We start from the raw sequence: 129001 nt of genomic DNA, 5'->3' as shown, positions 1-129001 counted from the left end.
TGAAATCCAGGTAACTAATATCTCAGGAAGGCCAATAGATTTAAGCTTTAGAATTAATTTATCATGAGGGACTTTGTCAAAAGCCTTGCTAAAATCTAAAAATATTAGGTCAACTTGGCCATTATTGTCTAAGCTTAATGCAATGGAGTGAACAATTGTTACTAATTGGGTTACTGTTGAATATCCTTTACGAAAACCATGCTGAAATTTGGATAAAATGGAGTGCCGATTTAGGAATTCATTTATGCGATCAGCAATGACGTGTTCAATTAATTTACAACAAGATGAAATAAGGGAGATTGGGAGATTGGGATTGAGTCAGTGTACTCGGACGAGTTGGCAGCGGTTAGAAGGGGATCGAAAGCTTTCTGACAGCGCCTGCCCCCAGATGGACATCGTTTCGGCAGTTGACTTTTTGGCGCCCTGCCGCTGTCAGCCGGCCGGCCTTAACCGCCAGCCACAGTTCGCCGATGGGCAGGCCGCGACGCGAGTGGCTTGACAAAGCAGGCGTCCTGTGCCTGCGCACGCTCTGGACGACGCTTCGATCAAGCGAGACCCAGGCGGAAGGTGAAGGACGATGATTCAGCACTCCTGCAGCAGGCATTGTGCAGAAAACGCTGCGTCAGCGCGCTCGGTCGATCGTTAAGCTGTTTCTTTTGCCAGGAACTGGACGCTTATCGGGGAAGGAAAAACAGCGTTGTTCTGTTTCAGCCTTTTGGTGATAATGGCGATGATAGTAATTATCAGAATAGCGATAGCAAAAATGTCGTGGGTCCGAGTCCCCAGCAGCATATAAAGCTAAAAATAAAAAAAAGAAATGAAAAGGGTGGCAGAAGAGGAAATGGCAATTTTTTCGCATTTCCGCTCTTCAGAATATTTAAGTGAAATGCTGTAATTTTTGGAACCCTGTTCCGTGCTGCAAAGCGTTGGTGCCTTGACGACGCGTCGCGCCGCACGAGTGCACGCGGCGGCGAGACACTCATGGTGGGGATTCTCTCAGCTGCTTGCCGAGCACGCCGAAGTAGCAGGCGGCGCGCCGTGTGAGCGCTAGCACTACGGAGACCACGCCCTTCCTACTCAGCGCGCACGCGCGTGATCCTTCCGTCGGCGCCAGCGTCGGTGCACGGGGCGCAGGCCACGCGCTCGCGTGTTCCCTTTCATATTGAGTGCGACTGTACAAATAACGGAAAACAACGGCTATGCTCATATGCGTGAAAATACCTTTCAACTAGGAGAGAGGGGGGAAGCTCATGTTTGCCCCTTATGGAATGCTTCACCAGCGCCTCCTCTATTTTTACAATGCCAGCTAGTGCACTGCACGGGCTCGGGCCGGCCCGAAAGCCCGGGCCCGGCCCGGCCCGCGGGCCGGGCCGGGCCGGGACATGATCTGTTTTGCCGGGCCTGGGCCGGGCCCGGGCCTGAAGTTGCGGGCCCGGGCCGGGCTCGGGCTTAAAGCTGCGGACCCGAGTCGGGCTTGGGTCCGTACAGAAACGGCTGGTGTCCGACTATTCATTCACTATTGCAGAGTGAAGTACACAACTGCGGCATTGGAGCAGCGACATGAATGAGGTATGGGTTATAGTACGCGCTGAGAAAAAAAACTACGCTTTATTCAATGACTTATTTATTTCCTTATCTCCACGCCGCGGTGGCTTAGCGGCCAAGGCGCTTGATTACTGAGCCGGGGAACCCGGATTTGCTCCTAGCCTCGGCGGCCGCATTTCAATTTAGGCGGCAAGCAGGACAGCCATGTACTTTGCAGTATCATTGTTTGTTGAAGAAACCCAGGTGGTCGAAATGATACGGAGCCCTCTGATTCGGTGTCCCTCACAGCCTGACTCCCCTTGGGCCCTTAAGCCCCAAAAACATAGCTTTTATTTTATAGCTATATTTTCTCATGTGAGAAAATTCACAAACTAAAGCGCGTTTGGATTTCTTTTTGATCAGCTGACCGGAACGACTCGTAAATGAAATAGCACAAAAGCCCACGAGAGTTTTGTGAATCTCATCTCATAACCACATCTATCCCTCCTCGCTCTTCAGCCTGGTTGTCATGACAAGTGTTTTGCTCTGTAAGTTATCACGTGGTTCGAGCGATATATCTTCTGCTCCACCAGTAAGAGTAAAATTCAACCGGTCTTAATTGGCCATTGATCGTTCGTCATCCCAAAACATACCTATACACTATTAGAAATGCATCAGGGAAGAACATATTAGTTTAGGACGGTTATAGTCTTCAAAACACACACCGTGAAATACTCAAGCCTTTTAGCTTTTCGTTTCTGCTGAAAGCCGACCAGTTCGGCTATGAGTTCAACGTGTGAGATTGCGTTCATTAAAAAATGTCATCCCACTGCTTGCTAAGCAGCTTTAATATTTATACCTCCGGGTGACGAAATATAACTGATTAAAATCATGGGGGAATGCAAAGTAGTCTATTACGCGCGTATGCAGCCCTTTTATTTGGCTCTCGGAACTTCCGAGTTTATCATTGCGCACCTACACGAGATCACTGTCCAAAAGACGGGCCTGGCGAGCACTACTCTTATCACTTCCTTCTGGGTTAAAAAGAACCAACATTCTGCAAGCCAAACTGTGGTTTCACAACCTTTATCGGCCAGTTTCATATCGGTCTAGTAGCAGTCTACTTACTCAGATTGAGCAGTATATCTCAAGCGTTACTGTGAAACGGGCCGGGCCGGGCCCGGGTTGGGCTTCACTCCGGGATTCACGGGCCGGGCCGGGCTCGCTAGAGCGAAAATTAAACGGGCCCGTGCCGGGCCCGGGCTTGAAGTAGCGGGCCTGGGCCGGGCTCGGGCTTCAGGTCTCGGGCCCGGGCCGGGCTTGGGCCTCAGAAAGAGGCCCGTGCAGTGCTCTAATGCCAGCCGCATCGCCCGCTTCGCAATGGGAGCCGTCGGTACGGCTCACTTGAGTTAGTTTCCAGTCTGCGGCGCTAGCCAGATGGTAGCACTGCTTGCGTCATGCTTGCGCATGGGTGCGCGGTGGGGATAGCGCTGTCCTGCTCCTACTCCTGGCGTCTGTCAGATTCTTGCTTCCTGCACCTTGTTGTGTTCTCTCGCTTCAACCGCAGCGCGGCGCTTTTTCTAACGACAACCGGACGGAATCGACGGGAAGTTCATGCTAGACTTCTGTGAGCGGCACAACCTATAGTTATTGTCAATAGAGAAACTAAATGTGAGGCCAAATCACGTGGGAATCCCGTAACAGGCAGACAGCCATTGACTACTGTCTAATGTCACAGGGCAAGCTCTCGCAATAATAGCAAGCTCGCAATAATAGAAATAGACGAAGAGGCGAAGTACAGCCTAGGAAGTGTGGGAACCCTAGTAAAAAGAGCGCGAAGTCAAAAAGGCACGGCAAAATTAAACGATGAACTAATAGCGCTAATAGCAGCCGATATGGAAGAAGTAATCGAGAAACACCCCATGGCAAAGTGGGATTATAATCAGTTAGGACTACTCATCGCTACAAAAATGAAACAAGTGAAAGGTGTGAACCGCTGGAGATGAAGGAGGAAGCCACGAAGCTGGTGGAATATGGACATTAAGGAGGCCATCGAACAACGACGGGTGGCTTCAATGGAACACAGAGAAGCAAAGAGGGCGCAGTTATCTGTAGAGGAAATAGGAAAAAAATGGGAATCTTATCGACAAAAAAAAAACAGCAAGTTCAGGTCCTAGTCCAGGCTAAAATAAAGCAGTCCTCTGATAAAGGGCTGGCTGAAGTTCGCGAGGCAAATAAAGGGGGGACAAGAAAATTATGGAACCATATAAGCTGGCTGGGAAAAACAAATCAAAGAAAGCAGGAACAGATTATAGATGCTGAGGGAAAATGTACAGAGGGAGACGATGCTGTGAACTACATTACGTCATTTAGAGCTGAGTCTTTTAGCAACCACAATAGGGTAATCTCCCCAAGTGAGGCGGCAACACAGGACAGCACAATAGAGAACAGCTTAGAACTGACTAGTCTTAACTGCAAAAAGGTGGAAGAAAATATTCCTAAAACCACATCCGCAGGGATAGACGAAATTCCAATTAAGCTGATTAATCAACTTGGCCCAAGAAGCAAGCAAGCGCTGAGAAAAGCATTGGAGGCGGTCATAACAAATCAGCAAATTCCGCACAGCTGGAGACAGAGTAAAATGAATTTGATTTATAAAGGGAAAGGAGATAAGATGAACATAAAATCCTTCCGTCCGATTACGATAACATCTGTTATGTACAGGCTGGCAATGCAGGCGGTGAAATTAAAAATGCAGTCATGGGTAGAAGGGAATAGGATACTCGGAGAACTTCAGAATGGGTTCAGAAGGGGTAGGCGGTTAGATGATAGCCTGTTCGTGCTTACCCAATGCATAGAAATAGCTAAGGCGGAAAATAGACCTCTGTTTATAGCCTTTCAAGACATAAGCGGTGCATACAATAACGTGAAGAGGGAACTCCTGTGGAGCCTATTGAAAGATTTAGGTATCGGTCAGGAGGTAATTGATTTTGCACAGGAAATCTACCGAGGTAATCAAGTTGAAATTACATTGGAAGAGAAAAAAGTACCACAGCTGCTGGGGTGCACAAAGGATTAAAGCAAAGTTGCCCTTTATTACCGCTGCTGTTCATGCTTTATGTGATAAATATGGAAAGAAGGCTACAAGAAAGTAATCTAGGTTATAATCTGTCGTACTGATTAGGCGGAAATGTAGTTGAGCAGCGACTCCCGGGTTTAATGTATGCGGACGATATTGTACTGTTAGCAGATAGCCAGGAAGATTTACAAACTTTGGTTAATTGTTGTGGAGACGAAGGAGACGCTCTAGGATTCAGTTTTAGCGTAACTAAGTAAGGTGTGCATCACAAAATGAACAAGGGAGGGGAAAACCTCAGGTTGCTTGAGCCAACGTTTCGACAAGGGGACTTGTCTTCGTCTGGGCAAAGCGTTCATCATCGGCAGGGATTAAATAGGGCCTTCGCTCCGAGGAGGAAGGCCCCGGGGGTGGGGAAGGAAAGTGGTGTGAGAGGGGATGCGTGTCAGGAAGGGGGGGGGGAGGTGAATCTTGATTCGTTAAGCTGCAATAGTGGCAAAGCTTATATCCCGGGGGTGTGTAATGAACAAAGGCTTTGAAGGGGCTGCGACGGGGGGTTGGCGCTGGGTGGACCTGAAAAACTCAGATAAGAGGATTTGTCAGCGTGGTACAGGGAAATGAGGGAATGATTTTCAACGATACAACTGATCAGGTGCTTACAATACAAGACCACGAAATACCCAAAGTGGCTGAATACAAATACCTCGGGATATGGCTAAACAAAGGGCAGATATACACGGAAAAGCACGAACAGGCTCTAAGGGCAAAAGGACGAAGAGTCACGCCGGGATAATGAAACATAGGGCATTATGGGGGTACAACAAATATGAAGTACTAAGAGGTATTTGGAAAGGAATAATGGTACCGGGGCTTATTTTCGGCAATGCGGTTCTGTGCTTAAGGGCAGAAGTTCAGTCGAGATTAAACATAAATCAGAGAGCTGTTGAAGGATTATCACTAGGTGCCCACGGCAAAACCACAAACGAAGCAGTACAAGGGGATATGGGCTGGGCATCGTTCGAAGTTAAGAGTAAAATACTGTAAGAAAAACGCCTGAGGAAATTGGACGAGAACAGGTGGGCAGCTAAGGTATTTAAAGGTGCACTGAAGAGGAATCTGAACTTGTCTTTTTGCCGCGAGAACTCGATCTACACGCTCCGAGCTTTCTTAGAAACTTCGATTTATTGCCCTGTGTGGCCGATTTCCGTAATTAAATCGAATTAACGTCCGGCTCCCCCCTTGTTTTTTGAATTCTCCCGCGTACGGTGGGCGGAGTCGACCAACGCGTGGAGCGCCTTTCACCCAGTCCTGTGGCGGCTTGCCGCTCTGCCATAGGCGGCGTAATACGTAGTAGTCCGTAGTAGCAAATAGTCCGCGCGTATTTTTATTTCTGCGCACTTATTTTGCGGCTATATTATCTGCGAATGAAACTATTTATTCATGGAAACCTAAAAAACAAAATAAAGCGAAAGCAAAGCCTCCACGGAGCTGGCTGAAAGGCACTTCACGCGTTGGTCGACTCCGCCCACCATACGCGGAGAATTCAAAAAATAAAGGAGGGAGCCGGACGTTAATTCGATTTAATTAGGGAAATCAGCCACAGAGGGCAATAAGTCGCAGTTTCTAAGAATGCCCAAAACGTGTAGATCGAGTTCCCGCGGCAAAAAGACAAGTTCAGAATCATCTTCAGTGCATTAAATACTTATACAGAAAGAGCGTGACTCACTGTGGTAGAAAATAACTATGAAACTAATCAGTAAGTATGCCGATCATGAGGACGGAGGAAGACAGTGCATTAAACGACAGGTTGAATTCAATGGAAAAGAAGCATAGTGTAGAACCATATCGATACTAGAAAAGGCAGACCAGGAAAGAAATTTTCGATGATAACTCAAGAGGCAGTGCCCTATTTTCTGAAGCTAGGTCAGGGCGTCTTAGAACACGCAGCTACAAAAAGAAATTTAACGAAGACGATGACACATGTGCAGTGTTTGGTAGATCTGTGGAAACAGCTGAACACTTCATACTTAAATGTGATGGTATCCATCCGGATGTCGATACAGGCACAGTCACTCTTCCTGACGTTCTAGGGTTTAAAGGTAACAATAATCACGTCAATAAATCTGCAGTGGAAGTTAGCAAAAAGCGATTGGAGGATTGGTGGCTTAAAAGCAGAGATGTGACATAAGGTTAGAAGTGTAGGAAACCGTAGGCAAAGAAGATGGCGAATTTTAATGAGAATTGACAGCACAGTTAAGCAAAAATAAAGAAAGAAAAGCTGAGCATGGTGGCAATTGCCACCCCGTTTCAAAGGGGGCGCTCCCACCCATCCACCCATCCATCCATCCATCCATCCATCCGTCCGTCCGTCCGTCCGTCCGTCCGTCCGTCCGTCCGTCCGTCCGTCCGTCCGTCCGTCCGTCCATCCGTCCGTCCATCCGTCCGTCCATCCATCCATCCATCCGTCCATCCATCCATCCATCCATCCATCCATCCATCCATCCATCCATCCGTCCGTCCGTCCGTCCGTCCGTCCGTCCGTCCAAGTATCGGCTGGAGGGAGCGGCAGATTTGCTCGCCGTTTGCAGAGGTGGGCTGCGGCGTTCGCTCCGCTTATCACTTGAGGGTGGCAGCTGGCGTACGTGAGGCGCTGTTTGAGGTGTTTGCGCCACTTATTGCTCTTCCTTGGCAGACGAGTAAACTGTAATAAGTTTAACGTTCGTTCGTTTGATGGCACCACGGTTAACGAAAATTGTTTTGCGCGGGTAAATGGTGTTGTCCGCGACGCTGACGAGGTGTCCTCGCAGCAGCAGCAAAATGGCAATGACACTGGTTAATTATGTTCAGTACGGCTGCTGCTTTCAGTTTTTTGTGAAGTGTTGGAGATTTTATGTTTGTTGATGTGAAGCTGAGGAACTTCGCTGCTCAAACAGTACAAAAGTAGGGGACGTTTACGTGCATTTATTCACACATATTTTCAGCGATTTACAGCAATAGTATATACAATAATTTGCATCTATCTGCGGCTGTATACATTACAACTCTTTGTATTTATAGCCACTTACAGTTATAGAATTAGTGTATATTTTCTTGTATTTGCAGGTATTTACAGTCTTAAGAAGTTTGCATTGTAGCGCAACCACTTCTGCATGCGCGAGGAGGACAAAACTTCTACTGCGCGAGCGGAACTAAACAACAAATGAAACAAAACACACTTAACGCCCGGGTGGAGGCGCCAATTTGTACGCCTTCATGTGTATAATCGCCCTCTCCCACGGCGGCGAGCGACAACGCCGGTGGAAGAGACGCCGACGCGGCGCCGAAGAAACGCTGCCGTGTGATTCGGCCTTTACAGTGACTGCCCCTGAACCCGATCTGAAGCGGGCTTGATTTCCATTTTAACTGCCTCCATTTCTTCAAGCGCTTTTTTTTTAGTTTTGTATTGTTTTATTAGCGCCTGGTTGTAGTCAGGATCAGGCAGAACTTCCGACATGCTTTGGCAAGCCGCTGCTGCGCCGTGTATTTGCAAATGAAGTTCATTTTTCGCTACTCGAAACAATCGTAGCTGCAGGCTGCCAAGTTCAAAGAATAATCTTTATCTAGTTGTCATAATGATGACAGCTTATCCTGACAAGAGTACAGCTACGACTTAAAAGCTATTGCTATCTGGTAGTTTCGAAAAATTCAGGGGGCATTTTGTTGATCGAAAGTACGGCGAGACGGAATTAAGCGAGGTGTTGCTGCTTGTGTCACTGGTGTGTGGTTAAGATGTCCAACTTCGCCTATAAGAGCGGAACGCGACAGCGTCTTGCAACGCTGCCAGGGAGTCCACAGAACGCCATCGGCCGTTCGGCTCTACGCCTTGTTTCTCGGTAAATTGGCTTTGAGGAAAGGAAATTTATCTCTCATATCTCGGTTGACAGCTGAACCTCGCCGTAACGGGAAGGGAGGAAGATGGGAGTGAACGAAGACACCGTATTCACTAGACGCACCTTTGTTCATACCAAACCATCGAGCTGGCATGACGCAGTGGTTAGCGTGCTCGTCTCGCACTCCAGAGACCTTGGTTCGATTCCCCAACTCGACCAATTTCCTACTCGGTTTCATTAAGGCGAAAGCCTTTTATTCCTCATACTGTCGTGACCAAGGAATGTTTGATTTTGATTTATTTGTTTCATTTCTGATACAGAAAGAGGAGCAAGAGCAAAAGGCGAAATGCCTGACGATGGCTCTTGCCCGCATACAGTTTGGCACAAAAAGACATTTAACATAGATTTATGCGAAAAGTCCCACACCAAGATCTTGGGGGGGAAATAAAAAAATGTCACAGCACTAAGGAAAAAAAGGTAAATAAATTATGCAACAGAAAAAAAGGACCCGTTTGTAGCAAACAATAGACCGTACATGCCAACGCAAAATAAGAAGCAAATGCTCACAATTCTGAGCATGGTTGTTGCAAGTTTAGCAACATGATAGCAACATCATAATAGCAACACACAACAGCAAGATTCAAAACGATAATGCACTCCCAGAAAATACAAACTATGAACAGAAACATGGCAGATTAAGTGAATTCCAAGTTATTTTCGAGCAGCAGAGCTTTAAGAGTGTTCTTAGAGACATTAGCGCTGATATCTGTTAATCCTTGAATTTTGTTCAGAAGGTTAGCTGTTTGATATTCAATAAGTTGTCGTCCATAAATCGTCCTTACTTTCGGTGGCCGTAAAGTTTCTGTACAGAGTGTGTATGCAGGAGCTGCATTGTAGTTTTGTACTCTGTGAAGCTTCGCTTTCTTTGTGTACTGAAGTAATTTGAAATAATAAGTTTGATTGGCCTTTAACATTTGATATTTTAGGAAAAGCAGTCTTGTAGGCAGTAATTGCGGTGGGCCGTGATATTGCTCAGATATTCTTAACACTTTTTTTTGGAGGCTAATTAATCTTGTGTAGATGTGACTTGTAGTGGTACCACAAACTAAAGCACAGTAGGAAAGCTTGGAATAAAAGATTGAGTAATAAAGAACAGTCCTTAACCATGGAGAGATGAGTGGGCAAATCTTAAAGAGGCAGCCAATTGTTTTACTAAGGTCAGCTATGAGGCAGTTGACATGAGAATTCCATGATAAGCTTTCCTCAAACCACACACCTAAAAATTTTTGGGCTTTGACTTGAGCTATTCCTTTGCCATCAAACAAAATATCTATGGCAGAATTCCTAGGCTTGTTTAGTGGTGCAAACAATTTGTATTTGGTTTTCTCGATGTTCGAGCATAATTTATTTGTGTTTAACCAAGTTGACAGATGGAGCAAATAGTTATTGACAGCATGTCTTGGAGCAAATAGTTATTGACCGCATACATCTTAAAAATAGAGCCCGTTACCATTGAAAGAATTCATAGACTGGGCCGGCCTACGAATACGAAAAAGGCCATACCTGTTATCCTTAAACTGCTTGACTCACGGGACAAATCTAAAATACTAAACAACTGTACAAAGCTGAAGGGATCGGAGTACTCAGTCAGTGAGGATTACTCGGCCCGTGTACGTAGCATACGAAAGAAGTTATGAGAGACTGCGAAGGAGCACAAAGACAACGGAGACAAAGTTGCTCTTGTCTTTGATAAATTGCGTATTAACGGTGAGTTTTTCTACTGGGATGATGAGCAGAACCGTGTAATGCCAATGGAAACCAAAGTCAGTCCTACTAGTCCCAAAAAAAAACAGTCAAAGCGATGCCAAAACATTACGGCCACGCCGCCACCAGCAGAAAGAGAAATAACTTTTGCTAACATAAATGCTCGCAGCATTCTAAACAAACTTGATTCGTTGGAAAGCTTACTTATTGGCATAAAACCCGACTTTATGGCCGTGACTGAAACGTGGCTCACGTCCGATATCATGGACACCGAGGTTACGCCCCCAAATTACGCGATAATTAGCAAGGATAGAAAAACTCGTGGTGGCGGCGTAGCCATTTTTGTGAACAAAAAAATACAAGTCACTGTGCTTCCCGATATCGAAGGCGTAGAGGCAATCTTTTCCAAACTGACATTTGGTTCGTACTCGATAGTGGTGGGTTGCGTTTATCGCAGCCCATCGAGTGATTATGACTTCATGCTTGCATAACATCGCTATATGCAATGTCATCTTCTTGGTACCAGACTAATCTTGCTTGGCGACTTCAACCTCCCGGGTATTGACTGGCTCACAATGCAACATCATTCCGCTTCTTCAGACTATCTTTTAGATATTATGCTACAGTTTAATCTCATTCAGATTGTAAATGAACCAACACGTCTACAAGGTTCTTCGAGTAACACGCTTGATCTAGTATTTCTAAGTCACCACTTTCCACTCCATAAAACTAAAACTGAAATACTAGACGGAATCTCCGATCACAAACTAATCTTATGCAGTGTCCCTATCAGTAGCAGGCTTTCTTCGCCACGACCGCAAACTTTTGTTCATGATTTCACTAAAGCTGACGATAATAGTATTCTAGATCATCTTTTCTTCGAGTTCGACACATACAAAGAACTTGCAAGCGATGCTTCTTCTGACATTGAATCCTTATGGCACAGCTTTAAAACGACTGTCTGATATTGTATTCATGAGTTCGTCCCACATAGAAGGAAGCAAATAAAAAGACGTAACCCCTGGATCACCCGCGAAGTCATACACGCTAAGCGCAAAGTTAATCGCCGTAAAAAAGCCCTCAAGGTGAACCCTTGCACGAAAACAAGGACCAATCTTAACCTTGCAATACAAAGCATGAAACATCGAATAAAGGCTTCTAAATTACATTACTTTAATAACACCCTCAATAACTTTATAAGAACGTCCCCATCAAAATTTTGGAGCTACCTTAATCCTAAAAGACAACCTGAAAACCCACCCTCAAAAGAAGAAAGCCTTGAGATAGCCAACAAACTGAATGATTACTTCGCGTCAGTTTTTTCTAACGATAATGGTATAGTCCCTCATCAGACCTCACGAACAACGAAACACATTGAATCACTAACTGTAAATGAGACTGGGGTACTTAACCTGTTGTTAGATCTAGACACAAAAAAGGGACCAGGACCACAGAACATCCCAAATTCCTTTCTAAAAAGATACGCCGAATGGATGGCTAAGTATTTGTGCTTACTTTTCAATAAATCCCTCGCAACATGTACCCTTCCAAAGGAATGGAAAATAGCCAAAATTATTCCGATACACAAATCAGGAAACAGGACAGATGTTTCTAATTACAGACTCATCTCTATCACCTGTTCAGTGTCTAAAGTACTCGAACACATCATACTAAAACACATAACCGTCTTCCTTGAAAATGAAACCATACTCTCCCCATTTCAGCATGGCTTCCGCCAAAGCCTTTCGACAGTAACACAGTTATTAGAATTAGTCCACAACTTATCCCACAGCATAGACAGACAAAAGCAAACCGATCTAATACTACTAGATTTTTCAAAGGCATTTGATCGGGTTACACGCATTAAACTAATTAATAAACTAGAATCAACTCTAGGTCATGGCTCTATAGTCAATTGGATTTGCAACTACTTATCAGGCAGAACACAATTTGTAGAAATTAATCATCAAGCCTCCCACGTAGTAAATGTTGTCTGGTGTACCTCAGGGTTGTGTCTTGGCACCTGTTCTTTTCTTGATTTTTATAAATGATCTGACGACTAATCTCAACGTTAATATACGACTGTTCGCCGATGACTGTGTAATTTACCGCGAAATTAATACAACAGAGGATCATGAAGCTCTTAACAACGCATTACATTCTATAGCAAAATGGTGCACTGACTGGCAGATGACACTCAACGCTACTAAATCTGCTGTTATGACAGTTTCTAGAAAGAAACATAAATCCGACTTTCGGTATACTATAAATGGCACACCACTTACTGTAGTGACTAATCATAAGTATCTTGGCGTACTAATAACCCATGACTTCAGGTGCAACGCTCACGTGGACAAAATCACCTCAACAGCTTTGAAACGACCCTTTTTTCTTAGACGACGCTTCACACTAGCCCCTTTTCAAATTAAGCTTTTAGCCTACAATGTTTTGGTTAGATATGTTCTCGAATATGCTAACGTCGTTTGGTTTCCTTATACTAATCAAGATATAACCAAAATTGAAGCCGTTCAAAGAAAAGCAGTCAGATTTATATTTAACAAATACAAAACAACCGATTCGCCTACTGAATTAATGAAAACTGAAGGAATAAAATCATTGCAGACCCGTGCAAAAGTCGCACGACTAAAACTCATGTTTCAACTAATAAATCGACATCTAAAACTCGACACTACTAAATATATTTCCCTTTCCGAAGCAAGATCAACGCGTCATAAACATTCGCATACATTAAGTGAGTATCATTTCCATACTAACTGCTTTCAAAATTCCTTTTTTCCACTAGCAATTCGAGAATGGAACAGCCTTGATCCATCCATTACTAACTGTTCATCATTGACAAAATTTAATGCTGCAGTTGAGAGTGTGTCATGTTATTAGTTATTCATTCCTGGTTGCTTGCGTTCTGTTATTATTATACCCATGGTTATTTGTTTTTTTTATGTGTAAGTTTTTTTTTGTCAAACTATGCAGCGTTACATAAACTAAACACCTATACTATTAATGCCTTTGCAGTGTACGCTTATAATATTTACTGTTTACTTATTGTCTGCGTATTATAACAACTAGCAATATTTCAACATTTTGTTATTCTTTGTATAATACTTATTTTATGTGTTATTTGATTGTTTTCGTCACAGCTCGGTTGTATTTTCGTTTTACCGTTTGTTGTTTTTCTTAACATGCTGACCAGTTGAATGTTCCGATTATGCTTGACCGCGTTCTGTTAACCTTACTAAGCCCTCCTGCCACAATCCCAATTGGGATTAGCAGTATTTGTAAATAAATAAATAAATAAATAAATGTTCAATTTCCGGGAGTGAGTGGGCAGAGAAAAAGACTTTGGTATCATCTGCATACATGATTAGTTTTGGGGTATTAGAAATAGAGCATAAATCATTTATGTATGTTGTGAACAGCAAGGGCCCGAGAATAGATCCCTGTGGAACGCCTGTTTTAACTGGCAGAACTAGAGATGTATACTTATTAAAACTGACATATTGATAGCGGTTTGACGGATAGCTTTTTATTAATTCTAGTGCTATTCCGCATATCCCATATCTGTTCAGTTTAACTAGGAGGACATCGTGACACACAGAATCAAATTCTTTGCGTAGATCTAGAAATAGTCCAAGCGTATATAGTCTTTGTTCAAAATTCGTTATTATCTGATTCTTTATGTTAAGCAGGGCTGACTCTGTAGATTCGTTTTTTTGAAATCCGTACTGCATATGACTTATTACGTGATATTTATCGAAAATGTTTTGTATCCTGACGTTGATTGCATTTTAAAAAAGTTTTGACAGGATCGGCAGGACTGAATTGGTCGGTAGTTAGTCAAAGCATAGCTGTTCCCACCCTTAAAAATCGGATGTACGCGTGCTATGTTTAATCGATCTGGAAACAAACCGATCTCGAACATACAATTAACGATATGAGCCAGGGGAATAGATATTAAATCAGCTACATATTTTATCGGTCCACATGAAACGCCGTCATAGCCAGCAGCTGTATTGCTTTTTAGAGAATTAATTATTCCTTTCACTTCAGGCGGCGTCACGGGAGTTAGTATGATCGCATTTGCAAGGTCAGCGCAACAAGTAGCAGGGTTATTTTTGTTTTGTGCTAGCATCGGTACTTTCAGAGCAAGAAACAAAGTAGTTATTCATGGCGATTGCAGCTGGACAAGCAGACAAAATGCCACTAGGCGCTGTAATATGAAAGTCTACACATGGTTTCTGCTGATTGGTCAGATTTCTAACTTCATTCCATATTTTCCGGGGATTGCTTCTTATTTCAGAAAATAGCTGCTCATAATACTGAGTTTTTGCTTGTTTTACGAGCGAGTTAACTATATTTCTATATTTCTTGTAGTTAGTTGGTTGGTTGGTTTATGGGGTTTAACGTCCCAAAGCGACTAAGGCTATGAGAGACGCCGTAGTGGAGGGCTCCGGAAATTTCGACCACCTGGGGTTCTTTTACGTGCACTGACATCGCACAGTACACGGGCCTCTAGAATTTCTCCTCCAAAGAAATTCTAGCCGCCGCGGCCGGGATCACGACTCTGTCGGGTCACGACTTTTAACGAAGGCGTGGTACATCTTGTTCTTTCTATATATCATTTTCAATATAGCTTTCTGATCCATGGTTTTGTGATTTTTTTACTGTGCCGCTTCTGTGTCTTTACTAGAAAAGACTGATCGTAGCACCATATAAGTTTATCGAAAAACACGTCATACGCCTTGTTCGGGTCTTTTTCACTTAGAACAGGTTTCCAGTCGGTGGTACTGATAAGACAGTGAAAGATTTCCAGAGCGCTTTCATTTATAATACGTGACTCTTTAATTTCTCTTTCTTTATTTCTAAAGTGCGCAAGTGGAATGGAACAAAGCGTTGGTAGGTGGTCGCTTATATCTTTCTTCCTCTCTTTCCTTCTTCCTCTCTCTTTCCCCTCTCTCTTTCCCCTCTCCTTCCTCTTTTCTTCCCGTTTTTCTTTCTTTCCTTCTTTCCTTCTTCCTCACTCTTTCCCCTCTCTGTTTCCCCTCTCCTTCCCCTTTTCTTCCCATGTTTCTTTCTTTCTTCCTTTCTTTCTTTCTTTCTTTGTTTCTCTCTTCCTTCCTTTCTTCCTTTCTTTCTTTCTCTCTTTCTTTCTTTCTCTTTCTTTCTTTCTTTCTTTCTTTCTTCATTCAAGACATTCCGTTACAGAAATGCCTGGGGGACGCGACAAAGGCCCCGTTGGCTGCGGCGGAAACAATAAAACATAAGCACAATAACTACAAAGCAAAAGAAACATCAATACTGCATGATATGAAAGGGCATGAAAAACAAAAAATACAGGTACATAAAAACAATAAGTTGGATCAGTAGTGTGGTGTTATGAAAAACAGTGATCTATGTGCGCACGTCTTCAATCATCACAGTGAAGGTAAAGATCCGGTGTGAAGGCGAACGAAGTTATAAGCACAGCATGGTCTTTAGTTTTCATTTAAGAAAAAAGTCTCTAAGTGTTCTCAGTCGTTGCACCTTGGTGGCAGTAAACAGTACCTCAGCTAATTCAGGGTGCGCATTGAGGAAATCAGGAATCAAATAACTTAGTTTTTGATCGCCGTATGTTGTACGCGAACGGAGCCTTGGTATTAAGTTTTGTCGTAGATAATAAGGACCAGGTTGCGCATGATATTTCGTTTGAAATGTTATATCTGTTTGGTGAAGACGCGAAATTTCCAGGGCCAGTTTGTGTTTATGGAGTTTGTGAATGGGCATTATTTTATTACCTTTAAAATGAGGTGCAGTGTCCTCCAAAAGATCTAAGTTGCCTATTGCTCTCACTGCTCGCTTTTGCAGAGAGAAAAGCCAATCCAAATTTGTCTTTGTCGTTGTAGCCCATACTAGGAAACAGTAACAGAAACCTGAATGTAAAAGCGCATAGTAGATTTGCTTTTTTACAGCAGACGGAACATGGTATCTTATTTTGTTTAAAATTCCCGCGGCTCGCCCAAGTTCCCTACGCAGTGCGTCAACGTGAGGCGTCCATGAAAGGTTCTCCTGGAATATTACCCCCCCATAAATCTAACTGTACTCAATTGTTCGATAGTAATGTTATGAAATTTTAAGTACAAGTTCGTGGGCGGATGGGTTCCCCTTGGTCTAAACAGTATGTATTTAGTTTTACTTGTGTTTAATTGGAGTCTGTTCGAATGAAGCCATAGCTTCAATCCAGTTAACCATTCGTTGAAACGCGTGCACAACGTCCGCGTCCGAGAAAAACACATTCGTGTCATCTGCATATAAAATTGACTTAGTGTTATTTATTACGTTTACAATGTCGTTAATATATAGTAAAAATAATGTCGGTCCAAGTAATGACCCTTGAGTTACGCCCTGTTTTACAAGTCTGCTGTCCGATTTTGCGCCATTTATACATGTGGACTGGGCTCTAGATGTTAAGTAGCTTTTTTGTTAAAGACCCTGCGTTGCCACGAAATCCATACAATGGCAACTTCCTTAAAAGCACGTCGTGTTGGACACAGTCGAAAGCCTTTCTAAAATCCAGAAATATTCCGAGGGTATATATTTTCCTTTCAATGTTTTCGAGTATATGTTCTTTTAGTTACAGAAGGGCCATTTCGGATGACTTATTTTTTCTAAAGCCGAATTGTTCATTTGCTATGTAATGTGGAGACTCGCACAGTTAGCGTGGACGGCCACAGTCCTTGTCCCAGCGGTGCTGCTCAGCAGGCCAGCGTTCGCAAGCGCAACACCCGAACTTCGTCGGCTTCGCCTTTCTTCCTCGCCTTCGTCGGCGCTAGCCGCTGGGGCATCAAACTCCAACTCTCTTTCTTGCAATACCCCCGGGGTGAAGAGGCGCCATCCTGGCGGCCTAAGGGCACGAGACGATGGCTGGGTCGTAGTAGGGCTTCAGGCGGTCAAAGTGCACAATTTCACGACCGCGGCGGCGATGATCAGACGAAGGCGTGAGGGGCTCGATCAGGTAGTTAACTGGGGATGTCTGCTGAATAACGCGATAGGGGCCCTGATATTTGCTCAGCAGTTTTGTAGACTGTCCTGGGCTGGAGGAGGGCACCCACAGCCAAACCAAGGATTCAGGAAGATTTGACGGCGGCAGACCGGAAGAAGTGGCGCGGGCGCTTTTCTGACGGTGCTGGTCGTGAGAAGTAAAGGAACGGGCGAGTTGACGGCATTCTTCGGCATGCGCAGCGGCTTGAGAGACGATTGTAAATTCGGACGAATCGGGGCGGTAAGGGAGTATGGTGTCCATGATGGAGGAAGGCTCGCGTCCGTAGAGAAGAAAATACGGGGAAAAACCGGTAGTGGCTTGCGTTGCAGAGTTGTAAGCGTATGTAACGAAAGGTAGAACGTGGTCCCAGTCGGAGTGATCGGCAGAAACGTACTTGGCCATCACGTCGCCGAGGGTCCGGTTAAAGCGTTCGGTCATGCCGTTCGTCTGCGGATGATACGAAGACGTCGTGCGATGAACGATATGGCACTCCCGAAGAAGGGCTTCCACTACGCCGGACAAGAAGAAGCGACCCCGATCGCTGAGAAATTCCTGAGGCGCACCGTGACGAAGAATGATATTCTGTAGTATGAAACCGGCTACGTCAGAGGCCGTCGCAGCTGGCAACGGGGCAGTTTCCGCATAGCGCATGAGATGATCAACGGCGACGATGATCCAACGGTGCCCTGCGGCAGTGCCGGGAAGAGGGCCATAAAGGTCTATTCCAACACGGTCGAATGGCCGGGCCGGACACGGTAACGGTTCCAGAGGAGCAGATGAGTGCGGTGGTGGGTTCTTGCGCCGCTGACATTCCAGACAAGAGCGTATGTACTGGCGGACAAAACGGTACATACCCCGCCAATAATACCAAAGGCGCAGGCGGGTAAAAGTAAGATTTCTGAGTGTAAATAATACCATAGCTGTAAGAAAAAGAGTTGGAGTTTGATGCCCCAGCAGCTAGCGCCGACGAAGGCGAGGAAGAAGATAGGCGAAGCCGACGAAGTTCATGTTTTGCGCTTCCGAACGCCGGCCTGCTGAGCAGCACCGCTGGGACAAGGACTGTGGCCGTCCATGCTAACTGTGCGAGTCTCCACATTACACAGTCCTTGTCCCAGCGGTGCTGCTCAGCAGGCCGGCGTTCGGAAGCGCAAAACCCGAACTTCGTCGGCTTCGCCTATCTTCTTCCTCGCCTTCGTCGGCGCTAGCTGTTGGGGCATCAAACTCCAACTCTCTTTCTTACAGCTATTATATTATTTACATTCAGAAAGCTTACTAGTCTTTTATGTATAATATTTTCCGCTACCTTCGCAAAGATAGGGGATAACAAAGATTGGTCTGTAATTGTTCATATCGTTAGTGGAACCGCACTTGTGTATAACAGCCACACGAGCTAACTTCATTGCCTCTGGGAACACTGCGGTGGAAAGAATAAGGTTCAGAATATGTGTAAGGGGACTATTAACTATTTCTGCCACGGCTTTTAGTGGACCGGGTTTAATATCGTCAGCTCCAGAGGCGCAATGGTTCTTTAAACCCAAAATGACGTCCAGTATTTCACATTCATCAGTTGGGGACATAAATACAGTATTTTCACAGTGTGCTTTGACGAATTCCTCGCATGGTATCGCAGCGCAGTCATTTGCGGAAACACCCACGTTAATAAATTGTTCGTTGAACAGGTTTGCAACCTGTTCGTCACTCATAGATTCGCTGTGATAAGAAACCCGCTTTGGGGAGTTTGATTTACACGTGATGTCTCTGATCACTTGCCATACCAGACGAGGATTTCCTGCAATATTAGAAAACTTGTACACATAGTATGATCTCTTTGCTTTTTTAATATCAGCATTCAATTTATTTCTTGCTTTCTTAAATACGCGGAGATCGCTTTCACTTCGTGTGTCCAAAAAGTTTTGAAAAAGGATGTTGCGGTTTTTTATTCGGTTATACAGTTCGTGCGAGATCCAGGGCTTTCTTGCTCTCTTGTGTCTCTTAAGAGTTTTAAGAGCGAAGGATTCATTGTACGCAGAAATAAAAAAACATCAAGAATGCTTTATAAGCGTTATTAGAATCCTTTTCCTTTGTAACGCTATCCCAGTCCTGTTGCATAATGAGTTCTTTAAACTTTAACATGTTTCTTTCCGAGTAATCTGTAATCAATATTTCTTTCTCCAGAAAAGAGCGTTTTTGCTTCGAAGCTATCTGACAGTAAATGGGTAAATGATCAGTAAGATCGCATATAATTATACCTGATTTAACTTCATCGGGGCAGAAGCTTGTAATGCACAGGTCAAGTATTGTTTCAGAATTTGAAGTGACACGAGTAGGATCACTAATCACATTTGAAAAACCATACGACTCAAAGAGCTCTTGCAAATGCAAGAAAATAATATTATTTGGAGAAGCATTTGTATTGAAATCCCAACAAAGACATATTCGAGGTTGAGCTCGAGGCTACGTTCAAATATTTCTTCTGCAGACTGCATGAAATGCTTTAAACGCCCAGATGGCGGTCGGTACACAAGAGCAAGTAGTATGTTATAACAGTGAATAATGACGCACTCAAAATTTTCATTCACAATGTTATAGTTTGTTAGAATTTGATACGGTAGTTGGCAACGCACATACAGAGCAACACCTCCTCCGCGCTTTGATGAACGGCAGGCTGACACACAATCAAATCCCGGCAAAAGAAAACAGTCGTCAGATGTGAACCACGACTCACTAATGCAAATAAAGTCAAACTCGTAGTTTAAATCTGATAAAAACAAAGCAACCTAATCAAATTTATTTCGCAAATTAGGGCGTTTAAATGAAATAAAGAAAACTTCTGCTAATCCTTGAGCTGCTCACTGTGGTGAGCGAAATTGGACATGAACGGCATCGCGTTTGCTTGAAAATACAATTGCTTGCGCTATCACCTCAGATTGGCGAGGTCATCCTTATCGCGGATGACAACTGCTCGTGCACCGGCTTGTTTCCGTGCAAGCACCTTTCCATTCACGTGCCAAACAAACGCGTAGCCGGATTCCTTAGCCCATTCTTTGGCAAATGTCAGAAGAGTGCGAGTGTACCGAGTCATATTTTCACAGATGTACAGTCGCGGTCAAAAATACACGGCCCACGGCTCCGGCGCAAGGAGCGGCTGCGGGGCCGCACCGCGGCGCTGCTATCTCCGTCGGGCGTTCGCTGCGAGGGTGCACGGAGTGACGACAAAGCTTCGCCCACCCTCTCTCCTGGGCACGTCACACGACTGATAAATTTCAAGTGCGGCGTTCAGCTGTTTCACGGCTGAGCATGGCTGAGCTCAATACGAAAGAGGGCTCTGCAATTCACGCTGCGTGCGACTTTCGGGGCCGCGCCAGTGCCTGCTCGAATATCTCGTTTTCCCTATGTGCAGACCAGCTATGGCGCGTGCTGTTGCGAAGTGTCCGAGTTCAGTTCGCGTTCGACATTTACGCGTGTCTCGCGTCCGTGTACGCCGCGCTCCAGTGCCCGGCGCTTGGGCGGTTGCCACACGCGTGCGTTGAGGCTCTCAAGTGAGTGAGTGAATAAGGCTTTATTGACAAAGTGTGATAAGTCGTGAGAAACTTGAGAGCAGTCCTCCGTCAAGGACCCCTTCGGCCTTCACTTGCTGCTACAATTAGACAGCGCGTTACAGCATACAATATTTCTCTCAAGGCGGCAAAATGTTTGTTGGGCGGATGAGTTTAGGAGGTTTATAGCTACAAAGCGGTTGGAGCTGGCACAAGACTGGGTAACTGGAGAATTACGGAAGGGACATTTGTTTTACAGTGGGCATAGTCACGCTGACTATGAAGATGGTTTCTGGCACGAATCAGCGTCATTAGTTGCGGGGGATTGCTGGGAAAGCAGGAAAACCATTTAATGTTAATTTACCAACAGTGTATCGCACTCGGTTTTCTGCACGTGATCCCGTATAAAATACACATCCAATGCGCAGCAGTGTGTGGCTAGCCCTTAATAACAGCCGGAAGTTACGAGCTCATTCTTTTAAGATTGTGTATTCAAAGTTACAAAAATCAAAGCACGCTCCGGCTGCAATAGAATGCACTAATACAGGACCACGACCAAAACAAGGCTTCACCGAGTTCAGAGAGGGGGTCTTGACGCGACAGTAACTACTTCTGCCCTATTTCTTGAGCGCCCTAATGCCCATGCACCGTGCAACAAGGCTCATCGTTCGTGGGCGCGCAGTACATACGAGAGTGAAGCAGTATCGAGGCGGCAACAGTGAACTGTGCGCACTCCCCTTCAGTACAGCCGCGCGGCAAATTAGGCAAAGTGGATGCGCGCTCCTTAGTACTAACCGTCAGCCGCGAAACAGCTGAATGGCGCACTTGAAGTTCACCACTCGTGTGACGCGCCCAAAAGAGAGTGAAGGCCAAGTTTTATCGTCACCCGATGCACCCTCGCAGCAAGAGCCGGACGGAGATAGCAGCGCCGCGATGCGGCCCGACAGCCGCTCCTTGCGCCGGAGCCGTGGGCCGCGTATTTTTGACCGCGACTGTACTTTCCGGTGTTGTCATCTCGTAGCACCTGCCTTTTTGCTAGCCAGGCATCACGAACCTCCTGCTTTGCGAAGCGAACAACTACGCCCCGTGTTTTGCCCGGCTTCGCGGGAAGCCTGTGTAGGGCTGTTATGTCACTTGAGCACACCTCATCAAGTTCCAGTTTTGCGCCTATTTCATTCACTTTCTTTATTAAGTCCTCGTTTTCCGTCTCTGGTAGACCATGGATTTCGATGTTCAGTCGACGACTGCGCCATTCTAGACTGTCAACGTCCTTATTGAGCTGTGCAATTTCACAGGCCAATTAAGCTTTCTCAAGCCGCTCTACACGCTTCGTGACATCCTTTGTCGACTTTTCTTGGGCTAGAAGACGTGATTGAAACTCATCAAATTTATCTGAGAGCAGGCTGACGGATGACTCAAGCGACTCAAGCTTGCTGGACATGGCCAGAAGGGAGTCAATTTTACTTTCCATTGAAAACAGCCTAGTGATTAGTTCTCTATCGGACTGCTGCCCGTGCAGTGTATCCTCAGCTTTACGGCTGCCCTTACATGTTTCGCACCTCCAGGCCTTCCGAGCCTTTGCTCGTTTCGAAATGAACGTTTCTTCCGAAACGCCTGAACATGATCCGACATGGTACGTAAATTCACACTCTGAGCAGCACAGTGATTGACAGCTGTCGTCAACAGGTTGTCGACATGCGCAACAGCGTAACGTGATAATTGCGCGACACTCAACGGCAGCCTTGGCAGCAGCGGCAGGAACAAGAAGAACTATCGAAAAAACGACCAACCTGCAAATACGTGGAACAGTAATTCAGGAGACGTGGGCGCTGGTTGCTGCCGCTGCTGCCAACGCCAAGGAAACGCCCCTTGCTGAAAATTCGCCGGACGGTGTCGGTGATACCGCTGACGATTGTTCGTGCTTTTCACCGTGAGGCCCGGTGTTATGCAGGATTCTCGAACGCTGTCCGAGATCGATCTTGTTCGTCGTGCACCTCTGGCTCGGCAGCTTGCCTCGTACAGATGTCGGGCACCTTGCTCAGTGGACGGGCTCAGCACCTTGTCGCGTACAGATGACAGGCGTCGGGTAGCCTGCAAATACGTGGAGTAGTAATTCAGGAGACGTGTGCGCTGGTTGCTGCCGCTACTGATAAAAACCCAGAAAGACTGCCGGGGGGATGCATATTACTAATACAGATATCTAGTAGCGTGGCCGAGTCTGCCGTGAGTCGGGTCGCTTTTGTAATAAGGTTCACACAAGCAGAATAATGTATCAGTTCGTTAAATTGCCTTGATGGTGGGTTGTCAGAAAGCATGTCAATATTCACATCACCCATTATTGCAAAGGGAAGCCCTGCACTACTGAAGTAATGAAGAACAGCTTCAATGTGCTCAAAAAAGTGTAATTTGCTCCCTGCTGGTGGCCTATAGACTACTACAATCACAGCTCCATCTAACCGCACCGTGAGGCATTCAACATCATTTGTGACGATTGAAAACTGCGATATGACCTCATGTTTTTGTGACTGCAGCACGTACACGGCCACACCACCTCCCTTATAGCTCGTATTGACTGGAGATTTCACTTTGCCTGGAATAGATTGGAATAATTTAGTTCCAAGTCATAAAGACTCTATTAACTGTGAGCTTCTATTAAATACTATGTTTAGCTTTTCACTCTCTGAAATTGTCACAAAGCCAACTCGAATTCAAGGAGAAGTATCATCAATACTTGACCGTGTCATCCTTTCTGAAAATCTAACAGCTGATGTTAACTTGGAAGAAGGTATTTCAGACCACAAAATCCTAGTCTTGGCTTTAGATCTTAAGCATTCAGGTCCTAAAGCTACGAGCAGTAATCCACGTCTGGCTGTGAAGAATTACAATCAAGCAGACGATTTTAGTATTATAGATCACCTGGAGACAGTTTACGATGATTTGTTTGTTTGCTCTTCTGTAGGCGTTAATGATCAATGGTCAAAGTTCAAAGAAACTGTCAAAAACTGCGAAGACAACTTTGTCCCAATACAATTAATCAAAACGAAGCGTGAATCCCCGTGGATAACTCGTAGCATTATTCACCTTAAAAGGAGATTACAAAGAATGCGCCGGCGCAGAACTAAGATAGCTAGCATTAGTCAGCTGTCTCAGAAACTTATATCAGAGATTATATCTGCAAGAAACACGTTTTCTTCCACCACGCTAACACATTTTATGACGCATCAGCCGCAGAAATTTGGGAGTTACCTTTCAAAGCCTGAAAGCACTGTCTCTAAAATTAAGATGGATGACTGCATCATTGACGACTAACACGCTATAGCAAATTCCTTCAATTCATACTTTCAGTCCGTTTTTCCACGCCCAAGTGCTTTGTGTGAGCCGGCTCTGGAGCCGGCTTCAACAATGCCCGACGTCGTGATCACGGAACGTGGGATCCTGAACTTGCTACTTAACGTTGACATAAAAAAATCAGTAGGTCCCGACAATATTTCTGACACATTCCTTAGACGCTATGCAAAACAAATAGCCCCATTCCTATACAAAATTTATACCCGTTCACTTGAAACTGCCACCCTACCTGCCGACTGGCTGAGTGCAAAGGTGATTCCCATCCATAAAGCTGCAGATAGACTGCTTGTAAATAACTATAGGCCAATATCGCTCACGAGTTGTTGCAAATTATTGGAACATATAATCAATAAGGCAATTAACAGCTATCTGGAGGATAATCACTTATTGCACTCAAATCAACATGGATTTCGCAAGAACCTCTCGACCTTGACTCAACTTCTTGCAATAACTTATGATTTCGCCACAGTAATTAATCTTCAACTGGAAGCCGACGCTATTTTCGTTGATTTTTCGAAAGCTTTCGATCGGGTGCCACATTGCAAACTAATTAATAAGTTAAAAGTTCTTGGTATTAATCCTACCATTGTATCCTGGATAACGGCGTACTTGACTAACCGTAACCAATACGTTAGCATAAACAAAGTCAATTCTAACCATTTGGAAGTCTTTTAAGGGGTACCACAGGGGTCTATTCTGGGTCCTACACTTTTTCTAGCATACGTCAATGACAATTACAACTGTGTTGCCCCCGGAGTAAGCATAAGAATGTTCGCCGATGATGTCATATATACTACCGTACGTTCTCATGACGATCAATTAAGACTTGATACATCACTAGATAACATCGCACACTGGTGCGACGAATGGGGAATGGACATAAATATCGCGAAGGCAACATGTATGAGTATAACTCGGAAAAGGGAGCCGCTTTGTTTTCCATACAATATCAGGGGAATTAACATCAGCAAGGCAGACACAGTCAAATATCTGGGCGTAACATTTACGAGTAAGTTAAAATGGGATGTACATATCACTAACACATGCACTAAGGCCAATAGACAATTAGGGTTTTTGCGAAGAAAACTTTCAGCTGCACCGTATAACGTCAAGCTTACAGCGTACAGATCCCTTGTAAGACCGATCCTGGAATATGCAAGTCCCGTTTGGAATCCCCACCAGGCATATACCTCACCGATAAATTAGAAAAAATACAGCGCATGGCCCTTCGTTTCATCTACTCGAAATACTCACGGCATGACAGCGTGAGTGACATGCGCATTCGAGCTGGCATCCCATCACTGTCTAATCGCCGTCGTGTTTTTGCTTTGAAATTTCTTTTTGCTTCTGTACCACAATGGCATTAACATAGATAAAACTACATACCTGAAGCCACCCTATCACCACTCGCGCAGAATTAATCATGAGAAATGCATCAGATGCTCCCATCCCGCTGTAACGTTCAAATATTCATTTTTTCCGTTGACCATCGAAAAATGAAACAGATTGCCACGTGATTGTGTCAGTGCGGCCACACTTGAATTATTCGTTCAGAAAACTGAAAGCCTGTTCAGCCAGTGAAGCCCTCTGAGACATGTACCAAGCCTTTTATTTATTTGTTGATTGTAACAAAGTATGCATTGTCATGTTTTTGTTTTTGTGACTGTGCATTTTACATTGTGCAACTAAGCACTGTCTGCTTGGACGGAACTGTAAAACCCACTCCTGTATGAGCCTGGAGATCAGGCTCATAGTATTGTCAAATAATAAATAATAAAGGTTGAAAAGGAATTCCATTGCAGCCGTTCTTTTTAATAATAATAATATTAATAATATTTTTATTTATTCATTCCAATACAAATGCGGGCCTGCCAAAGCCTTAGAAGGCTTGAGTGGCAGCGCCCGGCAGCAGACGGCACACAACTCATGCACCGAACACACAAAGTGCCAAAAAACAAAGAAAAAGTGGGGGATAAGAAAAGTAAAATAAATTCAAAGAGCGGAGTAAAAAATGCAACACACGGAAAAATAAAGAACACGTAAAATCATAGAATCATAACAGAATGCTGGAGCTAACAACGAAGTTTCTGAAGAAAAGCTTTCACTATTTTTTTGGAGTTAGCAGAAAACATTTCTTTAGGTAACCGGTTGAGCACAGAAGGAACATAATGTTTTCGCAGACGCTGGCCGTATCGAGTTCGGACTCTAGGGACGAGAAAACGATCACGAGTTCTCAGATCTTTGACCGGAATATATTGTGTACAAAAATCGCTTTTCCAGATATGCTTAAACACGACTGATTCGGAAAAAAGGTGAGAGAAGTCAGGCATGTGTAACAAATCAAAAACACTACTACCTTCATTTCGTGCCTTACCGTATAAAACTGATTTAAGGATAGATTTCAGTATGCTATTAACCTTCTTTCGCCAAAAGGCGGAGCAGAAATAAAAGCAGCAAATACCATAACGTAACACACTGTAGGCTAAGGCGTATACAATTTGCTTGCGTCCATACATAGGGCAAAGGGACTTTATAGAGTGCAGCAAACATGCAATTTTGCGAAACTGGGAACAAACGAACGACAGATGAGTATTCCACGACATGTCAGAATCAAAGAATACACCTAAATATTTCACCGTTGACACAGGTATGATTGAAGGGCATTTGCACGGGGCACAATTTGGTCTGTGCAAACGAAGAGACAAATCATTAGGAATTCTCTTTAAATAATTGTGAAAAAATACTAATTGAGTTTTTTCATTGTTAACATTAATTAAGTTATTGCTCAAACATTCCATAAGTAGCTCGCTGTCGTGTTGGATTAGAGATAATGCTGTCTTAAAGTCATTATGTAGAGCAACTAAGAGTGTATCATCAGCATATTGAAAAACACGGCACAGTTTGCAGACAGAGCTCAAGTCATTGACATATAAGTTAAACAAAATAGGTGCAAGTATAGATCCTTGAGGAACGCCGGATTTAATCTGCAGCAGGCCACTTCTAAATTTACCTAATGCAACGAGCTGTGAACGATTGGAAAGATAGTGAACAAGAAGTGACAGAAAAGGACCCCTAAACCCATAATTGTGGAGTTTGTCCGACAACACAACATGATTAACCGTGTCAAACGCCTTGGACACATCCAAAAATAAAGCACAGGCAAATTCATTTTCTTCAGTGCAGATGTTTAGTAGATCACATAGTTCATCAAGTGCGTTCAGCGTACCACGACCCTTAATAAACCCGAACTGATTGCCAGCGAACACGTCATGAGCTTCGAGAAAACTTACGATCACCGTCGAAATGTGTTTTTCTAAAAGAAGCGCAATGCATGGTAGGATCGAAATACCACGATAATTTTCAACTTTATTTTTTACCCCATTCTTATAGATAGGGATAACCACCACCCTCTTCAAGCCCTCAGGTACTATTTGGGTGGCGATTATACCATTGATAATCGCGAGCAGAACATGCTTTACTCGTTCAAAATTTCGGAACAGTGTATCGACTGAGATACCGTCCCACCCTGGAGACTTTCGCCTGCTGAACCCAGAAAGAATGCAACGTAGATCATCTTCAGTGCAAGGTGGCAGAAATGCTGATTCAAGCAGATTGCATGCTGCGAGATGGTAGACTGGGAACTTTTGAATGCGCAGCCAGACCAGCAGCCGAAAAAAAAGCATTGAATTCATCAGCAAGTGTCAGAGATAATGCCCCAAAGTTACGGGAAATGGAATCAGCTACATTCCTAGGAGCACAGCCACGTAAGCGATTAACAACATCCCAGGACTTATCTGGCTTCCCTTTCAACGCCACAAACCTTGCTTGGAAATACTGACGTCTTTTTGATCGGAGTAAAGCATTAGCCCTGTTGCGGGCAGCCCTGTACAGTGCCCTCAATTGAGTGTTCTTCAACGAGCGCCTACAACGGGCCCAAGCCATTTCCCTTTCTGCAATAGCCGATAAAACGTCGTTGTTAATCCACGGAAGACCAGACTTTCCTTGCTTTATGGATATAGTTTTTTTACACGACACCAACAACAGCGTGAAGGTTTCAACAAATGAATCATAAAGCGCGTTTTCAGACGCGCAAGTTAGGAACAGATCCCAGTCGTATTTTTGAATTGCGGAGTCAAGTCGAAGTCGGTCAATGACTTCGATTGTGTCCAATTTATCTTGCCTCATAGCCCCTATCCCAGCTTGTGGAAAAACACGACAGCCAACGAAAAAATGGTCCGCCATTTTTTGTTCTACGATAAATGAACGGGATTCATTGTGTACAAGACGAACGTTCACGTGGTCAAGGCAAGACGATACTAATTTACTACCAAACATTTCAACACGTGTGGGAAGGTTGATTGTGGCATCAATGCCGGCATCGGCAAGAGTGTTTAAATAATCGACAACCAATTGCTTTTTAGTTTTCAGAAGTTCAATATTGATGTCACCAATCATAAAAATACGACCCTGTGGAAAGTTAATTTTGCTCAGCTCATCGATGAAAGAGGCAATATTTTGCTTCGGTGGACGATAAACAGCAATCACAGTTATGTCAAAATGTCCCTTATGAATACAGACAGCTAATGATTCCGCAGTAGTGAAAGAGATAGGAGTAGTCGTCGAAACCCAACTATCCTTGACAAAAATCGCTATACCACCCCCAGCCCAGAGTCACGAGTGAAGAAAAAGCTAGAGTATCCCAAAATTGAAAATTGTTGCGAATGGATATGTGAAATGTTAATCTCGGTCAAAATGAAAACATCAATGGAATCATTCAATACACTGACTATAAAGCAAAATTCGTCCCAGTGCTTCCGAAGGCTTCGAATGTTCACATGAAGAACAGTAAAACAACTTTCAGTAGTAGTAAGGAATGCGTCACGAAGAGCCGAAAAATCACGAAATGAAAGCAAACCAGAAGACATGAGAAGAAAGGAGGCGATTAAGATAGCCTAAGTCAACACCGATAAGTCCGACAAATGCCTAACACGAATCGATGGATCGCCTTCCCTCTTACGCAAGTAAATGTGACCGTTCTTAACCCACACAAAATCGTAGGCTTTTGCCTTGGCAGCAGTACGTGTAGCCCAAAAAAGTTCTCTGTTGCTTTTTGAAAGGTTCTCGGCGAAGAACAACTTGGAGTGTTCATTACTTTGATCCAAGGATCGGAGTTTTGACCGAGCAAGCAACCACTTATCTCGAATGCTGACGGCTGAAAATCTTACTAGAACGGGAGCAGGACCGTTCCTACGAGACCGTTACGCCGGCAAGACAAGGTCGGAATTTGAGCGAACCTTTTTTTCGCGGCTGCACTACGAGAAGTTCCCGTCCTCTTCCGATCGCCTTCATTTACTGGGAAGGATCTCACGGTAAGAAAAATTCGATGGTTGGTTTGGTTGGTTTAAGGGGTTTAATGTCCCAAAGCGACTAAGGCTATGAGAGACGCCGTAGTGGAGGGCTCCGGAAAGTTCGACCACCTGGGGTTCTTTAACGTGCACTGACATCGCACAGTACACGGGCCTCGAATTTCTCCTCCAAAGAAATTCAGCCGCCGCGGCCGGGATCAGAAAAATTCGAGCGGGACAGACTGCTCGAAAGAAATCAATGCGTCAGCTAGGGATGTGGCCGGCTGGGGTCTGGCACTATGCCAAGTGCGCTGATCCTGGCCCCGAAGATGCGCGGCCCAAGCTCATCTGTACCCGCGACACCACGTCGTCCTCACAGCGAGCATCTCCAGCGCGTATAGCCACTCCGCAGATAAGCCACTGCTTCTTCCGCTCTCTCAAACTCTCTGTCCGTGCAGCAAGGTCTCTGTATCTGGTGTTGCACTTTTGTATTACTTTGTTCAATCGCGTAACATTTTCATTTATGCATCCTGTTTTCGATCAGCATACCGGTGTTAGCCATGCGTTTATTATTCCACCATGCCCAGTCATTTGTCTTATGCACCTTATTTGTACTTGCTCAATCGCCTATGCTTCAGTGCACTGCCTTTTGGTAATCACGTTGTTAATGTCAAGCTCTGTGCGTGGCAGTCTGTTGCAGCTTGATTCAGAGTAAAATGTTCGTCATATGTGCTCTGTGTGTGCTTAGGGCCTTCGAATAGCATTAAAATGTTGTCCGAGCTCCAGCTGCCCGTGGTTCCTTCTTCCGCACGTGGGGTGTGGTTTTCCACTCTGCGACCTCGCAACTTCTGGTGTGTACATCGTAGGCAGGTTGGCCCGATGAATTACTGCGGTGTTTCTTCTACTGGAAGCTGGGAGAATTCCCTGGATGAAATTCTCACTGCATTCGCCTCTAATTGGCTACTTAGGGTGTCGTAAGAAGCTCCGAGTGCTTTTCATGGCCTCGATTTTCCCGCCACAGTTCACTGTAGCCGCCTCCACGAGAAATACCACAACGACCATGCTTTTGCCATTAATCGGCTGCGGCATGAGCACAGTACCGTTGTTAATTTTTTCGAGCATATTTGGCTGCCGAAAACTTCGGAGTGCTAAGGTTAAGAGATCCATACGGCTGGACACATGCGAAAGTGGACGCAATCGACAGTACTTTGGGCCCAGTGCAACATCCTCATTTATAGCGCCAATAAGGAAAAGAAACTGGAATGTTAAAACTGATGCTGGTGAGGATGAGGGAGGGCTGACAGAGTGAGGGCTAGGCATGACGAGCAAATTTATGAGGCGAGGTTGAGAGGCAGGGAGGGTCAGAGAATTTCACAAAATGAGGGGAGTGGGGGTCAAGTATTTATTTATTTATTTATTTATTTATACAGAATACCCCTAAAGGCCTTCGAGAGGGTATTACATAGGGGGGGGGGGGCACAGGCAACTGAACAGAATAAAAAAAACAAAAAACACAAATATAGAACAAACAACAAAAGCACAAATAAGACACTTTGCATGACATATAAGTAAGCAAAAGAATCAAAAGAATGGCAGCGCGGCAAAGAACGAAGATTACTCCAGTATTAAAATTATACAAACAGAACACTAATACAATGAATCTTTTTAGTAACAAACCCTGCAAAAAAAAGGAAGCCATGAACAAATAAAATAACAATGTATGCGAAGAGTTAAGCAGTAGTTATTGAAGATATAAGTTTAAAATATTTATCAGGATCAGTGGTGGTTGCGATATGTGAAGGCAGAGTGTTCCAGTCAGATATTGTGCGTGGTAAGAATGAATGCGCATAGATAAATATTCTGCACGTGAAACGTCTAACTTTAAAGGGATGATCGCGGCGGTCAAAAATCGAAGGAGGCAAAGAAAAAAAGTCGTTATGAAGTGATGAATAATGATAAAGTTTATGAAAAAGTGATAGTCGTGCAATTTTACGGCGGAGACATAAATCCTGGAGACCTGAGCGTTTCTTTAAGGCTGTGACGCTGGTGTTACGTGAATAATCGGAGTAAATAAAACGAACGGCGCGGTTCTGCAATGACTCAATGTTATTTATTAGGTAAGATTGGTAAGGGTCCCAAATAGCCGAGGCATATTATATTTTAGGTCGAATTAGAGTGATATAGGCATGAGCACGGAGGTGAGGAGGAGCATGCTTTAGGTTATGTTTTAAGAGACCTAATGAGCGATTAGCAGATGCAAGCATAAGGTTAATATGGTGGTTCCATGCTAAGTCTGAATGAAGGTGAAGTCCTAAGTACTTATACGTGGTGACTAGCTCGAGTGAGCTATTATTTAAGGAGTATGCTGTTTGAATTCGAGACATTCGGTTAGTAAAAGACATAAATTTAGTTTTTGAATGATTAAGTTGCATAAGCCAGGTTGAGCACCATGCTGTTACTGAATCCAGGTCAGATTGAAGGGATTGGCAATCGGTGTTAGAATAAATTTTGCGATAAATTACACAATCATCAGCAAAAAGTCTGATATGGGAAGAGATGGAATCCGGTAAATCGTTGATAAAAATTAGGAAAAGTAAGGGGCCAAGCCCACTTCCTTGCGGGACGCCAGAGTGTACTTGGCTGAAAGACGAATTGTGGTTATTGACAGTTGTAAATTGAGACCTGGAAAAGAGAAAATCTTTAACCCATGCAATGACAAGGGGGTGAATATTAAGCAGTGCTAGTTTCATTAATAACCGGTTGTGAGGTACTCTGTCGAAAGCTAGAGAAAAATCAAGAAATATGGAGTCTACTTGAATGCCAACATCAATCGATGAATGTATGTCTTGAATGAATCCGGCAAGTTGCGTTTCGCATGAGTAGCCTTTACGGAACCCATGTTGATATTTAAAGATAATGTTATGTTCTTCAATATAGTTAATTACCTGCGAGTGAATTACGTGTTCAAGAAGTTTGCAAACAGTGCTAGTTAATGAAATGGGTCGGTAATATAGTGGTGAGGAACGATCACCAGACTTGAAAATTGGCACACCTTTAGCTAGGCGCCAGTTCAGCGGAATCACGCCTGATGATAGAGATTGTGAAAAAATAGGGGACAAGATGCGATCAATAACATCAGATGAATTTTTGAGTATTTTGTTATTAAAGCCAAGGTGATCTGATGCTGATGTTGTTTTAAGCTTCCCTAGTAAGGATAAGATACCGGTCTCACTGATAAATATTTCGGACATTGATGTATTAGAAGTGCTGACAGAAATAGGAGGTAGAGGGAGATCTTCACGGGTAAAAACGGATGGGAATGCGTTATTGAAAAGTTCGGCGCATTCGGCCACTGGAACACTGCTGCCTTCCGCGTTGGTAAGAGTAATGTCACGATGATTAGCGGGGTTTATTATCTGCCAGAACTTGCGTGGATTGTTTGTTAGCATTGCCGGTAGATCGTGTGTGAAGAAGTGCCTACGTGCAGATATCAGCTCAGACTGATATTCCTTATCACATAGTTTGTACCGTTGCCAAGATTCGGAGTGTCTGTTCTTATCGGCTTGTCTGTAAAGGCGCTTTTTCTTGTTAATAAGGCGACGTAGATGCATATTAAACCAAGGCGCTGTGTTAGTGCAAGGGATACTGATGACGGGTATGAATCTGTCAATGAGAGTAGCAAGTTTCACGCTGAACAGGTTCCAGTTAGTTTCCACGGAGAGTGACTAAAAATCGTGAAGAAAATGATCAGCACAGACTGACAACTGAGCGTTTATTTCGCCGAAGTTTGCTCGGTTGTAGCACCTTATTTGTTTAGTACGAGTTACCTTTTTATGGGGCACAAAATTCAGGTTACCCGTGATTATGGAATGGTCGGAAAGGCCTTCTAAGAGCGCAATGTTGGAGCAAAGGTAAGGATCACTTGTCAAGATAAGATCGAGAATATTGGCTGTAGTGGCGGAACGACGCGTAGGTTCAGAAATAAGTTGTTGCAAAGAGAAATCGAGACAGGACTGGAGGAAAGCCTGAGCTTCGGGATCTTTGGCAGGAACTGTTAATGACGACCAGTTAATAGCCGGAAAGTTAAAGTCACCAAGTAAAAGTAAGCTTGAATTCGGGAAACGACAAGTAAGATTGCTTAGTAAATTAGAAAACTGACTTGCGAATGAAGAATTCATGTCCGGAGGGCGGTAAATGACGCCAATGATGACGACCGTGGGACCACAACTCAGCCGAACCCATACCGATTCTATGGGGAGGTTGAGGGGAAAACGGCTAAAAAGAGAGCGTTTGCTCACCTCTGGTCGCGAGACGACTCCAACCATGACTGGGGCCGTTGCCATTCAGACATCGCGCAGCATCGCTTCCTATATACATTTATGTACCCCTAGAAAGAGGTACCAGACAGACAATCAGAGTAGACATGACCCTTGCATGTCTACTCTGATTGCCTTTCTCTCCTTCAGGCTCTTCACTCTCTTTCTACGAACGACTTACGCGTCCGAGACATCAAGCGCACTCTTGCCACCATTTCTCTTCAGCGCCCTGTCTTCTTCTATCATGTCCCCGCCCATTGTGGTGTCTGGGGCAACGAGCTCGCTGACTGGGCTGCCTCACTGGCGTCGGCGCGCGGCTTCCTGCGGCCGTCGTGGCTGTCACCCTTGCCAGTGCGCACCCGCATGCGTACCACCGTACTCAGGCTTTGGTCAGACACCTGGACCGCGGAACATTCGGACACCCTCCTGGCTGTTTTTGTCCCCTCTATTAACCGCCTCCCGCTCTCTTTCCCTCCACCCCGATCTCTTGTCCCTCTCCTAACTGGCCACGGTCGTTTTCCCTCGTACTTCCATCGTTTTGCCCTCCTTCCTTCGCCTTCTTGTCCATGCGGGGCAGCTGTGGGGGATGTTCTCCATTACCTGCGTGGCTGCCCTCTCACCGCAGACATAGCAGAACGGCTTACCGGCTATCCGCACTTTCTTTCCCCTCATGACTTCCCCTCTTTGTTAGGTTCCCCTCGGTCTCGTGCGTTGCTTATTCGCGTTGCTGTTCGCGTTTCTTCCCTTCTTTCACCTGTCTCTCGTCTTTATCCCCGCCCGGATGGCTCGTAGACCTCCCTGCTATTTCTGCGCCTCCCCATGTCTCATGTGTTCGGGGGCACCATATGGCCAATATTGGTGGGCCGTGGCCCTGCCCCTGCCTCACAGGCATGTGGATGGCATGTGGACCTTGATATTTGCTGGCTTTGCGTGCACACGCAGTCTTTGTTTTGTTTGCTTTTCGTTTTTCGTTTTTCGTGTTTGTTTTTATTTTTTTTTGCCATTCCTTTTCTTTTCTCTAGCCGTTATATTTTTCATGTTTTAATTGTTTTTTTTTTAACTTTTCGCTCGTTCTGTTTCTTTGTTTTTTTAGCTGCCTTTTTGTCATTTACTTGATCCTCTTTTCTATTTCCCCTTTTTTATGTACCCCTTCTGCTTTCTTAAGCCCATTATCTCCTTTTTGTTTGCTTGTTTTCTTTTCTCCTTGCTTTCTTTTCCTGTATCCTCTTCCTTCCTACAGATCCCCCCACCTTCCCTCCTCCTGGCCGCCTGCGAGCCTGTCTGAAGAATCTGGGCACGCTGGACCCATCCCTGTTTCATGTTCCTTTTGTCCTTCTTAATCTTTCAGGGGCGTCTTGCCTTAAAAATCACTTTTCCGCGCCCATCATTTGTGCCTTTTTTTTCGCTCTCTTGTAATTGGTTTTTCTTAAATTTTCTCTTGGGCGTTGGCCCCTTTTCTTTTATGTTTAATTGGATCGCCTGCGATAACCCCTGGTTGGGTGCGGGCTTCCTCTCCAATTTTTGTTTATTTTATTTCATTCCTTGAGAGTTTACAATAAAAGGGTCAAAGGTTATGTCTCCCCAAATTGTCGCATAAGCACGGGCTGTTTGCGTTCGAATCTGCGTCAGATGCAGCACAGAATTGCTAGTCGTAGTATGACTAAGTCTTCAAACGAGAGTCGGACCGTAACCAACAAATGCAAGGCCGTCTATTGGAGCAGGTCGGCGCGCCGTTTTGCAAGCTCGTTGATGCGCGCAAAGCGATGATGTCGTGTGTCATGCGCAATTAGCGAATAAGTGTGCCCTTAAAATTTTCTTTGGTGTAGACACGTGACACAAATCCCACGACTTGTGCCACAGGAACCTACGTGGAAGCAGACGTACACGACAGATGTCTTATCACGATCAGCGCAGGAGTGGTTCGACCACAAGATTCGACCGCATGCAATAATGTGGTCAACGCTTAAAGTGTCACGTTGCTGGTTCAATGCTTTCTGTCAGGTGATGGCCTTCTTGGGGAAGATATTAAGGCTTCTACTATAAAAAAACGCTTCTGCAGCTTTCCAATTAGGCATGCAACCTCATATATGGAATATTTGTTCTAAAAAATGAGTAACTTTATTCGTGCGTTTTTTTTTCTCTGCAAAAGTGGAGCTGAAGTGAAGCAGACATGGTGAAGCGCCACGAGCTTACGCTGAGGTGCCAGGCGCAGTAGCGCGTGGACAGTCACCGCTAAAGTAAATTTTGCATCGACTTCCTTGTTGAGTGCATTAAAGGAATTGTGTGCACCGGGGTTTTTTGTGCTGTACAATCGTGCTTTTTTTTTCATGTATAACTACTGAGCATACTCTAGATGTCTCTAAGCTGTCCGTGGCTTAGGCTTAAGTGGGAAAAAAATACTGACGCAGTTTTAGGAACCCTTCTGCAGCAGAGGCAGACACACGTGAGCCACAGCGCCTTCACCTTTACGTCGTCAGATGGACGGGTCCATGAGGACATCGCAAATAAACACAGCTCGAACTATGCTGTCCGGTCACATATCTTTAAAATATGTCGGCATAAAATGTCACCAAGGACAGCAGGACGTGGCCATGCATGCGGCGAAGCAGTGCTCAGGACATTTCAGGAGTGCTAGCAGCCGAAGCACCAATAAATGGTTAGGTTCTGAAAGAGGTGAATTAACCGCAATTTATGAACTTTAAGTTGTTTTTTTTTTGTAATTCTACTTTTGTGAAAACAGATCCATTTAATACACCGTTGCGGGGGTAAGTGCTGGGGTGATCGGCAGCCAATGCCACATTCGAAGACTCTATCTCGGCTGTGGCGGCTGCAACTTCGTTGCAGGCGAAATTCAAAACCATCTGTGCTATGCGCTGTCAGCGCAGATTACAGAACATCACGTGAACAAAATGAATCTGGAGCCCTCCACTATGGCATCCCTCAAAGCCAGTGTGTCCTTTTGGACGTTAAACACCGCAATTATTAAATTAAGTTACATTTAGTGGTATTTTTCCACTTAGTTTGTCTTTCTATACCTGATTTCAATTTGTCTTCATTTAGGAAGCATTTTTTTTTGCGGACGTGTTTACTGGCACAAAAACTTTTGGATTCATATTTCAGTCACATCCGCATTTTATTTTTTTTTTCGGTCAGGTGTTCCTCTTCAAATACCTCCTTTCCCATTGTTGAAGCTTCGACCTAAATAAGCGGCGGCTTCCCAGAGGTCTTGCTCTCAATGTGTTTCGCATGCTCACACAACTTTCTGAGCTGAGTTGCCAGCTACGTTTGCCAGCAAAGAACTGTGATGGCCAACCCACAATTATTATTTTGTCACAGCTGGCTCTAGTAACATTACACACGTCTCAGTATTCTCACATTAGCAGAGCACAGAGTTACATAGCATGCGAATGGATCAAGGACCACTCAACAACACAAAGTCAAGAGTACGGAACGTCACACTGAAAAACATCTCAATGCAGATCACAAGAATGCAGAACAACATACTACATAACGGCAGAATACAGAACGTCCAAATAGAGAACGTCACACTAAACAACGTCAAAATAAAGAAAGTCAGCCTGCAGGTCTAATTCAAGACAAGACGACAGACCATCAGAAATTTTCTGTTGTCTTTTTCGACTGGCCGGGTTAAGTATCAGTGAAAATTATAGCGTAAAATTTCTCGATGCCTTGACTTCTTCAGTAAGCAAGCAGATCTTCGTCTCCCTTTGCTGGTGAACGACCGGCAGCGACCAGTTATGGCAGAGAATGGGGAAAGAAAGATGTTCTTTGCGACTTTACGAAAGCTCCTAAAGACATGTTATCGCCCCACTTTGCTGCGCATAAGATTGGTGGCATTATACTTTGCCCGCGAATAATAAAGTTAGCAACAGAGTGACTAAAACGCTATAGCGAGACTTTTGCAACCCTCTCAGTGTCACTAAGGCGCATTAGCGGCTTACCCACAGTGGGTTGTTTCATAGCTTCACTCAGAAGGGAAGTAAAAGAAAGCTTACTCTCGCAGCAAAAGAGGTCCGCATTTCTGGGATGCACTGTTGAGAAGAGCTAGAGTGCTAAGAGGAAAAACAGCAGAGCAAGAGATAAAGGCATGCAACACAAGGTGTTCAAAATGGTGCCACTTGCACACGCGGCACGTTCATGAGCCGTGCCCGGGTGATGTCTTTTAAAATTGCCTCGTATTACTTTCAAGCGCTGGAACCTCTTGCAGCTCACATTCTGTCTAGCAAGAAAGTAACGTTCCCTGTGAACCTTTGACGAAAAATAAATAAATAAATAAATAAATAAATAAATAATTGGGAAGCCCTGCAGTTCCCGGTATATTGTTCGCGCCCAGCCTATCCGGCGTACCAGGCTGCAGCTGCTTAACAAATCCGACGTTCAATGACACCAGAAACACGCGTATTTATCGTCCGCAGAACGGACAAACGCCCGCAGCCCAGGCGTGAGCTTCCGCGGGTGGACAGTCACTGGGTGTAGGAGACCGCTCGTGGCAGGCTGGAGAGGCGACGCGCGTAGGGCCCCGCCTGGTCGCCGCTCTGGTAGACGCTCGACATGAGCGGCTGCCGGGGATTCAGCGAGCCGAACGTGTCCACGAACTCGCTGTACGGGCCCTCGGACCACGTGTCCACCTTGCGGCTGCGGTAGGCACGCTCCTCTTCCAGGGCCTGCAGGAAGAGAAGAGGAACCGTTCTCTGCGAACCCTCTTCCAGGAAGCTTGCGTTGTTTTCCTTCTGACCCACTCCTGAATGAGCCTGGAAAGGCTCACAGTATTAAAAATTAAAAATGAATTCGCAGCTCTAGATAGGCGAGGCATGATGTTGTGCTAAAACGACAAACTCTTCCAGCCATATGTGAAAACTTGAGTTGGCAGTTACTCATAATTTGAATAGAGAAAACAAGCCGACGGACGAAAGGTAAGGCAGCATAGGAGCCTAGCGCTTTTACGTTCGTTGTTTGAGCTGATTTACTAATGCATCTTTCGGTGGTGTTTCTTATCATTAGACATTAGACAAACAATTGCCATAGCGTCGGCGGGTAGTCTCCGACCCTGGAACCTCCGCAGCGGATGCCTGAAGACGGCGTGCCTCACGGTGCAGTACACCTATTGGTGTCAATGATGAAAGGATTGTCGCCAAGTAAGAATGAGACTTCAAAAGCCTTAGAAGTAATTTGGAGATATCAAAACGGCGTCGAGGAAATCCCTACATCACATTTTTTTTCCTTTTGCGTCGGTATCAAGGTTATGCTCATGTGGATAATAATGAGTAATTACTGTCGGACATAAATTCAGTCCATCTTGGGCGCCTCCCACTGCATACATTGGACTAACACCACTCCCTCTTTGAGGTGTTGATCAATTCGGTTTTGCCATGACATCTGCTAGCCGTCCTGGTTAGCTTATGGACCACACACTGAATACATAATCATCATCATCATCATCATCAGCCTGATTACGCCCACTGCAGGTCAAAGGCCACTCCCATGTCCCTCCAATTAACCCTGTCCTTTGCCAGTTGCGGCCACCGTATTCCCGCAAACTTCTTAATTTCATCCGCCCACCTAACTATATTCCACCCCATCGCTACGCTTGCCTTCTCTTGGAATCCACCAGCGGTTATCTTGCCATCGCATTACGTGCTCTGCCCAAGCTCATTTCTTTGTCTTGATTTCGACTGCGATCTCATTGCACTTAACACAAATGCGCCAATATATACTCCGTTTCATACATAGCTGTCAACGCAGCCAAGGCTGCGGCGCCTATTCGCGCTCCTCGTCCGCATCGTAATGTAGTGCGTCGAAAGTGAAAAGAGCAATGAACTCAAAATTACAGTAAATGTTGGTTGACATTGCAGTATAATGATAATGTTGTTTTATTTTGCAAAAAGATTGCTTTTTCTTTAATGTTCTTCAAAACAGAGTGCCTTAGTTTCCTGGGTTTTTTTCGGCTCCTCCTGTATCAGGTTTTCGCGGCTAGGCCGGCCGGCGATGTCGTCTGCTTTCGTCTTTCGGTTTCCGAGTACGCGAAAATGGCACCGCTATCGCCTACTCGCTTGTTTTCTTCGCCCACTGCGGCTTCAAAAACATCTCCTGCTCGCCTGTTCTCCAAGCTGAAGTCTTCGAATATTTCGAAAGACTCCAAGCAGGTTATTGTCAACGTTTACTCTAGCGTAAGGAAGCGCTTCCCGGAGAAAACTGTGCGTGAAGTTCTCGAAACTGGGCGAGATGACCGGGGTGAGCCCTCGGACAGTTGCGAGGTTCAAGAAGGAAGGTCTCGCTACTGGAATAAGATCACCGCAAAAACGACCTAGCAAGGGGACCATATCTAGCTCTCGCAGTGTTAAATATGACAGCTTTGCAGTCAACGCCATCCGACTCAAGTTACATCGTATGTATGCCGTACACTACACTGCCTTTTCCCTTCGAGACAAGTAAACAGCGCTGGGTTTTTCAAAGTAGATATTAGAGTTTGACAGTTTCGAGTTTCTACCTAATGAATCTTTTAACAAAAATAAAAAAAAATAATAAAAAAACCACCCGAGCCGGGAGTCGAACCTAGGCCCTTTGTAAAATGAACACACAGGCGCGCGCTTCGTACCACTCAGCCACGACGCGAGGCGGACGGATACATTTTGCTTGTTTTTTGCAGCGGACTATTTTCGTACCCTTGGCAGCGTTGACAGCTATGTACCGCCTGTTCCGTATTTATCTGTCCGTGTTAGAAAAAATTCTCCTGTGCAAACTACTGGACTGTATGGGCTGAAACGCCGACTACAAGGTAGCTTATGATAGTCTTCGTCTTTCGATATGTAATTTAACATCTAAACTTGCCTACATTTTCAGGAATCGGCGAGAAAGTGCATTCGGCTGCGGCCGAATTTTTCGTCCAGGCGAGCAAAGAAGCCAGTCTGACAGACTGCGCCATCTGGCGAGCGGTGTTAATTTCAAGGAGCAGACGACACGCACATCCCAAGAAACCGCGCGAGGTGCGCATTCCAGCCCCAAGCCGTGACATCGGTTGCCTCACCGCTCGCCAGATGGCGCAACCTGTCAAAGTGGCTTCTTTGCTCGCTTGGATGAAAAGTTCTGCCGCAGCTGAATGCAGTTTTTCGCCGATTCCCGAAAATGCAGGCAATTTTGGATGTTAAATTACTTATCGAAAGACGAAGACCATCATAAGGTACCTTGTAGTCGGCGTTTTGAGCCCATATAGTTCAGTAGATTGCGCAGCGGAATTTTTCGTAACAGGGACAGATAAATACGGAACACGCGGTACAGACAGTTGCGCAAATCAGAGAAAATCGAAGAAAAATTCTCTCGGCTTAACCGCGCGTTTGTTTGGGCTCAAATTTTGCACAGAGGTTGCATTTGGTGGTCAGTTTTGTTTTATACTACATTTAGGTGGGTTACTTGCCTGATTCAGTCAGAATTTTTGGAAATCCCCATCGTATGTGGCGACGACGATCCAAAACTGAAAGACATCGCAGCAATGGTACCCGTAGCGCCATCTCGCACCCACCGGAGAAACCCAGCTGTGCTAAGTGGAGAGCTCGTTTCTCCGATGGCTGCGAGATGGCGCCACGCGTACCATTGCTGCGAAGTCTTTCGATTTTGGTTCTCCGTCGCCACAGACGATGGGGATTTCCAAAAAATTCTGACTGAATCAGGCAAGTACCCCACCTAAATGTAGTATAAAACAAAACTGACCACCAAATGCAACCTCTGTGCAAAATTTGAGCCCAAACAAACGCGCGGTTAAGCCGAGAGAATTTTTCTTCGATTTTCTCTGATTTGCGCAACTGTCTGTATGAAACGGAGTATAGGAATTTCAGTGGATGTGTTAATTGAACTCCCATGCTCCCGGCCGCTCCCGGCCATGCTCCGCGGGTTCGAACCCGGCCGCGGTGGTCCAATTTCGATCGCGGCGGAATTCTAGAGGCTCATATGCTGTGCAATGTACAGCCGCGCACAGAATTAACACGAAAGACGGAATGCGTGGCCTGGACTGCAGTCAGCGAGCGACAGTCAGCGGCGCGAGATAATGCTCTCGGCACGTTTACGGCCGCTGACGATAGCTGGTGCACAGCTCGCTATGACGAGTTTTTCGCTTCTGCCTGATCGCCGCGTGGACAGCGCGGTCGTCACGGAGGCGTTCCTGCGCATTTTGCTCGCCGCTGTGGCCTCCATGGCCCCGCAACGCTCCTTGCAGTTTTCTTATAGCGGGAACCAGAAATTGCGCGCTAAGCTGCCGCGGTTCGCGCCAGCTATCGTCGGCCACCACAAACGTAGCGAGTGCATTATCTCTCACCCGATGACTATCGCTTCGTGCCGCTGGCAGCAGTCCAGGCCATGCGTTCCGTCATTTGTGTCAAGTCTGTGGGTGGCTGTAAGTGCAGGTTAAAGAACCCCAGGTGGTCAAAATTTCCGAAACACTTCACAACGGCGTCCCTCAAAGCCTGAGTCGCCTTGGGACGTTAAACCCCCATAATTCAATCCAAACCATGCTCCAAATATGAACTCCTTTGCATAGGTATACATCGGAATATGCTGTCAGTAAAGGTTTTTACGGTATGTGGCGAGGTACAAAAATTACATAGTCTAGTTTCATTCCCTTTTGAAGACGGAATAAAATCTGCCTAACACCTCATGGGAGTTTATTCAGTGGCCGCTCGTTAGTCATGTCTACTTGAATTTAGTTCCACATTATTTACACGTCCGTTGGAAAGGACCGGGAGCGCGCTTAACTAACCAAAAATTGTTATTTATACGCTGATTCAAGCAGCTTAGAGCGCTTATCATGGTCTTGACTATCTGGCTCGAGCAGTTTGCTCCGGCTGTTGCGTAACCCAACTATTCCATCCGTACCAGAAAACCGCTTGAATTTCTCTCGAATCGCCTGCTCGGAACTGAGTGCTGCCCTCGTTCGACTGGGAACTGGTATGTGATAGGTGGAACCCTATTAAGCAGGCCGCTTCCTTTGGTCAGTGCGAAGCCCCTGTCCAGTGTTGTCCCCGTATCGTCGCAGTTCATAAAACTTGTCATTTTGTTTGTTTACATTCCTCGAGAGACGGCTTGACCTCAGACTTGTCTTGACCTGAATGGCAAGGGTGGTGTCTGAAACAATGAAATCATCCTTTCAGTACGAAACCTGCAGTTTGCACCAAGGTCTTAAACAAGGTATAAACCTCAAATATGTTGTGCAAGTGAATTTTCGGTATTGCGGGCCCAGCTAAGGAAAAATGGCGTTCTGTACGGCGCGCGGCCCCACGGCGTTGGCTTGCTCCATGTCGTCTCGGGGAGGCCAGTATGACTACAGTTCCGAAACTAGGCACTGTAGTATGGCGGTTGGCTGAGCGCGTCGGCGGGCGCTGCCTATTGTTCTACAGTTTTCGGCTGCGCTTTTCCTATGGCGATGCGAAATGCCCTGTGTTTAATGCGCAGACATTACAATGAAACTGGTGCCGTCGTGTACTTGTGGGAAGTGCAGTATAAGACGCGAAGAGACCAGTTTTGACAGGCTCCTAGCAACCACGTTGCGCATATTGCTTGTGAAGCTAGGGACATCGTCGCTGCTCGGAATGCGTTCACATGCAGCGCGATTTGCTTAAAACGTAAGGAAGCCTGTGTGTGGTTCAATGGGCGTTGTACGCCGTTCGGAAGCATGTTTACAAGAGTCGTGCCGCGAGGTAGAATCTCGTTCTAAGCGTCGTGCGGCGGGCTCCACCGGGCACCACCGGGCACCACCCGGCACCAGCGGGCACCACTGAGAACGGCATGTTTCCTCACAAGCTCGTCGTCCTCTTGCCGGCCGGCGGACGTCGGCATCAGCGATCTTGATCTGCTCGCCGCCTTGGCGCCAGCCATGACGCCTGCTGTCGTGGGACCCCTTCGTTTCCCGCGCAGCTTCAGCTCCACAAGCTGTTTTCGTGGGTCCACTTCACCGCGGCCATTCCCGCGGCGGCTCCTTCAATGCCCCGTTTCCTGCCACCGCTCTGCTTCCCAACCCTACGGCGGCCGCGACAGCCAAGCGCGGCCGCCGCTTGGCTGTCCATAATTATATCCATAATTTTCAAGACCTAAATGGCTGTAAAGTCAATTCGCAAAGGCTATCTTTAAAACCTCCCCGTGGGCATGAGAAACGCTCCCTGAGCAGCCCATACCATTTCCTTGAAGGAACTAATAAATATTCCCATTGATCCCGCAAAAAAGCTCTCTGAGCGGGTATAAATTAATTATGCCGTTTGAAAATTCTAAAATTGTTTTTTTTTTTGAGGAAAGGAAATGGCGTGGCAATAGACGATATGCGAAATTGCTTGGCGGTCTGGCAACACCGCGCCCACAACTTCCGGTTTCCATCTTGGCGCGGTCGAGCTCGTCGAGCTGGTGCATCGTTTGCTATGCGTACTTTCTTCTTGCGAGTGGAATTTCAACGGGCAAGCTTCAGCTGCTGCGTTGTTTTCGCAGCTGATCTTTGACCTAATGTACGTAGGTGCTTTCAATAAGCGCCAGCTTACTCCTACCGCGTCCTCAGCTTCGCTTGAAGTCTGGCGCTGATGATCGCAATAATCGGCACTCGAAAGTGGGTTGGAAAGTCGAACCGTGACCGTGTGCTGTTGTCGTTTTAATGCTCGCATTAAAGCACCAGTTCAAGCATCACGCATTATCATGGCTATTTTATTCCCAGGTGGACGTGAATTCATCTGGTAGGGTAGCGAGCGGTTATTTTGCGGTGAGTGCGCACGTGTGTTGACAAACTTCTGTGATAGTGCGAACTTTCGTTCGCGCCGACGCCAGGAGCTTCGTGCATTGCAGTATAATCACACAAGACCCTCGACCAGCTGCGTAATTCGATTCCTTTACTGTAATGTGCAATGCGCATCTGCGGTTTTCAACATCACCGTTTCAGAGCCCGGCGTCGGTTGATTTTCGCCGCGATTCGTTGAAACCGCGTCTTGCTTCAGACGCAGTTGAAGCGAGTATTGCGATGTTGTCAATCGATATTACCAAGAGGAAAGTGGGCATATATAATTCAAAATGTAAGCAAAGACGCAGTTTTTTTTTTTTTCAGATAAGCACTGAGCTACCGCGGCGGCTTGATTAGAGAAAGAGCGTACAGCTGTAGGTGCCTGCACGGACTCGATACGCTGGTCAAGTTGTGTGTGCAGGGGCGAAATTAGCATGTTCGGTTGCTTCCGAAACTTAATTAGCTTACTCCCAAACTTGGACAAATGGCTTTGTTGCGAAGGAAGGAAGGAGGAAGGAAGGAAAAACTTTATTTTACTCTAGTCCTTTTTCCTGCGGGTTGGGAGCATCTTCAGAGACGTTTTCTCCTTGATTTTACCCCCAGGAGTCTTCTCTGTCGAAGTCGTCCGCCTCTAATCAGTGGTCGGTTGCCCTCAGTCCAGGGCTCCGCTGGCCACTGCCGCCCGTTGAGCTCGCTGTACCAGACCTTCTTGGTCTTCACAGCGGTCGCTGGACAGCAGAGTCTCCCACTGCTCCGCACTCGGGTTTTGTATTTTGGGGACCACGTCTATCTTTTGGCAGGCCCATGTGATGTGATAGAGAGTAGGTTTTCCGTCGCACCAGGGACATTTGTCCGCGTATATGGTAGGGTGCATTTTGTTTAGTATATGTAGGTTTGGGAAAGAGCCTGTTTGTAATTGTCAGCAAGCTGTTGAAGCTTGCCACAACGATAATAAAATCTGATGGCCTGAAGCGTTTTCAGAACACTGTTGCACGAACTTTCTAGCTTAGAAATGCGTCCCTCCTTCATAATAAAGTAGCTATATTATTCGCTTCTTTTTTTTTTTAGATTTTCGTCGCCGCAGATATGGAAGGTATAGGAATCCTCAAGAAATAAAGCATTCGCACCTCAGTTTTTATACGTATATAGGGTGTATTGCTTCACAAAGACTGCTTAACGCGCATAACATATGCGTATGGTCCAGAGAGTTTGCTCGCCCTTAAAACTAATTGAACGCGGGAAAAACTTAACTGAACACGTAGCAAACTAAGCAGTAATCGGCATATGGTTCTTCGAGTGAACTTATTTCGCCACGGCACGAGCGATTGGCCCGCTCAAAAAAATTACCTTCTCTATTACGTTGTTCAAGTATGCGTCTATATATATTCACGCCCGACCGGGGAGTTGATAAATGCACGAAATCGGCTTCTAATTTTGATCAGAGACAACAAAGGCTGTGGTCCTTATCTTAATTTAAACGCAAATCACCTCGAGAGATTTGTCAAAAATCAGCGCAGAAAGCGAAAGCTGCGCACTGATCCGCGTGCTGACACATGATACCTCGCATGGCGTTTTGTGTTACTAAAACGTTGGGACGGAGTAAAAAAATAGAAAAGCGAAAAGCTGGAACGCACCTAGTTCTGGCACGCATCGTAGTGTCTTTTCACAGTGGAGAGGGTAGCGCAACACTGCATCGGCATTTTACTTTTCAAACGAAGCGCAGCCGTTTTAACCCAACGCTGGGCAGCGGTTTCGTTTTCTGTACCGTGCCAACATGGAGGACTTAGTTCTCGGAGCGTCGAGAGATGGCGCTGCGCATTTCGCATATCGTCTATTGTCACATCTCGGTGGACACCCGAACCGCGCCGTAAGGGAAGGCGAGGAAGGTGGAAGCGAGAGAAGAAAGAGGTGTCGTAGTGGAGGGCTTCGGAATAATACCGACCACCTGAAGATCTTGTTTGTTTGTTTGTTTATGGGATTTAACGTCCCAAAGCAACTAAGGCTATTAGAGACGCCGTAGTGGAGGGCTCCGGAAATTTCGACCACCTGAAGTTCTTTAAAGTGCACTGACATCGCACAGTACACGGGCCTCGAATTTCTCCTCCAAAGAAATTCAGCTGCCGCGGCCGGGATCGAACCCGCGTCATTCGGGCCAGCAGCCGAGCACCATAGCCACTGAGCCACCGCGGCGGCTTTAACATGCACTGACATAGCACCGCACTCGGGCGTCTTTTGCGTTTCGTCTCCGCCAAAACACGGCCGGGTTCGGTTCGAACCAGGGAACACTGGCTCAGTACCCGAGCGCCCGAACCACTGAGCCACCGAAACAGGTATTAATGCCACTTTGAAGGAATAAATGGAATTACCAAAAAGGAATGGGCTGCAGGACAAGCAATTTTATGCCAGCTAAGCACCTTTTCAGTAGGTGAGTGTTTAATTTGTAGAGCGATTATCTCGCACAAGTGGTGGACGTGGGTTCGATTCTCGGAATAGGAGTTTTCTTTAACTGAGAAGCTTTTTGTAAGGAATCGGTAGATGTCCGCTGCGTTCTTACGACCATCCGTCCCTTGGTTGCTGTCCCGGCACCCCGAGGCGGCGATCTCCTCGCAAGCCCCGTCGCGTGTGTTGCAAAGGAGCGCACGAGGAGAGACAGGCAGATCTTGTACCGCCAAGGCCGCGACAAAGTTAGAGGACGGGAGCACGTTTTCCCGGAATCACCCGAGGTCCCGTCTGCGGGAACGATGCGGCCGTAGAATGTTTGAATCTTTAGGCTGTCGGTTCTTTATGACCCATTCTGCATAGGCTAGATGGCATCGTCGTTCAAACCTCGAAGAGAATGAGGAGGAACGCGAAGAAGGAACGATGAAGTGCGAGGAGTGGTGGCTCTGGCTGGGTACGCGGCACCGTAAAATTTACGCTCGCAGGCGCTAATTTAAGTCAGTTCCTCTTGTGGGCGTTGAGCTTGACGTCGGTCATCAAGGGCAACAAGCGCACCTATGGACGCTCAAGATCGCCACTCGGGAGCGCTGTGCATTAGTATTACCGAAGGTCGCAGTGGTTGCCCTGGCGGTGGTGGTGGTAAAACTATTACCAGCGGATACAGAGGAGCGACCTTGGGCAGCGGCGGCGTCTTATTCAGCCAGCTGGAGGAGCTTGATCTGTGTCCCCGGGTCGGGGCTGAGCATTAGACCCCTTCAATGACTGTAGTCGGTAATGAAGTGACTCGCGGGTAGGGACGTACGGCGGACACTTCCAGATCATGAGATTTAGATCGGCTGTGCTATCAATAGTCGAAAAAGTCCTTGCGAATAGAAGCTACACAAATGGGGATTTTGATAGGTGATTGAAGTTTACGCCAAGCTTTGGCCTATCGTTTTGAGAGCGGTTTATCTGCTGGGGGGAATCTGAGTCTTGTAAGCCTGTAGTGCGGCAGGATTTCTAAGAAAATAGCCTGTCCTTGCTAGATTATAGGGTGGGTGGGCTGTTGCTCGTATTTTTTTAATTGTTAGATGAAAAAAAGATCGCTATTCTGAACAATTTCCTACTGAAATATACCTGCGCTTAAAAGACACGGACTGAAAGAAAGAGACACACACACAAAGCGCTGGACTTACAACTGAATTTTTATTCGGGAAACACTGATCTTTATGCACACCAGCAGCTGATAAAAATGGAAGATGGTAACACCCGGATGATAAAAAATCGACAACTGTCTCGTCACATGTCCAGTCCTACCTTCCCGTTTGTAAAAATGCCCTTTCCTTTGATAGTAGTGAAAGGGACGTGCTACTCACGCACGCAACCCCACTGTCCGCTATGGGAACGCGGCAGCGTATCGCGTCTGTCAGACGTGTGGCGCTTCGGCTCCGTCATTTTTTGACAGGAGCCACGACTCAAGTCGTCGGACCTCATCAATTTTGCTCACTTTGGATTCGGCAAGCTGATCGGCATCCGTGGACACCAATTTCATTCAGGTGGGCCCAGTTTTTCAAATTTTAAAGCGGGTTTTCCTTCCCGCCTCCGGTGCCGACGATAAGCCTAACGGCTGCGCCGGCGTTCGGCTGCGAGGGAGCTCCTGCTTTCTGCAAGATGACGGAAACGCCCGTTCAACGCGGTTATGACCCGGACGCCATGTCTTGGTCGACCGTTCCCGTCACTGCGGAACCCAAATCGGCACCCGCGGACCCGATCCGCAATGAATCTCTCCTCCGTCTACTTGAGCGTCGCTCCATGCAGACGAGAGGCCAAAATAGCGGCGGACGCCTCGGCAACCGCCGAAAATGCTACCCGCCAAGCTCCCGCCTCGCAAGCGGCGAAGGACTCCGGCCGTAAGGGCCGCAACCCAGTTACCAAGTGGAGGCCCAAGCCTTTACCAAAGTTTCAAAAGGACGACTTTGTCATCGTGATCAAGCCCCGGAAATCGTTCGCCATCCGGGACGCCTTTCAACACGGCGAGCTCGGTGCCGCGTTCGGCGCTTTCCTCGGGGCGCCTCAGGCAGCCGAGTTGAGCCTCCTTTTAAGCAAGGAACAAAATTTGATCCTCGCCAGCACCCGGAACGCTCACGTCGCAGACCGTCTGCTAGGCGACTTTTCTATCAAATCGACCAAAGGAGATGTGCCTCTCGCCGGCCATCTCAAAGAACACGAAGCGGACATCTGCTATGGGGTCATTACGGTGGCCAACGAAGAGGCGTCTGAGTCTCTCCAACCTTGCGTGCAGTGGAGGAGCGGCACTTTACTCGATATCCGAAAATTCGGCTCCTCAAACAAGGCTCGGCTCACTTTCGCCGGCACGGTGAGGCCTCGATACGTACACTACAATTCTGAGATTGTCACAGTGCACCAATATTTGCGCACTATTCCGGCCTGCAGTTTGTGTGGAACTGTCGGCCATCGGGCGGACTCTTGTCCCAACCCAACACAAGACAAGTGTGGCCTGTGTGGACAGCAGGCACCCATAAAAGAGGGGGTGCGGGCCCCTCACCAGTGTATGCCAAAATGTGCGGTCTGTGGTGGTGGCCATGCCACGAACTCGCGGGACTGCAGTGCTAAATATCGGCATACCAAGCCAGCCGCCCCTAAGGGCGGGAAATCCAGCGTGACGGGCAGGCAGCCACATCACCCTGGTAGCGTCGGCAGCGACGCTTCAAAACGACAGACGCCTACCAGCGGGAAGGACGTCAAGGGCTGTCAAGTGCCACCCCCGCCCCCACACGGCGGCCAGGAGAAGCAAGCCCGCTCCCAAGACAAGAGTGGCGCGGCCGGTTTCTGGGCCAACGCTGTCAAAAATGGCAAGCAGGTGAGCAGTTCAGGCAGGGTTGCCTCCTCCTCCCACCCCCTCTCCCCTCCCCCTCGCTCGGCGGCTGACGCTGAGCTCCACAACCTTGTAGCTTCTCTCCGGGCACAAAACGAGATGCTACTTGCCAAAATTGAAGCCTTAGAAGCTAAAACAACTCCCCCTCCCCCTAGTACCCCCGACACGGACGCTATGGAGAGCGAGACGGCGGTGGCGCCGGCTCTGGAACCTTCCCTTGCCGAACTCGAAGCCCGTCTTAATGCCAAATTTGACACCCTGTTGGAAACTGCGATGGAACGCCTCATCGCTAGAGTCATGGAGGCCATCCCCTCTATGATCGCTCAACACGTCGCGACTAACACCCGCCTTTCTCGAAGAACCGGTCCTCTTAAGGACGTATCTGGTCGGCCCTCCAGATTGTCCCGCCGAGTAAATGACCTTGACGATGACGAAGATAGCTGCCCCCTTCCAGTTGCTGAGCTTCAGCCCCTGGTATCTGGCTCGGGGGCAACCTCACTTCCACCTCTCACCTCTAAATCTGAGCATGGCGGGACACCACCGGTGTAGGCGCTCCCCTCTTTCCAAATCGGCTTCCCCCATTACGATTACTCAATGGAACTGTCGGGGGCTCCGGTCCCGTTCCAAGCGGGCCGACCTCCGACTTTTCCTTTCAACCTTTCAGCATTTGCCTGCCGTAGTTGCCCTCCAAGAGCCAGGGAAAGGCGCCGTACTAACAAATTATACGACGTTCCAGCGGACCCCTCGTCTTGTCTATTAGTCCATAGAAATTATACAGCCAACCAGGTCGACTTAGACATTCAACTTGAATACTCCTATGTAATGGTGACCCTCCTCCCACTCCGCAAACAGGACCCACCGCTACACATACTCAATGTATACTGCAATCCGAAATTGCCGAATGTATCATTTGCGGACCTCTTTAGCCGCGCACTGAGAGTTGCGGGTCGAGACCCCCTCCTGATTGTGGGCGATTTCAACGCTCCCGCTCGGATGTGTGGTTACTGCCGTGAAGAGAAGCGGGGACGCAAGTTGGCGGAGCTTGCGTCAACGCTGGGCCTCACTCTTCACACTGACCCAGTCCACCCAACTCGTATAGGCAACTCCGTGACTAGGGATACATGTCCGGACTTGACCTTCACCCGCAACATTCAATATGCAGACTGGGTCAACACCGAGGAAACCCTCGGCAGCGACCACTGCCTCCTGAATACTACGATTAGGACCCTTCCTTTCGCGCGACCAACAACACAAGCCCGACTCCCAGATTGGACCAAGTTCAGGCAGAATTATAACAATGTCACACCCATACATGAGCAGGGCTACCAGTCTTGGTCACAACAATTGGTCTCTGGCCTTCGCTCCTCCGAAACTCAAATTCAGCTCTCAGAGGCGGTCTCGGATGTGGACAACCACCTGCTCCATCTCTGGGAGGCCCGGCATTGCCTCGTCCGTCGGTGGCGCCGGCAAAAGCACAACCGGAAACTTAAAGCTCGCATCGCCGAGCTCACTCAACGAGCGGCTGAGTATGCGGCCCAACTCGCCGACTCCAACTGGGTGGCCCGATGCAATACGGCCGCGCGGCAAATGTCCAGCCGGAACACGTGGCGACTCTTTCGCGCCCTAATTGACCCAACGCAAACACGCACGGAAACTCAAAAACACCTCCAAAGAGCAATACACAGCTTTCAGGGCAACACAAATCAATTGGCGCACAAGCTCCGGGACCAGTACTTGTGCACCACCCAGGACTCCCGCGGGCCGGCGTACTCTTATGCAGGTTCTGAGAACGTTGAGCTGGATCAACCGTTCCAGCTCCACGACCTGAAGGCGGCCCTGGCAAAAATGAAACGCGGCACCGCTCCGGGTCGGGACAAAATTACAGTCAAATTGTTAGCCAACCTCCCCGACCCAGCATACATGTCTTTATTGAATTAAATTAACTCAATCTGGCTTGGGGAAGTGCCACTACCCATCGAGTGGAAGACCGCCCTGGTCACCTTCATTCCTAAAGCTGGCAAGGCCATCAACACGGACAACCTCCGCCCCATCTCTCTGACTTCCTGTGTGGGCAAACTCATGGAGACGATGGTACGTGACAGGTTGTCCGAGTTCATGGAATCCAAACAACTTTTCGCAGACACCATGTTCGGATTTCGCCCACACAGATCTGCACAAGATGTCCTGCTACAACTCAATCGGGCTGTCCTCGACCCCGTGGAATGCCCTCACAATGACAAGGTCGTACTCGCCTTGGATTTGAAGGGTGCATTCGACAACGTTACCCACGAGATCATTCTCACCCACCTCTCTCAAACTAACTGCGGCAGAAATGCCTTTCAATACATTCGGCAATTTTTAACCGACAGACAATCTTACATTCGGATCCAGGATAAAGAACATGGCCCTTTTCATTTAGGAACCAGGGGTACACCCCAGGGCGCGGTGCTCTCTCCTCTCTTATTCAATTTGGCTATGATGCGCCTACCGGCCCAGCTGGATGCTGTCGCCGGTGTGCAGCATGCGCTGTATGCTGATGACATCACCCTGTGGGCCACGCACGGTTCCCTTGCAGACATTGAGGCTAACCTGCAGGAGGCGGCGACCATAGTGGACCGTTATGCTCGCCGCCGCGGCCTCCAATGCTCCACCCAAAAGTCTGAATTTGTGCACATACGCCCCTCACCAAAGTGCACAGCCAAAATTTCATTGTCTCTCGAGACAGGTCCAATCCCTGAAAATATCGAAGTCCGGGTACTGGGGCTCTTTATACATCAAGACAGACGGTCAGAAACAACATTGGCCAAACTCCGTCAGGTGGGGGACCAGGTGGGCCGCTTGGTCCGCCGGGTTTCTAACAAGCGCGGGGGGTTACGATGTAAGGACGCCTTGCGGCTGGCGCATGCATTTGTAACTAGTCGAATTCTATATTCGACTCCATACCTCCACCTGCGGAAGCAAGACGAGGATTCACTCGAAGTCATCCTCCGCAAAATTATTAAGCGGGCTCTAGGCCTCCCCGTGACCACCTCCAACAAGCGCCTCCTGGGCCTAGGCATGGTGAACACATTTCGGGAGCTCCGGGAAGCCCACTTGACTAACCAATACACACGTCTCTCGAAGACATCGTCGGGTCGCCGCCTCCTTGCCCGGCTACACATCCAACATACCGCTCTCATGGAAGAGCGCGTACGTATTCCATCCCAGTGAAGATGCGCCCTCCACGTGCGCCCTCTTCCCGCGAACATGAACCGTGAGGACCATAATGGCCGGCGCCTGGCGCGGGCGGAAGCCCTGGCCCGCCACTATGGATCGAAACCCGGCGTATTCTACGTGGATGCCTCAGGCCCCCACCATGGGGGATGGTACACAGCCGCAGTCGTCCACCAATCCAAAACAGTGAACGGCCTTACTTTCCGAGCCCGTGACATAACACACGCGGAGGAGGTCGCCATTGCGTTGGCTGCATCTGATTCCAATTCAAAAACAATTATTTCCGACTCGCGAGGGGCATGTCGGAACGTCGAGCAGGGCTGGGTACCGTATCTAGCCTACCGCATTCTTCAAAACAGCGTCTACACCGGTGACCCCGCGCACCGGCGTATCGTTTGGGCTCCCGCTCACATGGGCCTTGAGGGAAATGAGGCAGCTGACGCCGCCGCCCGCGCGCTCTCTCACCGGACATTCCCCTCCGACCCTGACGATCAGGAACTCGAATTTATTCCAGCTTATACCTTCAAAGACATCGTTTTACTCTATCAATCTGGCCATGGTCTTTATCCCCGCCCGTGTAAAGGTCTGTCAAAGGCGGAGGAGCGGCTTCTGCTCCGCCTGTATACTAATACTTTGCTGTGCCCGGCAGCTCTGAAACACTTCGACCCTTCTTTCTCGGGCAGCTGTCCGCACTGTGCGGAGAAGTCTTCGGACATCTACCGCATGGTGTGGGCCTGCCCCTCCAACCCTGCTATCCCCCCTCACCCCAACCCAACCCGGGAGGACTGGGAGGCGACCCTGCTCGGCTGCTCTGACCTGCAGGCCCAACGGGCCTTGGTCGCGCGAGCCTGGGCGGCGGCCGATGCCACTGGGGTCCCGAACTAGGGACCTCCACCTAGTATTTGTAAGAGCTGGCCCCCTCTGGGTCAGCTCATGCATAACCTCCTGTATTATACCTGTACATAAATGTTTTCCACCACCACCACCACATCCGCTATGCTCATGGCTTCAATTATTTCACGCACCGTTTGGTCACGGTTCCTGCTTACTATCTGCGTCTCGTTATAGGAAGGTACACATTTACATTCTTGACAATGAACAACCAAATTCCCATCGCTCTTCCGTTCCATGTTCTTCCGATGTTCACGGAGCCGCTCGTTCAAACATCGCCCCGTTTGGCCTACATACGCTTTGCCACATGTAAGCGGCAACCTGTATACCACACCTTCTGCGCATGCGACCATGGGGACTTGGTGTTTCTTTTTACACCCCTTAGCTTTTCTTTCTGGGTACGTTACTATTTTGCATAAGTTTTCCAATTTGTCCGGGGCTGAAAAAACGACCCTAGTTTTTATACCTTCGAAGCAATTCTTTTAAGAATATGGGACACCCCATGAATGTACGGAATCACCACCGTTTTCTCCTTTTGTTTTGCTCCCTCCTTGCTAGGCACCGTACCCTTTTTGCCAAATTCTTGAGCATGCTTTTTGCCACCCACACCAAAACCTGATCCGGATAACCTGCTTTCTTTAGCCTCACCACCTGCTGCTCAAAACTTTCTTTGACTAATTCCGGCCAAGATTTCTTCAACGCATTTTGAAAACATAACCTCACGATTGCCCTCTTCACTAATTTTGAATGTGCAGAGCTGAACGGAAGCAAACCTTTGTTACCTCTAGGCTGGTACATCCAAAATGTCCCATCAGGCGCCAGTGACAGTTTGATATCGAAGAAGCGTATCGTGCCTTCGTTCATTTCTTCATATGTGATTATTAGTGGGTTAAGGGTTTTACTAAAAACAGCAAGTAGCTCTTGCACAGCAGAGTCGTAAATACCGTCAAGGTGATTAAAGACCACTAAAAAGTCATCCACAAACCGGAACACTTTAACACCAACAACTTTGTTTTGATCTCGCAACAGGATAGCCAACTTTCTGTCACATTGGGCAAGGAAAATGTTGCTTAGAACTGGCGCGATACACGACCCGATGCAAACTCCCTTCTTCTGCCGATAAACCACATCGTTCCAAGTGACGCACGTGGCAGCCAAATAGAAGGACAACATTTCCAGAAAATTGCTCACGCACATTCCCGTTTCATTTTGGAATGCTACACTTCCAAACTGATCAATGCAATCAGCCACGCATTGAAGCAACTCCTGATGTGGCAAGGAATAATATAGATCCTTTATATCGAACGAGCATGCCATGTACCGACTGTCTTTGTGATTGTCCAGAAAAATTATAATCTGTTGGGAATCCTTTACCAAAAACGGATCATCGATGCTTAGTAGGTAGTAGGTTGAGCTTGCCTTTAAGAAATTCAGCAATTGACTTTTGCCATGTTCCCGACTCAGATACGATAACCCTTAGGGGACAACCAGGCTTGTGGGTCTTAGCCGTAAACATAAATTTTAGACTATTGCATTCACTCTTGTCTATACTTGAAACGAGTCTAGTTAATTCCAGTTTTTCACATAGTTTCCTCCCCTTTGCTTTCAAGCTGCGTAAGGAATTACGGGGAAGTTTCTCAAAAACTGAATTCACAGCCTCCAAAGCTTTTTTACCAAACATCTCTTTCGTTAAAACAACGAAACCACCGTCCTTGTCCGCAGTAAGTAAACATAAAGAGTCATCCCGCAGCACTGAAATAACCCGCCCTATTGGAAGACTGGTTTTCGCAGGCTTACATCCTGAAAGAACGTCCACTCCCTCTGATATGCATCGTTCACTCTCGGACGTTGGAGCGAACCTTGCAACTTGGCGCACAAGGGACAGCAGCTCAGGCGCGGTCTTCCGTGGTTCCACGGCGAATTTGGGGCCAAGTGAGAGCACCCGCTGCACATCCTGAGGCAGGCGAACGTCGTCCAGGGTGTGAACTGCTTTCACTTCCGTCGCTGATTTTGCAGGAACGCAGGCACGAAGATGAGGCAAAATTTGTTGCCACAAAAATTCTGCCGTGCAGTCAGCGGTACGCTGATAGTCACGAAGAACTCTGAAGGCCCGAGGAGCACTTGTTGAGCCAAGTACCTGCACCCGCAGGAGATCCCTGAATGTACGGACTTGACACCTCCACTCCGAAAACCAGTCTTCCTTTGACACCTCCTTTGCGAAAACCAGTCTTCCAATAGGGCGGGTTATTTCAGTGCTGCGGGATGACTCTTTATGTTTACTTACTGCGGACAAGGACGGTGGTTTCGTTGTTTTAACGAAAGAGATGTTTGGTAAAAAAAGCTTTGGAGGCTGTGAATTCAGTTTTTGAGAAACTACCCCGTAATTCCTTACGCAGCTTGAAAGCAAAGGGGAGGAAACTATGTGAAAAACTGGAATTAACTAGACTCGTTTCAAGTATAGACAAGAGTGAATGCAATAGTCTAAAATTTATGTTTACGGCTAAGACCCACAAGCCTGGTTGTCCCCTAAGGGTTATCGTATCTGAGTCGGGAACATGGCAAAAGTCAATTGCTGAATTTCTTAAAGGCAAGCTCAACCTACTGAGCATCGATGATCCGTTTTTGGTAAAGGATTCCCAACAGATTATAATTTTTCTGGACAATCACAAAGACAGTCGGTACATGGCATGCTCGTTCGATATAAAGGATCTATATTATTCCTTGCCACATCAGGAGTTACTTCAATGCGTGGCTGATTGCATTGATCAGTTTGGAAGTGTAGCATTCCAAAATGAAACGGGAATGTGAGTGAGCAATTTTCTGGAAATGTTGTCCTTCTTTTTGGCTGCCACGTGCGTCACTTGGAACGATGTGGTTTATCGGCAGAAGAAGGGAGTTTGCATCGGGTCGTGTATCGCGCCAGTTCTAAGCAACATTTTCCTTGCCCAATGTGACAGAAAGTTGGCTATCCTGTTGCGAGATCAAAACAAAGTTGTTGGTGTTAAAGTGTTCCGGTTTGTGGATGACTTTTTAGTGGTCTTTAATCACCTTGACGGTATTTACGACTCTGCTGTGCAAGAGCTACTTGCTGTTTTTAGTAAAACCCTTAACCCACTAATAATCACATATGAAGAAATGAACGAAGGCACGATACGCTTCTTCGATATCAAACTGTCACTGGCGCCTGATGGGACATTTTGGATGTACCAGCCTAGAGGTAACAAAGGTTTGCTTCCGTTCAGCTCTGCACATTCAAAATTAGTGAAGAGGGCAATCGTGAGGTTATGTTTTCAAAATGCGTTGAAGAAATCTTGGCCGGAATTAGTCAAAGAAAGTTTTGAGCAGCAGGTGGTGAGGCTAAAGAAAGCAGGTTATCCGGATCAGGTTTTGGTGTCGGTGGCAAAAAGCATGCTCAAGAAATTTGGCAAAAAGGGTACGGTGCCTAGCAAGGAGGGAGCAAAACAAAAGGAGAAAATGGTGGTGATTCCGTACATTCATGGGGTGTCCCATAATCTTAAAAGAATTGCTTCGAAGGTAAAAACTAGGGTCGTTTTTTCAGCCCCGGACAAATTGGAAAACTTATGCAAAATAGTAACGTACCCAGAAAGAAAAGCTAAGGGGTGTAAAAAGAAACACCAAGTCCCCATGGTCGCATGCGCAGAAGGTGTGGTATACAGGTTGCCGCTTACATGTGGCAAAGCATATGTAGGCCAAACGGGGCGATGTTTGAACGAGCGGCTCCGTGAACATCGGAAGAACATGGAACGGAAGGGCGATGGGAATTTGGTTGTTCAGTGTCAAGAATGTAAATGTGTACCTTCCTATAACGAGACGCAGATAGTAAGCAGGAACCGTGACCAAACGGTGCGTGAAATAATTGAAGCCATGAGCATAGCGGACAGTGGGGTTGCATGCGTGAGTAGCACGTCCCTTTCACTACTATCAAAGGAAAGGGCATTTTTACAAAAGGGAAGGTAGGACTGGATATGTGACGAGACAGTTGTCGATTTTTTATCATCCGGGTGTTACCATCTTCCATTTTTATCAGCTGCTGGTGTGCATAAAGAGCAGTGTTTCCCGAATAAAAATTCAGTTGTAAGTCCAGCGCTTTGTGTGTGTGTCTCTTTCTTTCAGTCCGTGTCTTTTAAGCGCAGGTATATTTCAATATGGTAAACCAACTCGCCCAAGAAACCACTCTGTTAATTTCCTACTGTCTGACAGACCTACGTTTCCTTATGCCTCAGTGTACTTAATCTCCAGGAGAATGTCAGGGTGAAATTCACAAGCGCTCTGACACTCGCGCCAAGTTGTTTTTGTTACCTTGTTAGTTCGAAGTGCTCGATAATCTCCTCAGTGGTCGTAAGGGGCGCAGGTTTTGCTCCTGCGCGTCACTAAAGCGACACTTTGCCGGACGACAATACTTGAAGAAGTCTTTGTACCGGTCATCAGTGTTCAGAGCCAGCAGATGACCGCACGAAAACCTGGCCGCAATACTATCGTGTATCTTCCACGGTCATTCGGAAAGGGTAGCCTTCTTTGTGGGTTTCCTGAGCTCCAGTGCTTTTATTGCTGCCTCACGAGCGTGAACGAGCAATGAAAAGTTTAGCAAAACACTTAGTGGAATCGCCACCTCTAGCATACAACCTGAAATAAATGTATGCTCCATATATTCTGAAGGTGTGAATAGCATGGTTCACTTGGAAAGCTCAGAAAATGCGTCCTGAGTACGAAAAACAAAATTTTTCGCGGAAGTCCAGAACGGGTTTAACAGACACCGGTAACTAAGATTTCTAGATATGTTGATGAATATCTTGTTTTCTCGAGAAGAGCGACGCCTCAGAGAAGAGAAGTTGTGGAAATCGTGTTTCGCGTTTTTCAAGAATGGGCTAGGGGGTTTTGAATTGACTCGTGAGGTACTCCTTGAGGGTTGCTTGCAGTAGCTAGATGTCAGCACCAGCTTTAATGATCGTTCAGTCTGTTGGACGTACTTCCCTCGGTCTAAAAAGCCAATAGTAAGTTATAATTCGGCCCAATCGAGAACAGCGAAGAGAAGGATATTTCCGAACTGCCTAAGAGCCCCCTTCACAAATCATGTGAACACAAGATCAACTTGAGTGTTCAGCAACAGGTTCTGCGCCTGCTCTGCGTTGCCTTCCCAGACAGCACTGTAACGTTCGCTGCTGAGGGCCTTTTTATTGAGGCCACTAGCATGACCTCTTTCACAAGCTAAAAACTACACGATCTAAACGATACAGTTTAACCAATTAGAGCGCTACAGCTCTAGTTTTTTTTCGCAGTAAAAATCGAAAATCGATGCTGTGGCTCTCAATAACAACATCAACCAAGGCAAAAAAAAAATTGTTTCTGCTGGCCAGAAAAGAAGTTGGCATCCCAAGCTCTGTTTCGGATAGATTCTGTAGTGGTCAGCGATACTGTGTTGCTAATGTTCGCATGATTTGCCGATTGATATGTACAACGTTGATGCATTTGTTGATACGGCTTGGTTGTAGTACAAAAGGCAGGCTTGGTGCAACAAACCCCAGTTGCAAGTTGGTGTCAGTCCTGTCTTTTGTGTGCCTTCCGTGTCCTCATTTCTTGCGCCATTACCGGTTTTTTTCTTTCAAAATAAACCAACTCGCCCAAACTAGAGTTTTACTTAAACTTTGTTCACCACGCCGCAATGAGCTGCCGCTCAATCTTGCGTTGCACAGTACTAATCGTCTTTAGAGCTTGTTTTTGTTTTTATATAAGAGGGCCCACCCACAGATGAGTCTTTCTATCGATCGCTTTCTTTTCTGGTCATGCCAGCCGAGCTTTGCACGTACCCTCTGCAGCTGGGTCCGCAGGCGAGCCATGCAGTAGCAGATGGTGGTGAGCGAAGTGACGATGACGGTGATGCCGCTCACGATGAGGACCAGCGCCGTCATGGGCATTACTGTGGGGGAGGGGGGCAGAAGAAACAGGAGAGCTCGAGGCGCCGACTCGGGCCTGCTTGGGCTTCCAACGAGTGCTTGCGATTGGGCCACTCGGAACATGATCACTCAGACCCTTCAAATAATGCGCATTGAATTTCAGTTGACCGCGTATTCAGTCTCTATAGAATTTATAACATTTAAATAAAAAGATAACTATATTGAGCTCGTTCATTCACATGACATACAAGTCAACAGGAAGCAGGAAGCCAGTTGTGTGCAAGTCGAGGGAATGTCAGTTAATTTTGCTCTTTAATAATTTTCTTACAGTCGGATATTTTCATGAAGCGCTTAATGAAAAGCCGACCAGTAGTGTTAGAACTGGAAGTTTTAAGCAACATTCATGAAGCATTGGCTTGAAGCATTGCAAAATTGGTGCTAAGGGAAGGACAACCCTTTCAGACAAGCAAAAGTCCACATCAACTATATATTCTGTTGATCAAGAAGAGAATTGCAATTTTTGTTTGATTGCCTGTTCGTGCATAGGGATCTTACTTCAACTAACATAATTTAGCATTTAAACCTCTTGCTCTTTACCACCGAGAGATTCCGTCAATGGCGCTGTAATCGTCTTCGAAATCTGCGCTTATTAATGACTGACCACTAATAGATGGTGTACACACTTCCTAGCGAGTACATAAGCATGAGTACGAAGGTTTAGTGCAGGTGTTACCTGATGTTTCCAGAGCGCTGACAGGAAGGTATATGATGTCAAATTTGGCGGTTATGCTTATAAAATGTTATAAAACAGTTATAGAACGCTATTTCCAGTCGACAGCGGGTATCGGGGGAGCTAAATCGAAGTTAGGTTTCCACTCTCTATGGTGTTCCAGTTTGAACACGGTGGCCAATATGTAATGCAATTTGATTTAAAGAGAGTAAAGTATAATAATATAAAATGTAAAATATGCAGTGATAACTCCATGGAAAATATCGATACCGAGCCAGTTTATTACAGAAAAGTTCGATCGAGGAGATTCTATTAAACAATGTAAACTCGAAGTATTTTTGTAAGGGAAGCTGCGCAGCTTGGAATTGCAAGGAAGCGTACACAATTTACGGTGGCGGACGTAAACGTTTAAACACACTTTGGCAGCTGAGGGCTCGATCCAAGTGCAGCAGAGGAAGAAAACAAGGTTGTTGTACAAAGGTGGCACAAGACGGAGTGGTACACGAAGAAAACCCGGATGCGGAATGTGCCAAGCAGAAGCAAATCGACTAACAAATTATAAACAAAGAAATAAATTTCTTAGAAAGTACAATCCAACAAGCCCTTACATATAAGGTTTCAATTCACTAAAGGGCGCAGGAACGAACACGGACGAAGAAAACGAACTAGCGCAGAAAATCGTTTGTTCTGACCCTGTTCGTTTTTATTGTAAGTTTTTTCTGCCCCGCACATTAAACATTCGGCTTCTCTCCGTGTATCACCCTCTCGTCTGGCACTTATGTCTTCTCCCGAATGGCGCTCAAAGGGGCAGCTCTGTTGGAAAAAACCGCACGCTTTGTCCTTCACCGATGCGCTCTACGGAGCTTTTTCCGTGATTTTGGGGGAAAATTCAGCCTGCTAACGGTTTCCTGGAGAGAGGACGGGAAGAACACAGATTGAACGCTAGAGGGTTAAGCCATGTGGGCTGCTTTGGAAGCGTCATCCGCACATTTCTTTCGGGACGCCCCAACCACGAAGCGACGCAGTAAACGCCCGTAAGCGTGGTCTGACAGATTCTTCATTAGCATTAAAGGGCAACTGCATAGGTTTTAGACATCAATGAGCCTAAAATGGTCGAATGTGTGAAACTTGTAGGTAAAGCATGCGAAGTCCTTTTGGGCTAGCTTTTGAAATGCTGACGTATTCGCCGATCAAAATCGCGACTGCCTTCAAGCTTCTACGCAGTGCACAACACCAAGTGGTGGGCGCCTGATGACGTCATCGAAGGTATCGGTACATTTCCAACGCATAAAGACCTGCTTTGATAGAAAAAAAAAAACCAACGCTACAGACGGCAAAGACCGCCGAGCGTCGTTGGGCAGCATCCAACGGTGCACGGCAGGGTGTGGTTGACGGCAGCTGTAATTTAAAATCATACCTTCCGTGACGTCCCACTGAACTTCCCCGCCCTCCTGCGGTGCTTTGAGGAGAAGCGCAAAATTCAATCGCTTATTATGTCACCATTTTAAATGCTAATGCAATAACACTGGCCATGCTTCACCTACAGCCTATATAGATTTGAGTCCTTGAATATTGCAAAATTCTCAAAAAAGTGATGCAGTTGCCCTTTCAGCCATGAGCACCGGCGACGATGACGCTTGTGCCGAATGGCGGAGCTATCTTCCTACACCCTCCCTCTGATTACCGTCGCCGCATATCTGGTGTCCACTCTCTGTGGCTGGCATTATAACAGAGCAGGCCACTCAACTGCACATTGAGCTGACGAAGAACTGCTCGTCGCTGTTGTCGCCGCAGTTGTCCGTCTGGTCGCACGAGAATCCCTCCCAGATGCAGCGTGAGTTGGCGCACGTGAACGAGCCGCCCTTGCAGTCGTCCTGCGTCGCTGCAAGACGCCCAGCCCGATCAGCATTGCGCATGCCCAGCGAGGGAGCTTATGTACATTCCCAGGTGCCGCCGAACAAAGGGCTCTGGGTCAGCAACGCACGGCTAAAAGCGGCACAGCATCGACCAACACTTGTTTGAGTCGTCGGTTAACACTCACTCTGGCTCTTAGACAGCACCAGCCCACGGACAAACTAAGAACGGAGACGCACACAGCGGTCAAGTACAGCTGAACTGCATTCAGAAAGCGATGACAGGCGCCAGGTGTGACAGCTAGAAGTAACCAAGATTTTATAATAGGCGGAATGTTCGGTCCGATTGAAACATAAGAGAACTTCTTGCTGGGCTAGTTGGTAATTCATTGTAAAGTAAAGGCGCCAAAAACCACACGCACACACAAGACAAGAGAACGGGAAAGAGCGCCACTCACAACTAGTTTATATTGCAGAACCCAGATACATATATACACAAGGCCATCGCCTGCGCAAGGAAGAAAATCACGCATCAATGTGATAACGAATGCTCAAAAAACTTTTTCTCCGCCTGATAGAGAGATACAGAAGTTTCGCTAACACACGCACTGCCTTTTTTAGTGATATAAAACGCTTCAATCAGTTCTTTAGCTTTGATATTGCTGTGGTCAGGGTGGAACCAGCGGAACACAGACGCAGGACAAGAGAAAAGGAGGAACGCACACCACACCGCTGGACTTGCAACTGATTTATTGCCAAGAAAACCGCCACATTTAAAAGTTTCCCTGCGCAAGCGCACACTCTGGACGATGGGATCGACTGCATTAAGATAAGAGAAAGTTTTATTCTTTATCCGTGATAAAAACCGAGGGATCGCTGACACACATCTCCTTGTTTTTCTTGATTAAAAACGCTTCAAGAATCTCACGCTCGCGTCTTGTTCTCCCCCGACCGATAATGCTCGTGCGGTGAAGCAAAGGAGAACATCCTTTGCATACCCTAACATGCAAGGCTAAATTGCTTCCAGTGCCTGAACTGAACGTTGTTCGGTGCTGCCTCAGACGTTCATTGATGCACCCTCCGGTTTCCCCATATGTAGGTTTTCCCACAGGACAATGGGATGCAGTACACCACCCCCACTTCACACGAAGTGAACCTCGTCAGGTGCTTGGTTTTACAGGTCCCCTTTTTCTGCGGACCACCAGAAATATGGGCGCACAAACCAGACAGTTCCCGGGGAGCAAAAAAAACCATAGTGACATCGAATTTTCGTGCCACTTTTTTCTGACCATGCGATGTCTTGTGGCAGTGAGGAAGCACTTCAATCTTCTTCCTGTTCTCTTGCGATGGACTTGCAGACTTTGCCGACAGTTTCTTTATCTTATTCCCCAGTGATTCACCCACCGCAAGCAAAACCGACGGGGGAAACGCAGAATCCGATAACCGCGCAACCTGCTCGGCCAGACTTTGCTGCATTACATGTGGGCAACTTTTCTTGAGAGCATTCGAAAAACACAAATTTGCGATGCTGCGTTTCACCAGCTTTGAAAGCGCCGATTCATATGGCAAAAGCGACTTTTTAGTCCTGGGAACATATTTTCAACTCACGTGCCCGTCGGGTAAAAAAGTCAATTCTAAATAAAGGAACCTAATGGTCTTGTCAGAAGGAATCTCTTTGGTAAAACCCAAGTTTTTAGAGCATGCGCTAAAAAAATTTAAAAGCTGGTCTGCCACAAGAGTGAGCTGGTCAGTTTCATTTAATTTTAAAATGACTAGAAAATCGTCCACATACCTGAAAACCCTAACAACACGTGTGTCTTGAATGGAATCCTGTAGAATCGAGTCAATTTTCGCTAAAAAAATGTCACAGAGAACTGGCGCTACGCACGAGCCAATGCAGGTACCTCGGTTTTGCACCACGTAGTACTTGCTGTCATATTGAACAATTGTCGAATTTAAATAAAACTTCAACAGCTCAAGGAAAGATTCCAGAGAGATGCCACACTTGTTCTGGAAGGAAATTATACCGGTTCTTTCAATTAATTCGCGTACAGCACAAAAGAGTTCATCATGCGGAACAGAGTAAAACAAGTCCACAATGTCCAAAGAGAAGGCTGCATTCGCATCGGGAAAACCGGAACAGAGACACTCCACCAGGCTCATTGAGCTCTTCACCCTAAAGGGATCCGTCGGCACCAGACCATCGAAGGAAACCTTCAGGTAGTTGGAGACCACTTTTTGCCAAGTGCCTTCTTCTGTAACGACGGCCCTAAACGGATAACCAGGCTTATGAGTCTTAGCGGTGAAGAACACCCGCAGGACGTCTTGATCACTTTTCCGAACTTCTTCTTCCAGGCGACGCAAATTCAGCCGATTTAATAGCCCCAATGCCAGAGCCTTAGCCTTTCGTGGTTTTAAGTCTGAATTCCTGAAGTTCTTCTCGATAGCCTCGGTGGCTTTTGTCTTAAAAAGTGAAGAAGGCAAAACCACGAACCCACCTTCCTTATCTGCTTGCAGAAGGCTGAGGCCCTCCTGCTGGAAACGGTTGACCAAGGGGCAAAGATCCTTGCTTCTTTTATGTCGGCTAGGCCAAGTCCGTACAAGACAACCGACTCCCTTAATCAGGAAAAACAAGGAGATGTGTGTCAGCGATCCCTCGGTTTTTATCACGGATAAAGAATATAACTTTCTTTTATCTTAATGCAGTCGATCCCGTCGTCCAGAGTGTGCGCTTGCGCAGGGAAACATTTAAATGTGGTGGTTTTCTTGGAAATAAATCAGTTGCAAGTCCAGCGGTGTGGTGTGCGTTCCTCCTTTTTTTCCTGTCCTGCGTCTGTGTTCCGCTGGTTCCACCCTGACAACATTATGAACCAACTAGCCCAGCAATTTACGCTCCTGGGCTGCCTCTGGCAGGGATCCGCACGGATGAAAAGCATGGTTCACAAGAGCGTGAATGGCAGGATCTTGTGAGCTCTTCTGAGCCAGGGTTTTCATCCGTGCGGATCCCTGCCAGAAGCAGCAATATCAAAGCTAAAGAACTGATTGAAGCGTTTTATATCAGTAAAAAAGGCAGTGCTTGTGTTAGCGAAACTTCTGTATCTCTCGATAAGGCGGAGAAAAAGTTTTTTGAGCATTCGTTATCACATTGATGCGCGATTTTGTTCCTTGCGCAGGCGATGGCCTTGTGTATATATGTATCTGTGGTGTGAAAAATAAACTAGTTGTGAGTGGCGCTCTGTCCCGTTCTCTTGTCTTGTGTGTGTGTGTGTGGTTTTTGGAGCCTTTACTTTACAACCGATGAAACAGTTCTATCGGGAGCCTGCAGTACGTTTTATGGTGCCTATAGTTGATTAGGTGCATTTTTGGATATTATGTTTAGAAATTGCCTTGAAGATAGCTGACTGAAATGATTGTACTGAGGTCCGTTTACGCAGCTTTATTTACCGGCCCTAAAGGAAAGCCCGCGAAACACAAAAAGCTGCGGCCAAGTGACGTACGCTGGCTCATGTCTCCCGCCGGGTGCACGATGACTCAGTGCGCGCACCCTCTGCCACGCAGTGCGTTCGCAAACCCCTTCGGGGACAACGCTCCTGGGAAGGGCGGACCTTGTTCTTGGGACACTCGAGTAGCAGTCATCGGCCAGTGGTAGCTTTTACGGGCTATTTTTTTACGACCAGCTGCGTAAATGGCACTTCTGTGCAAACATATCAGCCGGCTGTAACTACCGCACTAACACTTCAATTGGGACGGTGAACTGGGCAGTTTTGAAATGCAGCGTGAGAAACACGGACTAAGAGAGCGGAGGAGAAACACGGCGTTCTCCTGTGACTGATAATTGATTAAGCGGCGCTCGCACATTCATAATCTCGAGATAAGCACATGCGGAAAGGGGAGTGTAAACCAAAAAAACCACGTACCGATGTTGGCCGATAATGCCAAATCAAAAAGGCAGAATATTCTAGCATTCCTCAATTCGCAAGCAATTTATTCCAGGCAATAAGATTTGAACGTTAGCTAATTATTCTTTAAAGCACGCTTTCAGAACAAAACATGCGACTATCCACAGCACCCAGTGGGTTTCGCTCGCCTTGGAGACCCGGTTACTTTCTCGGTTACTTTAGCTGGGAGACCCTGCATAAGCAGAAGAAAGAAGACGCAATCCAAGCGAATGCCAGTAGTCAGAAGACACGTGCAAGAGAACCGAAGCAAAAGTAACACAATTTGTTAGTTATTTCACACTCTCGGTTCGTTTTCATTTTCAGCTGCTTAGTTTAGTTTCGCACTGTGCAGCTAGCGCTATATAAAACGTAGGGATAAACAGCTAACTGAAAAGTTATTGTCCTTTTGTTGGCGCCCTTGATGGCTGACTTCAGTTTGGATCACATGTGCTTTCTTCTGCTTATGCTGGGCGGCAAAACTTTAAGCTTTGAAAATTTCTTAAACTTAGGCGTTCAAAGGAACGTGGAATTAACCTCTGAGCATAAGTTTTATGGCCTGGGGGATACAAATTGAGATGATAATTGTCACCGTTAGACGCCTAATTAATCGAACTGTTTTCATTAATTTTTTAGCCACTGCGGCTAACGTGAACGCTTATAATAAAAATACAGAGGCGATTGTATTTCTAAATTACTCTGTTTGGTAGAATTCTTCTAGAGCACCATGGTGGGCGGCTGACACCATGGTCTAAGATCACACATTTGTATGGCTTTCACCCTGCTTTGAAATCATCGCCCTCTGAAAAGAAGACGGACCGATGTTCCCTCTCAGGTTTTCAAAAAAATGAAGACTTTCCCAAAATACTAAATCTTTTATAGCAAACAGACAGAAAAGCCAGCCAGACAAATATCGCCATTCCTTGTGTCAAACGTTCTCACAGATTCCTTAGGCCCTCCGCACGAAGTAACAAAATTGGCTAGTCGTGACCTCCGGCTCGAACTGATCGAAATAGCCCAAATATCAAAGCTTGCGAACATTGAAACCTTTGGTGATATTCCTGTCTCCGTCACACCACACAGATCACTGAACCCAGTAGGCGGTGTCGTTTCATACAATGACTTCCTACAACCTAACAGAGCAAGAGACGCTTGAAGGTCTGTCTCCCCAGAATGGGACTAGTGTACACAGAATTACAACCCACAAAGAGAACAAAGAAATCCTTACTGCGCACCTGGTTCTGACCTTTGCTTCCTGCACCCTGCCCCAGTCATTCGAGGTAGGGTGCGCAAAAATCTCCGCACAATGATATATTCCTAACCCTAGAAGCTGGTTCAAATGTGAGAGGTTTTGTCACGACTCCGAAAGGTGCCGAGGCCGTGATACCTGTGTTTAATGTGGCTCAAATGACCACCAACCTAACGAATGCGATGCGACACTATGCTGCGCTGACTGCGAAGATTATTTGGGGTCATGTCCTGCTTGGAAAAAAAAAAGGATTACAAGAAAACAGCATTTAAAGAGGCAAGAAAGAGTTACGCAATGACACAGGGCACATTTTCTTTCTCACCCCACACAAACTTTGCCGATGTGGTGCGTGGGCTCGGCGTACCACACTGTTCTCCGGCACCTGACTAGCTCACATACAGTGAGGCTGAGACAGGGTCATCCGTGCCTCTGGCAGACGCAGCGAAAGATGCTACGCCATCCCCGAAGAAGGGCTTGCCGGCAAGTCGGCAGCCTGCAAGGCTTCCTCCATTTGGGAGAAGCCAGCAACCCCTAGGCCTAAGTGTTCTCCGCGGAACTCCACTGCCTCCACTGGGGCGATGGACACAAGTTAGAGCTCCCCAGGTAGCACCGAACATTAGAATAGTGTTATAAAAATGTTATGTAAGTTGGAGTAATGTTACATATTGCATAGTAACTTTACATTAACATTAAAAATTAAAATATAACGTAATAAGTTACATAGGAAACGTTACTTTGACATTCTAAACAAACGTTGTTTTAATGTAATCTTCTAAATTTTATTATAATGTTAGAGTCGCAACTAGAAAAAAACATTGCAAATATATTTCGAGCACGGATTTCCAGACATTTTCTCACTGTTCTTAGAGTAAAGATATTTTTCAACTTAACAGTACCTTGTAACCACATCTTTAGATAGTACTCGCCATAGATTACATGAAGAGCCCCATTATTTTGTCACAAAACTTTAGTTATTACCCATTCCCCACTGTCACTCATGGGACATCCCGCAGTAACGAGTATATAAGCTCGGCGGCATGATATCCGTTTGGAGGGGAGTGAATACGAGTTGCTGTGCTGTAGTGTGTCGCTCTTGTTGTTGGTTCTTGCAAAGTGTAGTAAGTTGTGTGCCGTCACACTGGCAGGCCTGCATGCTTGTGCGTGGCTGCTTCACCATTTTCGAGAATGTTGCATTTATGTTGTTTACATGTTTCATGAATGTTTGGGGAAGGTTATTCGAACGTTTATATGTAACATTACAAAAAATCTCTGCCTCTCCCGTAAACGAGAGTAGAGTAAGCATGAAATGTTTACGGGCCTAATGTCATCTCGGTGGACACCCGAACCGCACCGTACAGGAAGGGAGGAACGCCACCACCCGTTCAGCGCGATGCCTTGCCATTTGAACGCAAGGTTTTTTGAGGAAAGGAAATGGCGCAGTAATTCTCTGCCATCTCGGTGGACACCCGAACCGCACCGTAAAGGAAGGGAGGAACGCCACCATCCGTTCGGCGCGATGCCTTGCCCTTTGAACGCAGCGCTTCTCCCCCGGATCACGTATGACAACGAAGTGTAACGTGGCATTTATGTGCTTTTTGCACCCTTATTAGAAATCGGAAATTATAATTCCGTGCATTATCAAACCCACAGCTCCACTGATATCTTGATAAACATTGAGAAGGCACTGGCAGCAGTTATTTTTTGTCTCGTTTGGAGACCAACCGGTGCTTGCATGCCGGTCGCGTAGGAGGGCTTAGAGAGTCTCGTTAAATCTCGTTAAGTCTCGTACGGTGCCCGGATGTTCTCGTTTCAGAGCCCGGATGACTGGAATTCAGTGCCCGGATGAGTGGATTTCAGTGCCCGGATGAGTGGATTTCAGTGCCCGGATGACGGGAATTCAGTGCCCGGATGACGGGAATTCAGTGCCCGGATGAGTGGATTTCAGTGCCCGGATGATGGCTCTAGGTCTCGGCGTGACGTCACCACACTGCCGACAACGGGGGCTAAAAGCATTTCATGCTTAAAACATTAGAAAAAAAGGACATTAAGGACATTGAAATAACATTAGAGCGTAACAAAAATGTAACATTATCGCAATGTTTCGGTGCTACCTGGGTCGCCAATGCCGGAATGGCGGCGGAGCTCTCTTGATCCAAACCCCCCCCTTAATATTAGGCCCTCAACAAGCAGGTATCTAAGGTTCTGAATGCTTCCCCCTCTCCCCTTCCCCCCCCCCCGCCCCCCAGAAAAAAGGTCATGGAGTTCTTTATCCACTGAAACAACTATAGCGATGTATTATATCTCTTAAATTCTCAGTCTCCTGGGAAGTGATCACTACGAAATACTGATCACAAACCATGGGGAGCGATCACTACACCATACTGATCACACTTTTCTGTCATGCATCGCGCAAAATCACACCAGCCTTCACACATCAAATGGGATAACCTCCGCATCATGCGCAAGGACCTCCCCAACACGCCCATTCAAGACATCGATGTATGGGTGGAGGCCCTTCTCACTGATGTCGCCGCACATACACAATGCATTGACACACCTCCGCACATACACGAAATAGATAGTCTACTGGCTCACCCTTGGGAGGCACACAGCAGTCTACAAACCCGGTGGAAGCGCCAGAAGCACAACCGCAAATTGCGGAAGTGCCTCGCAGCAATTCAAGTCCAGCTTAACTCTCACGCCGACACTCTTAACCGCGACAAATGGGGCGAAATCTGCAACAGGATGTCCGCTAACCTTGGCAGCAAACAACCTTGGCAGCTTCTGCGCCACCTCATCGACCCCACTCAATCCGATTAGCCACGCATCAACACATCACCCGACTCATTCACAACACACCACTCACACCCACAGACCTGATCGATCACTTGAAAACTACACACACTGCACCGGGCACTAACACCCCCCTCCGAACATATGCAGGTACACATAACCCAGATCTCGATGCAGACATCACAAAACAGGAGGTCCGCTCCGCCATACAATCATTGCGTACCTCCGCGGCAGCAGGGGCCGACAAAATCACTAACAGAATTATACACAACATAGACGACGTGTTCGCCACTCAGATCAGAGATTATTTAAATTAATACTGGCAGACAGGCACCCTCCCCCAAGCATGGCGACACGGGAAGATCATTTTTATCCCCAAACTGAATAAACCTGTTTCAATTGGAAATCTCAGACCCATCTCCCTCACCTCTTGTCTAGGCAAACTTTTGGGACATGTAGCACTCAGCCTACTTACAAGTCAAATGGCCGAGCGCAACCTGTACTCATACAGCATGGTCGGTTTTCGTCCCCACTCATCCGCACAGGACAGCATGCTGCAACTAACGCACGACGTCCTCGACCCCACTATATCCCAGCCCACACTAAAGCCATACTCGCCTTAGACCTCTCGAAGACTTTTGACAAGGTCCACCACACGGCCACACTAACCGCACTTTCCCCATTAAACACTGGACATAAAATGTATTCTTACATCCGCGCCTTCCTCCAACCGCGCCGCGGATCCCAGGTTCACTTAGGTCCTCAATCCTCCACCTCCTACATGTTTCGAGGGGCGGGCGCCCCACAGGGCTGGGTTCTATCACCATTCCTATTCAACGCCGCCCTCATTCCCCTAGCTTCTTCTCTCAACCACATACCGCACCTCCCACACACTCTATATGCCGACGGCATCGCCCTGTGGACTACGACGGGAAACAATGGGCACATAGAAGACAGTCTACAAAAGGCAGCCACAAAAACAACAGTACGCTCGCACTATAGGCCTCACTTGCTCTGCAGCCAAATCCGAAATCCTAATCGTACGCCCTAAACCACGCACCATTCCTACAACACCCATCAACATAACACTGGACGGACAACCCATACCGGAGGTAAGCACCATACGGATACTTGGGCTCGACCTGTAAAATAAAGGACTCATCACTTTCACTATCAAAAAATTTAAGAACACAACCGCACTGGCACGCCTTATCCGGCGCGTCTCCACCAAGCACTTGAGAGAACAAGATATATGGCGCGTCACCACGCCTTCTTACTAAGCCGTTTTCTATATAGCATCCCCTATCTCAAACTAGATAGCAGGGAAGAAGACACGTTAAAAGCCCTCGTTAGGAAAGCGTACAATATCGCTCTCCATCTCCCCCTCACACACAAGCGTCAAAACTCCTACAACTATACTACACAACGCCACACATGAGCTCGTTGAAGCCCACAGACAAGCTCAATACGTACGGCTCACTAAAATCTTTACAGGGAGGCATTTACTGGATAGACTACATTATCGAATCCCCGCAAACCATTCCCAGCTTCTCCCCCTCCCTTCGCACATACACTGCAAAATCTTAATTAAACCACTCGCACGCAGCACACACCCCGCATACCATGCCGCACGCAGAGCGGCGCGTGCACGCGCCCTCCAAAAATACTACGGGTCCGAACATGACGCCGTATGAGTGAGCGCGGCTTGCGCGGTGGCGGTTGGGCACCACACGGGCTGCCCACTCATCTCTGCCCCCTCTCACCCACCTCCACTCCAGAATCAGCAGAGGAGGCTGCAATAGCCGCCTTCAGTGCCCACACTGAAGCCCGGGATATTCTCTGTGACTCAAAAAACGCATTACTAAATTTTGCTAGAGGCAGAATCTACGAGACCGCCTACTCCGTCGTATAGTCCCTTCCTGCCACACTACCCCGCCAGGTGGTGCCTGCACACTCGGGAAACCCTGGTAACGAGGCCGCCAATGTCCACGTCCGAGGACTATTAAACCGGGCGGCGGCGGACTCCAGCCTGGACGACTCGAGAGAGCATGCATACCTTCATCGATCTGCCGTAGGCCTCTCGGGCCGAAAGTCAGCTCTACCCCCTCATCCATCCCTTACCAACCACCCCCACATCCTGTGGCGCCGCCTGCAGGCGCGAACACTCCCCACCGTTTACCTAATATCCCACATCCACCCGGGTGCTTTTACCCCATCCTGTTCCTTGTGCTCTCACCCCACCGCTACCCTAACACACATCCTCATGGAGTGTCCGGCTGATCCTCCCCCGCCGGACTCGGAGGCCTCACTGCGCGCGATGCACCCGCACCGGCAGAAGACCGCCACTACGCGGGCCACGGATGTGCACTTGAGTGGTATCTCCTGTAACTGTCGCGTGGGCGTTCCCGTGCTGTCGTGCCGGGAGGCCGTGAGAAAGAGAGAGAGAGAGCCAGGCGACCACTCCGCTCCAGGACCAAACACAAAATGATGTATTCCAAACCGCCTAGCTGTGTCTCAGCTCAGACGGCGCCACTATTAAGTTCATAGATGGCGACCCCAACATCTCCCCCCTTCAGTCACAAGTTCAAGCGGTCCGGTGGTACTACACGGCGGCAGCTACGGGTAAAGACAACACCATCACCAGGACGTGAAGGTCCCGCTGTAACAGGCGGCGGATCAGGTGCTGCTGCCTCTTGAGTTAGGGGGTGAGGCTGGAGAAGTGCTGGATCTGCTGCCCTCAGCACAAAGGGAACAAGGTGTCGACGATTCCGCTGCAGAATCGTTCCTCGCTCCGTTTCGACGACGAAGGACCTTGGACGCTGTGCCTTGCTCAAAACTGTAGCACGCACCTGGCCAGGTCGAACCCAGGCCTGCTCACCAGACTGAAGTGATGGAAGATCCCTGACGCGATGATGTCGGTTGAAGTCCTTTTTTTTTCAAATTAAATCAAGTTTATTTCGTATTTACAGTACATGGTTATGGGCTATATACATCAGGAGGCCCAAAAGTCCTTTTCTTGTAAGAATCATCTCTGAGGGCTACCTCCTCCCTTTTGGGCCAGTGTGAACGAAGCTTTTCATCCGGCTTTGGGACTCGAGTTCTCAGTTGCCTTCCGGCAACTTAGGCACCATTAGGAGCTGAGCCGGGCTGAAGCCACTCACACCTGGTGTATCCCTATAGCTGAGAAGGGCCAAGTAAGGATCTTTTGCCTTACGGAAGGTATCTTTCACGGTCCGGATCATTCGCTCCGCCTCTCCGTTAGACTGTGGGTAATGGGGGCTACTGGTGATGTGGTCGAAACCATAAGATGCGGCGAGTACGGTAAATTCACGTGAAGAAAATGGCAGACCGTTGTCTGACTTAACCTGTTGCGGTATCCCATGACGGGCGAACAGGCTTTTGAGCGCCTCAATGACCACCGGAGCTGTTGTACTTTTCAGTGTCACCACCTCTGGGAACCGGGAGTAGTAGTCCACTACCATCAAGAAGGTTTGAGAATTGTGGTGAAAGAGGTCCATGCCCAGAACTTCCCAGGGACGACCAGGGAGATTTGTAGGAAGGAGTGGTTCCGCTGAATTCACTCGAGTAAGGGCGCACCTTTCACAGCTGGTCACGAGGGAGGTTATCTCCGCTGTTATGCCAGGCCACCACACAGATTCACGAGCGAGGGCCTTGGTGCGGCCGATGCCCTGATGTCCTTCATGCAGAAGCGTCAAGACTGCTGGCCTCATTGCTGCGGGGATCAAGAGGCGAGTGCCTTTGAGGAGAAGACCATCACAAACAGAAAGTTCATCCTTCACTGATTCATACTTTGAGACGTGAAGAGGTATCTTTGACTTCTTTGGCCAGCCGTGCTGGCAGAAAGAGATGAGCGTGGTACATTCTCCATCACAACTTTGGGCATACCTGATATCCTGCATGTTCAGAGGAAGCACATCTGGAGCAGAAGCCACGACTTCGGTAGCAAAAAGTTCGACTGTGTCTACTGGATGCACTTTGGGAGGGATGCGAGACAATGCATCCGCTGTAGCCAACAGTTTTCCGGGCACGTACATGATCTGAAACTGGCAAGGCATTGTCTTAAGCCTGAGTCTTTGCACCCTCGGAGGAAGCACGTCAAGTTCCATTTTGCCAAACAATGACACGAGAGGAAGGTGATCAGTTTCTACGGTAAAGGTGATGCCCCTGATGAACTCGTCGAACTTCTGGATGGCCCACGCTGTAGCCAAGGCCTCTTTTTCTGTTTGACTGTACCTTTGTTCTGTAGTCGTCATTGCCCTTGAGGCAAAGGCTACTGGCCTCCGCTCACCAGTCGGTTGTGCTTGTAGCAGGACTGCTCTGAGTCCAAAAGAGCTGGCGTCGGCAGAGACTGTTGTGGCATACGGTGGGTGGTACTTGGCCAGGCAGCGTTCGGACGTCAGAAGTTCCTTGACTTTTTTGAATGCAGCTTCCTGTTCATGCTGCCAAGTCCAACTAGCATTCTTATTGAGAAGGGTGCGTATTGGAGCAGTGATTTCCGAAATATGAGGCAAGAACCTGGCAAGATGATTTACCATCCCGAGTAAACGCCTGACACCTGCAACGTCTGTGGGAGGTGGCATTACATACACTGCATCGATCTTGCCTGGGTCTGGCTTGATGCCTTGTACTGAGACGACGACACGTAGGAAGGAGACCTCGGAGACCCCAAAACAAGACTTGTCTTTGTTCAAGGTGACGCCTGCAGTTGAAAGACATGTCAAGACTTGCTCAAGTCTTGCATCGTATTCCTGCTTGGTACGTCCAAAAACAAGAATATCGTCAATCATGTTGACAACACCCTCCTGACCTTCAAGGATTCTGGCCATTTGATTTTGAAAATACTCCGGGGCGGAAGTGATGCCGAAGGGCAGTCGGCAAAAACAATAGCGACCGAACGGTGTGATGAAAGTTGTCAATTCTTGCGAGTCTGCTGACAACTTGACTTGGTGGAAGCCTGCAGTTGTATCGAGCTTCGAAAAAACGGCGGCGTCACCGATGAGCCCAAGAACTTGTTCAACAGTAGGCAAAATGTGTCTTTCCCTGAGAACCACTTTGTTTAGTCGAGTCAGATCCACACACAAACGATACTTTCCATCCTTTTTTGGTACTACCACCGGTCCGGCGCACCACGGAGTTGGTTTATCAATACGGCGGAGGACGCCGTCGCTTTCGAGTTTTTCAAGTTCTTGGCGAACAACTTCTCGCAGCGGGATTGGTATCCGTCGAGGTGCACTGAGTGAGAACGGCACAACATCTTGTTTCAAGCGAATGGTGTACTCATCTCTGAGCGTGCCGAGGCCACGGAACAGTTCCGCATGAAGCGTTGGCTGAGGAGTGTTGACAGTACCCAAAAATTTCACAACTTGAAGAGCTTGGATGGCTGGTAGACCCAGTAAAGGAACTGAAAGTGCCTCAATGACGTAAATACGCTGGGAACTGGTCTTCCCTTGCCAAGATAGCTGTGCCAAATACGAACCCCGTACACGCCGAGGTTGGCCACCGGGCCCTGTCAAAATAGCGTCTACCTTGGCGAGCTCCGCCGGGACTCCGGAGAAGTCACTTGGAACTGCGGAAACCTCGGCACCCGAGTCTACTTTGAACTGAGTTGTGTAGTTGTCGACTGTGATATCCACATACTTGGCTTTAGCTGGCGTCTCGAGAGCATGCATTTGGATAGCATTGAGTTTGGTCTGCCTCGACTTCCTGCAGCGGCAAACTTCAGCAAAATGACCTTTCTTTCATTCATTATTACAGCGCAAAGACGGCACAGAACAAGAAGGGGACCTTTCTTACCGCAGCTGTTGCAGATATAGCTCTTTGCCGGGCACTCCGAGCGTGCATGATATGCGCGGCCGCAGAAGAAACAGACCGGAGTGTCACGATAGCGTTCCGACTTCACGTCTATTGAGCGTGTTCTGTCGTCGACCGGCCGTCGCGAAAACTTCTGAGTCGCAGCATCAATATTGACCATGCTTTACCAGGTGGCCTGTGCGAGTGAACGTTCCTTGTCCGCGTCCTCGGACTGACGAGCTTGCGTCCAAGCTTCTTTTAGAGTTAGCTTCGGGGAGCAGCAAAGCTTATCGGAGAGACGCGTGTCGAGCAATCCTACGACAAACCTGTCCCGGACCAAGCATTCTTCCACCGCCGGTGACGGGTAGTTGCCACGTTTGACTAACTTGAACAGTTCGGCGTAAAATGCGTCGACACACTCGCCAGGTTGTTGAACGCGCTTGTGAAAGCGAGACGACTCATAAAGCTCATTACAGGGATGCACGAAGTGCTCCGTGAAGCGTTTGACAACTGCGTCGTAGGAGGCTAACTCGGCAGCGTCGAGTGAAAAGGTGTCTATCAGCGAGCGAGCTTCCGGGCCCATACAGTACAGAAGCGTACGTACTTGCACGTCGTGCGAAGCGTTCCGTAGTCCGGAGACAGCGGCATAGTCCTCGAAGCGAGACTTCTATGAAGACCAACTTGCAGGGGTGCAGAAGTCGAACGCGTCTGGCGGCTGCAGAGTGAGGCCTAGCCACTGGGCCTGCTGGGCGCTTTCCGGGAGCACCTGTTCGCCGTTGGCGGTCATTGAGAGCTGCTTTTAAGACTAGTTTTTCACGCTGCTGTCACTTCTGACACCATGTCGCGTGGGCGTTCCCGTGCTGTCGTGCCGGGAGGCCGTGAGAAAGAGAGAGAGCCAGGCGACCACTCCGCTCCAGGACCAAACACAAAATGATTTATTCCAAACCCCCTAGCTGTGCTTCAGCTTAAGAGGGCGCCACTATTAAGTTCATAGGTGGCGACACCAACAGTAACAATATAATTGAGCCTGGTTTATTTGGTTTTAATTTAAGGCGTACAGCCTCACTTTCGCTTCCAAAGATATTCGCGAAGGTCAGCAGATCTACTTGCTGTCAGCTACAGCTACAATATTCTCTGCGTACATCAAACCCGGGAAGCGCTGATCCGCAACCGTTCCACCTTGATAAGAGAAACAACATCCTAAATTACGCCCTTGCAGCGTTTTTTCTATTTTTGTTGCAAGAATCATGAATAGGAACGGTGATAACGGACAACCTAGTTTTAATCCATAGTGAACTTCGACCCAACCTTTGTTGCTTACTGCTTACTCCTTAATAACCCGTCTGAACGTTAATATTCCGGCGCATATCTTTTCATTGCTCAACTGTCTCATTTCCAGTCCCTTTTTTTCATTATTTTTCACAAGTGAGCCGCCGCGGTGGCTCAGTGGTTATGGAGCTCGGCTGCTGACCCGAAAGACGCGGGTTCGATCCCGGCCGCGGCGGTTGAATTTCTTTGGAGGAGAAATTCTAGAGGCCCGTGTACTGTGCGATGTCAGTGCACGTAAAAGAACCCCAGGTGGTCGAAATTTCCGGGGCCCTCCACTACGGCGCCTCTCATAGCCTTAGTCGCTTTGGGACGTTAAACCCCATAAACCATAAACAAGTGGTACCTATTTACGTTGTCATACGCACCACTGATGCCCAACACCTAAAACGAAAGGCTTACACTTCGCCTTAGTTATTTTTATATCCTTTGCGTAAGCGCGAAGAAACTACCGTTCAAAGCCATCTGGTTCGGAACCGAGGCTGAAGTTCATCAAGTATCTTAATATTTGTTACCTATGCTTTCATTTTTTCTTTTCTAGCGTGCATTCCCACCTTTAGATACCCGATTTAATGCTACTATTTTCTCTCTTTTTCACATCAAATTTATTCCACTGTGTCACCAGGACTCTGCAATTTTTCTATCTCTCACGTCTTTGCGGGTACTTTTAACAAAGTTTATTTACTCCGTGGTCCCAGTAACCTAAGTTGAATTTCATCGAATCCTGCTGCTGAACCATCAGATATTTTTCCTGCGGCTTTTCAATTCAAGATCGCTCCAGTCCATTTACCTTTATTTTTGTGCTGTTTTGCCACACCCGCATTCCTAGTCTCTCTTAAATGACTCGAGTACGATTTGTTTAATACAATTTAACGCTTCTCTACTCCAAATAATAGGTTTAAAAATGCTGGTGTTCCTCCCGTTTTCTTTGGTTATTTATCCGCAGTAGACTTAGGTATTTTCTGAATTTTTTTGTACACTCACAGCATGGTCACGCATTTCAGGAATATCCAGTGATCGCCAGTTAGACTCATTTTTCTCTGAATTCGAATTTGCAATTCCATTTAGTTTAAATTGTTCTTTTTACCGACACAACTCCCAATTTGTTTATTTTATCCTCATGAAGCAGCGCCTTCTTTGGCACTGTGTGCGATCTCGAAGCCTTGGTTCCTTTTTCATTGGCCTCTTTCGTTCCCTTACTCCACTAGCTTCGTCGTGGCTTCTTTTTACAAGCTTTTAACAAGCAGAGCGATCTCATAAGGCGCTTGTGCTTTTGGCCAGATGGCATCGTACATATAACACCAAACCGGGTGTTTGACGAATTTCTCTGGCCACGTACACAGTGTCTAGCATTCGGTTTGTGGCAAATTCAGATTGGGTAAAATTCGTGGAAAAGCGCCATCGTGGTATTTTTTGGGGAATGTACACCTTTCGAGCTTTGAATAATATCAGGCTAGCGTCGACCTTTCGCGTGATCCGTGCCATATGACAGAGCCAATCGGAAAACTCGGTGCGAGTTGACGCATGCGTACGAACCACTAGGACTTGGCGGCCATTGTCCGCAAAGCTATTCCTAATGATCTGCGCAGCCCCAATTCTTCCTTCTGTTAACCTTCCAACTTTTCCCCCATTTTTGTGAGGAGACAGAACGACATCTGACAAGAGATGACATCTGACAATTGAATTTTACCCCCTGGGATTCTCAAAATATCGCAGACAGCTCAGAATCAATTCCGCATGTCTCCTCCGTGTAAACGCGGCCACCACGTCCAGGATTCGATACAACCAGTTGGTGCTCAGCAACCGAAAGCTATTCAAAATGTGGTTACCTTTAGCTGTCCGGCTCAGCATTTTACGAAGTGCAGCCGCTGTCACGGCCATTGGCACAGCTCCATACGTTTACGCAGCCACGTAATCTGTTAGGTGACCACGGAGCCTTTTTCTTTCTTTGGAGGGGGAACGTGGTTGTGATTTGTGGCTGTTTCCAGTGGAGAAGGGAGCTAGGGAAGGAGGTTAGCATAGAGGGCGCTCACTCTTGTTGTAGCCCGTGAGGACGAAGGAGACCAGCTCCCCCGGCTCGTAGTACTGCGTCGGGTTGATGTACATCTTGACCACGAAGGGCACCGTAGCCTCGTACGACTTCCGGTCTGTGCCACACACCGTCAGGTGGTTGCGGCCGCCTTCTGCGGTAAACTGCGGAACATCGCTCTGCTCAGTGGGCACTGCGGTGAGATATGGCACACCTTCGGGGTACGTTGCGCATGACGAATCCGATAATTCCGCATGTTTTCCGCATGGCTTCTCTTTGGAATATACGGAATACATACCGATAGTATGCGGGCAGCGCTTATAGAAAAGTATGAATTCATACGAACTCCGCATGAGAACATGTATAGTCTTTGTCAAAAGTAACCAGGCTGTATGGTTTGCTTCTAGCTCGAACAGTGGAGCCCTTAAAGCTTCCCTGAAGCTGAAATGGTCGTTAAAGGTAAGGACTGGGGGTCTTCGTACTTTCCAACATTTTTTGATCTTTAGGAAAGCCACAAGGGCTCCGCTATACAAGCTAGAAGCAAACTATGCAGCCTAGTTACTGTTGACAAAGACGGTATACAGTCTTGCACAGCAGTAGATGCCCTTAGCATAGCGCAGACATGTTAGCCGAGAAGTATACCACTTTACCGGACGCGTCCTTCGCACGTGCAGCGACATGGGTGGGTCCAGGCGGGGCCACTGCACGTGCACAGCCGGCGTCCGGCAAACCGGTGTTACGTTTCCGCTAATACATCTTCGGTGTGATAAAAACGTCTGGTAACCAGGCAACGGGATCTGCTTCATCTCAGCCCTGCAGTGGAGCACTTGCGGCGCAGCCCTAAACACCAAAAGCGCTCGAAAGATGAAGACAAGGGTTTTCCCTGCATTGCACAGCTTAAAGGTGCACTGAAGAGGAATCTGAACTTGTATTTTTGCCGCGGGAACTCGATGTACACGTTCCGAGAATTCTTAGAAACATCGAATTATTGCCCTGTGTTGCCGATTTCAATAGTTCAAATCGGATTAACGTCGGCTCCAGCTTTTTTTTTAATTCCCCGCAGACGGTGGGAGGAGCCGTCCAACGCATGGAGTGCCTTTCAGGCAGCCGCGTGGCGACTTTGCTTTCGCTTTTATTTTCTTTTTTAGATTTCCGTGAATAAATAGATCTAGTCAAAGACTACATAGCTGCAAATTAGGTTCACAAAATAAAAATACGTGTGGACTCTTTGCTTTCGCCGATCACTACGTATCATTCCGCCGATGGCAGAGCGGCAAGCTGCCAAGGGACTGGTTGAAAGGTTGGTCGACTCCTCCCACCGTCTGCGGGGAATTCAGAAAAAAAAAGCGGGAGCCGACGTTAATAGGGTTCAAATTAGGGAAATGGGCCGCAGAGGGCAATATAACGAATTTTGTGTGTGTGTCTTTTGAGCGCAATTGGTACCTACAATATATCGAATCTTCTAATGCTGGGAACGTGTACATATAGTTCCCGCGGTAAAAATACGAGTTCAGATTCCTTTTCAGTGCACCTTTAAGGGGTGCCACTATAAGCTCGGCTGAGTAAACGAACCCCGTTGCGTGGTTACGTTTTTCAAAGACGGCACAGGATACGGAAATAATGTGGAAACTACGCTGAAAGAGCATGAAACATTATGAAAAACACTGGCAGAGCATATAGATTTGCTTGAAATTAAATCATGACTTCATAAATCTTTGTCCTTCCGTTTCACAAGCCTATTTTTATCGCGAAAGCGTTAAAGGGCCAGTCTACTGAATTTTTTCGACCATATTTTCTATGCGGCAACCGATAGCTCTTTACTCAAATTACCGTTTAGCCAGCTGTGGTGCCAAGAAGTGCGGTAGAACACTTTAAAAGAGAATTTGTTAATGTGGGAACACATCTGTATGAGATGGTAGTCTCATCTGGCAACCATCTAGATTTCTGCCGCGCGGCGACAAACATGGCGGCACCCGTCGAAGCCGGACTACAGTGGCTGTAGCCGGACCTCTCGCTTCGGACTGAATTCTTGTTGTTGCTGCCTTTTTCAGTGCGTTCACTGGCCATAAATGGGGCGCCTGTCTTTCATCTCATCTCGCCTATAAGAAAACATATAAGAGATAAATTTGCTTTATTATAATAATTAGAGTGACGATTCTGCCGCTCCTAGGCTTAAGTGGAGAGTCGGTTTGTTTACAGCAATGGTTCCCGTCCTGGCAACCAGATGGCGCCACTATAGGCTAAGTTTATTTTTGCGTCTCTGCTAGCATACGCTGAACTAAAAGTGGGAATGAGCCTGCGTTTTGCGTACGTGTAACTAAAAATATTCATGTGATTTACAGAAAAAGCGAGCGGTACGCCTTCTACAGTTTACTAGAACAAAACGTGCGTTTCTCTGACATTGGGGCATACAAATGGTACGTAGTATATGCACTTATGCTTCTACAAAAAAAGACTACCACCTTCTTGAACAAAATGAACGTGTGGGGTCGCCACCATGCATTTTTACGCGACTTTTAACGGCGAAATAAAATATAAATTCCTGCCTAAACTGGGAGCAGTTCCCTCGTTATTGATGTTATAGGGTGCCAACTACCAGAATATGCCATTATTTATACACTCATCTCGGTGAGTAGACTGACCCTTTAAGGGCCCCGTGTCGCAGAACAGCCGGCGCCGTTGGCCGTGAGGGAAAAATGTTCCAAAAATCCTCAGAGAACCAACCTGGGTAGCTGCTCGACCACCTAAGTCACGTGACTTTGTCATATGACAAGAACACAAAACTTAAATTGGGGCACACATATAGAAGAGGTGTGTTCTAAAGTATACCAGAGGTTATGTTTTTTGCGAAAAAATTGGAGCACCCTACATGGGATGTAAAACTAATTGCGTATAAAACTTTTGTGAGGCCAGTCCTTGAGTAAGCGTCCGTAGTATGGAGTCCTAAACAGAATTATTTAAAGAAACAATTATAAAGAGTTCAGAGGTACGCAGTACGCTTTATTTGCTGCCGATATCGAAGGACAGACTCAGTTGCAGATATGCTCTCTTCCTGTAACCTATTATTCCAGATGCTCCAAGGACAGATAAGTTTGGTTTATGGTTTGGTTTATGGGGTTTAACGTCCCAAAGCGACTAAGGCTATGAGAGACACCGTAGTGGAGGGCTCCGGAAATTTTGACCACCTGGGGTTCTTTACCGTGCACTGACATCGCACAGTACACGGGCCTCTAGAATTTCTCCTTCAAAGAAATTCTAGCCGCCGCGGCCGGGATCGAACCCGCGTCTTTCGGGACAGCAGCAGATAAGTATTCAGAAGGAAACATACATACAAGCATTAGGCAAACGGAGTTCTAGAACAAGTCATAGTCGGATAATTCAGCCGTACTACGCCAGTAGTGAAACTTTCAAACATTCCTTCTTCCCCCATGCATTTGAAACGTGAAATGGCTTGCCAATCAGCGTTGTGGAACAGAGTCACCTGCATGAATTCGAACGATCTCTGGATCACCGAATGCTTAAAAGGGCCATTTTGATGCTTGACTGAATGATGTACCGAATAGTGCTGTTTTTCTATAAAATTTTTATACCCTCCCTGCAAGGACCCTCACACGAGGCTTGACAGTATTGTTAAATAAATAAATAAATATATAAATATCATCCCCTCTTGTCCACTAGACTGAGCAGACTGCCCACTGTGGCAGGTGGCACTTAATTCATTGATTGGCCGCGAGATGCCGCTCGTGAAAAGAAGCCTGCGTCTCGCAAGCGCCACCGATGACTGTTTTTGAAAGAGCGAACTGCCGGGGCAGAGGCGCACCGCTTAACCGCTGAACCGCTGAGCCAGGAGGGGTATTAAGGCCCGTTCACACTTGCCCAAAAATCCGGCGAGCGAAGCGGATTCGCTCGCCGCAAAAACAAAGACCTGTTCTCACTTGTTCACGCGCGAGCGAGGCGGATCCGCAGCGCAGCTGCTGTTTCTCGCTTTTCCACACCGCGTCGCTGCTAGCGGCATACACAGATATAGTGAGAAAAGAGCATAAATTTTAAGCTGTCTACGTGCCATAAGCGTATGCGTGCTTACGTACGTTAAACGCAGGCACATTCCCACTTTTAGTTCAGCGTATGCTAGCACAGACGCAAAAATAAACTCAGCGTGTAGTGGCGCCATCTGGTTGTCAGGGCGGGAACCATTACTGTCAACAAACCGGCTCTGCTGTTAAGCCCAGAAGCGGCGGAATCGTCACTCTGAATAAAAAAAACGAAAGCAAATTTATCACTTGTACGTTTTCTTGGAGGCGAGGTGAGAGGAAGCGAAAGACTTGTGCCGCATTTCTGCCCAGTGAACGCACTGAAAAAGGCAGCAACAACGAGAACTCAATCCGAAGCGGGGGGTCCGGCTTCGAAGGGCGCCGCCATGTTTGTCGCCGCGCGGCGGGAATGGGTCCAGCCCGATCGGCCTCGCCGCGCCGCTTTCCGCGTCGCTCGGCGTCAAAAGCGGCCGAATCCGCTTCGCTCGCCGGATTTTTGGGCAAGTGTGAAGAAGCCTTTAGGGCTGCCAGGAATGCAAATTAGAGAATGATCAATTGTGCATACATGGGAATTAACCCGTTGCGCTATCGCGTCATACCCTTCAGGCGGAGCGTAAGTGTTCCCGCATTTTTTTTATTATTTCTGTTGCTGCGAAAATTGATATCGCGGACACGTGCGATGGCTTCAAAGAAAATGTATTTTGTCTGTGCGTGGAGAACGTCTGCTCGTGCAGCTCGGTCTAAGCACACGATGGAATGCAGAAAATTAAAGATGCGTATAGTTTCACTGCATGCACTAATCGACAGCTGAGTCCAGTCTTGCTGACATGGGGCCGAAAATGGAATAGTGGCTTCCTAGACTGTCCGTATGCATATAATTAACACAGATCTCATTTGAGGGGCGTCCAATGCCTAACAAAACTGTGCAAATTAAACGCACTTCGTGACCACGTGTGCATGGCACCTTTTGAGTCTAAATAAATTTTGCGGGCAAAGCAGGAGAAAATCTTAAATGCATCCCTAAACATAAAAGGCGGCTCTTACCAATATCGCATTAAGGACAGTAATATTAGCGAGCTCTCAATATATAAATTTCTAATATTGACTCTAACCAACCGAGCAACCTCAGGCGCTTATATCAGCGAGATCTGTCCAGCTGCATTCTCAAAGCCTCCTTTCCTGGGCCGTAAATTAAACACTCTTATATTAATATTCAATTCTTGGCCTACAATTCCTTCATCAGGTCCAAATTTGAATATTATCCCGTAATTTAGAATCCGCTCAGTAAGAAATGTATCTGCCAACTTGAGCTCATTGAGGAGAAAGCACTCCTTTTCATTTCTCATAAATGCAGCTCTGGCTCCTCGACCTAGCTCATGAAATATAATAACATACCGTTGATGTGCGCAGAAACCACATTTCGTTCCTTCACAAATTTTGACCAGTGAACTCGGCATTACTCCCTCAGTTGTTCCTGCGGCACTCCGCCACGCGAGAGACCCGAACACGCTCTACCGCTTCTTTATGCTAGAAAAACCGCATTCAAGAGCAGTTTCTTTCCTCAACTATATATCCCATAGGAACTCGCTTCCTGAATCTTATGTAGTAGCGTTAAAAGTGTTGAAGTCGATGTGGAGGTCGCCCAGGAGGCGACCGCGGCCAAGTTTATTTAGGGATTCCAAAGAAGAGACCGTAGCAGAGCAGCGGCGGCAGCGTCCCGCCGAGGCGAGGTCCAGAGCGCTCTCCCTTGCGCGTGCCAGCCACTTCGTCTTTTTCGGGATTCCGCCACCGTCGGCCGCGCGGGCCGCTACAAGTCTCTCCCCATAGACGATTAGTCGATGCTTGTCGAGAGAGTCGTGCAGGCCGTCCAGTGTTCGAAGGCGAGGCTCAGGCGGGCTACTCTGGCTGAGACGTGGCGGCCGAACTTTCGGTGGGTGTCGAGGGACGAGTAGTGGCAGTCGAGGGATGCGGGTCAGCCGGATAAGTGGGCCCAGTGCCGGCGGTTTGGGTGCAGCAGCTGACGGAAAGCGCCTGAGCTGTGGCGCAGCAGAGATAGCTAGGTTGGTCGAGGGTCGACAGAGTCGCGCAACTGTTGCCGATCTAAGCAGTCCAGTAACAAGGCGGGCGCCGATGGGAGGCGCAGCGAGGGTCGAGGTGAAGAAATGGGCGTGATGGACGGCATGTGGCCTCTGGGACATGCTCACAACCAGCCGTGTACGGAGTTGAATGGGACAGGCGGCCGCACGAGTGGCGCCCTAGAAACTGGCGCCGAGCCGGTCGTGGAGGAGGACGCTGGCGATGCAGCGCAAACGGAGACAGCCGTGGCCCCGTTGGAACAACCAGGGGCACGTCCGCAGGCTGGGGAAGCAGAGGCACCTTGCTAGACGGCGGCTTATGACGCTGAAGCGTGTGTGCAACCGGAATATGCTGTGGACGACAGGTTGTGGGTGGTGGACGCCCGTCGAACTTGCGGTGGGCGACGGCCAATCCAGGGGTGTCGGTCTTCTTAGATGATCCTGACTCCGATGCAGAGCAAGAGCGGACCACGTCAGTGGCCTGGATTGGCTCGAGAACAGGCGCTGGAACCGGTTCAGGGTCCGTTAAAGGAAAAAGCAGGGCAGGTGACAAGAGCCATGCTTGTGACTGCCGTCACTGGTTTGGCCTTCTTAACCTGCTTCGTGGGACTTTCAGTACGGTGCGGTCCTTTGGAGGGACTGGGCTTAGGGCTAACAGTGTTGGTCTTGGCCGAAAGCTTGGGAGTATCAGCTAGCCGCGGCATTGACGCTGCTGCAGATCCTGTGTAGCTGTTGGCGGCAGTGAAGAGGCAGATGGTGATGCCGGAAGCCACGACACGCCTGCTGCTGCAGAGGTGTCCTTGGCTGCACGTCGCCATGGCGACAACGTCAATGAAGGGCGATGTAGTGGCGACTGGGCACAATTTGTGCCTCGGTTGGAACTCTTGGATTGAGCCGCAGCAGGGGCATCGTTCGACGGGGTCGCAGGCGGCAAGGAACAAGTGCAAGGAGCCAGGTCCAAAGACGCGCAGAGGACAACTCTGGGAGCAGGACGGGCTCCAAAGCCCGTGCTGAGCCCACCTGGTGCATTGTTGAGAGGGATGGCCGGGCCGGAGACACTGGACAAGAGGGGCGGCGACGCGGCGAGGGGCTGCTGAGGCGGGATGGGTTTTGATGAAGGTTCCCTGGGCGCGATCGAGGCCGGTGCAGGGCCAGAGGCTGGCGGCGGCGAAAGCGCGTCCGCTGCGCCGTAGAGCGGCAGTGGAACATAGTAGACGCCGAAGTCCGCCAAGACGGTCGCACGCAGCTCATCGTATGGCCGGCAGCCCAAGGCTGAGCAGGCGAGTCGGCGCAGAAGGACGGGCGGGAGGATATAGCAGAGGACCGCGTGTTTGAACGGCTGGACAGGGATGCCGTCCATGTACAGCGCAGCCTCGAACTGAGCGAACCACCCACCAACGGCCCGGGGCCGGAACGCTGAAAGCGGCGGGTCGTAACTTGGGTCCTGCCAGCACACCATCCTGGAACGCCGCTGTTGAAGAAAGGGCGTTTCCCTGGGTCACCATGTTGTAGGGGTCGATGTGGAGGTCGCGACCACGGCCACGTTTATTAGACGGCCTCAGAAGATGAGATTGTGGCAGAGCAGCGGCGGCAGCGTCCGGCCGAGGCCGAGGTCCAGAGCGTTCTTCCTTGCGTGAGCCAGCGCACACCCCAGCGCGTGCCAGCCACTTCGCCCTTTTCGGGGCTCCGCCACTCTCGGCCGCGCGGGTTGCGACAAAAGCCTAATCCGAGAAAAATCTCGGTGACATCTGGCGTCGTCTGTTTTAAAATTTGATTATTGATTGACGGGTTGTGCGACCTCATGAGACGTCGTGACATGTCCGAGTTGGCAGGCACGCCGGCAGGTGGCAGTTGCCAGGGACGTTGGTCACGTGACATGGCCGGGCAACGGGAATGATTCTGCCCTGACCTGAACACTGGAATTTACCCTCTAACCATGTCTTGTTTCGTTATTGCCCGTACGATTTGCGCCAAACGCAGCAAAACAGAGCTGTATATGACCTTTTATGTGGTTCTTGACGTCAAGGGAGCCCTTGATAACGTCACACATAAGGCAATTTATTCAGCTTTCCAATGAAATGACATTGGTGGACGAACTGCGCGACTATCTGCCCGAAAGATCGATTTTCATGTCCGAAAATGAAGGTGACACAGCTCTGCATCAAATATCTCGTAGAGAACCTCAGGGGAGGATTTTAAGTCCCACTTTGTTCACTATCTCACTTGTTGGCTTCGAAAAATGCTTGCCACCTAGAGTTGAGACCTCCTTCTACGCAGCTGACATCTGTGTATGGTGTTCCGGATGCAGTAGGCGCCTTGTGCATGCCCGACTACAGAGGGCAATAGGCTGCATGGAATCGTCTTTAAGTAGTCGCTGTTTCGCCATGTCACCAGATAAAAGCTCGGAAACTGCATTTTCGAGGCGCGATCTTTCGCGCTACGTGCTGATAGTTGCTGGTACCCCAATACCATACGTCACAAGCCATAAATTCCTAGTGGTGGCATTTGACAGGTCACTGCCATGGTCCCCACAAGTACAACAGCTGAAAATCAAGCTCTGCTCTTACGTCTCTATCTTTCGTATGCTCTCCACCATAAGAAGAGGCTGTTCTACACCTTCATTACAACGGCTGTATGGCGCGCTCTGGGAAGGCTTTCTGCGCTACAATCTCCCAGACCTTCCGGGTATCTCGCAAATATCAAACTCCTGAAGCTATGCAAGCTAAAGCCTTGAGAATCTGCCTCGACCTTGCGAACACCACCTCCGCGGTGGGTACTCTAGCATAAAGCAGACGTGTATCTGCACCAGTGCTGTTAACTCAGGAGCACCTCGGTTAACAGGTGCTCCTCCCTGGGCGCAAAAAACTCTTTCTGGTGTAAATAATATAGATCCCTTCTTCGTATCGACCCCAGTTGTGACTTCCGCATGCCACGCAATTTAGAGAGACGTGATCGTAATTGCCTGCACCGAATTCGCCTGGACATTGCCTTCACTAAATGCCATCTTCATAAAATTGATGTATCAAGCAGCCCTCTGTGCACGACATGGGGTGTGTGCGAGGATCTTCAACACTTGATCTGCCACTGCGCAATCTTTAATAATCATCGCAAGGCATTGTTAAGTGATTTAGAACTCTGTCAGGGCGGTGCGGTGCACCTGGAGCATGTCCTTGGACCCTGGAGTGATGCGGCGTCTGCAGCACGAGGGACAAAAGCATTATTAGTTTTTCTTAGGGACACGAGTTTGGTGGACACCCTTTGATAATCATGTGTTTTTGCGATTGCGCGAGTGTTTATAACTTCGTCTCACAAGATGTTTGCAGCACTACGGAAGGTAGAGCTCTCTCGTCCAATCAGGGCTGCAGAAACGCAGAAAATAGTCCCTCGAATATTTGAGGAGTGTATGACTATTAATAAAAACAATAAGCATTGCAACTAAAAACATGATTTGGACAGGTATATTTAAATGGTAGGGAGTGTTTCAATCACTGGTGAAATTACCAGACAAAGCCCGTACGGACACAGCTCTGCGGAAGCCTGCTGCGAGGTAGTGATGCGTCGCCACTTTCCAACATGGCGTCGGTCGAGTCTGTTGTGTCTCCTGTGTGCTCTACACCGACAGTGCGCTGTTTCCCCAAGCAGGTGAAGCAGGTGGGTTTAAATGTTCTTGAAGCGGTTCGCGTCGAGTGCGGGGGCAGTTGGAGTACAAATGCGCTCATCAAGAGGACGGCAAAACTAACGCAGGTGAGCGAGCGAACACTTTACAAGTGGACAACGGAGACGTTGAACGCGGGCCGAGTGTTGTTGAAAGCGGGCCGTTTAACGTGCGTTGCCTCTCGCGCAGCACATGGGCTTGTTTTGCATTTCGCCACCATCGACACTCGGCTGCCTCGGCACGCTGGAGTAAATAAATTTATATGCACATGACACGATTACTGAAATTTACTGCGACGCGACAACGGAGGAACTGATGAGAACAGGTTGCGACAAAAAAAAAAGTGGGGCTAGTCCCTTTGGAACGGGCGTCCGCCTGTCCAAAAACAAACCAAAAAAAGAATAAAAAGACATCAAGCGCCACCTGCTATAGGTAGAAAGAAGCCACCTGGACATCAGGTGGATCGAACCACAGGTGCGTAGGAACACACTAATGTAGTGCGCGCCATCCTGATTGGACGAGAGAGCTGTACCTTTCGTAGTGCTGCAAACAGCTTGTGAGACGGAGTTATAGTATGCTTGATTTCATCTTTCACCCATTGAGTTTTCCCTTTCTCTCTCATTTTCACTCTCTTCCTCTTGTCTTCTTTCGCCCTCACCTGGAGTAGCATGCTACGCTAACAAGCGGGCAGACCTCTCCTGTATTCATTAACGTACCTCCCCCTCCTCTCTCCTCTGCGTCAGTTGGCAGGTGCGCTTAGTTGCTTGCAGACGTGCCCAGAAAGTTCCGCGAATACCAGGCTGGAAAGGAGCTAGAATCAAAATAGCGCCTACCTACCGCAGGAGGAAATTCCCGCAAGTGGAAAGGGAGCGCAAGGTAGTATGTCGCTCAAGACGGCGGCTGCACAGGCTCAGAAGCCAGCCGACCGTACTTCAGGCTGTACTGCAATCGCATTCTCAACATGTAATGCAATTTAGTGTGCCCTAAATTTTTCGTTCCCATACCGCGTAACATGTGCTACAAAAGTTTTTGCTTCATTAGAACGGCAATTATTTTCTATAGTCAGAGCTTCAGTATTTACGGGTATTTTGTTGTTCTGTCTTCATTTTAGTTTTTTTACGTGCCAAATTAAGAAGTTTGCGGGGATACAGTGGCCGCAACTGGCAAATGACAGGGTTAACTGGAGAGACATGGGAGAGGCCTTTGCCCTGCAGTGGACATAGTCAGGCCGATGATGATGATGATGGTGATGACGTGTTAAACGTCAGGTAATGTTTTCATTTCACATTGTCTTGTGATTTGTGTATCATCCCCCTCCTGCGTGGTCCAATCTGGCCTTTAGAGTTGTGAACTTGAGATAAATCTCGACATATCCTCGCAACAAAATTCACCCATGCATACAAGTGGTGTTTGGACTGGGTTAGCGACATCGGCACCTCCGGCGTGGTGTACAACCCGAGTCAACATAGGTGCGAAGTTGCGGGAAGACGAAGAGCTTTGTATACAAAAGGTTACATACGGAGGGTTGCCGACAAGAGAGGGCTGATACATGGTGGCGCTATGTATAAGCAGAGTAAAAGTTCTCCAGGTTCCACACATTGTCCCTATGTTTTCACCTCACATTACGTATCTGTGGGAGAGGGTCCAGAGTACCGGCCAGGGTCGATGGGCAGCTTGGCGCGTGTTTGCTTATGAGCCGCTCGCGCGGAGGGTGGATCGGCTCTTTGGAGGGTGGATCCGAGCTTGGGAACGGACCGTGGCGTCGGTCGCGATCTTTCCCCGGCTGCGAGGATGGCCCCGGAGTCATGCCTCGGCCGTGGCGCGAACAAAACGGAGCAGAGCAGCCCGAATGCACGGTGTAAACAAAGTTCTTATGTGGTCGTCGCTCACTGCTTAGTTTCTCTTCCCGGTCGAGATCACGCAGAAGATATTAAGCCCCGAAACGTAGGCTGGAGTGGATTCGCTGCACAAGTGAGGTTTACTGCAGCCTTGTGGGAAACAATTTGGGCCATAAGTCACGTTGAAATCGGTACGCATGCAACAGTGGTGATATCTGCAGCGAACGGCGGGAGTCAAAAACTCTCGCTTCGAAAATAAAAGGACAGTTTTCATAAAATGGCTTGTTCTAGACACGAAAGCCACTTTTCTATGAAAGTGCGCACAGCGAAATATAAATTCAAGGCTTACCCAGGCGACTGATGCATAGTGAATGCATTAGTATGTCTGCGGGCTCAGATTTCGTGAGTGCTTTGTATTGACCAACTGAATTCGTTCGCACCAGTGACATTTTCAGTTATTTGTTGCCCTGCCACGGTGGCTTAAATCTCACGCCGTTCCGCGTGACCTGCTGCATGCTCGTCCATTCGTATTGATACTTTAAATCGCTCGCCATGCCGTAGGGCTTTATGCATGCTGTGTTTGGAAGCGCATGAATGCTGATGAAGAAAGTCGCCAAAGGAGAACACGACACGCACGGATGCAAGATGACGAAGACGACGGCATCCAAACACATAGCGACCGGTTGGCGGTATGATGCGCAGTCCGAAAGGCTTTGCCAGTGGCCGAGCGGTCTAAAGCAGCGGCCAGCAAGGCTGATGTGTTCGCGCCGCCACGTGTTCGCGTAGTACTTACGGTGATTTGTCCTGCATTCTATGAGGCTTGTCGCTCACAGCCAGCAACTGCCAAGCTTTCGTTCGCATAAGCGTTCTAATGCTTCAAAATAAACGGATTCTAGCAGCAAGACGTAGGTTTCGGCAGAATGGAGTGCCAGATTGAGTGGAGGTGGCGATTTCTCTGTAATACATGCTGAAAAAATTTGTGCAGAAAAAACGAGGACAGAGCAAGACAGACAAGAACGAGCGCTAACTACCAACTGAAGATTTATTCCGAAACACAAGCACATATATATAGGAAAAACAAAACGAATCATACCAATCTGACATCAAGAACATCACATGTCACCCCCTGTGTACCCCAGTGATTTTGCCAAAAAGCGGAAATCCCTATCAGAGAAGCGGACGGAAGTTTGGCTGATGCTGATGATGGAGGCGTTTCATAAGCGTATCAGCGGAGATAAATGCATCAGCCAGACTTCCGTCCGCTTCTCTGATAGGGATTTCCGCTTTTTTGCAAAATCACTGGGGTACACAGGGGGTGACATGTGATGTTCTTGATGTCAGATTGGTATGATTCGTTTTTCCTATTTATATGTGCTTGTGTTTCGGAATAAATCTTCAGTTCTGAGTTAGCGCTCGTTCTTGTCTGTCTTGCTTTGTCCTCGTTTTTTGTGCGCAAATTTTTTCAGTATGCATATCTACCAACTCGCCCAGCTTTCTGCTCTTCTCTGTAATACATAGATGCTTTGGCGTCACGTGATTTTCATAATATATCCGCGCCGCACAGAAAATTTGATGGCATTAGGTGCTTACTGTCACATTTTTAATGGCATTCACGCGGTGCCCGACGCATAAATTTAATGGAATTAACCTTAATGCCATTCGCACCTTCTGAATGCGTCACAGGTCATTCGTCCGAGCAATGCCTAATCTCGTTCCTTTTGCACACGCAGAAAAGCGCACAAAAGTTTTTTTAGTATCAACTTCTCATCCAGCCGGTCTATTCATAATGTTCAGTATGATGAGGCACCTTGTGCATTGTCTACGCAAAAGGCGCCATTTTTACCGGCCTTTCTGACAGATGCTCTTGGCTTGTGTGCTGACAAGCGAGTTTATGGCTACGTTTTCGACTTGTCAAGCAAGAAGAGCCACATTTTCTTCAAAAAAATTTTCATATTACGTTTTTGTGGTCACATTCGTTTAACAACATCAAATGTGAAAAAGGGCAATTCTGCATAGGTTTTGGAAATCGACCAGCTTAAAACGGTCGAATGTGTGAAACTTCCAGGTAAAGTATGCGAAGTCCTTTTCGCCTAGCATTTCAAAAAGGAGACGTAATCACCAATTAAAATTGCGGTGGCCTTCAAGCTTCTCCGCAGCGCGCAACGCTAAGTGGGGGGACACATGATGACGTCATCGAAGGTATCGGTACATTTACGATGCATAAACGCCTGCTTTGAAGGAAAAAAACCAACGCCACCGAAGGCAAATCCCGCCGAACGTTGTTTGGCAGCGTCCAACGAGGCACAGCTGGGAGTGGCTGGCGGCAGCAGTAATTTGAAATAATACCTTCCGTGACGTCAAACTGAACTTCCCCGCACTCGTCCCTTTCTTTGAGCAGAAGTGCAAAATTTAATCATCGGTTACGTCACTATTTTAAATGGTAGTACACAAAAACTTAGCATGCTTTTCTTACAGCCTATATAGATTTAGTTTGGTTTATGAGGGTTTAACGTTCCAAAGCGACTAAGGCTATGAGGGACGCCGTAGTGAAAGGCTCCGGAAATTTCGACCACCTGGGGTTCTTTAACGTGCACTGACATCGCACAGTACACGGGCCTCTAGAATTTCGCCTCCATAGATATTCAACCACCGCGGACGGGATCGAACCCGCGTCTTTAGGGTCAGCCGCCAAGCACCATAACCACTGAGCCACCGCGGCGGCCAATATATTGATTTGAATCCTTGAGTATCGCGAAATTGTGGCGGAGTTTCCCTTTAATCATGAACTGCCATCTATTGCGCGCGTGTGGCACGTTTGTTGCACCACCTGTATAGCGTCGGCCGGTTTCCGTCAGGGCAACAGCGCCCTCCTCACCTCGATGTAGTCGAGGCAGATGCCGTCGACGGCGGTGGAGCGGCGCAGCTTCATGCTCTGCACGGAGATGACCACGCCGTCCGAGTTGTTCGCGCGCACCGGGAAGGTGCACTTGTCGCTCACGGCGCGCCGCGGCTGCTCGGCGACGATGTAGACGGCCGAGCCGGAGCCCGTCGCGTCCAGCGTCACGCCCGCGCCGCCGCACAGCTCGAACAGGGACACTGCGCACGCGATCCTGCCTCTGAGGCGCAATCTGAACACGGTTATTCCAAACGAGGGCCGACACCTTCTCGTGTGGCACGCTTCTTTCGCGCTCGCTGGGTGAAAGCAAACTGACGAAGAAGGTAATTTTTTGCGCTATGCGACGACACACGGTGCCGAAAATTGCGCTAGCTTTGTCCGGTTGTTTAGCCGTGTGCCGTCCCGTAGCTAAACTAAACCGTTTTATACAAATGTCCACCAACGAGCCGAGCATTAGGCTTTGTTATGAAAGTTGACTAAACTTGTGCTAATATTTTTTACACCGAAAAGCTGTTTAAGGGAGCTCGACCAAAGCGGAGTTCAGTCCCCTCACACGTGCGGCTGGCCCTGCCCTTCCGCGTGTCCTGAGCCTCGACAGTCAAGTGGAGAGGACGTTGCAGTAACCAGCAAATGGTGTCCCAGCAGCATGCGTGCTATCAGCGAAGGCAGCATGTCTTCATTTAGGGTGTATACCACTTCCCCTGAAGCTTCTCTACGTCACTGGCAGCTTTTTCCAGTGGTTACCGTCGTCCCGCGGACTGTGAAGGGCGCATTCCGGAGGAAAAGGTAAGCAGGAGGAAGCACCGCGGCTGCTGCTGGCTCATTTGCGGGTCAATGACGGTGCCTGCTGGCTACGAAGAGGACGTCCATAGAACCCAGGGGGATGAGGGTTGAGACACAAGAGCGGCTGTCTGCGATGATCGGCCCTGCCAGGCCCGTCGATGGAGTCACCGATTGCTGAACGTATGCCAACTCGCAGAGACGAACAGCTGCGGGGGCGCAGATAGAGCCGCTTCGCTCAAGGGACCAGAAGTGTGGTAATCTGAAGCCTTTCAGTGCCCTACCCTGGTGGCTGCTCTCGACCTTCTGCGCAGCGTCCGGGCCGAGTTGCATACAGTTCTCTACGGCGAGGAAGCCGCATTTGCCGTCAACCTTCTCCTAATCAGCTAACGGCGCAAAAAACTGAAATCGGGTCTTCCACCATCGCCTTGACAGCAAAACATTTTTTGTGGGCGGGTATCTGAAGTTAGGCTGCATCGCCGTGCACTTCTAGTTGATGAATACAAAGTCCTCTTCGGTCTAGACGACCAAAGTTTGAAACGACTGGGGGTAAAAAATTTCATTTTTAAATGCAATTGTGTCGGGAATAAATATTTTCTTCTTCCCAACAAACATCCACATGGTTGCCAGCAATGGCTATGAATCGATCTTTACTACGCAATGGCTATGAATCGATTTTTACTACGTTTTAACTCCAGTGGGGCGCTTGTTGGTCCGAGCCACCCGGTGAAGCTGGCGTGGAAGCAAGGAGACTGCTTCGCCACGGGCATCTGGGAATAATCATGGCACACAAGAGGGAAAGACAAGCTAGCTATGGCCGTCGGGATTGGATTGGATTGGAAAACATTTATTCCGTCAAAAATGCAGATGGCCACCAAACCATGGCTGGCGGCGACCTGAGCGGCCCACTCGGTGGCAGGAGCTGTCTACGTAGACGTGGCACAATACACATCAAACGGAGCGTTCGCACTGGTGGTGGTGGACGCGCGCGGGCAGCTGCGGGCCTCGGGGTCGGCAGTTACAAAATCTTCGGAAACCGCGGAAGAGGCGGCTGTGGCGCTAGCCATAGCTAGCACTGACGCGGAAACGATCTTCTCGGATTCCAAATTGGCCGTCCGTAGTTTTGCGGGGGGCAGAATCTCGAATGCGGCACAGCGAATACTGAAACTGACCAGGGAACCTTACAAAAAAACTGAGGTGATATGGGTGCCGGCTCACTCGGGGAATCCGGGAAACGAGGCGGCCTACAACATGGCTCGTGGTTTCGTCAACCGAGTCGGTGGGTCGTCCGTATCCATGGATTACTCCAAGGAGGCGCTGGCATCTTTGCATGATATTACAACTCATTACAAATTGGAAAGAGACAAATTTCCACCACCTGACAAAACGTTGGATAAGGCACAAGAGACCACCTCGAGGAGACTCCAAACGAGGTTCTTTCTTACCCCCTATCTATTATCAAAAATGTACCCGGATGACTATATCCCCGAGTGCAGGTTCTGTGGCGAAACAACCACGTATGACCACATACTATGGCAATGTAAAGAAGAACCTCCAGCGGAGGATCTAGTACGAATTCCTTCTGTTGAGCGATGGGAGGCCGCGCTGGTCATCTCGGACCCGGGCATTCAAGCCTTGGCCGTCGGGAGGAGTAGCGCGGTGCCAGCAGAAAGTTTTAAGGCGAAAGCCTTTAATGGCTCATACTCGCGGTGCCCTTCCGTGCTCTGGAATCGTGCCAACTGTGGCTTGTCCTCCACGCAGCGGCGCAACTTCCTCCCCTCCTTAGCAACCGGTGCGCCGGGGGGGGGGGGGGGGGGGAGGGGGGCGCAGCTGTGCATAGCATCCGTGACATCACACAGTAGCGGTAGAGCGAGCGCGCACGCGTCGGCGGTGGCAGCTGCACCGCCGCTCCTTCGCCAGTCGTCTCGTTGCAGTCGAGTGAGTGAGACGAATGGCTCCGAAGCGGCCCAGTGATTCCACGCCAAGCGGTTCGGGGAAGCGGCAGTGGGTTGACTACAAGGCTTTCGCCAAGCACTGCTTACAATTTCTAGAGTGTCTTCGGTAATTTTTTTTAAGCTATTCCTCGCAGTTTACCAGGGGTCGTATGCTATAGGAGGTATTCACTGAGGCCGCTCTACCAGACGGCGCGAGCATCGTCGCTGCAAACGCGCCATGTTTGCGGTCGTTTCAAGCCAGCCCACGCAGTGTCACGGTACGCCGTGAGGTACCCGGCCTGAACTGTTAGCGGTCCGTAACATTATTGTGCATGAAGTTTGCAGCAGAATTCTTCTGCGCCTTGATATCTCAACTCATCAGCAAAACTGGCCGGGTGCACTGCACGCAAGAATGTACACGACTTGCAGCTTTTAATATCAGTTGATAACTGTCAGCTAGTAATGCAGGGCACATCGTGGATGAACAGCACGATTAATTGCCGAAATTGCGAAACTGGCGACGCAGAAACTCATATTTCCAGCGGCTGTAGTCAGAGAACTGCTGAAGCTTCACAGGCGGTGTATCAGCAGAAAGGCAAAGCGTCATAGCCGCCTTGTTTACACGACAGAACGGTCAAACAAATACCGTCATGCGCTCGCAGCACGAACGGTAGACTTAGCGAGAATGTTTTGCAGTTTTGATTGTAGCTACATCGAATCGCTGCTTCGAATCGAGCTACATCGCTGCTTCGAATGCACAAGACGTCTAGTCATTTCGCAGCAACGCAGTGTGCAGCCATTCCTCTAGATTCAGTAGTAACCCGTAACTTTCAACAGATAGAGGTGACAAGTTAAGCTACAGCTAAGCAAACAGACCCTTCGAATTACCTCTCCAAGCACGGCTCTTGGACTCACCCGCTTGTCAAGTGATTGGACACTCTCATAGGTTTGTATGCTTTAATTCCTTGGCCTGTCGGCAAACTTAAGACGTGCACAAGATGGGCCTCGATACCGGTGAATTCAACACGCGTCAGCAGTCCTGTACGTCGCACACCATGCCGGCTCCTCCGCATTCCTAATGGGGGTCGACCTTTTCACAAAGTGCAACCTTTTGAGCGTGCCCGGTCTTTTCTGCTTCGCGCAGTTCACGGAATATTCACTCAGTCATGCGGTGTTACGGTTCGGACAAATTATTTGCGGCGAGACGCGAAATACACTCACAGTTCACACATCACCAGCTATTTAAACGCTGCTGCTGGCTGCGGCGGTCGCGCGCGCGACCACCAACATGGCGAATGCCGCGCCGGTCGCTAGCGCCCCTTGCGGATGACGTCACGTGAATACCTCCTATTGGCTGTTCATTGTCTTTTTCGCGTCCATTTGATCTTCTGGCACTGGTCATCCGGATACGCTCGCGGCTTGTCCGCCTGTTGTTCGGTATGTTCGCCTCCTGTTGACAGAGCGCTGAGATGGATCTTTCCATTCGCTGCATATCGCAGTCAATTACAACCAAAGGTGAGGTCGGTTGCCAACCACCAAACACTTAGCTCGCTTCTTACAGGCGCTTGAAAGGTGGGAATGTATGCGAGTGACCACTGAAAGCGGACGACTTGGCTGGTAGGATAAGCTGATAGAATACGGCGTCTGTTTTCCTGTTCTTTGTTCAGCCCCTTTCGGCAAGGCCTGATTGGCAGAAACGCCGAAAGCCAGTGTCAGTTCGGTAGCGACCGTGGAGCAGCGAAAGGGCTTCAAACGCCGCGGAGTCACTTTTGGAATTTTCTCGTAAAATGAATACGGCCAGCGAAAATTTCGGCAATATCCTTAGTTGCATATTGACGGTGATAGTAAAAAGTGGTGTCCGCAAGCTGCTTCGTTCACCCTGTGAAAAGAAATAAATACAAATAATATTCTCAAAATTATCACATCTTGTGACTGGAGAACATGTATCGAAAAAAAAAAAGTAATTTATGCAGCTGCATGAGGATCTACACTTACCAACGGTGGAGGAGGAAGGAGGGGGTGGTGAGAAAAATTTGTTCTGTGAACTCACTCGCAACACAGATGGGGACGCACGCTGTCGCACTGAACAAGAAGACGCAGCGAGAGCCTCCGGAGGCCGAAGGAACATCACTGAATGTATGGTTGCGTTCGGCAATGTTATCGGATCCCTGTGCAGGCGGTAATTACGTTTCGCGCGCATGTTATGCAGACACTGTACGAATCTCAAGGCATCGCTGCGAGCTGGGCGTATCTACCTTCTGGAGTACATAAATAAAAGAGATGATCTGTACAACATTTCGACGTCTCTGCATCATGGATGCGTTTGCAGACTCTGCAGACCAATTTTTAAAAGGCTCGCATGCCCACGGGTTCTGCCAATTGCCAGGTATGCAACACTTGTTACGACGTTCGGTTTGTGCAGCCGCCACATGAACCCAGCGCCGAGCCACCCCACCGACTGCTGTTAGTGACGGTGCAAAAGTAGGGAGTCACGGCGACCAGGGCAAAAGACTCAGCACTCACAAGACGTACGGGTGATCAAGCTGCCAGACACTGCACATACACTCATAATGGGAAACGCCCTAACAAGTAGTCATTGTTCGCAACGTTTGGGACAGTTTACATCTCAGTCGGACGGCTACCGTTCACCGAGAGCTGGCATCCATGCTCTGCTCTGCGGGATCAGTGCGGCTCCACGTCTCGCTCTCTTTGGCGCTGCACTCGATCCGCTGCATCCGCTATTGGCATTTCGGCCAGTCGGGTTCCGCCGGAAGGGACCCAATTTACAATACAAGCGCTGGTACTCCTTTACTACACAGATATGTGATAGACTCAAAGCACTCGGCAATGGCTGGCTCACTTACGGAGCTTGTACTTGGCCAGGTGGGGCTGGAACTGAGCGACCGGAAATGTTGCAAGCAGGGCGACAGCCGCGAGAACTGACTTCATCTGATGTGCCATTTCTTCGTCTTCTTCGTCTTCAGAACGGACTCACGTTTTATTTCCTGCGGAGCATGTCGGCGATCGAGTCGAGAGCATTCCAAAGCGTTCACTTTTGGTTTTTTATAAAATTTTATTGCTTAGATTTTTCTGGCTCTCGTGACGTTCACTAAAGAGCAAACCACATGTTCATTGATGACACATTAATCGCTGTAAATCAAACATTTCTTCGCGCCATTCCACTCGTTGATCACGTAGCGATTCATTCATTCATTCATTCATTCATTCATTCATTCATTCATTCATTCATTCATTCATTCATTCATTCATTCATTCATTCATTCATTCATTCATTCATTCATTCATTCATATATACTTATTCACAAGGCATTGGCAATGAAGGCCTGACAAGCAGCGACAGTAACCTGGCTGCCTTGGCGGATTTCCGGTGCGCGAAGCACAGAGAGAAAGGGACGAAATAAATGTAGGTTAAAGAAAAGACGAAGATCAACAGTTTGATCGTGCTAGATGATGCTATCGGAGGAGTACCGAAGAAGAACAAGAAGAAGAAGAAGGTGATGCTATTGCCAAGAAAACTAAACAAACAAGCAAAAAATCTCAAAAACTCTATGCACCCCTCTTCTTGGCCGATCCCCTCTGTGGGTATGCGCCATCCCATGAGGTGAACAACAACAACAAGAATTGCATTCGAATTTGCACATAAAGCCATCGTCCCGTCTTCAATGTCCGAGCTAGCAGGCCCCCTGTCGTTGCGTCGTCCAATCTGTCAGCCTATGCCCTATTACTACTCCTTTTCCTCTAAAACTGCTAATTTTTCCAACAGTTCACCGCCTGTGTCTTGGCCACTCTCCCGTAGTGGGTACGTGCCATTTTACTTGAGGCCAACCAACCAACCAACTTGAACATTTTAAAATCCAGTGAGACGAGAGTGAGCGCTTGTCCTACGTCGTTCTCCAGCTTTGTGTGCGTTTTTTCAGCGCTACTATTTTTCCTTTCTCGAGTACAATGAACCGTCTAGCCCAAATAGAAGTTCTAGACTATACGTCAAACACTCAGGGCCCTTTTGTACGTGACAACTTGTCATCTTATTCTAGTCTTGATACCTTTGTTTCCCTCATCATGGCGTAAATTTTCCGTGCAAGGTACATTTCCTTTTGCCTTCGCAAGGGTCACGTTCCGGAGGGTGTGAGTGCTATCTTCGGCTACCTGCGACCACCAATAGGACTTCTGAAGCGTATTTGCAAACTAATAATGGCTGAGCTGTGGCGGCAAATAAGAAGATATGAAGAACATGTGGGTGCCCTCTGTTACAACATGGATCCCGGATGGCTGGAAGAGATTAAGCACCGTGTGATTCGTGGCCTTACAGGAAGAATGACTGAGTTTTGGTGGGCTCACACACTAAACCGTTTGCTGCAGTGTACTCAGTTGAAGAGGAACCGAAAGCCACCTGGTTCGGGGTTGACGGTTGTAGGTGAAGCTGAGCTTCCGAACGAGATAAGACATGTCTTGAGCAAATGTCCTAAGTTTAGTCATGGGCCACGGGTTGGGGCACATGAGTTGCTGGCTCTTTATAGGCGCATCACAGGAAAGGCCTGAGAAGACAACAAGGAAAGGTGCCTACTCGATGGAGTGGATGCGCTAATTCGGGCTACAAGTAGCACCGTCTCCAAGCCAGGCAAGGATCCCATTGCAAAATTCCTGTCATATTTTGGACAGAACAGTCTCCGGCTTCTACAAGCTGACAAGGATAGCGGCTTTGTGGTACTATCGGAGGAGGAGTTCTGAAGAAGAGCAGGTGATGCTATTGCCAAGAACTTTAACATTTTAAAGGCCAGTTAGACGAGAGTGAGCGCTTGTCCTACGTCGTTCTTCAGCTGTGTGTGTGTTTTTCGGCGCTACTGTTTTTCTTTAGTTTCAGCTAGTAGGCTTCATTCTTGTGCAGCGCCAGCGGAGTACCGGACCTCACTGCCCAGGAGAGGTAACAGCGGCCTCTGCGCGACATTGTCAGCGTGTGCCCACTATGCCCGCTGACCGTTTGCGGGGGCAGCCCAGAAGGTTACGGACTGGGCACGTGGAATCAGGTTCAAAAGCAGAACGGCGGCTTTGAATTGATACGCCAAATTAAGCCGCACGGTCTCCTCTTTGGCACGAAGGGCGGACCACCCAACCGCGGATGCGTTGGTTTCCGATTCCGAAGAGGTCGGTGCCACGCGGGGGCATGCGGCTGGGTGAACCAAGCCTGGATTTTGGGAAAGTCGTCCTTAGGCCTGAAGACGGGAAAAGTGGCAGTTAGTAACCCACTCAGAGAGCCAGTAAGCGCCGAAAATTGGGAAATCTCGGCGGTTAACACAGAGCAAAGGTTAGTAGGCCTGACGAAATCGCAGGGAAACATCACGCTCCTACATATCTCGACGGTATCAGTAAAGCATGCTTCGCATCCGGTTGACGGGGCCCGTGCAGATATACCTTGCGCTAGCATGAGAGGCGAACTGCGGAAATCAAATGAGATTGCAGTCCATTGAAGTCTGGAGGTACTATTTCACATTCTACAGGTATGTCAGGGGCGAACGCCGGTGGTGCGATGCCGCGAAGACCGTGAAACTATTCCCGCCGCGAGTGAGTACCTTGGAGTAATAGTCGAAGCACCGAACGGGTGATGCGAAAACTCTGTCATCTTAGTACTGTTGGATGACCGGGGTGGCGGAACCCGGCGTGGGAGAGCGGATCTCGGTCGAGCCCATGCTAGGCTACCCTGTCTTGGATGGTCGGAGACGCCGACAATGTTCTGTGTGATATGGAACTATGCTTGGAGGCTGAGGGCCAGACTATTGGAAAAAAGTTCGAGTATGCGCTCACCACCGAGGCCTGGAAAAGAGCTCGAAGGGATCAGAAATTTCAAAAAATTCCGCTGTCCCCATTCCCTCCTAATTCTCACAACCACATTCCTATATCTCATATCCCACTTCGGAATCACATCCCTACCTGCTACTTCCGAGGGAAGATCAAGGGAGTCTCCCTGGGTCCAGTCCTCCGGCCGTGAGTCGCTGTAGTCGCCATTGCCACTATTTACTTCTTTCCTCCTTCGTGTGGCAAAATCTTAGTTGGCCAAGGGCCCCACCTTTCATATTACAATTGGGATTATACCAGCGATACACTAGTGGTGTGTGCAAAGCCTGATTTTCTGATTCATTTCAAATGCCTCAATCTGCAATACGTCCGTTAGAGACTGTTTTGGGGGTGGTGGTGGTGAAAACTTTATTTGTAACAGGGGTGTTGGGGACACGTAGGTCCTTGGGCCCCCGTACGGCCCCACTGCACTCAAACGTTCATGTCCCGGAGGCTCATGACGCTGGCAGCCCGGCCTGCGGCGCTGGCTTGCTTGGCCGGGTCCTCGGAGCGCAGTAGGGTCTCCCAGGCCTCCCAAGTGGTAAGGTGCTCCAGGCCCCGCGGGAGAGGATCCACCGGGCAGAGGAAAAGAATGTGGTCGTGTGTGGCTTGTGGGTGGTGGCGAAGAGTGCAGGAGGGGTTTGTGTAGACTTGCTCATAGCGCGAGCGTATATAAGGGGAGGGTAAAGTGCGTGGAGCCGCCTAAAAAGTGTCTGATGATGATTGTCGAGGGAGGGATGTGGTGGGGGGGAAGAACCGACGCTCGGCTTTGCAGGTCTGTGCCACTTCACTGAATGAGTGCATACGCTCCCGCGAGAACCCCAGATCGGAGGCCGCCGGTGCCCGGTTGAGAGAACCTCGGGCTAAAACGTTGGCGGCCTCGTTTCCGGGATTCCCGGAGTTGGGCGGCACCCATATCAGCTCCACGTGGCAGGGCGGATGTGGAGCGAAGCAGTGCCGTATGCGAAATGTAGGGACGTGAACTCTCCCGCGAGAAAAATTTAGCATGGCAGTTTTAGAATCAGATATTATATATCGGACCTCCGTGCGTGTGATGGCCATGGTGCAGGGCAATGGCAGCATCTTCGGCCTCCTCCGAAGTGGCAGCGGGGGATATGTGAAGGGTGGCAATCGGTTGGAGGGAGGGGTTCGTGATGGCTACAACCGCATCTTCCCCTGTGCATGCGGCATCCACCCAAACGGCATACGGTTCCCTGCCATAGTGTTTGTGGAGCGCCCGTGCGCGAACTCTGTGGCAGGGTTCATGGTAGGTGGGGTGCATGTTTTTGGGGAGAGGTTTGACTGACCGCCAACAGTTTCTATGGGCTAACAATCACGCATCTTCCATCTCTCCTGTTACCTCCGGCGTACCACAAGGAACGGTTTTAGGGCCTCTATTATTTTTAATTTACATCAACGACCTCCCAAGTAATCTATCTTTCACCGTACGTTTGTTCGCCGACGACTGCGTTATCTACCGGAGCATCACTAGGAACAGAGACACTTACCATCTGCAGTGGGACATAAAACTTGTGGAAGAGTGGTGCGCAAACTGGCTAATGCCTTTAAACGTTAATAAAACAACGCTAGTGTCATTTCATCGTCGTCAATCGTATCCTACTCCTAACTACACCCTTCGCGATTCCATGATATCACACGGATCTTCATATTGTTACGCCCAGGGTTTATTGAGACCGGGACGGAGGACTGAAAGCAGCTGGGTCCGCTTGCCGAGCACGAGACACCACCAACCTCGTTCTCCTCATCATCGGCTTAGTCAGCAGCGCCGACCATGTAGAATAATAATAGGTAGAATTGGCCTTTTCATGGGCATCACAATATAAATATTTAGGTATTAGCCTAACGCAAGATTTCTCTTGGACCACCCACATAATGAACATAACCAACGAAGCTAACCGTGATCTTTGTTATTTAAAGCGAAACGCGTTCGGCACCTGCTTCCATAAAACTGTCCGCCTATTCAATTCTTGTCGGTCATAAACTTGAATATTCACGCTCAATCTGGGACCCCCAACAAATTAACCTAGCCAGAACCCTTGAGTACGTCCAGAGCCGCACGATAAGATTCGTATATTCTGATTATTCATATCATACGAGCGTAACAGCATTGAAAACAGAAGCTTACCTCCCCAGCCTTGAATCCCGTCGAAAAATTGGCAGACTCTGCCTTTTCCACATGTTTTATCATTCCCCTTTTAGTCATTCCGTTATCACCCTGCACACCGCCTTTCACTTCGCATCAGTCATCCGAAAGCTGTTCATACACCTCGAGCATCCACTTCTGCGCACCTGAAATCATTCTTCGCCCAGACCGCAAGAGAATGGAACGACCTGCCCGCTGAAGCTTTCATCCATCCTGGCCTAGAATCCTTCAAATCATACATCACTGATTTATTTAAATGATATGTATGCCCACCCCTCACGTAATTCCCCTAGTTGGCCTTTGAGGTACTAATAAATAAATAAAAATAAATAAATTAGTAGTTCACGGTGAATGTGGTGGGAGTACTGCATGACTCCCGTGTCAACGCAACTGAGGCTCCACGCGTTGAACCAGCAGAGGAACGCATTGTTTTAAAGGGTTGGTTCAGCATTTTTATCTTCAGGGGCGTGGCAACCTTTTAACAAGGGACACACTAGGAGGGGGACGCATCTCACTTGGAAGCCTGCCTCTTCGAGAAGAAGCCGTCCAAGAACGTGCTGCACTCCTCCTGCACTGCGTAATATGCATATCATCACGCCTTCGCTTGACGACACGACAGACCACGAATTTTTCGGAGGCGTCGTCCGCTTGTAACAGCAACCGGCCCACTCGCCTGCAGCATCAAATCAAGGAGTGCATGAGGAAAGATTCTCGACTCAGAGCCGAAGCAACGAGGCCTTTCATTCTTGGCCAGTTGTCGGAGCTGCTCCACCGGCCCGAATCAGCCACGCTGGTGTCATCACTATGGGACTAAGAACTCGGCTCGGTGACAATATTGGAGAGAGATAACGGACCAGCGTTTATTTTTTCAGAGAGAAAAGTGAGGTTAATAAATACACCGGAGGGGTCCCCCGTCAGGCCAGCTGGCAGTCGGGATAGGCCATGTCGCAGTCACTGTGGCTGAGGCCGTGCAACGCCGCTTCCACCAGGGAGCGGTCCACACTCCTGCGGACAGCAACAACAGCACGTTTTGCCCCACAGCAGCCTGACCTCGCTAGTTGTGAGAAAGCACAGCGTAGCCTGCATTTTCAGTGGGTGGCTTCTTTTTATTTCCTTATTGGCCGCCCCTCTGATATACCAACTGAAAGTAACCAAGCTTTACGACAGACGAAGTATACCAGCTCAGTGAAACAGTCCACTGATACTCAAGAGTCGCGTTGCCGAGTCTGCAGTATATTTTGCGCTTCCCAAAGTTAATTATTAAAATTTACGAAGCTAGCCTTGTGTTATTGGCTTGAGGAATAAAGTGCCAATTCAGAAATTATGGATGATCTTGTAAAAAAAGCTGGCTGAGATGTTTCCAGCGTTGTACCATTTACACAAATTAGCTTTTTTTTCTCTTTGCAAGATAACTCTCAAATGCAAAAGGTTCCATGCGACAGCTGTGCTGCTTCAACACCCTGAGACGTGTGTCAGAGATAAAAATACGCTTTCCTTTGAAGCGCGGTCCCCGACGGTGCTTTTTGTGTCCACTTGGCGATAGAATTGAGCAAGCAGCTGTCACGTGGTAGCTTTTTTTAAAGGATAGTGAACAAGGCGGCATGAATGGCACCTTGGTGGAAACATTTTGTTTTTGAAGACTACTTTCAAGTTCTGAAATGACCGTATTTCTGAAGCCAATATTTTAAATGTTACCAATCAGTCTTCACTAACTAGATCGGAGTTGTGAAAAATACTGCAGACTATGTCACGCTACTCTCGACAGCCCTCAGGTAGACTGACTGGGTGAACTTTTTGCGTCTCTTTAAAAGGTTGGCTACCTTAAGCTGCCGCACCTTGTACATGAACATCAATTAGGGATAAATACGGGTCCTAACACCATATCATAGTTGGAATGAATGCCTTGTTATGGCTTTGAAGCTATGTGCATTTCAGAAATTCATACAGTTTGCTCGTCCTTTTGTGGAGAGACCTATAGGCAGTCTAGTAGGTCTCGTGATCCGGGTCCAAGCAGCTATCTACTCACGCAGCAACAAGTGGACACATTTAGTGCAATTACAGTTTCCGCAAAAAAGGCCGAAAATTAAAAACAGACACCGAGAAACAGCAACGGTTCACGTACAGCAAGAATGACTCGTACGAAATAAAGACACTCTCAGTATGCTAACAGCTTTACTCCATATATGTACCCCCTTTGTCATGAGTAACCCAGCAGCAGGTTTTTGCTTCTCGACCGTAGAACGGAGCCTTTGTGGCACCCCTCAGGACCCAAAGGTGTCAGAGCTTGAGGACAAGGGCTCACCTCACTCTACAAAGATTCATTTTTTACCATTGTTTGCCAGATACCGTCCACTCCCTCATGTAATGTCTCAACCGAGACCTTTGAGGAAATAAATAAATAAATAAATAAATAGCTTAAGGGCTGCCATAAGTGCTTCGCTACGCGGCTGAGAAACAAACCACCGCTTCCCGGTTACTTTTGGCAAAAGGGGTACATGTGATAAGCACAAAAACGAATGAAGGATTGTGGTGCCAGATGGTGCATATTTCGACGGTGTAAGGCAGAAACATGCTGTGTAAAGTGTTAGTTTCATTCCGAATGTGTGTTCAGCTAACCCCCCCCCCCCCCCCCCCCCCCCCGAAAGTTCCGATGAATAAAAGAAAATAAGGGCTCATAGCTAAGCGCTGTAATCGACAACGAGCAAGCGCTGGCAGTGGACGGATTGGTGGGCATGTCGGGGCTACAACAGCTTGAGATTTTCTCTCATGCTTAAACTATAAAGGCATCACTAGCTATAATAACGGAGTCACCTTCAGCTATTCGCTCTTATACTTACAAATCTAGGCAATGTTCGCGATACAGAGTATAAAACCGAAAACTAAAAAGCTAACTGAAAAATTATATGAACTAAATGCGGGACAGATGAATAGTGGGTAACATTTATGATTTTGAAGCAGCGTTCTGGTAGCGCGCTATTTCAACTCCGACCGAGGCTGCTACTACAAATGTGACGTCTCGGGAGCTTTCCGCGACCATTTACAGCGTGCTAGAGTAACCATTTCGGATAATTACAGAGCACTGAATTTTTATTGCCTAATCGCGCCCTATGTAAGTGCTCAGATTAGATGCCAGCATCCGTTCGCTGCTCCATTTGCACTGTATCCAGCACGCACGTTTCGTATTCTGCAGCTTTCGTTGCACTTTGCTCTGCGATTTTATTTATTTATTTATTTGAAAAACCTTACAGGCCCATTGGGCATTGTGTAAGGGGACGAAAAAATATAATACAGTGCATTAATAACCAAAGGAAACAAAAGGGAAACATACAATCATGATAAACAATATATAAACAAATTAGGTTTGGTTTGGTTTATGGGGTTTAACGTCCCAAAGCGACTCAGGCCATGAGAGACGCCGTAGTGGAGGGCTCCGGAGATTTTCGACCACCTGGGGTTCTTTAACGTGCACTTTAACGTATCAACACATTAGTAGATAAGAAGAAACGACGCGGAAATAACAACAGGAAAGAAAAAAACAAGAATACGCGACACAAAATAAAGTACAATAATAAAGAATAATGTGCTCACCGAACGTGGAAACAATGAGTAAAATAGCGTGATGAAGGCAAATACGGAAACATGGCAGGCAAACATAAGTAAGAAAACATCCAGATGGCACGAGAGTAGCAGCAAAGTAAAGAACAAAAAAATCAGAAATAAGAAAATAGACTTGAACGGAGGCGTGTTAAATGATGGTTTCAGTGAAATGTGTGATGAGTTGAGAATGGAATGAATCTAATTAGACGCGGAAGCGATGTTTTCTGGCAGATCATTCCATAATCTGACGGCTCGTGGCAGTGCAGATGAATTGAAAGCGAATGTGTCACCATATATTCTTGCGAAACTGAACTGATTATATAATCTTTTCGACGTGCGGTATGAGACATCGAGGTGAAATGAACTAGTTCTATTGAAGTGCACATATTTGCGAAATAGTGTTAGGAGAGCGATGTCACAGCGCGTGCTTAATGATTGTAGAGAAAGATCGGTTTCAATTTTAGTGACGCTTGAACGGTAGTTATAGTTTCGTGAAATGAATCGTGCTGTCCTGTTTTGAATAGATTCTAACACGATGATCATGTTCTTATGATCTGCCGGAGACCAAATGGGAAAAGCAAATACAAGTTGTGGACGAACAAAAGTGAGGTATGCAGTTCTCGAAATTTGATGTTGAATTTCGGAGATTACGGCGTAGGTATCCTAATTACTTTGAGGCGACGGTGCATATGGATGAGATATGGAATGACCATGAAAGTTCTAAAGAAACGTTAACGCCAAGGTATTTGTAATGTGATACTTGAGTGAGTAGATCATTTTGAATACGGTATGTATAGCTAGACTTTTTACTTTTACGAGTGAAAGAGATGACTCTGCGCTTTGATACATTAAGAGTCATTAACCATGAGTTGCACCAGTCGTTAATAATAAGACGGTCTGATTGGAGTGCCAGGTGGTCATTAGTAGATCTAATAGGGTGGTATATAATGCAATCATTCGCGAAAATTCGCGCACTGGAAGTTATATTATTAGGTAAATGATTGACAAAAATACGAAATAATAAGGGACCAAGCAGACTGCCGTGCGGTACACCGGAGTTAATCGGGGAAAGGTTAGAGGACAGATTATTAACAAATACAAACTGTTGGCGATGCTAGAGGAAGTTACGAAGTCATGTTGAAGTTAGCGAGTCTAGACGGAGGGATGATAATTTCTCAATCATGCGGCAGTGAGCTACGCGGTCGAACGCTTTGGCAAAGTCAAGGAAGATACAATCAGTTTGAAGGTTATTGTTCATATTAAAATGCAAATCATTAGTCAGTTCGAATAACTGGGTTTCGCAAGAGTGACCCTTCCTAAACCCGTGCTCAAGATGACTGAAAACATGCGATGAAATTATATGTTCCAGCATTTTGCAGGAGATACACGTGAGAGATATAGGACGGTAATTTTCAACTGAGCTTTTGTTTCCAGATTTAAAAATTGGTACTATTTTAGTTAATTTCCAGTCTGTTTGTTGGCTTCGTGATTTTGTAAACTATTTTCATGCGTTATGCAGATATATCTGTGTAGTGTCCAGTTTACATCAGCTTCATTTTTTTTTGTACTGCAGATGTAATGCACGCGTTTCATGCAGCCCATTGCGTACACGTTTCAATACTGAATGCACCAAATCTGCTTGACTTGTCACGTATTCTCCTGTGTACTGTTCCTGTATTACTACGGAATCTTTGACCTACCGTCGCCAAGTAATGCATGGGTGCAAGGGCGTTGTCAAAGAGAACGCGTCCGCCTGGTGCCTCAATAAAGATTGTGATTAGCGGTTGCGGCCTTCCCTTATGAAAATGGTCTATAGACAGTCTGTAGACTTCTTATTGACTCTATTGACTTCCTATAGATATTGCTTTTTGTCTTTTCATAATCTATAGACAATCTATAGACAAAAGTCTACTAAAAGTGTAAGACCATAAATCTATAGATTGTCTATAGACTGTCTACGGCATTTGTGTTGCCTATAGACTTTTGTCTATATACAGTCTATAGACTTTATAGACAGAAGCCTAAAGACACTCTATAGACTGTCTAAAACTTTTTTTGTAAGGATTACCTGAGCATCGGCGCCAGGGATCGCAGGCTGTTGACGTTGCCGAAGTGCTGCCCCACCCGGCAGGCGATGCGGCGCTGGCAGTCGGGCGGCAGCCGACTCACCTGCTGCTGCCGCTCCAGCACGAACTGGGCCACGTCGCGGCGCTGCAGCCGCTGGCCACCACCGCGGAGGAGCTGCGTGCGCCACTCGTGAGAACTGCGGCTGCTTATCCAAACACAGGAAGCTGAAATGCGCGGCATTGCTAACGAAGTCGATCAACACGGATGCATTAAATACATCGCGCCTAATTAGGCACTCAGGAGGGCAAGGTGGAAGTGCTAGCAACCAGAGCACTTCTGACTTTATCATGACGTCGGCCTCGCCACTGAGTTTATCAGTGCGGTGAAAAGCGAAGGAAATGTGCGGTGCATCATGCCAAGCGGGGAGTATGCGCGAGGAACGAAGCAGGCAGGGTAAAGAATAGCGCATGGCGTTACCCGTAGTCCACCCGATCTCACCTGCATGCCCTTTAAATTAGAATTTCTCGGGCTTACGAAAAAAAAGCGAAAAGACAGACTATTTCTTCCGAACAATTGTCAGCGCGCTTACCCGGGGTAATGGTACACGGTCGCGGTAGTTCACAACAGCAACGCAGTTAACGGCTTCACCTTCAGAGCCCGCAGTGCAACACAGGCAGAAGAGGTCGCGATTGCTCTCACGACCTCACATTCCGATTCAAAATACATAACCACCGACTCTCGAGGGGCCTGTCGGAACGTCGAACAAGGCTGCACTCTCTTCCCAGCCTATCGAATCTACCAAAATTGCATACGTGATACGGACCCCGCACAGCGTTACTTTATATGGGCCCCTGCTCATCAGGGGTTGGCAGGAAACTAGGCAGCAGTCGCAGCCGCCCGGGCGCCCTCTCACTGGGCTCTTTTCTCCTCTCCATCCGATCAGGAATCCGATTTTAATCCACTTTACACCTTCAAAGATGTTACAGCCTACTATCAACATAGTCATCGCCTTTACCCATGCCCATGTAAACGCCTCAAGAAGGCGGATGAACGGTTCCTTCTCCGCGTTCTCACCAATACATTGCTGTGCCCGGTAGCGCTAAAGCATTTCGAACCATACTTTAACGGCAGCTGCCCGCATGGTAGTGCGGTGTCTTCTGACACCTATCACATGGTGTGGGCCTGCCCCTCCAACCCCGCTATTCCCCCCATCCCCAACCCAACCCGGGAGGACTGGGAGGCGACCCGGCTCGGCTGCCACGACTTACAGGCCCAACAAGCCTTAGTCGGGCGCGCCCGGACGGCGGCCACCGCCACTGGGGTCCCAAACTAAGGACCTGCACCTAGCGCTTGTAAGGGTCGATCCCTTACGGGCTGATCCAAACATACCTCTGTCCCTACCTACTAAATGTTTTCACCACCATCACCATAAATAACAGAAAAATGGAATTGGTTTTGAGGACAGGAATGTAAAGACCGCGATTAGTTTCACTTCTCAGTGTAGCCGTGTACTGTGCGATGTCAGTGCACGTTAAAGAACCCCAGGTGGTCGAAATTTCCGGAGCCCTCCCCTACGGCGTCTCTCATAGCCTTAGTCGCTTTGGGACGTTAAACCCCATAAACCAAACCAAACCAAACTTCTAAGTGTACACCCGAACCAAGTCCTTAGGGAACGGATGCAGAAGGGAGTGGAAGAAGGAAGAGATGCACTGTAGTGCAGGCCACGGGAATAATTTCGACCTCCTTCTTTGATGTACAGTCTTTGTCAAAAGTTTAGAGCCCACGGGATTTGCTTCTAAGCCTCGCAGTAGGACTCCTGTAACATTCGTGGTAGTCCTACCCATTGGAGGAGGCAGGACCAGAAATCTTCTCACGTTCAACAAATTTGGAGCGCTAGAGATACACTACGAACCAGACAGTGTGCTTCAGAACCAAACCCCCTGGGCTCCAAACTTTTGACAAAGGCTGTACGTTTCTATCGCACAGAACACGGGCGCCCTTTCGCGTTTGCCTCCATCGGAACGTGACCGCTGCGGTGGTATTGAAACTGCGCCGTTGGACTCAGTATAGCCAAGCGCACTAACCGCTGAGTCAAAATGGCGGGCTCGAAATAACAGTGCTGGATACGAAACGAGAACAATACACAGAAAGCACGGGCAATACAATTGTGCGTTTTGTCCTGGCTTCATTTTTAGCACTTTCGCAAAAGTACTTTGCTGAGCCTTCACTAAACAAGAACATTTACGGCGCTTTCGCTTGTTACTTAAATCTGAAATTCAAAAATAGCTAGCGTAAAACATCCTCCATTTCCTTTTTAATCTTTGCCCATTTAACCCGTTCGACTCTCCAGCCGCAAAAGGCCACAAGGACAGCTCACCCTGTCGTCAGCGTCCACGCGTCGGCTGCCGGTGGATCCGAAGAGCACCTTGAAGGCCATGTCGGTGAAGTAGTTGACTACGACCCGAGCCATCTTGACGAAGACCTTGTCCCATTCTGCCGCCTCGAACACGCGCAGCAGACTGGAGAAGACGCGCGCCTCGGGCTGGGCGGCCGCCACTTCCGAGCGTCGCTGGGGGCCGCTGGCTGGTTCCTCGGGGAACAGCGAGGGGGGACTCTCGTGCAGCCAAGGGGAGCGCGCCACCGCGTCCAGCGTAGGCGGCGACGCAGCTGCGAAGAGGCCACCGTTTTAGCGCCCGCCATTTCGTGCCGCGCGAGAAGGCACTCACTGCACGCACACTGAACATGGTGAGTATTCATATTTATAGCGCAAGGGCACCTTTGGCAAAAGGGTGTCATGGCTCAAGGTTTTTAAGTCTGGACAAGGCAATAACAAAGATCCATCCCTCAAGCATTTCACCCCAGGTAAGCCGATAACCAGGCTATAGTGTACTAGATAACCAGGCCAAGGGAAAGCTGGTACCCATGATACCACCGGTCGGTGCCTGGCGGCACTGGGGTGTAGAACCTCTCATCTCCTGCACGCGATGCGTATGCTCAAACCACTAGGCCACCGCTGCGGTCGCATAATATAGAGGTAGAAAACTCACGCTACGCCTACCACACTGTGCGCAAGATTTAGCGATAGCTGCTATGGTACAACACAACTTAAAAAACAGCAGCTGCTAACACTGGGCCGCGGTCCACGGCGCCTTGTATTACTGCGCTGGCCAATTGCAACTGTAAACGAAATCAGCTTTTAAATTCTTGACTATATCGAACAATCCATGTATCAAATTCTAGAGCGCATAGTTTTTTATTTTGTGATAAGTTTCTTATTTACGCAACCAGAAACGTTTAAGCAGCGGTCTACTTTTTTTTCCTGGAGGAATTGTGTGCGAGGAGGTTGAATATGGGCGGAGCTTCACTGCAGACTTAAATTGTATCCGACTATAGCGGTTGTCAAAGCAGTAATCATTCATTTATTGCTATACCATCTGGCTGTAATCTTGCTGTTATTGCTGTGTTAGGCTGTTTCAAGAGGATTTGATGGCTATTCTTTCCACAGGCCAGGCCAAAGGGAAGATAGAGTGCGAATTCGCAAAAGTGCTCCCCAAATGATGGAAGCGGGTGCCGACGATTCGGCTACTTGAGTCGCCGAAACAGTGACCTCAATCCGTTCGCACTGATGACCATGACCTGCTGCCATGACGTCACCGTGTTCAGACCAATCAATGTGGGATGATACACCTGACCTGCTACGCCGCCACCATCATCGGTAACGGTAAACCTGGTCTTAAAGAAGCTGCTTGTTCTGCTGGCTTAGTCCACTGCTGCGAGGCACGGGCCTGAATTAACGGTCTTGCCAGAGCGGCAATTGGAGCCCAGCCCTTATTTCAAACTTTTTTACAGTGTTTGAGATGAATATAGATGAATGCTCAACGTTTTAACGCCTTCAACGGGATGATTGTCAAGTAAAACATTTATTTTGTTCAATAAGAAGCTTGCCCCGTTCTGGAGTGGTCCTCATTACAGGGCTCCTGCAGCGGCTGCCTTCAGCACTGCTTCCCGTTGGGTGGGGTGGGGTTGGAGACAAAGGGGACTGCCACGCTCACTTGGTACGCCCAGGTGCTGTGGTATAGGCAAGATTATTCGTTACAATGTAGGCATATGTGAGGGCAGCGGACATAGCCTGTCGGATTGGCGAGCTTCCCCTTTACGCTCTCCGATCTTGCTCAGATATGCTGCTCCTTTTAACCAAGAAGGAACTCCTGGGTGCGATTGCACTTTCCACAAGCATTTCGTCTATCGGGCATTGTCTCATCTAGCGCCACTAACGCTCTGGCAAAGCCTTGCTCCGTAAGCTCTCTTCGTTTGCGGCTTCGGTCTGTCGAGAAAATCAAAATCGACCTGTGCAAAAACGTAAAAAAGAGATGCAAACATTCTCGTTACGTAACAATTACATTCATAGCATCTCGCACAATCTTAAAACTGTAGGGAACACTTAAGCTCTGCCTTAAGGGTGGGACACGCTAGCTTTACGCCACCGGCGAGGCTCGCGAGATTCATGTTGCTCTTCCCGAGCAACCTTCTGCCACCTCCACGGTGATCAATTTGCTCTCAGCCCGGTGGGAAGGTGACGCAGCCGCAAGGTCACGTGACCTAGTTGGCCCACTTATGTTGCCGGAGCGGCCGGTTTCTTCCTGCGCACCGGTAACGAGGCTTCAAAAGTCGCCAACGCCGACTTCGGACAAGGCGTTAGTGTGTGTGCTCGCAGACCGTACAAAAAAACCCAGGGATGGCAAGAAAAATAAGGTGACATCATCAGGCGGCCGTATAACGCACACAGCAAGCTGAGCACCGCCACTTCTTACAATCCTATCCATGAATTCGTGTATATACCGGGCGTTTCAGCGAACACTTTCAAAAATATTTCTAAATTTGCTTTTTGGGGTAAAAATATGGATTTTGCTGCACAGAGTTACCAGTGTTGAAGAACTGCAGATTGGGCTAGTTGGTGTAGATTCATAGTGATGGTTCAACAGCGCAAACACACACAGACCAAGAAGGAGACAAGACACACACAGCGCTGTGTGTTGGCGGACGCCAGAAAAGCGGTGTATTGTCTTAAGTAGTGAGCTGGTTAGCTAATTTTTAGAATTAGCTTTTTAACTAGTAGAGCTAGGCGCCTATAGTTGCAATGAGAAAATTGTAGCCGGTCGTTAGTAATAGCCATATCAGTTTTTATAATTTCGAAAACGCGGTTACCCTCACCGCGGTGACTCGACAAAAACTGGCTACATGTGCAAAAATACATGGGCCTTCGATAGCATGCAGGCAAAGCAACCGTTCCAGTGCACGTAACTAGTCGAAAAAAGCCAAAAAGCCTGATAGCCGTGGGTAATCGCGTTTTCTCATTTTTAAAAAGTGATATGGCTATTATTAAAGACTGGCAGCAAATCTCTAATAGCAACTAGGCGCCTAAGTCGGCTGGTTAAGAAGTTAATTATTAAAAATTGGTTAACCATTCACCAGGGTGGAAATTTGGGCAAGTCGGCATTGATCCATAACATAGAATAGCGCAAAACCAGAACGACGGACAAAAGGGGAGAGAACACACCAGCTTAACCAGCCTACTACTTAAGACTTTACTATGTTGACCCCCACAAGCGTACGTGTGAAAATTTTTGAAAATGTTCGCTGAAACACCCGCTATACTCTACGCCACTGTCCTCCATGTGGCTCCAGTTTACTCGATATTCGTGCTGAAATTGTGACGCAACCGTTTGTTGTAAAGTGTTCCAGGTGGTGTCACACCATTTCTCGTTGCATATACCTTGCATGTTGTAGTCAAGCTGGAGGCTAGCAAACGACAGAGACTCGAACCGACGACACAAGGTCCTTCGATTGCATGCCTTCCCAGACTTTCAAATCAGAAACTGTGATGCAGCAGTTCGTCGTAGAGCTTTCCGGGCGGTGCCATACCCGCGTGTGTATGTAAAGCAACCAAACGTCTACGTCTTGCGTCCACAACATGCAAACTCGGCCAACCTCAGCGGCGCGCAGCGAGAGGGGCCGAACGTTGTTGTTGCGACTGAGAGAAGGATGGCAAGGAAAGTGCACGGGCCTGCCGACTGGCTCGAGCCGAGCCACCACCGCTACCACGTGCAGATAGAGGAGAGTTAAAAGATCAGAGGAAAGAGTACCAGAAAAGACGCGCGTCGCAACAACCACGTCCGCCGAAGCGACGACGCTGGCTGAGACAACAGATACCCCAAGATCTCCCCTATCGCCCCCAGCCCCCCTCCTGGCATAGCTGGGCTAAGCCACTGCCAATTTTATGCGAAGCATATTGCTAGAGCTACCACTCACGCCGTCGCCGTGGGACCCCCCCGTGACACCGTCACGTCACACCACGTGACACCGTGATGTCCCACCACGTGGCACCGTGACGTCACACCACGTGACATCGGATGTGAGAGCCGGCCTCCACCTCGCGCCATCGCCGCGGGACCCCTAGCAGTCACACCACGTGACACCGTGACGTCACACCACGTGACATCGGATGAGAGAGCCCCACCTCGCGCCGTCGAACTGTGTTTCAACCAGTGCGGACAGTGGTGTATCGACTCTGGTGCAAGAGTTAAACTGTGCTTCAATCAGTGTGGACGGTAGTGAGTGTAGTAGTATGTCGACTCGTTTGGAGCGTCGGAATGCCTATAGACGACAAAGGCGCGCCATGGAATCCTCCGAAGAACGAGAGCACCGGCTGGAAGAGCGTTGTTTCTAATACAACCACTTGAATGTCCTTGTGTCTCATACTATAAAGAATTCTAAAGGCCCGTGTACTGTGCGATGTCAGTGCACGTTAAAGAACCCCAGGTGGTCGAAATTTCCGGAGCCCTTCACTACGGCGTCTCTCATAGCCTGAGTCGCTTTGGGACGTTAAACCCCATAAACCAAACCAAACCAAACCATACTATAAAGAGAACTTTATTGACTTCCAAACGATCAGGACAAAAATCTCTGCCTCTCCCGTAACCGAGAGTACAGTAAACATGAAATGTTTACGGGCCTAATGTCATCTCGGAGGACACCCGAACCGCACCGTACAGGAAGGGAGGAACGCCACCACCCGTTCAGCGCTATGCCTTGCCATTTGAACCCAAGGTTTCTTGAGGAAAGGAAATGGCGCAGTAATTCTCTGCCATCTCGGTGGACACCCGAACCGCACCGTAAAGGAAGGGAGGACGCCACCACCCGTTCGGCGCGATGCCTTGCCCTTTGAACGCAGGCTTCCGTGGCAATCCAGGCGCTCACCCAACGCGCGTCTCGGGGTTAGTCGGCGTTCCGCTGTAGCCATGCCGTTGTCTTCCCCCACGACGAAGGCTTCTAGTGGTTGTATTAAAATGACCAAGTATTCAACCAAGGAAAGCCATGTATTACCAAGCCTAGCCACTAATATGCTTCGCATTCCCCAGGCTTAGCCAAGCTGAGCCTCAGCAGTTTTTTCAGATCGTTTGGCATAGCCGGTGAAGGCTAGCGCGAATGTCGAAGTAAAAAAAAACTGCATCTGACTGCCGCTGAGACACTTCGCCGTGCTAAATCATACATGGGAAATCAGCTGTGAATCACCTTCCATATGCAAGCAAAAACTGCTGACGGTTTCTATAGTGGGCCCCGCCGTGGTGGCTCAGTGGTTATGGTGCTCGGTTACTGACCCCAAAGACGCGGGTTCGATCCCGGCCGCGGCGGTCGAATTTCGATGGAGGTGCAATTCTAGAGACCCGTGTTCTGTACGATGTCAGTGCACGTTAAAAAACCCCAGGTGGTCGAAATTTCCGAAGCCCTTCACTACGGCGTCCCTCATAGCCTGAGTCGCTTTGGGATGCTAAATCCCCATAAACTATAAATCAACCATAAACCATTTTTACAGTGGCTGGTTTTCAGTACTTGAATTCGTGAGCATATGCAAAAAGGCTCGACAAAAAACTCGAGAGGCATCGTCGTCCTTCTTGAAGTGCGGTTGCGATGACTACGAAGCGAGGAAGAGCCTTCCCGGGAGCATTCGATCTAGGTGTAGTGGAGCGGAAGCAGTAAATTTGAACCGAGCGGGGAAAAAAAGAATCTGGTGTCGACGAAAACAGTGCACAGTTTTAGGTTGCTACTTGAAAGATCTGAAGAAAATCTGTGCTGCTTTTCCGAAACACAGCCACAATCTAAAACTTATCTTCAGTCGAAATTCATCCCCTGTAGACGAGTTTCACTGGGTGTGGACTGTAGATGTATGAGAAAAACTGTTTAATTTAAGCCAAAATTTATCATCTGGACAATTCACCGGCGGCGGAGTATCTAAGCAAAAGCTTTTTATTTTTGGGCCAAAATTTGCCTTTGCGAACTATATCGCTTACTTTCTTGCAACTAACTGAGCTCTTCGTTTCAAAAGTTTGTCATTGACTCCTCCTCTTCAAACTAGCCCAACCAAATCTCGAACCTAATCTCCTAATTTGGCTTGAACAATTTTTTTTAAACCGTTCCCAGTTTGTATCAGCTAACAATCGAATCTCCTCATTATGTTCCGTTGACTCTGGCGTTCCTCAGGGCTCTGTGTTAGGTCCTTTCTTGTTCTTAATTTAAAGTAATGGTCTCCTTGACTGTGTATTTTCTAACATCCACTGATTCGCTGGTGATTGTGTTTTCTTTAGTAAAACTGAAAGTTTGGATGATACTAACGCCTTGCAACATGACATGGATGTTTTTCTGATAAATGTGAAACCTAAGTGACTAATAAAGAGGCTTACCCTAGCTTAGGTTTGTCTTGCATCATCAAAATATTCTGCAGGTTCACATGTTTTCACACAAAGTTTCGCTATTCTACTACTAGGGCGGAGGATGCCGAGAGTTTCAGTCCTCTGCAGAGCTACATCACAGGTGAATATCGAAAATAATCCGTGGTCACGATGTACGCAGCAACTGGGCGAACCACGTCTTTCATATCAGTAAATTTCAGCGCGTTGGGGTCACAAGCGCGAAGTTCACAGCATTTGCGTCGCTCACAGCATTTCTACTTTTGGACGCCCAAGAGTTGGGTTCTCGAAAAGAATGTCCTTCAGAAAGCCGTGCACGCTGACGAATGGTGAAGAAAAGCAACGAAAAATTTATCTCGAAAAAAAAAAAACATTTGCAATTAACGTCTGTACCTGGGCATGCCACTGTGCAGTAACGTCGAAATTGGGCAAAAAAATTTGTAGACTTGAAGAGCATTACCGCTACCTAAAGCGAATTTAGGGCAGCGAGCCATGAGAGCATAGGGATTTCCTCATGGCGAGCCATGGCGTGTCTCCCAATAATGTTGCTCATGCTCAAGGAACCGAAGGTGGTCGAGCTGAAGTCCAAAAATCAGTCTAATCCGCATGCATTGCGTGGGGAGCATAATCACGTTGCAGTACTGCCGTACACGCAAAACATTTCCCACTATCTGAAAAGCAATGGGCAACGGACGAATGGAACCGTCGTGTTTTCGGCCCCCCAAAAACTAGGCACATTGTCTCAGGAAGAAAAAAAAACAAACTAGCAAAGAGCGTGGGTGCAAATTTAAGCATCAGAAAGTCTACGCCGCTTGAGATAAAGGTGTCGTATATCACGTTCCCTTTTCCTGTAGAAAAAAATTCAGGGGGCACTTTGACTGTCTAAAGTGGGTAGAGGCGGAAGCGTTTTCCGCACCACCTTCGCTGTTTCTGTGGCACCGGTGGCGTCACATATAATTGAGTACTAATTACTAAGTGATGACAAACCACTAATTAATGGTTAATTACTGATTAATGCCTGAATACTAATTAACTGCTAATTAATGACGCTTAAGCTTCGCCTTTAGGAGTGGAACGCGACAGCGCGTTGTAGCGCTGTCAAGGAGTCCACGGAACACCACCCGTTCAGCGCGATGCCTTGCCCTTTGAACGCAACGCTTTTTGAGGAAAGCAAAATGGCGCAGTAATTCTCTGTCATCTCGGTGGACACCTGAACCGCGCCGTAGAGGAAGAGAGGAAGTGGGAGTGAAAGAAGATAGATAAAGAGGAGCCGTAATGAAGAAAATGAAAATTGTATTTGAGGAAAGGAAATTACGCAGTAACTGTCTCACAAAATTCAGGGGGGCACTTTTTTGACCTAAAGTGTGGTCACTGATGCCCCTAAGAGTGGAACGCGACAGCGTCTTGCAACGCTGCCAAGGAGTCCATAGAACGCCATCGCCCATTCGGTTCTACGCCTCGCTCGTCAGTAAATTGGTTTTTGAGGAAAGGAAATGTATCTGTCTCTCATTTGTCGGTGGACACCTAAACCTCGCGGGATGGGAATGGAGGAGGATGAGAGTGAGTGAAGACACCGTATTCACTAGACGTGCCTTTGTTCATTCCAAACCATCGAGCTGGCATGGCGGAGTGGATAGCATGCTCGTCTCTCACGCCGAAGACCGGGGTTCGATTCCTGAGCTCTACCAATTTCTTAATCGGTTTTATTTATTTATATGGCCTGACTAGTAAAGCTAATTAGGCTAATTGGTAATTAAGCAATTAACTAAGCTCAGTCCCACTTAATTGGAGCATCACTATACAATCCCTTCAATTGGTTGCATGGTTACTAGCCAAAGTACAATTGGCCCCGTTTGAAATTCGCGCACTGTGACGTCACGACCGTTTCCACCAATTGAAAAGCGTGACATTTTCTGTCGACAACTGCTGCTTACAACGATGAGACATTAAAGGCTTCCGCCTTAAAACAGTATATCTACCAGAGTTCAAGATGCTTACATGAGGGACAAAGTATAGTCGAGGCATAAAAACAAATGAAGTATGCGCGAAATGTTAGAGGGGCCGTGAAACACATTTTGAGGAGAGTACATAACCTCGCTCAGTCACTACACTCAGTCGTCATGAATACCTGAGACAAATGACACACTTCTACACGCAGCAGAGAACCCTCAATCGCGCGCGAAAATTGGCGAGTCCTTTCCTGCGTTTGTTTCATGCTCACGCCCTCCTCCGTCGCATGCTCCTGCGTAATTCTGTTCAGAGAGGCCCCACAGAGCTACCATGGACGCAGCCAATCAACAGCGTCACCCCGGCGGTCAGGAAGCTCTGGTCTCGGCATTGGGGCCGGTGGAGGAGAGTCGACCTCCGAGTGCGCAAAAAGAGAGGAGAGGGAAGGGCGCGAAGGCGCTGACATTCAAATTTCAACCATAGATGACGCAGATTCTACGAAACGCCTTAGAAAAATTCTTTCTGGAGGATATTCATGAAGCCGCGTTCTTTAAGATCCCAGGAATACCGCACCTTTCTTGAGAGCCCTTTTCACAGCCTCTTTTTAAGAATGCTCTAGTAGAAGGATCGCTTGTCGATAACATTACTTCCTGTGAGTAAAAGAATTGAGAGCCTTTTATTGACAAACGTACTTTATTAGGAAGGAGCAAAGCTAAGATAACAGGCGAAATAACTGGATTAAATGTGCATAGGTCACGACGCAGATCTTTCAAAACTTCATCCATATTCTTGGGAAATAACGAGGACGCGTCTCCATGATACTGATTGTGTTCGCACATGTAGCATGTTGTCATGGTCTGGCGTATAATTATGCTGCCTGAGAAAAAAAATTAGGAGTCACTTTGGCGACTAAAGTGGTGCAAGGCGAAAGCCTTAGTACAGCATTCTGTCACGAATGTGGTTGTGAATGATGATTCAAGTGCTGCCAGCGAATGACGCGTCCATTGGCTGTCTGCGTGTGTTACTGATGTGTGGTTAACATGTTAAGCTTCGCCTGTAAGAGTGGAACGCGACAGCGTCTTGCAACGCTGCCAGGGAGTCCACAGAACGCCATCGCCAATTCTGCTGTACGCCTTGCTGGACGGTAAATTTATTTTTTGAGGAAAGGAAATGTATCTCTCTCGCATATCTGGGTGGACACCTGCACCTCGCCGTAAGGGAAAGGGGGAAGATGGGAGTGAACGAAGACGCCGTATTAGCTAGACGCGCCTTTGTTCATTCCAAACCATTCAGCTGGCATTACGGAGTGGCTAGCGTGCTCGTATCGCACTCGGGAGACCCTGGTTCGATTCCCCAACTCGACCAATTTCGTTCTCGGTTTTATTGATTTATGCGGTCTAACTAGAAAGGTTAATTAGGCTATTTCATATTTATATTATTGTATTTCTATCCATCGTGTTCTGTCATTCACCTGTCAATTGTTGGAACTGTCTAGGATGTTCGACACAACGTATATGAAACGAGCAACGTCGAACTGAGTGGGGAAGTGCGTGGTGGTGGAGCGAACGCGGCTTCGTACTTATCTGTTTTTTCCAGCAGCGTCTCCTTCCGCGGACGCTGTTGTCGCTGCGGCGCGCGTCTTTCTTTTTTTTCCCTCTTTCTTCTGACCTCTTCATTCTCCTCTATCTTAATTAGGCTAATTGATTAATTAAGCAATTAACTAAACTTAGTTGGAGCATCACTATACGATTCCTTTCATTGGTTGCAGGGTTACTAGCCAAAGTACAATTGGCCCCATTTGAAATTCGCGCACTGTGACGTCACGAGCATTTCGACCAATTGAAAAGCGTGACATTTTCTGTCGACAACTTCTGCTTACAACGATGAGGCATTAAAGGCTTCCGCCTTAAAAGTGAAATCTGCTGAAAGTTAGCGATAATACTGTCCGTCTCTGCTGCCATTTCTTTCGTCTGCTGCGCTACAATTATTTACGCGACTTTGAAAGTTCCGGCCTCGTAACTTCTGGTGCAGCATCAAGCGATAATGGAGCGTTATTTATAATCAGCCGTACCGAAGGCCCACCTAATTAGTCACATATCACGCACGCTGGTAGGGCGCGCTTTCGGGCCCCGAGATCCGAGACGACCGATTTGTTCTGTGCTGTCTCTTCGCGAAACTGCGTGTTTCTGTTAGCGTGAATTGATTTCCCCTTGTTATGCTTGCAGTTTGTTTTCCCCCAGAACGCCGCATTTGATGTGTCTTGGCAACGGTGTAACGATATTAACACCAAGACGGCGTGGAACGAGTGATTGCGTATGCGAGTCGCGTTCTGTCTCGCGCTGAAATCAACTATTCTACCTAGGAAATGGAGTGCCTCGCGGTTGTAGTGGGCGACGATGAAGTTTCGACCTTACCGCTACGGCCGCCATTTAAAAGTCCTCACAGACCACCATTCCTTCTGCTGGCTGGCCAATCTGCGGGACCCATCAGGCCGCCTGCAAGGTGGAGCCTCCGCCTCCAAAAATTTGATTGCACAATAGCGTATAAACCTGGACGCAAGCACGAAGAAGCCGACAGGCTCTCCAGCGCACCGGTCGAGCTAACTGATGATAGCGCAGAGGACTACAGTCGTTTCCTTGGAGTGATTAGCGATTCCGACGTAATGGCGAGGCAGCGAGCTGACGTGAACTTACGATCTGTCATTGACCATTCGGAGGGCCGCACTGCTACTGTACCGCGAGAGTTTTCCCGGAACCTCTTACTCCTTTTGCACACGCAATGGCATCTAAGAAAAACTCGAGCCACAGTGACCGCGCTTACCTCCTTGTCGTGCCGTCAGACCTCTGAGCCCACATCTTTTTTGCCTCTCACGCCGAGCCCACCTCTGGTCACTTGGTATTTACACGCACCCTCACCCGAGTGCGCCAGGCCTATTATAGGCCAAAACTTGCTGAGACCATCCTCCGCTACGTCCGAGGTTGCCGTGAATGCCAGCGCCACAAGTCACCTCCCCTAAAGCACGCGGGTTTGCTGCCACCAATTGCACCGCCTCGCACACCATTTAACCAAGTCGGCAAGGTTCTTTTGTGCCTATTCCCTGTATCATCGGACGCGCAATAAGGGGATTGAAGCCTCGAGTCACTATACGTTATGCAGAAACCAAGGCGATTCAGCGCCGCACATCTTCTGAAATGGTGCAGTCATGCACCACATTGCTTTACGACATGGCGTTCCTTCCTTAATCATCGATCCAGGCACGGCTTTTACACCGCAGCTCGTGCACGAGGTGTTTCAATTGAGCCACACCAGCCATCGCAAGGCCTACCACCTGGGCTCAAATGGGCTCACTTAGTAGCTCAACAAAATCATGGCGGATATGCACGGTGTGTGTAGACGAGATCCTCCCATACGTGACTTTCGCTTATAACTACGGCAGTACAAGAAACAGCTTACTGTACGCCATTTCGCCTCATTTATGGGCGTCATGTGCAAACCAAGCTGGATGCCATCTTTCCGTCCACAACCGACGACCGGGCACTTACGCCACACGACGAGGAATTTGGTCAGCATACCGAGCAAGCCCGCTAACTCGCCCGCATGAATATCAGGCGGCAACAGGGGACGGATGCACGCCGCTACATCCAGCGACGACACCGACACGTCGAGTACCAACCCGACGACCAGGTGTGGGTGTGGCCCCAGGCCGTCGCCCAGGCTTGTCGCAGAAGCTCTTATGCCGCTACTTTGGCACCTACAGGGTGCTGCGTCGCATCACGGATGTTACTTATGAAGTACTGCCCGACGGTTCTGTACTAGAGATGTAAAATTTCAAGAAATTTTGAACGGCGTGAAAAAAACCATTTTTTTTCGGGTTTTTTTTTTCTGAAAAATTGGAAATTTTGCAAAACGTATCAAAAACAGATTTATTTACAACAGCACGACAATCAATAATAATTCTCCGAAGTTCAGTCGAATATGCAGTTATAGATGTCATATTGTGAAACGACCTTCTTGTTCTATTGCACCAAGAAGATAAATAATGATTTGTACTTCAGGCGAATATGGAGATATAAATATCGTATTTGTGGAACGAACTTCTTGTTCTATTGCACCGAGAAAGGGAACATGAAAACTGATCTACAAGTCACTCCATATCGGACTCAGGGTCAGTGTCACTGGATGCGGCACTACGCGCAGCAGCATGGCCTGAAGTTGTGTCCACAGCTAGGTTCGACTGCACATACACAAGCTTTCGAACGCGTTCCCCTGAAAGCCTGTTGCGAATCCTTGTTGGCACGTTTCCAAAACGTGACCAGTTTCGTTCGCAGCTGGCGGTTGATTGTGGTATCTGCAGCAGTCGGCAAGCCAGACGAGTTAGCGGCTGGTTAGTGCAAAGGCCTTGCCACCAGGTAGATGGGGCCACGTGCATCGCTGAGTCCCAGACCCCTGTCCTGGACCAAATTCCTGCGGATGTCCTCTACTCTGCTACGTTGGAAATCAAGAAGCTAGGATCGTATTTGGCTAAAACCGCTTACGCGCACAGCAGCCTATGTTATTTATGCCGTGTGTGCCGCGCTGTAGAATTTGCAGCCATTTTGTTCTACTTGAGCCGTGAGTTCAAGTATTAGTGTGTTTTTAAGTCAAGCCTGGATCTTATATGTGACCCGGCCTTCAAACCGCGTTCTCGCAGCACGAACATTTTAAAAGCCCTACATGGCACCGGCGATGACGACTGCTCTCCAATAGTTCAACTATGCACACTGTAATTGTTTTCAAAGCAAAATCAAAAGCTTAAACTAAAAGCAAGCAATTAAAAACCTTGAAATTGCATTGTGAAATTTTCGATGTTTCTTTCCATTTTTCCTCGTCTGAAAAAAACGAAAAAAAAAACGTTTTTTTTCCAAAATTGCAGTGTTTTTTTCAGGCCTTCACATCTCTATTCTGTACAGAGTGCGCGCTTTCGACTCCAGCATGATTCCGTATGAAGCCCTATTTCGCGCACTGACAGCGCTTGTGCAGTTTTTTTTTTCTTTACCGCAGAAGCACCTGTTTGCCTGCTGTCATTTTGCCCGTTCGTTTGTTGTTCTGTTACCCGCTCCAGTTAGCTCGTAGCACCCTAATTGTTCTTTGTTTTCTTTTAGGAAGGGGCGATGATGCCACCAGGTGGCCACAGGTAGCATCAGCAGACAAAGAGGTGGAGGCTTACGAACGCGCCCTGGGAACGCTGCCGGTTAATGGTCACCCGATCCTTGGTTACGTGACAATATATTTAGGTATTGACACTGATCGCCCACGGCGGCGGAGAACGCGCTCAGACAGTGTTCGCGCTAGTAGCTGCGCGGACCGCAGCGGCATGGGGGCCCTGCGGAGAAATGGCCCTAGCAAATTGGACGACAACAGGTGGGCATCTAAAGAATTTAAATGTTATACAGAAAGAGTGCCGAGTCGCAATGGTGTAGAAGAGTTAGGAAGTTAACCAGTAAGTGTGCAGGGCAATTAAAAGGACGGACAAAGAAAGAGCATTAAAGGAAAAGTAAAAAAGCGGAAGGTAGAAACTAGTTTATTTCAGTATAAAAGAAGCAAAATGTAGAACTATATCTGTTTTGAAAAAAAAAAAAGGCAGATCAGGAAGGAATCGTTCTATATAACTCGAGTCAGTGCTCTACACTTTTAAGCAAGATCAGGGTGTCTAATTCGCAGCTACAAAAAGAAGTTTAACGAAGATGACACCTGTGCTTTGTGATGTATATCTATAGAAACAAGCGAACACCTCATGCTCAAACGTGATGATATCCATCCGGATGTCGATGCAAGCACAGTCACTCCCCCTGAGGCTCTAAGATGGCTACTAAAAAAACTTCTACGCGGGAGGGCTAAGGGTACCTGTTACATCCGGCGTCGTCGCTTCGGCGGACGCGGTTGTGGCGACGTGCGCCTTTTCTTTCAATCTTTCCTCTCAAATCGTTCAACTCTCCACACATACGTCGCAGCTTGTGTAGCTCAGCTCGAACCAATGGGCAGGCCCGTTCACTTTCCTTTTCGTTCTTCCTTCAGTAACAACAACAACATACTTCTATGCAGTTGTTTTGTTGCGTCAGTAGTAATCACTCATATGGTGGTGGTGGAAAACATTTGTGTACAGATACACTTCAGGCGGTTATGCATGAGCTGACCCAGAGAAGGCCAGCCCTCACAAGTACTAGGTGGAGGTCCCTACTTCGGGACCCCAGTGGCGTCGGCCGCCGCCCGGGCTCGCGCGACCTAGGCCCGTTGGGCCTGCAGGTCAGAGCAGCCGAGCAGGGTCGCCTCCCAGTCCTCCCGGGTTGGGTTGGGATGTGGCAGCAGCGTAGACGGAGCGTCATCTCTCTCGTAATTCATATTTTTATCTGTTGAACTTCTGCTCTCCATTTTTCCTTAATCTCTTTTGTGCATCGACCTTTTGCGCCTTCCGTAATTGTGGCAAGTGACCATTTGTAAAACGTTCGTGTCACCAGTTCCTCAGCAAATGGACGGAAAACCATACTGAAACATTAGTTGCAACCTTGCGGCAGTGGCCGAGACGTTAAGGCGTCAGCCTAGCGCCCAGGACGCGTGGGATCGAATACCACTAAAACCTTGCCTATTTCGCTGAATTTTATTTTCGCGAGTTTTCCATAGCTGTGGGCGGACAGAAACTGGACGGACCAACAATGCGACCCAGGGAGGTGAAAATGTAGCTGTTAAATGCATTTCTGCATAAAATCGGTCGATGACGTTGGAGGGCACCTACCGCTGAGTTGTATCCGACTAGAGTAAAGGCCCAACTCCATCGGCGCTTTTCAGCGCGCGTCCTGCGCGCATGCCGACGCCCAGTGCGTCCACGACGCTCTCATCCGACAGTGCCAGATATCGGCGCCTGCGCACGGGCGCTTGCGCGCGCGTCGGAGGCGGGGTCCGGTTTTCAACAATCGGAGGACCGCGGGGCTCTCGGGGAGTCTTTTCTTCATGGCTGAAAGCCCTTTCAGGTTCCCCCAAATTTTCTAGGAATCCTTGCAGCTCCCCAACCATCTTGTGTTCACTTGACATTTTTTCAGCCGGCTCGCGAGGGGGAGCGAGCCAGCACCAGGAGCATGGAGATGCATGCCCCTTTTCGACGACCGTCGCGGCGCGTGCTGGTCGCGCAGGCGCTCCGCGCGCACACCGAAAAGCGACGATGGAGTTGGGCCTTAAAAGCACCGATGGAGTTCGGCCTTAAGGCCCAACTCCAATCCCACTTCCGAGGCGTCGCGCCGCGCGCCAGGCGCGCTGAGCGCCGCGCCGCGTCGGGCGTCGAGAGAGGTGCACATCTCCATTCTCCGGGAACTGGCTCGCGCCGCTCGCGTCTGGGTTGATGTTGCTAAAAGCAGTTCGACACCCAAGAGTGGTGAGAGGTAGTAATTCGAGTAAATAAATGATTTTAAAACGCGTAGAATGTATTTGGTACACAAATAATTAAGCACGCCTTTTCACTGTGATGCTGTATCGCAAAACCCGCAGCGCCATCGACACTCGCTCACTCTGTGCTCGCGTGCGGCGCGCGCGCGCCGCGCGCCACATATCTGGCAGGGACAGATCGGAGCGTCAGCGCACGCGCCGCTCGCGTCTGACGTCGCGCGCATGCGCAGACTGGTTCTGGCTGACGCCTGTGACGCCTGGCGCGCGGTGACGCGCGGCGCGACGCCTCGGAAGTGAGATTGGAGTTGGGCCTTTAACGTTGGTGGACGGCGAGACGAGGCGATGGCGTGGAGGAACAGGGAAACTCTAGAAACCGAG

General features: G+C 48.0%; 2 protein-coding genes and 3 pseudogenes across 2 annotated transcripts; all 5 read right to left on the bottom strand.

Moving 5' to 3' along the window:
* Positions 1-20186: 20186 nt before the first annotated feature.
* Positions 20187-22276, bottom strand: LOC149344760 (uncharacterized; annotated as a pseudogene).
* Positions 22277-38298: 16022 nt separating this feature from the next.
* LOC149344757 (uncharacterized) lies at positions 38299-99790 on the bottom strand. Its single transcript, XM_089542665.1, has 6 exons — positions 99706-99790; positions 94107-94327; positions 79637-79796; positions 62384-62518; positions 59820-59929; positions 38299-38499 (listed from the first exon to the last, which is right to left on the bottom strand). Exons 1-6 carry the CDS (start codon positions 99788-99790, stop codon positions 38299-38301), a joined length of 912 nt encoding a protein of 303 aa, XP_089398791.1.
* On the bottom strand, positions 76462-77122 carry LOC149344759 (uncharacterized; annotated as a pseudogene).
* On the bottom strand, positions 85329-87197 carry LOC149344758 (uncharacterized; annotated as a pseudogene).
* A 5979-nt stretch (positions 99791-105769) lies between the features above and the next one.
* LOC149344756 (uncharacterized) lies at positions 105770-117115 on the bottom strand (the record flags this gene model as incomplete). Its single annotated transcript, XM_089547297.1, has 4 exons — positions 105770-105860; positions 110521-110693; positions 112897-113186; positions 117037-117115. Coding segments are annotated over 4 exons (633 nt in total), but the record flags the coding sequence as incomplete, so codon positions are not given.
* Positions 117116-129001: the final 11886 nt, after the last annotated feature.

The sequence above is a fragment of the Amblyomma mixtum genome, chromosome 5 (genome assembly GCF_055824585.1).
Source record: "Amblyomma mixtum isolate Tamu chromosome 5, ASM5582458v1, whole genome shotgun sequence".
Classification (NCBI taxonomy): Eukaryota; Metazoa; Arthropoda; class Arachnida; order Ixodida; family Ixodidae; genus Amblyomma; species Amblyomma mixtum.
The sequence above is the reverse complement of the archived record's forward strand: the minus strand, read 5'-3'. Positions and strand labels throughout refer to the sequence as shown.

Coding starts and splice junctions, on each gene's coding strand:
- LOC149344757 (XM_089542665.1), bottom strand. CDS start 99,790: ATGAAGTCAGTTCTCGCGGCTGTCGCCCTGCTTGCAACATTTCCGGTC. Junction 62,519..79,636: donor CCTCACGGGCTACAACAAGA/GTGAGCGCCCTC, acceptor GGCGTCTTGCAG/CGACGCAGGACGACTGCAAG. Junction 38,500..59,819: donor TGCGGACCCAGCTGCAGAGG/GTACGTGCAAAG, acceptor CTCTTCCTGCAG/GCCCTGGAAGAGGAGCGTGC.